Source organism: Poecilia reticulata, chromosome 3, assembly GCF_904066995.2.
Source record: "Poecilia reticulata chromosome 3, P_reticulata-male-v2, whole genome shotgun sequence".
Taxonomy (NCBI): Eukaryota; Metazoa; Chordata; class Actinopteri; order Cyprinodontiformes; family Poeciliidae; genus Poecilia; species Poecilia reticulata.
Genome location: NC_088832.1, coordinates 18,397,028 through 18,516,020, shown reverse-complemented (window position 1 = coordinate 18,516,020; position 118,993 = coordinate 18,397,028). Strand labels below are relative to the sequence as shown.

Here is a 118,993-nt window from a genome sequence, read left to right as displayed (position 1 = left end):
AGGCAACAGCAACAATTCAACCCGGTGGCTACAGGCTGGGTGTGCAATTTGTGCAGTGTTTTCAGAATATTTACCGGTGAATATGCAATGATAGATTAACTTTGACTTAGTTTGTCAATATTAAATTAAATGTAAGAATAAAACTTCAAATGCAAAGAACAGATAAAAATGAGAACTTTCACACACACAAAAAAACTCCCTCTTTTCCATAACTTAGCAAAGACTGTAGTAAAAGTCAGACATACACAGATGAGAAATCTGTCATTTCAAAAGACTATGTGCAGTTAAAACATTCTGGATATAAGGAAGTTTTTTTTTTTCTTTCATCCACAATTCACAAAATGAGCAGTACATTCATATTGAATACTGAAATTTCTTGGTCTGACAGCATGGTGCCATATTGCCTGGGTTTGGTCAGAAAGGTTACATGTACATGTACATTGAGATGTATATACAGGAGCAACTGTGCACAGTAAGCTGTCATCATTCATAGTATATAAAGCGTTTCACTCTCCCTAAAAAAAAAAAAAAAGGCACCACCACCAGCAGCACAAGATTTTTCCAAGTTTAGTAACAGCTGCAGAAACAACAGTATGAACTTCAGCCGCTTTGGAGAATTTGGAAAAGTTACAGTGGGTATAAATATCCTCATCCGTGGACAGTAGAGTAAAAACATTCATCTCCGCTTAATAAAAACTTCTAAACAGAGAGCAACATAGATTAAGAGCAAGTCAGTAAACATTGGTTTTACTGAGCTCGTTATAGCAATTTTTTGAGCTCCAGCCGGATTCGACAACCAAGTGCAGCAAAGCGACATTCACTTTAATCACAGCAGAATGAGGCCACTTCCTCCTCTGCAGCAGGCTGATCCTAGTGCAGGGCTCTCCCAGGTGGTACAGGAATGAGCAGATTGGGAGATGAGGGGGTGGGGGGAAACAACATTCATCAATACAGCTAGAAGGAAAAATAACCATGACTGCAGAGCAATTCTACGAACCACCAATGCGCAAATAAATAAAGATATATTTCTCTGTTAAGATGAATAGCTACTACAGTGATAAAAAAGTTCATAGATATATTTTTTTAATAACGATCTCTCTAAAAACAAAAGCAACAGAAAATCATAAATATGGAACATTGGAAATATTAGTTTTTCTATTTCACAAGTTGAAGAAAGCTAGGAAGCTCTCCTCCCCCCAAGTCATGTTTCCTTCTAGAGAAAGGTCCCTTTAAAAAAAAAAAAAAACCACACACACACCCAAATTGATCACACTACACACAGCTGCACTCCATCGCTCCGCAAATCACATTGGTAATGTTTACATTAACTCCATCCTAAAACAGCTGTTTGGGATGTTGAAGTGAATACTAAGTGTAACGGTCTTAATACATTAGTTTCAACATGTACACTGAACACAAGAAAAAAGAAAGGAAGGATAATTACAATTATAAGAGACCCGCCTCTTGTTTGTGCATGCACTTACATAAAACTACAGACTGCAAACTGTTTTGTCTTTATTAGAAAAAAACAAAAACTGTAAAGTGTAGGATCAGGACAAAATGCATTTTGTGGAATGTCAGGAGGTAAAATGCTAAACAGAGAATTAGTGAAAAGAAAGAAGACAATAAAAACCTTAATGAGCCATAAAACTGGCACTTTTATCAGGATGTACACAAAGGTCAAACTTTGGTGTTGAAGTCACTGACCGCCAGCAGACAAAACAACACGAGGTCCGTAAAGCTTCAACATGCACAATTTCAGAATTTTAACACAATGATCTGTGTGAGATGCTCAGCTGTAGACACATTTCTCCTCCTAATCATTCACTAAAGTCAACATTTCTACAAAACTGGCTCATTTCTAGCTGGTTTATGAATACTACTCCAGTTCAGACACTGACATTGAAAAAAAAACACCTTCCAACCATTAAACTGAAAGTAATGATGCACTAAGTTAATGCTCTACTCTAGATGTATATTCTAATAATATATAACTGAAAATAAAATTAAAAAAATCTGAATAAAATTTATTTGTTCAATTTATTTTAATGTAATTTCAAAAACTAATATATTAAGATTTCTGGCAATGAATAGCAACAAAGTAGCTGGTAATTTGATGCACAGCTGTATGATAAAAAAAAAAATATATATATATATATATATATATATATATATATATATATATATATATATATATATTTTAGTACAAACTTCCTGGCTGTGACATCTAAAATCAATTAAAGGATATTTTTTTTGCTCATTTGTTTTTCCTCACAAATGTTGCCTTGTTTTTTTTTAACCTAGGGAATGAAGACACCATATGTGGACATAAAAAAAAATTAATAAAAAAAAAATCACCCTTGCTTATGAGACTGCCGCACTCTTTGTAAAAGGAGTGATTAGAGAGCAACATCACAAATGATTTTTAACATAGGTTGTAACCTGGATTTGTCACATAAACCAGAACATTTCAACAGACTGCAGTGTTGGTGTATCTGCATTCTGGCTCACATGCCGATAGAGATAATATGTTAAAATAAATAAAGCGTTTAATATTTACAAATATATCTCAGTTTAACCATCTTCACTGTTTTGACAAATCTTTAGCACAAACCCAGTCAAATACAATACATAATTTAGGTAGATTTATTAACGAATACATCTATGTAGCACCTAAAAAGCTTATTTATTGCATTATAAATAAAATCAAAATCTCCTTTTTGTGGCATTTCAGAGATCTAGATTGAATTTATTGCTAGCAACAGGTTCAAGCTCACTGCTTCAAACTGCTAAATAGTAACCAAATTACATTAAACCTCTTATGTTCATTTCTACAGTTCTTCAACTTCATATTTCTTTGCTTTCTCTCCTGCCCTCTATAGACCTTTTTCTTTTTTGCAAACTATCTGCAAAGTAGCTACCAAACGGCCAAACATGTCAAACAACGCCTAAGCCCTATATGCCATACCAAACGGTCCGTCTTTCATGCAATATAATGACAAGAATAAGAAGTAGAAAAAAAAAAAAAACATTAAGGGAAATATATTCACAGAAACTTCTAACTCTTTAGGAGACATTTTACACGACACAGAAAAAACAAAACTGGAGCATGCTATAGATAACGTCACATTGTACCTATTTACATTTAAAAACAAGTTCTCTGATTATCAGGCCTGACAAGTTGACAGTCTTTTCAGAGTAGAAAGCGAAAGAAAAAGATTTGAGTTCCACTTCTCTTTTCGGACTCTTCAGGAGTTGGTCACTATTTACACGAGTTTCAGTAAAAGCGAGTTAGCCGGTTTGCGAGAGAAATGAAAAGATGTTAACTTGGTTGCCGTCAACCCATTCCTAAATCCTGGTTTATGTATCTGCATATAAAGAAACGATCCAGTTCGTCTTCGGAGTCTCTGTCATTTACATTGGTCGTTAATATTTTTGTCTGAAGAGACCAGCTGAGCAAAGGCCGGCAGCTGTCTGAAGGCATCCTCAGCGCTGCAGGAGTAGACCTGCTTGCAGCAATCACGCATTAACACTTGGACCTTTTCTTCCGTGTTTAACAATTTTCCAGGTTTCTTCGGCAAAAGAAGTTAAACAAAACTCACGAGCTTCTGGGACATTTAGAACGATCGCGTGAGGGTGCCGCCTGACTCATGCAGGCTGACGAGCAGGTCATTGATCTTCTCCATGTTCTGAGAGACCTCCATGCTGCCCTGTCCGGTGGTCCCAGACTGGGACAGAGACTGGCTGAGCAGGGACTGGATGTGAGCCTCGCTCTCCTGCTGGTTCTGACCCGACTGGCTGATTGCTATGATCTGATCTGAAACTGTGTTTCCAGGGCTGTTCATCAGCTGGCCACATCCTGCAAGAAGGGGACAGAAAAATCAACAAAATAAGCATATATTATAATTAAATGGAAAAATAAATATTCTTTTTATGACCATCTGCCAAACGGGCATGATAAATACCCTAGAAAAATGCATTATTTCTCTCATAAGAACATAACAATCCCTTTTCACAAAGATTGCATCCTATGGTTTATTTAACAGCCTAATTAATTTAAAGTGATGTTACTTTGTACAACTATTGATTAAATAGTTGTACAATGTACAACTATTTAATAGTTGTACTTTGACAAAAAATCAAAGTACAATCTTCTTGATTTTTCACTACATTTAGTTTTGCATGTCAGGGTGGAAGAAAAAGGATAGATGATTTTTGCATTCGTCTTTACAAATAAAATAGCAAAAAGAGTGCATTTGCATTCAGGATGTCTCTTGAAATTACAATTTGAAGAACCATCTTTCATTGAATTTTCAGCTATCTGGGTCTTTTGGACCAGATAGCTGTCTAGAGAATAACATTTCTCCTCTTTGCAAAAGATTTGACGGAATGCATCTGTGGACAGAATGTTTCAAAACTTGCCACAGATTATCCATTAGATTATTTGTGTTTATCATATAAAATCCCAATTAAAAAAACAAAAAAACATTTAAGTTTGCGATTTTAACCTTACAAAATTAAAAGAATGCTGTGGATATTTTAGAAAGCCACTGTAAATGTATTTTAGGACAACATACCACACTGGAAAAATATGCATTGCCACAAAAAAAAGTTAATGTGAAGAGTTAATCTAGCACAATGAGCCAAAACATGAGGACTGTGGTTTGTTATCTTCCCTCTGTTTACTTAAAAACATTAAGACAAGCTTGCCGGCACTTGTTGCTCTATTAACTCATCGGTTTTAACAGGAGTTCACCTTGTTTCTAACGTCCTTACCATTCTGCATCCCGAAGATGAAAAGGCCCGGCTGCTGAGGCTGGTTGGGTTGACTCACAGCGTGCTGGAACAAGCTTCCTGGCTGCTGGACGGGAGAGGAGGTGGTGGTCGGAAGGTTGGCCACGCCGTTCTGGGAGGCAAACATGGCTGACTGAGTGAGCTCGGGCACAGCCAGCCCCCCCTGCATGGGAGGCATGTTGGATGGAGGGATGAAGAGACTCACTGGCTGCTCGTGCTGGTTGTTGGGGGTGCTGCCTAACTGCATCGGCTGCTGCTCCTGAAACATGACTTGCTGGGGTGAATTGGTGGGATTCCCCAAGGCCATGGGCTCTGGCTGGCTCTGCTGATTTACACCCACCATGGTGGATTGGGAAAACAGCTGAGATGGGCTTTGGGACTCCTGGGAAACCAGACTGCTGGTGGTGAGAGGAGGCATTTGGCCTGGACTAGTAAAAATGAGGTTAGGGGCCTGTGGTTGTGTGGACAGGTTGTTGTTACAGAACATTAGGCCTGCTTGCTGCTGTTGCTGCTGGCCTGGAGAGAGTGTGTTTGGAGAGGAATGGGGGGAGATGCTCTGAAACATGGCTGGCTGCTGGGGTGGCTGTGTGAGCGGCGGAGGCTGAGACGACTGCTGCTGCTCCATGGGGCTTCTCTGCTGCATGGACGACATCTGGGCCTGGGTCTGAAATACTGACTGCGGTTCAGGAGAGGAGGATTGCAGAGCATTAAGGAAGGCCAGCTGCTGCTGTTGCTGCTGCTGCTGTTGCTGCTGCTGCTGCTGCTGAGAACCACCGGTCGTAAGCTGGGTGGACAGGGGGGATTGGGGAAGGAAAAGCCCAGTGGGGGATTGCTGTTGCTCCTGAGACTGCAGCACTGTCATGGTGCTCTGGAACAGCGCAGCCTGGACTTGCTCCTGGGAGGCTTTCTGATACATTGACGCCTGTGCATCTTGCGTCTCGGCCAGAGGACTGGGATTGTGGAACATGGTTGGTGAGGGATGGGTGGGGGTCTGCTGGAGGAAGCCGGTCTGCATGGAACAAAGGTCGTTGGCCTGCTGAAAAAGGGCAGCTTGCTGCTGCTGCTGAGTCTGCTGTTGATCCGGCGGGTAAAGTGATGTCTGGTTGGTCACCACTCCTGGTGAGGAACCTTGAAGGTCTGCGTTCTTGGCCTGGGCAGCATCCTGAAACATGCCACACTGCATCTGGATCTGAGACTGGAAGAGTTGCTGCTGCAAGTTCTCCAAAACCTGCTGCTGTTGCTGCTGCTGTTGGATTTGCTGCTGCTGTTGCTGCTGAATCTGTTGGGTTTGGATCTGTTGCTGGTGCTGGATGTGCTGTTGCTGCTGTTGAATTTGTTGCTGCTGAATCTGCTGATTTTGGATCTGTTGCTGGTGTTGGATTTGTTGCTGCTGCTGTTTGGTTATTGAGTTGTCAGCCTGAATTGGTAAGCTGCAGTATCCCTTAGCTTTAAGTTGTCTCACGGCTTCCTCCAGCTGAGCCACTTCGTCTGCAGGGAAGAGCTGCAGCTGCGGCTGCGGCGGTGGGGGCGCCGGTTCAACACACAGCCTGCGCACTCCTCCAGAAGCGCTGCCGGACCTCTCCCGCATCAGACCGTCTCTGGACTCTAAGAGGAACTGCTGGGAGCCTTGTGGGAGGAGGGACTCTGCAGGCAAGGGGAATGAGCTGCTAGGAGCAATGTCCTGCTTTTGGATGGTGTTTAACTGATCGACGTTGGTAAAAGCAGCAGCCTGGGTTTCATCTGGATCGCCTGCGGGCTGAGGTAAGCTATTGCTGAAAACTAAGCTTTTATTTAGATGTGCTGTTGCTACATCTTGGGTCGGCTGGGGTGCGCGAAGATCACCGTTCTGGCGAAGACAGAGACACAAAGCGACAAAAGCACAAGTTAGGGGTTTTATGTCATGTGTTATAAATGCGGAATCTAATCTCTAAAACATCTTTCACAAAAATAAGCTGTTCAGTGCAGCAAAGTACAAAGCAAACTAAAAAAAAGCCACCAAAAACGTGAATCAAACAGAGCATATGTTAACTTCAATATACAAAAGCAGCTCAGTAATTCACCTTAAATACTCCGGAGGCCTGAAGGTTGTTTGTCACTTCCATTGGGGTGACATCTTCTCTCTTCACTAAAGGCAACATTGAAGGCATCAAGGCACCATCTACAGCTGTAGGAGTAACAGGATGGGTGCCAAATGTTAATTCAGATGCTCTTTGTAATCAAGACGAAGAAAAAGAGACAATTAAAACCCTCTTCAAGATGAGGGTTTTAACTGTATTGAACTTAGCCATCTTCTTAAAAAACATCTCCCTGACAGGCATAAAACAACAATGATAAGGTTATAATTTTAATAAAAAGGACTACTAACCTTTGAGCTGCTCATCATAAGAACAGGTCTTCACTGGCGAGGGCATCTCTTTCTTTACAGGAATTTCATTTTGTACTGCAAGATTGTCTAAAATAAAACAAGATAATAGACACCATGACAGCAGCTAATTAGAACATGAATCACAGAGGTTTGATGTTTATATTAAAAACTTATTAGTCACATATTTCATTGCGTTACAAAAAGGAACCTTGAAATTAGTAAAACACTAGATAAATGTCAGTGCTATATAGGGATTTGCCTTTCAGAAAGGAGAGGAGCATTACACCTATTGAAAATCATTACTACAACTAAACTGTAGGTGGCAGCGTTGTCTAATATTAGGAAACACCTTAATAAGAATCAACACTTTATTAATCCCAGAAGGGGATAATTTGCTGTTAGTTACTCAGTCTAGTGAAATAAATATATATATATATATCAAAGTATAAATAAATGAATAAAACAGAAAAACCAGTATCAGTAATTATTAGAATGCATAATTGAAAAAGTTAATGAAAGATCAAATTCAAATAGTAAAATTGTACAATTATTAAAATTGTACAGAAATAGTATTAGTGTAATACTAATACACTAATACTGCAGAAGCTGTTAGTGTTATAAAAGAGTTTAAAGTTAAATGGCCACAGGTCTGAAAATAAACTCAAGACACATTATTTAATACTAGTTGTAAAACACTAGTTTTGGGGGCGGGGCTTAATAATCTACAGCATCACTTGTTTCTTTATCTGGACAAACCTGGATCTGGAGTGTAGGTGAATGGCTGAACATCATGGGACCTGCCAGCGTTTGTCACCACGTAGATCCCCACACAAACAGGAGAGGACATGGCCAGGTTCTGATATGGGGGAACCTTCACAATCAGGTGATTCTGGGGTGTTAAAGGTATAAAATTAAAATGAGTTAACTGAGTCTCAAAGCACAGTAAGTCACAGAAAGTACAGCAAGCTTAATCTGTACAAGAAATGAATCTGAAAGTAGCTTCAAGCCAAAACAGTCAGCCAATGAGAAGCGAAAAAGAAACAAAATTATCCTTTCTCTGTTCTGCGGCTGCATTCTTGAAATGTATCTTGAACTTTGTTTGCTTGCTCTGTATTCTGTTATAAAGGCACTTCAAACGCACAGCTTTGTAGTTTCAAAATGTGCGTAAGTGCAAAAAGGAGAAATGTTACAGATTTGTCAGTTCCTGCATTACTGATCCTTTCGTTTTCAGGGGCAAAGGTTTAATCCTGGTTAAGACACACTCAGCAGAGTGTCTGAGACTGAGAGTAATTAGGTCAGGACACAATGCAACTACTGACACCTTTGAACCAAAAGCCATTTAAGATGATTATATCTGAAAGGCCCAAACACGTTGGAGCTGAAGCTTGTCTATAAAATCTTTTCACTTGCAATTACCTTTAATTGTTCAGAAAAATGACAGAACAAAAAGAAGAACTTTTCACCTGGTGGAACAGCTCCATGTCAATTTCTGCCTCTGACTTCCACGACTTCTCATCTGGAACAGAGAGAATTTGTTTTCACTGCTTGCAACGTATCAAAACTGAATTAAACTTGACAAAAAAAAAAGCCTAGGAAGTAGTTTTTTTCTCACCTGAAATATTTTCTTGAAATATGACTTTAGTGTCTTTCAGAAAGTTTTTGCCAATGATAAAAACTTCCTCTCCACCCCTTACTGAACCGGTATTCAGTGACTTCTTCAGTATCTCTGGCAGCCCTGCAGGCTGGGCTGTAAACAGGGAGAATGCAGACAACACTGATGAGATTAATTGATTTTTTTTGTTTTTCTAATAAAGCCCTCTCACCTCCAACACGACAAAAAGAAGACTGTGGGGGAGGGTTTGCCAATTAATCTTATTTATCTAAGCCGATTTTCTCCTCTTCAAAAGGGAGATCTGTGTCATTTCTGAGTAATTATTGCCAGATTTTTAATTGGAAAAGAAGCAGAAATGTGTAACGCCAGGTTCTGTGCTAGTTACAAACTATTAAGCCATGACTTCAACGACCAGAGGATTTGGACCTTAGACTCTTGTGGTTTCAGTCAAATGCAAAGGTGCTCACAGACAGTCTACGGTTCTTTTTTTTATTATTTAGGCATAAATGTCTGAAAGTATCAGTATATGAAATGTCTATCTATCTATGTAGTTGTGCATCCATATACTTGATACTATTTATCATCCCATTAATTCAACAAAGTCTGCTATGCAACAAGTGGAGCATAACTTTCATCCCCCCTCTACAAAGCTAATCCACAATGCAACCAGAGCCACCAAACTATTTCATCTGTCATCACATTAAAAGGAAAAAGAAAAACACAAACTTTTGAATAAGCTCAGTATTCTAATAGATTTTATGCTTTTAATAATATTGTGAATTCTTAGATCTTATAACTTGCGAATATGTTCTTATTTACTCAGAAGAAAATACAAACACATTTTAAAAAAGGCATCCGTAGTTAGGAACACGTAAAGTTGCTTGTTTTCATCTTTATTTTCTCTTTTCTGCCTAAAGTGATGACTCATTGCTGGCAGAACCACCTTCCCACATATCTCACACACGCATGTACATGAACATGCAATCATAAACGAGAGGAAATTTTTTTTGTGTGTGTTTTGTGGAAAGACATTTCCCCAGTTTGCATGCAAGCTCTGCCATAAACAACAGACTTCTATTGTTTAGTCATGTACCTCTTTTTCTCCCCTGCTACCCTCAAAGCAGTTGTCTCAAATCCACACGTGAGCCTATCCGTCTTTCCTGTTTGTGAAAACGGACCACACCCTCACTTTGCAGGCATCTATAAAACAACTCAGTCTAATGGGATAGTCATGCACCGTCTCTGAATGCCAACATCAAAAGAGAAGATCCTACTGACCTCTGGTTATATTAAAATTGACAAACAAGGCCTAAAAAGGCTCAATGGTAATTATTAACCAAGTAGGTTTTAGGTCAACCTATCCTTTTTGGTTAGGTTGACTCTTTCATGGCTCGATTGATTTGTTTATAATGTACCCAACTCATAATATGCCTGTAATTTACACATTTTTCTAATGATCCATTACCCCATTTTCAACTTGTAAATAAAAAGTATTTTAACAAAGGCAAACAGGAAGACCAACTTACTGCAGAGAATTGGAGATGAGGGCGTCTGCAGAGTGAGCACTGATCCATCTGAGCGTGGGATGTTGACCCGAAACACCAAGCGAGCGCGTGTGCTCTTCTTCTTCGACCCCGCCACGCCGATACGGGCCTCGACGTCAGCATTACGGAGCTTTAAAATCCCAACACAGTCGACCCTAAACACAGACAACATCTAAATTTAGGTTTGGTTGGACTTGCTTCGACTTCCAATCTCAATAACAGCATTAAAGTATTTAATAAACTAACAGCTCTTTGCAAGATTTAATTTGTCAGCATGTCGCTGCAGTGCCTTACCCCCTCTACCCCCTAAAAGAATGAATGAGGTATTCATGCACCTTATAGCTCACATACCAGTTATAGAATAGATTTATTGAGTTATCCCAAAGGTACAGCTGAACACATAAAAACATTTGCTTCAAATAGGAAACTTTCCGGTGTAATAAAATAATGAAAAAAAAACAAAAACAAAACAGATTTTAGAACAATAGTTATTATAAAACAAATGCATTGCTAATTAATAGCTAATTTGCTACATACGCCAGTGTCATGTTGGTGCTTGGGTCAACGGTCACTTCAATCACAGTCGTGCCGTCAATATCAACCTCTTTGCATGCAGTGGTGTTGCGACCAGTAACTCTGCAAGCTTGGTAAAATCCATGCGGCTTTACGCGCCCGGCGTCATTCCCAACAAACACCTGAAGAACCACAGGCTCACTCACACCCTCCAGCTGTGAATGACAAAAAAAGGTATTTGATTAGATTGTGTATTCTGGGTAAGAAAAAAAAACCCCAAAAGCAATAATAACACAGATATATTTTCTCCAGTCTTTCAGCAAGATTGGATGATAGTGCCACTTAACGTCAGTTTTTAGGTGCTGCTACAGACTCTGTTTTGCATTTAGGTCTTGATACTGACATTTAACACACAATCTCTATCCCTTGCCAAATAGTTAGGGTTGTTGACGTCTTGGTTTTGTGTCTCATATAAAATCTTCATGACAAAACAAAGAACAGATCAAGGGTGAATGAACACTTTTGCAAGGCAAAGTAAGAGACCTTAAAGTTACCTGCTCTTGTAAAGAAGCTTCATTTACATGTCAGGCTATAAAGAGCCTGTTTCTTTCCTTTATCTTCTGCTTGTAATTGTCTATTTTTAAACCGGATTAACCTTTTACAGAACAATAAAGAACCAACCAGACTGATCCAGCTTCCAGATCTGTTGAGGGGATAGTGTGTATACTAAGGTGACAAATTAAAGTGACTAAGGGAAAGAACATTACGTAGTCCTACCTCGTTTCTGGCTCCTGATAGACTATATTAAAAAGCTTTACTTTCTGTCTAACTTAAAAAAGGTTTTATTTTGATTATCTTGGGTTTGCAACAGATTGGTTTACAACTGGACTTGATGGATGTTTTCAAATGATTCATCAGGCTGGATACATGATCAGATTTCATCATTTCAGATTAAACGGTAGAAAGTATTCCCTCCATCAGGGTAACTGTCTCTAAAATTGTGCAGACTCTTGATGTTTTTCACCTCAAAGCTGATGAAATTAACTTGAATTAACTTGAATCTGCTGCAGCTGTCATGCCAGGTCACTATGTGGCGCTGTGATCTTAGCATGTTGTTGAAACTTACATGCGCTTTTCACCCTTACGCCCACCTCACTAGCTTCCATCTCATTCAGGAAAGAGTAACTAACTGATTATCCAAGTGCTCGTGTAACAATAAATATTCCTTATGAGAAGTTGCGCAATGCTATCCACCGTACTTCACTCTGAGACCTGGTTGCATAAAGTGCTGGTGCCCGAGACTTAGGTCACTGGAGGCGTGTAAACGAACGACTAGATTGCAAAAAAAAAAAAAAAAAGATGTTATGGTTTCACTAAAGAGTAACTCCATAGTTTTACTTTGACTTATTAATCGCAGAATGCTGAGAACATAAAGAAACACTGTCACGGTGATCTTAAATGCAAATGTGTGTAATGACGCCTATTTACGACACTGAACAAATCGAATTTAACTGATACACGATCAAGCCTGTTGCATCACAAACCACATTACAGATATTATTACAGACACAGCGATATCATTGCTATAGGTACCTTTACAGTGGGAAAGCCTTGCTGAGTGCGGTCCTTCACAGAACCTCTGCTTCCTTCGGTCAGGTAGCGGGCCCGATGCTGAGTCTCTGGCTGGACGAGGATTTTAAGCTCCTTTCCTTCACACTTCGATGGGAACTGCATTGTAAGGGTCCCTCCTTTCTGATTAGTCTTCTGAGAGTCATCAGAGCTGCAACAGGATAACAGTTTGACAGGAACAGTTACTCTTCTGCTCTAAAATGTTATTTCTTCTCTGCTGTTGCACATGCAACCTACCAGGCATCTCCAACATTGTTTAAGTCAAGATATAAATTGAATCCTCTTAAAATCAAATATCTATGTACATATAAAAACATACAGATATCAGTCAGTGGTTGTAGTCTCCCTCCCACAACAGTGGAAATGCTCTGAAGTTGCCATGGTGCTCTAAGCAATGCGGATTTAAGAGGCCCTCCATCAGCCAAGCATATTCTAACCTCAGCTCTTAAAATGTTCAGAGTTATCTGTTTATTTAATCTGCTCTGCTTATCCTAGGTCTTTGAGAGAGGCTCTGTGATTCACTGTGGCAGACCATTGTTTGTACTTCAGTGTCCTGCCCCTCCCTCCTTTCTGATCTAACCGCTCTCCTTCAGTCACTGCTGTGGGAAATGAGGAGCCAGAGAAGTTTGTTACAGATTTCCATCTGTTGGTGAGTGTCAGAGTGTCATTTCCTGATTATTCCCGTTGTCACAGTTCATTAGATAAAAAAAAACCCTCATAAAGTCAGTTAAATAAAAGAAACACTCGAATTTGTCGGCATATTCTGAATAGCATGAGTCATTATTTAAGCATGTACCGTGTCACGCAAAAGTAGTCATAACTCTTAAACTTTTTCACATTTTGTCATGTTACGACGACATAGTTCAATGCATTTTGCCAAGATCTTCAGTGACAGACCGATACAGAATGGAGAATACCAAGGAAGTGGGAGAAATTCATTTTTTTTAATATGAAATGTAAATCTGAAGAATCTAATGTGAACTTCTATCTAACCCTATTGAAAACCACCTTTCTCTACATATGTATAGACATGCAAAGAGTGAAACTATGACCCATTCTTCCAAATCACTTTGATTGGATGGAGCATCTGTGACATCAATTTTTAACTTGTGGCGTGAATTGTAACTTGTTTATCTCTGGATTTATTCTCACAGTTTAGGTCGTTATGACCTAAACTGCTTTACCACAAAACTGAAGTCGTCCTCAGCTTGTTTTCTTTAAGTATTGCACAGTACTGATCTCCATTAATCATCCCATCAAGCAGGATCAATGTTCTGCTTGATGGGATCAGTCAGTTTCAATGTCTGTGCTCCATTTTGGGGCATGGATGGTGTGTTCAGGGTGTAGTTTTTCGCCAAACCTTTAATTCTGCCTGTAGCAAAAAATGACTCTCATTTGACCAGAGCGTCTTGTAGTAGGCCGTGTAGGGATTTCTTTCAACTCTGTCATAAAGGATTTTTGGAGATCACAAATAGTAAATGGACTGCCTACAAAATCCCCCAATTGAAAACTTGGAAAGGTATGTGATTATGCACCAAATTTTTTTTTTTAACTCATCTAGTCTCATGAGATCTAGAGGGGCAGCTGTGGACATTTTCATTACGTCACAGGTCAAGTTGTGTGATTCCGAACTAACTACTGACCTTGTTTTAGTTGATGTCTTGTTCTCCGGGCCGAGCTGAGACAGAACAAAGTGTGGGGCTTTGGCGCTGTCTGCGTCGAAGACGTCCATGCTGGCTCCCACTGCGCGTACCGCCTTAGGTCCTGGTTTCTGTCGAGGTGTACGCTTGCGGGCCTTCCGTGGCACCTCTGTGTTGTCGTTGTAAGAAGACGTACTCATGATGCTGAAGTTGGACATGGAATCCTCCATCCATATGCTGTTACTCTGCTCCGAGTCCAAGGGTGCCGGCACATCCTGGCAGGACATGTGGCTGTCGTCGAACAGGTCTTGCGGTGGCGGGGAGATGTTGAGGATGGTGCGGCGCTTGGACGGAGTCAGCTGATGGTGTGGCTGGCCATCCTGAGAAGCTGCGCCACGTCCTCCGGCAGGCTCGCCGTTGCTGCTTTTTCCACTGCCACCCACGACTCCGACGATCTCCGGTACCACTCGGCTACTCCTGCCATCCTCTGAGTCGACATTTCTGCTGTGAGCTGCGTTCTGGTCACTGGATGAAGTGCTGGAATGCATGGTGGTGCTGGAAGAGGTGGAAAAAGCACTGCGAGGCCCTTCCGTGGTCAGAGAAGAGGACAAGGCATCTATGGTGTAAATAATTAGACAGTAAATACAGGCTGAACTAATGTAGGGTACCAGTTCCATTTAAGCAGTAAAATTGATATTTTTTAAAGTTTTTTTTTATTTCTTGCTTTTTCAATAAAACACTCCCCTTTCTCACTATGTGCAGTATGTGTAAATTTTGTTGAGAGCGTTATGTGATGCTCAGAAGAAGCTAATGAAATAAGAGAAGTATGCACCTTAATTGTGCATACTTCATCAAGCTTAACAAGCAAAAATCAAATGCCTCAATGTATTTCTTATCATTTTTAGCATTTTGTTCTGGCTCAAACAGTATGTGGCATGTTACTTATTGGGTCTTCTTTTTTGGCGACAAGCATTTTTTTCCTCTTTTTTTGTTTTTTTTTGTTTGGTGAAGCCACAGAGACAAAACAAAACAAGCTTCTGACCTACGAAGCAGAGAACTGCAGACCATTTTATATGCAGACACTCCCTGCTTCAGAGGGAACTTCCTGGAATATAAAAGTGAGACAGCAAATGAGCAATAAAAGCTGAACAGTAAAGATTGATTCAAATGAAAAGCAAAAAATAAATAAAATAAAAAAAATCACAATATGATGCAATACTATTCCCCATTCCCCTTCTGGGACCCAAAACAAAGTTGCTCCAACATGCTGACAAAGGCTGCAATTTTAGATAATGACTGGAGCACAGAGGGGTTAAGCTGCTGCTGAAAATCTGGATTTTCTGGTGTTTCACAAGTTTGCATAACACAAAATTGGAGAGGGGAAAAAAAGTCCAAACATAAGGAGGTAGTGTCAGTCTGAGCAAGTTTGAAAGCTATTAATAATGTATAAATGAAACCTTAAAACGTGTAACAAATACTAAGAGAGTCATAAAATAACTGCTGCACGTACAAAAATGGGAGCAAATAATAAACTTAGCAAAAGATATGTTTTTTCGTCTTCATGCACTGCCAGCAGAAAGAGGTAAAGGAAAGGTGGGATTTATAGCATGCCAGAAGTTGTAATGACAAAAACAAACATTTGATGACAAAGGTCTCAAAATTATGTGGTTGCAATTTATTGTTAACAATTTTTCTCAGAGTATTTACCCATGACCAGACAAGCTCCAACTTTTCAGAGAACATCAAGACACCACAACATAAGAAAAAATAAATAAATGTCAAACTCAAAATGTCAACAGATTGCATGATTTTCTGATTTTGGTGAATTTTGATTCATGCTTTGAAGTTGACTGTTCTCATTTCTGTTAATCCTCACATATCCGTCAACCTGAAAAGGCACAGAAACAAGGTCTCTGTCCTTTCTCCACCCACCAAGACCACAAACATGATTATGATTATTTAATTAAATTGGAGCCTTTTGTTGTCGTGTGGAGCAGTGGAAAAGGCTAATTAACTACAGAGTCTTGTTTCTGGACGTCTATATTTACCAGCTAACGAGATTTACTTCTGTGAGACAACAGCTCCATTTCCGCCAAAGCCACTTTAGCAAAAACTTGTAGGCAAAAGCTTCTTTCCCAGCTTCTCTAACTTTATCATAGCATTCAGTCAGGCCCTAATTTTATCTTTGACGCATTAATATTAAAGTTGATAAATATGTTGAACATGCTGCACATTAGATCTTTGGGTGCAGCAGGATACAGGAACAAAATGATATCCCAACAAGCAGGTACAGGCAAGCAAGCATGTTCAGCTGACCCAATTCCAGAAACATTAACTTCCTTCTCCAGCCTTGTTTTTTTTTTCCTCAAATGTGAAAAATCAAAGAGCAGCAGGCTGGCTGTTTGACAGGCTATCTTCATGCATGCAGGTGTTTGTGTTCGCCTACAGGTACCGACTGCTACATGAGTAGAGGGTTTTTTTTGGGAAGTGGGGCAAGATCAGTCCTGCTTGGAGAGGAGAAATAAGGAAAGGAGAAGCAGGATCCTACCTGATGCTAGAGGAACTGAAGGGAGAGGGCCTGCCTCTCCGTCGCTCTTTTGACTCATGACTTCTGGACTCTGCTGAGTGGAGGGATGCAACTTCAGCTCACTGGCAAGAAGGTCATACACTGACTCTGTTGTGAAAGTAGGGGGACCAATAAAAGGAATAAAAAGGTGACTTACTAACAGGACTTTTTTTGTGTTGGTCAGTGAAGGATAGAGATCCCAGTGAGTCAGCCAGGAGGCCAACAGAAAACATGAAGACGACACGAGACATCAGGGTTGTAAATTTAATCTTTTTAAGGTGAGGTTATCAGAAACAATGATACAACAACAATGATGCAATTGTGCATCCGCTCAAATATGCAATTGCAGGAGCATACTCATGACCTGGTTGGCAACGCATCTGATAAAACCACAAGGAAATAGTGGCCATAATGGCTGTCATGCCGCTTCACATCTCAAACACCTTTGGATCATTTTCAGACTCTGCAGAACTATGCATACATGCACAACAAGTCGACCATTTACAAACCATTAAGTAGAACGTTATGTAGGTTGAAAAAAAAAAGTTTTAAAATATAGTAAAATAAAAAACATTAAAAACTGCATTTTTTAAAATATATTACGAATAAGTTTTCCAAAAAAGGGCCTCAAAACTAATAGAGAAGAACTAGAAATACTATCTCGTTTTAAAACCGTTCCTGTTGCATGTCAAAGCATGACATCTACATTACCAACACTACAGACATTCTTCATGCATGTCAAAGCCTGATATCTGCACAGCAACAAACCACCAACAGTGAATGCTAAAGATGGGTGTGTCACAGATCTGCAGACTGACACTGCCTTGGGGTGCGAGGCCTCAGAGACGACAGGAGGGCTAAAACGGGGCTGGCCAGCTCCTTTTTCTTCTGACTACACATACAAACCCTGGGATTTTTCTTTTTTCTTTCAGTTTCAAACATGTAGATTTTAAGTGACATCACTTAAGGCACTTAAGGGGAATACATATTGCCCCAGTGGCTGTATACATTGTAATATTTATGCAAATTTCTAATGATTGCATTTAATATAAAAAACCGGTGAGTTTATGAATCTTGTTAATAATGATCAAAAATAATTATTTTCTCTACTATTTTGTTTCGTGTTACTATAATTACCGGTACATGACAATCACATAATAATACTGTTACAAGTAGCGATGCAAACGGTGCTAAGCTTCAATGTAAACCTTTAAAATCATATTTTCTTGGGTTTGTTTAGCTAAAACAGGAAACTGGCACTTAATTGTGATATTTGCTGCTAGATACAGAATTAGCAGCAAAGTTTTATACTTTTAATGTACGTCCAAAAGAGATCATTCTGGTTGTTTTTTTTATGTATCATTACCAATCTCTAATTAAAATTTTTTAAAGTTGCAAGGTGCATACCCTATGTACCTAGCTCCTCACCCTACATATGTAAATGTAATGTTACAACACTGGTAATTCCTTGTCTGAGATGATGTGGAATAAAACAAGCCATGAAGAGGTCAGATCGAAAGTTGTGACATATCAAACAAAAAGAAGATCTCATTACAAAACAGACAACGGGGCCACACAAAACCATTTCTCTCCCTTCACTGTTTCTGCCTCGGGGTTATGAGGAAGAGGAGGGGGGAGGCTTAGGTCAACAGCATGACAACACTTTTACTAGCAGACTGATTCATCATTGAAATATTATGGTATGAACTTAGAGCAGCCATTACAGTCGCCTGACTCTCTTCTTTGCCAACTGCCAGCTTTAATTACTTGCAGCTGAGTCCCAGGGTTCGGTGCGTATATCAGATACTTGACCCTCCCATTGTTACCACTCGCTGCGTACAATAGACAAACCTGGAACCTACTGAAACCTACCCACGCCTCTGGTCGCTAAATAACTTGCTTTTACAGGAGCAGGGAGACCTCATTCGTTCCCATAAACGGAGCTTAAGCTGGACCCGTTCTGGACCACGCTTACACAGAGGATTTCAGTGTGCTGGTTGTTTGCACTGTTCTCAAAACAAATATCTTGCATATGCATGCACAGCACACACACACACACACACACACACACACAAAAAACCAACAAACAAGAAAGCACCCCGTCACGCCCACAAAAGCTCTCTCAACCTCTAAATTCACAGTTTAAATTGTAGTCGTCTTGTGGCTCTCTGAGAGACTGCACATGCAGCAACATGTGCTCAGAGTTGAAAAAGCCCTTCCAGTAAACAGATTGCCGACCGCACAGACAGAAAATATGCACTCTCTTCTCAGGAGCAGTGGTCTCGAATCACTGGCCGGACTGTTCAAAGTGTTTCCACAGCTCCTATGACGCTTTTGGAGGCAGAAAAAACAGAAACTCTCATTTTGCAGAGCGTGTTTGTGTCCTCCTGAGCAGACAGAGCGCAAGTCTTTATTTACATGTGACAGACACAGTCCCTTTCACAGAGGAGCAAATATATAAAAAAATAAATAAAGAAAACGACAGTCAGTAAGCTGGAAGTCAACGATATTAACTCAAACACACCACCACTCGCTGTTTTGATTTTAGTCTCACACTAGTTGCGTTTTGAAGTCTGACCACAGAAAAACAACTTCAAGTTTCCTTCCATCAGTGAAAATCATCACAACACATTACTAAACCAGATAGCATGTGGTCAGCTATGATCTGGCCTGCTAACACCATTAAGATGACCTGATTTAAATAGCTTACCTGAACTAATTAACATTCCTCCCAATCATACTTTGAAGACAAATCACTACTGGTTTCAATCCAGACTCCACGGCAGAAATTCTGCTTCATGGGATTTAGGTTTACTATTTATACCCTCACCGTCTCCTCTGATGTTTACGTTGTAAGTCATAGAGGCTAAAGGTGAAAATAAGAAGGCACTCACCATGTGAATGGCAGGACTTAAAACTCCCCATTCATTTTCCCCTCACATTCCAGCTGCTTGCTCTTACTAGCCCTGGCACCTGGGGCGTGGCACCCTTATTTTTTTGGCTGAGTGAGTGATTTAACTCTTTTCTGTGCACCCCTCTTCTACTCCACCCACCTCTCTCTCCTTGTCCCGTTTATTGTGCAGCAGACCCTTTTCTGCTCAGCATCTTGCTCAACAGGTTAGAGGCATTGTCATGTGGAATCCTGTCAGGCAGAAACAAAACAGTAGTATAACCCCGCCACAGAAAGCCTCCGTGGGCTGCACTGTTACACAAGGTGGACTGTCTGAACTTAGCAGAAACACCGCTTAAGAGGACGCGATTAGGAGGGCAAGCTTTAAGCTCACCTAGTTGGTGCATTCGGAGATTATTCCGAGCTCTGAAGGGAAAAAGCAAGCAGAGGGGGCTGGCACCTGCCGCAAGCCATGTACAACAACCATGAAATGTTTACAGCCAAGCCTACACAAGGGCTGCCTGGGACTCCATAGTAACGCAGATCATGGGGACATGTCTTTTGAGCCTCTGTGTCTCTTGCGAGTTAACACAACGAAACTGAATAGAGATAAAACAGCACCATCCGTGCTTGAATAATGATCTGGGCATTAAAAACGGGGCGTATTTCCACATTAGACTTATGCAGTCTCAATTATCTCTATAAAACAATTTTAAAGTTAAAATTAGAAGCTTACATGGAATTCTTGTTTAGTTAACACGTGCATAAAGCAAAACCTTTTAGAAACTTTTGTTTGATTTATGGCATCTCAGGACCTACATGAATAAATTATTAAGGAATAAAATTAGTTTTAATCCAATTATATTTGATGAACAGCTTAAAATAAGCCTGTTTGCAATGAGGCGATTCGTCAAAATAGCCTTCAACAAAAGGAAGGTGGGCTTGATTTTTCTGTGTGTCTTTTTGTGATTTAAGTTTTATTTAAAGGGTATTTTTTTTAAACAGCCTTTCAAATGTGTTAATAGGTTAAAAATAATCTGTAATAACCCACCTGTTTAGAGTTGCCTTTAATTAGTAACTAGTGGAAGATTGATCAACATAATGTACATTTCCTTGATGATTTTGATGACGGCATTGAACAAAATGTATGCTTATTGCTTGTTTCATAATTGGTTACTTTATTATGCTTTTATGCTGTAAAGCTACTTTGAACTGCCTTGTTGCTGAACTGTCCTGTACACATAAACTGGACATTTCAACCCTTTCCATTTCAGATAACATGCTTTTAGATTTTAAAGTTGCAGTAGATTTCATAGTTTGCCCCCTGTAACACATGGAACACGACAAATACGCACAGCAAAAGAATTACACATCTCCTTCGTCAGGTTTGCTTTCACAATTTCAAATCAAATGCTAGAGTCATAATATGAATGGAGACAACAGTAAGAACAACTGACAAAAATGCCAAGATGACTGTTGGCTAACAAAGATGCTGAGGTAGCACATTTTCCCAGAAGCTGCAGTTGACAGTCTAAGTGATCTGACTACATTTATAACATCAGTGAAAGTAAGCTTTGCAACAGGATACAGTGATATAGAAAGTATGGGTAAAAAAAACCTAAGCTGAGTAAGCATACTAAATGTTGGGATAAATTACCTTGACAAACTTGACAGACCCTTGCAAGTGATGTTTATGCAAAGATGGCTGCAGATGTTTGTGTGTGAAAGCCAAGACATGTAGTGGTTGAAAACACTACATGAAAACAAACCAGGAGCATGGGAAAAGAAATGTACACAGATAAAAGCCAGCAATATGAGTCTTTTGTCATAATAAGTGATGCATTTCCTGGCTGCAATGCTACTGATGCAACACCGACAATAACTTACCAAATCAGACAGATATTCTCAAGAATGTTGCATGACGATGCTTACGTCAGTTACTTTACATCCTCCTGCACAGCAGCCACGAAAAAAGTCACATCATTGCATTAAAGTGGTTATTGCTTGCAGAAAGCATTGTAATTCTGTTGACAAAATGTTTTTGCTAACAAACTTAACAGGAATAGTAGCACTATAACCAGAGAGCCACGGCTGACTCATAACGCTGCTGCTGGCATTCTCACTAAAACCAGGAAAATAGAGCGCATCCCCCCAGTTCTAAAGTCCTTACACTGGCTCAGAGAATAGACTTTAAAATATTGTTGTTAATTTATAAATGACTGAATGGCTTAGCATCAAAATACATTAAATATCTGCTGCTCTATCAACCTTCTAGATCACACAGGTCCTCTGGTTCTGAGAATGCAGAACAGACCAGAACCAAACATGGAGAAGCAGCATTCAGCTTTTATGTACCACAAATCTGGAACAAACTTCCAGAAAATTGCAAAACAGCTGAAACACTGAGTTCCTCTAAATCAAAGCTAAAAACCCACCTGTTTAGAGTTGCTTTTGAAGCAAAAAATGGAACAATGGCCAGACATTACAATGTCAAAATGAAATGTTTGTCACTGGTTTCTCAGTTGTCGGCTGCATTTTGTTTTTATGAATTTTATTTTTGTATTTTTATGATGTAAAGCTCTTTAAACTGCCTTGTTGATGAAATATACTACACAAATAAGTTTCATTACAGTAATTGATTGATTGATACAGAGGCCACGATATGTCTGCAGTCATGTTGACGTAATTAGTAGTTGCAGAAGCACATGTATTTGATTGCAACTGGTTTAAAGTAAAAGCAATGACCTTGAAAAAACTAATATTGAGGATATTTGGTGATGAATGTTGTTTAAATGAGCGTGGGCATGACTGCCTTTAACTTATGGAAGAGCTTTGAAAATTAGACAGTTCTTTTCAGAAATAAACTTCTCTGCAAACTAAGAGACTTAGAACAAACTTTACTATATGCAGAATAAAGGTTTGACAGTCATTTTCAGGTGATAATAAACACACTTATCACATGCATCAAACTAAAGGCAACTGGGCCAAATCTGGTCCATCATAGCAATTTCTGTGACCCCCAAGATGCTAGATGGCCACAAAGAACTTTAAGATAACAGCTATGTGCTTAAATACTATTTTAAGAGTAAAATCAATCAGACCTCTAACATAAACATACACATTTTTTTAAAGACATGTTATTGATAATAGCCAATGCATGCTTCCGATGATTCTTTACACTTAAGAAAACAGACCGCAGGATAATGTCCCAACCATCAAAATTTTGAATATGTGGAGATAAGCCTGCACACCCATTTCTATGCTTACAAATCCAGACAGTGCTGCAAGAAGAGAGGAAATCCAGGTGTGAGTTTGCATGTGTAGCAGACACAAGCATGAAGCTGCAGCCTAATAGTCTATTACTTCTAACTTATTCTCTTAAATAACCGAACAGATTCGGTTATTCTCTGTGATGACACATAAAAATGTGTCATCACACATTTTTATGTGTGATGACTTTGTCATATTACATGCTTCAATCGGTTTAGGATTTTAATGTATTTTTTTAAAGTAAAATTTATTTTTTACTCAAATTATTTGCTTAATTTCAATATGATGTACTCATTAGGTAAAACACTTTGAACTAACTGCCTTGTTGCTGAAATGTGCTGCACAAATAAACTTGACTTAATTTTTTCTTTTGACGGCTTAAGTGGGAAATATGAAAAACAGAGCAGTTTTATACCGAATTTGTACAAAATACAGCTTATTTGACCCAACAGAACCACGGCAAATACCGTCAGAACAACAACAACAACCATCTGAAACCATCCATTGCTCTTTTCCACACTCCCAGTTGTTTCAGTTAAGAAAAAAAAAAAAAGACTAGCTACCTGTTCGTTTTGTTGAACTTGTGGAAAAATACTGAAAACATATCAAATATATTACAGGTAAGTAAGTGTTTATAAAGAACTAAAGAATTATAAGGGCTTTAGTACAAAAAGAAAAGAGAACCCTATGAGTCATAATTAATTGGAATGCAGCAAGTGACCGACAATTTCTAAAGAAATATTCTTGAAGCTGTAACTTCGACACTTTTGAGGCTTAATAACAAAGTCTTCCAGCTGTCATTTGAAAAGGTTGAGGTCAGTGAGGCTTTGGAACGGGCAAAGTCGTTTGTGCTTAAAGTTTGGCATGTAGCTGTTTCAGGGCAGCTAATCCTGAGCCGACAATGAACAACCACCAGGCATCAGTTTACATGACTTGCTTTCAACAAACACCCAGCACTATCGCAGACTTCACACCAAACTACAAATGAGAGCCAAACACTGAAACTGTAGCCCCATTCTGCACACAAATAAGGCTATTTGCTGAAGTTGTTCTCTACACAACTGTGTAGCTGGGTCAGTGGTATTCCGAACTGTTTGGTGGAGACTAATTTGAGGTAAAAGTTAAATTACAGAGGAGCACGACACTTTGTAACCCATCTCTTAGAAGTGGAATCAAAAGATAAAGCAGTTGTGTCCAAGTCAGCAAAAAGAATTCAAAGTATTTACAGCACCCAAGCAGACTCCCACACGTGGATTTACCAAAATTTGCCATGTTGTATCATAGATCTACACAACACTTTAAATAAAACCAGGCCAATGTGGTTTAGTCTAAATCAGACAACATCACATAATCATTTTACAGTACATTGGAATTGGTGTGCCAATACAGGCATTTCTGCCAGACTCACAGGAAAGCCGTGCTGAAAAGCAACAGGAAAGGTCTTAAGCAACACTGCACGCAAACATTCACTGGTCGTGTAACCTCATCAGCGACTCATTCGAAAATCAATCCTGTTTCATGAGCTGGCATTACATGACGCACTTTCAATTAGTCTAATTTCTTTGTTGGAAGGAAAACTTTTTTTATATTGTTTTGCTACCTTAACATTCCTTAATGTGCAACATTAAACTGATTTTCATTTCATTTTACAAACATTTTTCTTCTTGTTAGTTCTTTTCCATTTCTAACAATTATGTTTTGTGCACCAATAAGAAAGTTCATGACCAACAATGCTCTGTTTCGTACTATTATAACAGATGTGTTGACTAAAGACAGCCTAAGAACATGCCAAATACGTCTGTCAAACTACATATTTTCACTTTTTGGAAACGGTTCCTAATCTCAGCATGACAGGAACACTAGTACAGTAAATACGAGGGCTAGCCCCGATGTAAACAACAAACACAGGCGTAAAGTTAATAAGACTCTTCTACCAAGTCACTGAGTTTAATAATTAGCATGTTATCGTTTGTTTCTTAAGCTTGAGGCTTAAAATGTCAACCTAATTAACTAGCTTCCTCAGCAGTATATAATTTTAATGGTGTCAACATTAATCACTGGCAATGCAAAAAGTCCACAATGAAGAATTGAATCCATGAAGATGTCAGATTGATGCATACCACCAGAAAACATTGTTGCAGAATGAGCACAAAGTGCAGAAGCCTCCAGGTCAATATGCGCTACCACACCTACACAAACAACAAGGACCACAACAGAATGTCCAATTATTGACACTGCCAAGAACTAGGCCAATCAAAACAGGCCCGACTCCAAAATGTACAGGACTCCAGAGCACCTGCTGTCGTCTCACTGTGCCAGCAGGACACACACAAGTTTCCATGTTCACACTCTCAAAGGCGAGAGTAATTTTGGAATCATGGCAATGACCTACACAATGTGATCCAGGTGGTAAATACTTTCAGACTCCTGCCAAAGTTCTTTTGAAGAGGGCAGCAGCATGGTGAACAGCCCACTTACAAATTCAATGAAGATTTGGAAATAGGTTGTGGTGTTGTAGTAATCCTCTTCTGGAAAAATCCATGGACTGATCCCAAAAGGAAAAGTTGTTGAGTTTATTGATGAGAAGGTAAGAATAAACTGAAACTGACTGAAAGAGGGTCACCTGGCACCGGATCAACACACCCACCAGGAAGGTGTGCTGGAGTCTCCAGGCAATCAGAAGTTCACAATAGACCAGTTGTGAATAAGAATGCAGAACCAGAAACCTAATGCCACTTTTTTTTGTAAACTGAGATGTCATTTCAAAACAGTCGCCGCTTTAAATAAAAACAACCCGTAGGTCTGACCAAGCCTCCCAAAGCTCTTACATTACAACACACCTCATAATGTCTTACGTTTCCCTGCTTGTTTTCTGAGATATTTTTTTAAAAAGCGGAGTTTTAAGTAGCTGTGGAAAATTGTTCTACAGACCTGATTGAGATTAATATTTAATTACCTAAAAGTGCAGTATTATTTAAAATTGACTTTTTTGAACTTTACATCATGTTATAATGCTATTCCTTTATCAAAAAAATACTTGAAGTGTTGCCTTTATTCTTTCATGCATGTTTGAGAAATCCTTTAAGCTCCTGTGGCAACCATTTTGCCACGCCAGGGTGGACTAAGTGCTGCCTTCGAAGCACAACTCCTCCTCGGAGCTGCAGTTTCCAAGCTTCTACATTGCAGAGCAGCCGTCCCTCACAACTCCCCAACTCAGCTCCTTCAGACTAGCTGGAAGAAATTAGCAAACACCTGGTGGAACTGTGCATCTGAAGTTTATTAAATGCAGTCATATATGAGGTGGGAAAAAGATTGGCAAAGGGTTAATAGAGGAGCGATGTTGTGATGACTTATGGAAGGTGGAGTTTCAGAAAGAGCAAGAGTTTTTAAAGAGACGGAGGTCAAATGTCTTTTAAATTATATTTGATTTTTATGCAATCTTTATAACAGCTGAAGGTAACATAGTTACCTAATTGTGCAAAAAAAAAAAAAGGCACCATATCCCTGAAAAATACATAATACTGCTCCTTTAAGATGATTTATTGTTCAGTTTAATTAAGGATTTGGAAAGTCTGCTAATTTCTAAAAGAAAATCCCAGGGATCTGAGAAAGAAGATCCCAAAAAGCCTTAGCAAACTTTTGTTGAACCAAAACTAAATTGAGAAACATAAGATTTTATTTCTCCTTTCAAGTACTGTTCAATCCAGTTCACACAGACACCTTCACAAACTGCACGCTCACTGCTCTGAAAAGGTCCTGCATGCTGGTTCATGATTTAAGTCAATATAAACAACTGGTAGTAGAGTCAAGCAGAAGCATGAAGAGAAAAATCTGTGGAGTCACAGTATTGCTCATCCTCAGGCAAGCTGCAACTTGTTGAGATGGAGACACACAATCATCATCATCACGTAGCCACTTTGAGCAAAAAACACTGATAATATATATTATTATGGCTCAATGTTATGAGAGTAATTGGAAAAAATGGATTTGATACCAACTTGATTTTTGTTTTACAGATTAGCATTTTTTAGCTGAGTTCTTTTTAGTTTACTGTTTGAAGTCGCTCTTTGTGCTAAGGCAAGATTTGTGTGTGGGGGCATTAAAGCAAATGTAACCTTTGAATTTTACTCAAACTATTCCTGAGCAACTGGGGACTAGGTTAAAGTGACTCTGATGATGTCAAGAGCTAAGATGACCTTCAATAGCTTCTAGTGTATTAAAACAAACAAACAAAAAAAAAATTAAACAACAAGACTTGGAGAGTATGAAGAAAGTTCAAGGAAGCGATAACTATCCTCCGACAAAGACAACAAAAAAAGGTTTTGGGCAAGAAATAAAGACAGATTCCTTCATTTACAATTTAATTTCACTTCTGAAAGCAGAGAATGTTTACAGTAAATATGTAGATTTGGCCCCGGTTGCTAGTAGATTTGTGCTGAATTTGTGCAGGACTCTTCGTTGAGCCACAGGGGTTGACTGAGATCAGACAATGACAGGATACTGGGGAAATTCAGATGGACCAACACTGCAGTTTATTCCAGTCCTACCAGTCAGCCGAGGAAGCAAAGGACGACTCAGAAAAAAGAAACGACAACACAGGACGCTGAGACATAGGTGCTGTGAAACTGCAAGATTAATTACTAATTTATGCCAAAGGTGGTGTGCATTTCTAAAGGTTTTGAATTTTTAATTTTTTTGTAAAAGCCTTGATGAAAGAGCCCCTGTCATTTACTTTGAAAAAGGAAAAAAAAAAAAAGAAAGAAGGTAAAATCACTCAAGGGCAGATTCTTTCCCTGCAGGCGCCCGCACCTTGGATAATGCTGCTGAAAGCATATAGTGAGATAAAACCCTGTTTCAAGACTGACATACCTGAGGGCACGTATCACATTGTGATGACCAAACGGTCATTACATAAGTAAATGTTTTGGTTTAAGTTTAAAATAATTTAAACCAAACCTTTGCTGTAAATGTTTTGTAGATTTTGCAAAGCAACTTCATTCTTTCCGAAGAAATGAGCAACAGTGCACAATCTAATCACAAAGATCATTGTGATATCAAGTGTGTGCAATATTGCAGTATTTGGCAAGATATTATATGTCAGATGTCATACATTCATGCTGAGCATATATGCATATTTGCCCAGGAACTCTAACAGCCCCTTAATTCAATAACGCACTTTGCATAAAAGCTCATAAGATATGGGACGTTGTTTATTGATTGCGATGAAAAGAGTAAAAAAAATAAAAAAAAAACATTGATTAATCATAATCAAAATAATCAGCAAACATTTTAGAAATGGAACCATCATTACACATTGTTCTGATATATTGCAGTCCTAGAAATAAAGACAACTTTCAAATTCAAGACTGTAGTTGAATATTGGCAATACTAGTTTCCATTTACTCAAATAGGTCTCTCCATTTTTTCTTTAGCATCGCACTGAAGTTCCAAACGACTGACTAAACAAATTACCTGCAGGCAGAGTTTTGATTGATAACATTAAAATATCCAAGGCTACGTATACCTAATATTGCAACCAAGAAGTCCATTGCAAGTTCTATGCCGCTAAAGAACTTGTCTTTGCACCGGCAGAAATAGTGTCCAGATTAAAAATGTGCATAAACCCAGAATGACCAAATGGCATCATGATAGTACTTGGAGTAAAATAGCGCAACATCTACAAACCTGCAGCTTTGGTCTCCTGATAGTCCACACGAGCACCACTACAGTTTGAGCGCCAACATCCATGAGAAAGTGTCTGTAACAAACAGCCTCATCCTACCGCACACATCTGCCAGCAAACATGTAAACTCATACACGTATGAACTCGTCGCGTCATGTATCTATCTACTGTCTTGATCTGATTTTGCAATGCATTCACCTCTTCCCACATAACTCTGTGCAGCAATTACAAAATCCAGAATAGGAGCGATTCATCTTGTTATGAGTCCGCTGCATAAAATGCCTCGCTGCCATCTGCAATAGCAAAAACGCTCTGAATTCTGTAGCAGATGAGAAGAAGGCATGGCAAAGACAGATGAGCTAATTAATTCCATCTGGTTATTAACAACACAATTCGCATGACCAATGTAGTTAAGAATTTAGCTGTTAAAACTGCGAAGTGAAGAGCACCACGGGGAAAAAAGATGGCTGTCAAGAGCCAGGTGAAGTGTGTGATCGCTGGTGCTAAAGGTAAAAAAAAAGTCAACCTTCAAAAAGGCCAAAGCACGTCAGAGGGCTTGTTAAAAGCCATTTGTATTGAGAGCTTGCTGAAGCAGTCCCAAATAAAAAATGATAACAAAGGGAGAGAGGAGGGGGGTTCATAAAGTTGTAGACTGGATTACAAGCATTACCGCACTACTGTTTCAGTAGGAAGCCTTATATGCATATTTTGTTATTTTTAAGACTTAAAAAATTAAAGTAATTTAAAAGTTGAATAATCTTTAGCTGAGGAAGATATTTACTCTAATTTTGACTAATAAAATACCTTGAGACCTGGCAACACAGTCTGTACAGCCATGTTATGAGTGTCTGACACCTTAACTGCTGTACTTTGCCAGTGGAAAGACTGCAACCAGCCAAGATTCATCTCGCTTAATATTTAATGTCTTAGTTCACAATCGCCTTGCTGCAGAGAGGCGTACGAGGGTTGTTAGATGTCACAGGTGCTTTGGGCTTTTCGCAAAAGAGTGAGAGGAATCTCCCTGAAGATGAAGGCAAGCGAAAGCGCTGGTCATACTGAATGCTTCTTCTCTCCCTTACACTGTCCACATTCAGACTGCAGAATGTAAAAGTGAATATTTAATCTGCATACGGTTATGGAGAGACTGAACTCTATGCATGATAATGAATAGAAAACACATTCATGGAATTTGATTCTGCTAATTAACCACAAATTAAAAAAAGATCTTAAGCATTACTGGGTAAAGAAACAAAACAAAAATTAGCACATGCAGACTTCTGTCACGACACTGTCCTTTTTCTCAGTGACTCCCTGATATCCTGCAACATTTGTCCAGAAAAAAAGTATCTAGACTTAACAGGTAAAAATCTGCTTTCATCACATAAACACAGCAAACCAGCTAATCTGAAACAGTCCCAGGAAAAAAAAGTCTCCTATTTTAAAAAGAAACGCCTCTGGCAGAATGGAAAACCTGCAACACCGGCATGCCTGTAATACTTCAGAGGTCATCTGAGAGCGGTAACTTAGTTGCACAGCGTAAAAGTTGATTCTAGCCTCTTGTTGTGCATGCAAAACATCCAAGATGCAGATCTAAAAACTGATTTTCTCCTCTGATAAAGTGTGGAACATGCACAAGCGGCATTGCGAAGAGTAACATTAGCTTTAATATTGAGCTTTTGGTGTTGCTTTATTCTATGTAGCAACTTTTTGAATTGTATTTTTGCACCCATGCCCAGACTTGCTGGCCAAAGTATTTAGATAAATGAGCAACACATTATTTCAAGAAAAATGTTAAAATAAGGAGCTGTTTGAGACTCCAACTTCAACTTGCAATTTCACACAAGACGGATAGCCAAGTAACACCTCCAGGCTCTTTAACAGGTTAAACCACTCAGACATTGATTTGTCGCGGCCCAAACAAAGTCACAAGTGTGCAGTAAATACCAAAGGAGGTGATATTTTGACCTGACCCCGATTAGACTTCTTACTGAAGTTTGGCGAGCGTTAATAATTAATCAAAGAGATGGAGCAGTAGATAAGGGTATAAACACACACAAACACAACTTTAAGAGGTGTGAATTCCAAGCATCACCACACTGATTGCTTTTTATAATCAAGATATACAGCTCTGGACAAAAATTAAGAGACATTAAATGATGAATGTCTCTGATTTGACTTTTAATACACATATGTTTGATTTAAATGAACATTGCTCTTTTATGCCATGAACTACTGACATGTCTCTGAAATTTTAAGCAAAACTTTTGTATTTATTTGCAGAAAATGAGAAATGACCAAACTAATAAAAAAGATGCAGCGTTTTCAGACCTCAAATAATGCAAAGAAAACAAGTTTATATTTTTTTAGAAACAACAATACTAGTGTTTTAACTCAGGAAGAGTTCAGAAATCAATGTTTGGTGGAATAACCAGGAGGTTTTCAATGGGGTTCAGTGCAGGGCTTTTCATTTTTCCAGAGCTGTATTTTGAAATAAACAGATGCATTGTTGTGGTCATATTTAAAGCAGCAAAGGGGCAGTAATGAGGACGAAAAACATTTTAGATCCAAATATGTTGATCTGTACGCTTTCAATTTCCTTAACCCCCTTCATCTAGGTGTTTAACATGCTAGTCAAGTTATCAATTTTGCATAACTGAGAAGTGACACCCATGATAACTGACCCATTAGTGACCATGAAGACATGGCCACCAAAGCAAAATGTTTCTTGAGCCACAGTAAAGGCTTAAGTTGAGAAGTTTGGCCCAGTATACAGGGAGAGCAACAACACTTTAAACAATTATCTACTGGTATTATGACATATTGCACATTCAGAGATGGTATTCTATTAACTTTGGTTGCAAAACGAGGTAATTTGAACAACTGTCTTCTTTCTTTCATCTTGAAACAACCTGCAAAGTCTTACAACATATAAATGTTGTGTGGACATTTATATCCACACAATACAGTTGAAAATGTCCTACCGGCGACATTTTCTCCTTTTCAGACCATTCTTTTTTGGTTGTGCATAAAAATCCCAGTAAACCAAATGCTTCTGAATAATTTCAGACACTTAGATTCACTTTCTTTTCTTGGTTTGAACTTCAGTAAGTCTTCTTTATTGCATTTGCATCGAGTTGCTGCCATGAGTGTAAATGTGCACCACACCAAAAGTGAGTAATAGGATAACATTTAGTTTTGTTTTTTTCATCTTAAAAAAAATATTCTTGATCTTATCACAGCGTGGCATAGGAATATGGCTGCCAGCTAAAGTGAGAGTGGGAAGTATACAGAACAGGTTTGGACTGATGCTTTAACTGATGAAGATGTCACCGAGAACATTCTGAACAAGAACAAAACATTGCGTCTCTGTAAGATTACAAGGACTTCAAGTTCTCAAGATGAATGAATGAGTCACGATATTCTTGTTGAAGTGGATATCTGAGATCAGATTGTACTAATGAGACAAGCCCACAACAAGAACATGACATAGTTGACAGTGTCCCAACTGCAATACAAATCAATCTAATGCAAATTAAATAATTATTCTTATTTCCATTTTTCCCCCCCCTGTCATACTTTTTGGGTTTCCTTACATATCCGCTAGCTTTCAAGGCAGTTGAGTATTTTTAAGCGCATGCCGCTAAGTTTGCCTGACACAGTAGAGTCAATATTAATAGAGTGCTATTTAAACCTCGGTTTATACACAGAGGAGACCAAGAGTTAATTATTGACCAAGCTAAGGTGGGTGTCAATAAAAAAAAAAAAAACTAAAAAGAACTATGTCGAGATCTGAGGGCTTACAATTGTTAAATAGGCTAACCAGAATGTATACTGAAGCCGTAACATTCTTCATTTTTACAGTGGACCTGCTGGGAAGGCATTTTAATACAATCATTAACCAGAAGTCCCTCACGGACTACAAAAAGTAGCACAAAATGCCTTCCTGTCTTGAGAGCTATTGTTAAAGCATTCTGCTTTTCCTTGATATTCCCTGGGCTACTCTCAAGCTAAAAATGAGCTCCCTACAAAGATTTTGTTGCCCAAAGTAGAACAAGGCTAGATGCTACATAGATATTAAAAAGAAAAAGGGAGAAAAAAAATCAACTTGAATTTATGGGAATTTATTTTCGGGTACAACTCATCAATATTGACAATTGTGAGCTTTTTTCTTTCTTTCAAACAACAGAGTAAATCTGCAAAAGACCAGAGAAGTTGACTTACAAAACAATGTCACAATAATGTTATTACATGTGACAGCTGAGCTGATAAAAATATACAAGAGTGTGATTAGTAATTAGGACTCAGGAATCTTAACACTAGGGGCTGCAATGTATCTGATACAACATTGGAAAACCAAGAAGCCAACTTTTGTCAACATTTATAAGAGAAGAGGAATAAATTGAGCACTTAAAGGTGAAATGGAGGACTTTTAAAGAATGATCTTAAGATGTACTATTTGAGTTTATTGGTGAATAATAAAGTACAGCCTTGTATAGGCTGTAATGGTGTGTTGGCCTTCAACACAGCTATAAAAGGTATTATTCCTCATCTGCTCAGTAGTCCACCTGACCTCAAAGGTAGCAAATACGCATGTATTGGTTTGCCACCTAGTAGGCCATTTTGCAAATTGTGTTACATTTATGTTTCTTTTTCTATGTGTATTCTCCATTAATATATCCAGGAAAATATTTTATGCATTGATGCCTTTTCTGAAATAGGTCTTTGAGATAAAGCTTGTATCTTGCATTTGATTTGATTTTCATAGTCTGGATGAACCTGACATCTACGTTATTTGCAAAAGAAACTTTAATCTAAAATCAGGACAATTTAGAGGAATAAGTTCTACGATATGGACAAGTGACAAGAACAGCTGAAGTAAATGGGTTAGATAGTTGGAGAGTGGATGTAGACATGCCTGCTGAGTATAATGACGAAATGATAAACAAATAAGGCAAGGTTCCTTTCAGCTCGTCAAATTTCCTGCCACTTTACAAAAACATGTATTTTAGTTTAAGTGGTGTAAGTGAGTGTGTACATGATTTTCTATCTCTTTGTAGATCTGTAATGGATTGGTGACCTGTCAGGGGTTTACCCAGCTTTTCGCCCATTGACTAGTGTAAATAGCTCACGATATTTCTGCCGTCCTGCAAGGATGAAGCATGCATAGAAAGTGAATGGGTAACCATAAGGAGCAGTCCTCTGAACCTTCTTTGGACCCTTTTGGCCTTTAGTATTCCCCGAGCAGCTTAAGCTCTCAGTGTAAAGGAAGCCAACTTGTATTTTGATGCTTTTGCACAACACAATTAGCTCAAATCCTAATTGAGCTAATTAGGATTTTTAAAAAAAGGTTATTTTTGCACATATAATTTGCATATAAGGTTTTAATGTTTTTTTTTAAAAAATCTCTTTCTCTTTCTTACTGTTTATTTAATGTCACATGCTGTTTTTATTTTAATTATGTAAAGCACTTTGAAATGCCTTGCTGCTGAAATGTGCTATACAAATAAAATTTGATTGATTGATTGATATAAAAACTGCTGTTTTTATATGCAAAAAACATATAAAAACCACCTCTTGTGTAAAGCAGCTTGGGGTATTGGTTACAAAAAAATTATCCAAAAGTATGACCTAAGCATTTTGTAAAACTAAGCTCAGATGAGGTAACTTTGTCTTTCATCACCTATGAAGCAAAAGCTGAGGTGGAGTTATGTCTAAATTGTTTGTCTCTCAAAGGGTTGGATTTTACCTTGCTGATTCAGATCTCCTTTTTTTTCACCCACCAACATTGTTGTGAAATGGAATTAATTTTTTCAGAATGTGTTGCACTTTGTAAACAGCCCTCCAACTAGTTCTTTTACACGTGAGTAGGCCTGTCGCGATAAACAATAAATCAATTAATCGCACGATAAATTAAACCTATCGACCTCATTTTAATTATCGGCTTTATCGTCTCTTCCTGCCTTTTTTTTCTTTCTATTGATAACACTGAATGAAAAAAGGCTCACATCCGGTGTGACGGTTCGATCGGGTTCGTCGTGCCGTGTGGTGTCCAGCCACATGGGCACAAAATAATGGCTACAAGTCCAGTTAACTAATTTTAAAATCAGGCATTAATCAATGCTTTACTACAATCTACCTGCAATGCATGTGACTACAGACACCATAAAGTCCTGACTGACTGAATGAAAATCATTATAATCTATTTATGTCACGTTAACGAAGAACAGCTGAAAAGTTACCGGGTTTATCAACTGCAGTAGCAATTTGGCTCCAACTCCTCTCCTTATCATTTCTATATTCTTTGCACGAAATGTTGAATAAACATTAATGTAGTTTTCACAAATCATCTCCGATGTCCGCTGGACTTCTTGTTGCGCCGTGTCAGCTGTTTGGGATTCCTCTCTAATTTCCCTTCAGAAAGCACGGAGGAGAATCCGCGTTTTCTGATTGGCTACCTGTCACATTTAGCGTTAAGCTCCCAGTCGGGGAAAACCACTAATTTAGATCGGAGCGACCACGACGATCCACCGTAACACACCACACACTACAGGATGATCGGTTACGAAATCACCAGCGACAATCTTAGATCAGCCAACGATGTAAGATTTTCGTAAAGGGAAAATAGGGGCAAAAAAATCGTGTAGTGTGAACTACTGCATTAGGTAGTGGGATGTGCTCATCTTCTCTATTTAAATCTAGTGATTACTGAAGAGCAATATAGTATACAGACTTCATAATCTGCACTCTTTTGGTTGAATGCAGTATTTATTTCCACTTTGGCTTTATGTTATTTAGTGTTTATTCACGTACGTTTTTTGTTAATGGAGACTGAGAATATGTTTTATTTTTGTTTTTGTTTGTTTTGTTTGTTTAGTTTATCAGTTCCAGTGTTATGTGTTATTTTGAAAATAAAGTGTATCTATGGCAGGAAATCACATGCATTATTACGTCATTTCCATTAAATCAGTGTCAAAAGGTCTTGAAACAATATTATAGTTTATCGCAATAATTTTTTAGACAATTAATCGTCCAGCAAAATTTGTTATCGTGACAGGCCTACACGTGAGTTGGATTATCTACATCTACAAAGACAAGTAAAACCATGTTCAAGGAATGTCAACGTATGAAAAGAAAGACCCTCTTCTGCTGTGAAACCAAAGGTCCATTGTTAAGTCAAGAAAGAGATAATGGTTTTGGTAGTGTTTTGGTTCTTCCTAGGTATCCCTGCCACCACACCCAACTCCAGACAAAAGAAACTGAAATAGCGTATTGTAATTTTTCATAGTACAAAAACAAATGCATACCAACTCTGTGCATCATGACTGATAAACTAAACGACAACAAAAAAACAAAAAAAACTAAAATATTGCATTCTTGTATGTTTGGTTAAAATGTTTAAATTGCAAGGTGTAGGGACTTTTACAAAAAGCAGTTATTCTGCCAAAGTCTTATTTAACTGATAAACTAATTAGCTTTATTATGCTTGTGTTATAACAGTCTCCAGCATAAATAAAGCCGACGATAACAGAAGAATGCCGACTTTACAGCATTGCACCTGTTGTTATGAGTTCAGCAGAGTTCAGTTTTTCTATCCACAGGTTGCCTGAGGCTACCTTGCTGATGATTACACAGTTTATGCTAATTGTCTCACTAGCGCCGCTCTGGGAGCAGTGCAGCGCATGCATATGTGAGCATGTGTAAAGTGCCTGGCGGGGGCGGAGGGCATCGACGGCCTATTCAAACAGACCAGAGAAAATAGATAGCGGGGTTTTGAGGCGGGCAAGGAGATAGTAAACTGGTCTGACCGGTGAGTATGCAGCAGCTGAGGGCTTCAGCGCGCCGAAAACATGAGCACGGGACTGCAAAAACAAAACGAGTATCCGTGAAGGTTGCGCAGGAGAGCCAAAACTTTACTTCGGCTCATGCGCAGGCATGTGACAGGAGGTGGTTTCTAGATGAATGGCACTGAAGTAAAGTGAACGCCGCCGACACACGCTTAAACACACACACACACACATACACACACACACACGCACATGCTGAGAACGAACTCAGGTAAAGTTGTTGCATATCCACACACCACATAACATAAATGTCAAACTATTTTACCAGAACAAGTACAGTGGAGGAACTTTGTTTACCTTTAGAGTACAGGGATCCGGGAGAATTCAGGTCGCGGTCCCCGTTGAAGAGGGAGATAAAGTCAGAGGGCATCGCAATCCCTCTGGCTGTAGAAACCGGACACTTTCGGTCACTTACAGCGTGACGGATTTGGATAAAACTGTTATATGTCTCACGACTAGCAAACTACAGAACTTGTAAGAGACGGACGGCAATTCTGGCCTGAGTTTTTCTGTCGTTACTGTCTGCTAACTGTCTGTATTGCCACTCTGGTTGCGAGTCCCTCTTCGGTCCGCCCACGACTCACGTTTGTTGTCAACGGACGACCGGAGGGGGAATCACGCCCACGCCTGTGACGCAACACGTACGAGGGACGTGCAGATTCTCATAAGGTAGTGTGCTTCTACAACTGCTATGTTTTTTGGGAAAAAATACATATTTGTCATATTTCCTTGGAAAGTATTCATTGGACCATGTGGGCATTTCAAGCAAAGTTATAATTGATCTCTTTACTCTGCATTTTTCAGCTGGAAACCACGTGGATCTATGTTAAATCTTATAAATACAACTGAACTTTCACAAAATATTATTTTTTAATATCTACTAACTTATCAAACTAAATCCTTAACCCACTAAAAATGCACGGAGGACTATCTTAGCTGTAGATGGGAGGAAAGAGGATGTTGTAGAAATAACAAAAGGTCAAACGTCAGTTTTACAGTACGTTGATTAAATTTCAAACAAATTTGTTTATTTGTTTTTTTAACGAAACAATTATTTTTGAAAGGCACAAACACAGTAATTGAATGTGTATTTTTTTTTCTTTTTGCTTGATAACTAGAAATATTGGACCATCCATGAGCCTTTTCCTTTCTTGGCACTGCCCATTTCCAGACGAGTCAGCTACGCCGAAATGGACTCGGTTACATTCATGGAAAAAAAGAAAGTACACCGCACATGCAATATTTTGGATATCACAATTATGTTATAATCAAATTTTGAATAGTTTTATTTTTATGCACTTGCTTACAATGCTGCATTAACCAATGAAATAGTGAGATTTGTTTCTAATGTGGACTTGCTTACCTCAAACTGTCCATGTATGTACTGCACCCTAACAACTAGTTTTCAGAATTTCAACTTAATTGTGACCAATATGAGATTTTAAACATGTTTCCACAGACAGGCAAATTCTACTTGTTTTTCCTTCTAAGCTTAACACAACATAAGTTGTGAGTGAAACTCTTTATTCTGTGACATTTACATGAAATTTATTAGCCTTTAGAGGAGCAGTTTTCTATCTATCTATCTATCTATCTATCTATCTATCTATCTATCTATCTATCTATCTATCTATCTATCTATCTATCTATCTATCTATTGATCGATATATATATAAAATCAAAACTGCATCCAATTCAGACTTTCCAGTTACAAATGGGTGACAAATCTTCATACATGGTGTGTAAATGTGCTGTTGGGCAATAGGTGCATTGATACGTGGCAACTAAGGTGACTAATGAGGTTTATGGCTCATTGGGTTCCAAGGCAAATTGCATATTATTCTGTATTTTGACTGTAGACATGGGTAAAATTATGTTGATGACTGTTAAAATCCAAAATGCAGCACTCAGATTTTTCATATTTATTTGTTGTAAGCTTGTTCTTGGATTTTTTCAAAATTAACTTCATTTTGAATATTTTGTTCCTTTTTTTTAGGTTTATTTGAGGTAAAAATCAAACCCAGTGATTATTTCAATTTCCTATATTTTTATTTATGGTGAAATGGAAATAGCTTCTAAATTTGAGCTTAGAGCTGGCAGAAGCGACAGAAGATTCAAAACATTTTATGGGGCACGCTTCAGTTTGAGTAACAGTCACAATTAGATTATGCAAGACTTTATATTATTGTCATTAATTATTAATCTAACAAAAATAATGTTTCCTTATTGCAATGTTTCACTGCCCATAATATTTAGCTGCTATTACATAATGGTTTTACAGCATCTCATACAATAATCTGCAGCCCTATAAACACGACTGATTAACCTACAAGGACTCGTTCACTGAAAAGGCATTTGGCAACTAAATAAAGCAAGCTACGGTGACGGTGACTGAACCAATGTATTTCTGTTATTTTATGATGTTAGATGTCAATCTTTTTCCTCAGAAGAATCCCAGTTATGCAACCACTTTCTTCTGACATTTGAGTCCGAACATGTTGCAGAGTTTGATCAACATCAGGTCAACAATCTCCTCTTCTTCTGATGGCTGCAAGAACAGAAAGAATGATAAGAGGATACAACAATATTAAGACATTTTGGGATTATGAACAACAACTTACCTTATGATGTATCTGTTCTTGACTGAATGCCACAAGAATAACAGAGATGAAGAGGTTCAGCACCACGAAGGTCATGAACACAATGCAGGAACCAATAAGGAAAGCCCCGAGCACTGGATTGTAGTTCAGAACCTGGCAGATCAGAAGCAATGCATTTATAAAAGGGATCATCTGTCATTATAACAGCCTTGTACAAACCTCTTCATAGTTGAAAATACCAAGCTGCAAGCTGACAATAGTTTGTGCAGCATCAAGCAGAGTCCTGTAAGAGTAAAGCTTCCACCCATACATCAGGTTGGACTGAAAAAAAGAAGAAGATACTGCCTGTGAGTTAGTGCTTTCAAGTGCAGTCTATTTGACAAAACGCAGGGGTTTGTTGAAACTCCAGCAAAGTGTTTATGTTAAGCGTGGGAAAGCCCTCACGGCAATGGAGTAAGCCAAGAACATTATGGTCATGACCACCAGGAAGCCTGAAATATCAGTCCAAGCTCGCTGCAGTGTGGCCGTGATCATGTGCAGCTTCGGGTTGAGTCTCAGCAGGTGCCACAGTTTGACTGTAGCCAGCAGAACCAGAAAGGCGATCAGATACCCAAGCACTGCATCTGCCTGGGCTGTCTCATGGAAACTGGCAAATCTGGACGCAAAAGAAAAAGAAGAAGCTCATGTTTTAAAACGTGTATTTAGTTTAAATTAGACCAATATAGTTTTTGATCTATGGAATAAGTTTATTTCGTAACAAATATAAAAAAAGAGAAATTTTCCCCATCTCTTACTGGTGTTTGTTGTTCTGATAAAAACTCATATCCCTCTTTCCCAGTAAAGTTCTCTTGATGAAGACAGACAGTGCGCTCCAGCTGAGGATTATTATCGCCAGCTCCAACAGGTTCCACTTTGTCTTGAAATAAGACCACTTCTGGCTCCTCATTAGCTTTCCCTATGAATAGAGAAATGAGTTTGTTTCAAACTTCTAGGTGTAATATATGTTACTATATATATATATAATGTAACAAATATATTATGCTGATGTACCTGAACGAACATATAGTAGATGATGAAAAGAAAATAAGCAATTTCAGAGGCCATGACGAAGACATGGAGGCCACCAGTTGACTGGTAAAGACGGATACTGTGAAGCTCACTGCGGAATTGGAAAGCCCCTGGATCCAAAAGAAAGCACAAAAATGTTAGTTCTTGTTCAGCAGCTCAAACACAGTATTTAGGCTGCAAGGGCTAACCAATGGCTGTGGTTTCCAGCATCAGGGTAGCAATGCAGAAGAGGTTCACATTTGCGTTGTACACAGTGAACTCAACAAAGATGGCTTGGGTGTACACATCTAACCAGGTGCTGTTATGGAGGTACTTGAGAGTTCTAGAAAAACGAGGATGAAACAGGATTAATGTTTTGTTCTCCCATTTTGATGGGAGAACATAACTCCTACTGTTCAAATATTTTAAAAATCTACCTTCTCGACCTCTGTAAGTCTGGCCCCAGATTGATGACAAAGCCGCCTCCTCTGTAGAGCATCACGCTGCCCCAGATAGGAAATGCCCTCAGCTCGCTCTGATATCGGTACACCCATGGACTGTGGGGGTTCAGTGATGTGTTATCTCCTACAGACAGACTCCAACCTGGGCTATAGGAGCCCCTGTCCTCTGACTCCCAGGAATAAGGAGTGTGACAGTCTGGCACAGACTCCTGCATGGTCCGGGCAACGCGACATGAGTTTTTCTGCACTCTCACCTGGCGGAGACGAGCATTACCCACCAGCTTTGAGTTTCCATCCGTAATAAAACCTGTCAGTTGAGACGATGCACAAAAGAGCATTAACATGGGAAATGGACTTATTAAACAATGTTTAATAACAATGTTAAATAAGTAATTGGCTAATTGGAACTACTTTGCTAAAATAAAATCTCTTTGATATACAACCCCATGTGCAAAAGACTGAAAGTAAAAATTGCATGCTTCTTACATTGTGGGCCTCCAGGCAGAAAATCATTAAAAACAAGTCTAATTCCTTAATACGTAATCACACATGGGCAAAATAAAGCTCCCACAAATGACTGCCTGTAAACACAGATTGTAAAAAAATAAAATAAAATAAAACACACACACACACACACACACACACACACACACACACAACAACGGAGCATTTTTTTTAACACTGTACCTGTTGTCTGTGGGATAGAAGTTCTGAATATAGGAACATATTTTTTTATGTTCAATGTTCAAAAGTTTTTATGTTCAAATATGTTTTAAAACATTTTTTTAAACCACAGATGCAATAACCTCCATGCTAAAGAACAGACGGTCCAAACAGATTGGATCATCATTTAGCTCAAAAGCCAGCATTTCTAATGGTATTGGAATGCTTTAGTGCCAACACCAGGGGCATCTTACACATCTGGGAAGCCACCAAAAATCTGGATAACATACAGGTTTTACAACATACTGAATAGATAAAGATAGCACAGCCTATTTTGGCAAGAAGTTGGTAAACAGCACACTGCATTCATTACAAAAGCATGACTCTGGTACAAGAGTTTGGGCGCTGCACAGGACTGCCTGGGGCGCCAACCTCTGAGCAACTGAAAACATTTGTGTCTTATGAAACAAAAAAACTTTGTGGCAAAGAAAACCTAGGAATGTGGGCCAACCCTTATTTTAAAACAAGAATGAGACAACATTTCTGTCTAAAAATGACAAGAACCGGTCTTCTCAGTTCCCGGATGTTTATAGTGTGTTGTTTGTAAAAGATGAGGTGAATTCTTCACAGGGATAAAAGTAGACCCCATCTCTGCTTCTTTTATCTTTTTTTTTTAGATATATCATCTTCAATTTCCAAATGTATTAATACATTTTCAAAAGGAAGACAATCTGGTACATTAAACATCTGATATGTATTATATGTTTAGTTGTACACAATAAATAGAACTATCCTTATGTGATCATTAGATTTACTTTCATTAAAATGCTGCACAACTAATTAGGAATTGAGGTTTTAATTTCTTTAAAACTTAGATTGTTGATTTAATGCTTTACAATATGCATAGTTATGTTCAATAAATTGAAATATTATTTCAGAGGTTTAAATAAATAAGTACTTTTAGAAAATAACCTTGTAATCTAATTTTCTTAAAAATGAAATGTGTTTTTATTAGTTTTAGGCAGAAAAACATCACAATTAGCAGAAATAAAGGTTTAAAACAGGTTTGTGCCTAATCAATCTATATAATGCATTTGATTTAGTGAATTTAGTTGCTGAAATAAATGAACTTTTCAATAATCTAATTTCTTGAATGTGACTGCGTGCTTTATATGACACAATCATATTCAGAGGCATATTTGTAAGAGATTGTCTTTCAATTCCAAATATGTTTAGTTTTCTTACTGCATTAAGAAAAACAAAGCTTTACAAAAAAAATTTCAAATAAGTCAGTTTTAAAAATCAACGGTACCAAAATCGATATTAAGAACTAATGAAGATACATAAATACATATTTATGTATCTTCATACATAAATATGAAGATCACAGCATAATGACCTGGGTAATTGCCATAAAGGCTGCTCAGTAAGGTAGTGTTTGCCCAGTTGAACACGTCCTGGATGCTCATGGTGTTGGAGATTCCTTTGCTGAAGCTTTGTCGAATGTGTCGGCTCAGAAAATAAGCGTTAGGATCCCTCTGACCGTACGCCACCAGAAGCAACACCCACATGAATCCCATGTAAGCTGCATCACAAACATCGTTTTACATCAGTAAGTCAAACTATATTATTTTTATTATTAGCATAATTAATATTGCTGCAATCAGTGTAACTCTACCAAGAATTTCCCTGATGAGGCCAAAAACTTTCTGCTCTTGAATTACGTTTTTCCTCATCCTCTCGATGTCAGTAGGAGGTGGTGGCTGGTAGAAACTACACGTGCTGTCTCTTCTAGCGACTTGCACTACATCAGGATCATCTGAGGGAGAAAATGCATATAGCGTACTGATATATTTAAAATAATCTTTTTGACATTATTGGTATTTTTATATTTTTTTAAATGAAGAACACAAACCTGGATGCGTGAGCTTCTCGTCTATCTGAGGTTCTCCAAATTCTTCCTGGTCAACTTTCTTCAGAACGAGAGCAAAGAAAGCAGCAAAACCAAGAACCTGGGACAAAAGATTTTCAAACTTTACTTCAACAGCACTTAAAATAAGTTATTGTAAAAACTTCTGCCCTAATGGTCAATAACTGTTAAATTGGTATTTTGTGCATGTATTTCTGATTTCTTGGTGTAGTGTACATTTACTTTGTCAATGACAGTGATTCTGTTGCCCCTTGTTTCAGCTAAGTATTTCCATTGTTGTATGATATGATGCCTGTTTCAGAAGAATGCTCTTTCCTGTATGCAAAAATGACTGTAGTAGTGTTGTAATATGCTTAATTAGTATTTTATTACTTTATTTTATATATTAACTAAGTTGTTACAAAACCCAATAACCTATTGGCTATTTATTCAGAAAACTGAGAATTTAGTTAAACAGAAGTAAACCTTTTCTTTCAGTCTGCTCTGCATCTTGCTACTTACCTTTAGAGGCTGGGTGATAAAAAGACTCTCAAAGAAGGACACCACGATGGAAATAAGCCAGTTTATAGACTGGTCCTTCCCGTAAGTCAGCCCATACATCATAGTGAAGTATCCTGACACAGCACTGGTTGCAATAACCAAAATCCACCCAACAAACACAAACCACCATGGCAGCCCTCCCTGGCTGCGCTTCTTTTCAGCGCTGCTGCTGATGCTTTCTTCAGGACTAGGGCTGCGGTTCAGCTGATCTCCATCCAGCAAGAACTCCAAGTGACTCTTCATTCCCTGGACTTGCTGCATGGCCCTGTTGTAGCTGCTGGTGTTTGGAAAACGAGCAGGTCCCAGTAGACGAAGCTCCTTCTCGACATGACGCAGCTGCTTGTACAAGTACCGACTGTTGTTGGTCTTCTTTTGAGTTTCATCAAAAGTCTTTTCTGGGCTCCCCCACAATCCGTTTTCTATAAAGAGTAACGGCATAAGGATGGTCAATTATATTTTAAGCAATGCACAATGAATTCAATTAATAAGAACACATTTCACCTTGTAAATTCACAGCGCCCAAACTCAAGATCATGCTGTCTGCCTTGGAAATGTTTGAATAGAAATCCCCAGCCATTTTGTTCTGATGTCTAATGATGTCCTCCACCAGAGACAGCAGTGTGTTTATGTCTGCCTGCTGACCTGGATGGAGCTCAAAACGTGGCGGTGGACTCTTCATGGCCTTTGAGAGCGACTGTGCAATTCTCTTTATATCCTAATGTAGACGTCATGCAAAGTAGTTAACACATACAGAAGAGACAGACTGAATCCATAAACTCTTAGGATTTCTATTGCTTCACCTTGATCACAGTGTCTGCAGTGATGTGCTTGATCTCTGTAGGAGGAGATGAAGTCTGTGAGGGAGAAACTCTAACTGTGTTGCCCTGTTTTAGTCCTTCTGCTTTGGCAGCTTTCTCTCGCGGGCGAGTGTTTCTGAAGATGCTGACAATAAGCAGATTGATGGGGAACATGATGATGGAACTTTGAAATCCAACCATAACCTGCTGCCAGGTGAACTCAATGTGACCTGCAACATAACGGTAGGTTTTAAGTTTAGTCTAATTTTATACAGCAAAGCAACAGGTAAAAAAAAATGTCACCAAGGACTTTTAATAATTTTTTAGCAGATTATGTAAAACGTTGTGGTGGATCATGATTATGAAAAATGGAAAATGTGATTTCTTCCTGCTGCATGACTTAATTAACTTTTTTGAGCAGAGGAAACAACCCTTCCGACCCCAGTAGGGACAAGGTTGTAAAGAAAATGGATGAATGGATGGATGGAGCAGAGGAAACAAAGAGGACATGGAGAGGAAATGGAGAAAAACTAGGTTGAAGAATGGAAAGGATAATTATCACAACATCAATGACAAAACCAAAAAAAAAAAAAAGTTGGATATATTTCTCACATTTTGTCACATAACCACAAACTTTAATGTATCTAATTGGGATTTTATGTGGTAGAAAAACACAAAATACTGCATAATTGTAAAATGGAAGAAAAATAATGAATGATTTTCAACTTTTCCTTTTTACTAATAAAAAATTGCAAAGGTGTGGAATGCATTTGTGTTCAGTTTGTTCATTCTTTTAACAATGATTGAAATCCAGTGTAACCACGTGGCAAGTCAATTCAACGGGTTTTGTGTATTTTATTTACCCCTGTATAAATTCAGCTGTTCTGTGAATTTACAGAGGGTTGTTAGACAACATTAATGAACAAACAGTATCATGAAGACTGAAAAAAACAGCAAACATGTCAGGGATCCTGCTGAAGCCATCATCCAAAAATAGAAAAGCATGACACAACGGCAAACCTACCAATATACGGCCATCCACCTAAACTAACAGGCTAGACAAGAAAAGCAATAATCAACGAAGCAGACAGGAGGCCTGTGGTAACTACAAACACACCAAACTTTTCAGATTTGTATTTTGGAAACTGTAAAACATCTGCAGGTTAAACATTTACTGGTTTGTATGAACATAAGGTTCAGCAAAAGCCAAAAATAAAAATATTTTCGAGATGTGTTTAAGGGATTATGAAAGACTGACAATAGATATGTACGTTGCATACCTAAGTCCATGGTCTGCTCAGACGGGTCTGTGGGGATGCCCCAAAACATGATGCTCGTCAGCATGGTGCAGAGCAGAAGGGAAAAACAGCACGACACTCGCTGCACACGTGTGAATGTGCTGCAGGGAGGCCGGCTAATGACCGAGAACCAGATGTGCCCATCTTGAAAATCCTTGGCTGTCTTCATAAAAAACAAGTTACTGAAGAAAAAAAACAGTGGATAGAAACGACAGCAACTCAAAACGTACAATTAATATCTCATGTTAGTTGTTTAATGAAGCTCTTACCTAAATCTCTTTAAATCCGACTCTGTTGCGACAGGAAAGACCTTGTCAAGCCAGCACTCAGCCATGTCTACAGCAAGCCAGGAGTTGCAGAGAAAGTGCCATTTCTGACCAGTTTCCAGATCCTGCACCATCACTTTATTCACATACCTGTACGTTCGATTTAAAAGAATACTTAAAAACTATTGATTTTCAACTAACTGAAGTAGAACAACACACAAGATCTTCTCCCTTCTCACCAAGCAGGGTGGTCCCCTGAATTGTCGTGCCAGAGTCTTATGCTCTGCAGATCTCCAAGAGAAAAGTGTGTGGTCAACAGAAACATGTCCACCCCGCCCCTCTCAAACACAGGCTTTTCAGGGTCTGTCAGGTGGTGGGGTTCGCTTTCTCCCTCTGTTCCCAGTAGAGTTATGGTAACCTAAAACACAGGCAGACAGTCAGGGTAAGAGTCTGAGAGGATTCAGTAATGCTTTCATCCCACCTGAGAGGAGGTTGATGCACTGTGACGATGTCCTGTATTAACAGTAAGCATGTAGCGATATTCTGCCAGAGGGTCGTTGTCCTCAAGGACTGTTATTTTGACCTACAAGTGGACGGCAAGTAATAAAAGTTGCTTTATAGTCAAATATATATTGGCAAATATATTCCCAATATATTTGTCAAATATGCACAGTCGATATTTGACAATGCTGAGTCGATATTTGAAAGGGAAAAAAATGCCTGAAGTTAAACCAAAATCTGATGAGAATGACCTTGGTGGAGTCCTGGATGTCTTTCCTGTGTGCCCATAACACCGCCAGCAGATAAGCAGCAAAAATGGATCCCACAAAGCACACCACTACCGGATTATTAGCAAATGTAGCAAAGAGTTTGGCAGTGCGGGTAACGTCCACCAGGTTGGGCATGACAAAGAAGGAGCTGCCGAAGAATGTTAGGTGGTTACAGAGACACTGAGTGACCAGCGGGGTAGTGAGGGGGCCGACCTGACGGAACAAACAACACAAGGTTTCAGCTTTATACATTTATAAAGCAGTAACTGTGAACTGCGTCGTTTTTCTGCGCACCCTGCAGCCTTCTTCACTCCACGAGGACTTGGTTTCATTCCAGTATTTGCACTGAGCAGCAATGGAAGTCACAGTAACTGTGGCATTGACGGATTTGACGCCAGGCTCAACAATCGGCTTGACAAGAAGGAAATGAATTCCAGCTCTTCCTGTTCGGTCCTTGTGACTCAGCAGCCAGGTAAATTTTTCCTCTGTGTCAAAATGACAAACATTATTTTCTCAACTGAACAGACAGAAAGAACCGCTGGAAAACAATGCCATCATGTTATATCAATGCAAATTGTCACATGTCTTGATTTTAGGACCTCAATGGGCAATAACAAGGCAGGATCTCTACTTTTTAAATTTAGTTTAAGTTAGTAGGTTGGATCTTCTCTTGGTGCTTATGTTTTGCGTTTTACCATCAACAGAAGATTTGAAATATCTTTCCAACTAAATCAAAATATGTGGCTTCAGTACCTTCATTTACATTCTCTAGTGGGAGCTGAGTCTTGGCCACGTAGCTCTTCTCATGTGGGTACACTTTATATCCAAGGAAAACCATGAAGGGTATGTCTTGAGATGGCTCCAGCTTTAGCACCAGGGTCACCTCTGGTGACGGTATGTCAATCATTAATGTGCTGAAATTGGAAAGGTCAAGGACTGTGCTGTTCTGCTGTCCAACGTCAAGTCTGGGCAGACGAATCTGAAATCCCAGAATACACATGCATAAAAAATATGGCTCCACAAATATTCTCCAAACTCAGTTTACTACAAAAAGATGTAGAAAGGTTTGTGATGTGACCTCTATTTCCTTAGGCAGGTTTTCAACAGGTATAACTGTGCTGTTCATTCTGGTGAAAGACAGTGAGGCCACAGTTCCTGTGATGTTTTCCTCCTTCCAAGCGAATGGGTTTTTCTCAAAGCTCATCATCTAGACGCGCAGAGCATAATGATAGAAATCATTAAACGGTCAGGTTTTGTTTACACTTAGGTTACTTTAGAGGCTATCTACAAATCAGAATTTATTTGGCAATTGCCATAAATTCTGAAAGCACACACACAAATGTAGGTACATGCAAAGAAAAAAAAAAGAAAGTAGTAATCAGAAAACAGAAGGTTGCCTGTATGTGACAGAGTTTTTCCATGACGGTTCTAATTGTGCAAGAGTAATACAGATGTATACTGTATCCTGTAATGAGTTTAGACTATCAATTACGTTTTTTTATACTTGACTTTCTAAACTTATTTGAGAGGCTTTTGATAGTTCTCCAGACTTTCTGCTGTTTTGGAATTCCTTTTCTGCCCAGTTCTTCTACCAGACCGTGACAGGATATTATGCAAGAAAATAGAAAAGTGGAAAACTTGAGACAAAAAATAAAAAAACCTTTCAGGTTTAAAACAGTCATCTACAGTATCAGTAAAGTAACATCCAGCAAAAGCCTGACAACAGACCAGCAAGAGGCTTCATCCATCAAACTGTGTTACCTCTGGCATTCTTCACGAATCTAACAAAAGGCATTGGGAGTAAACTTATGTCTTCCTATCCTACTGAAATGTGTGTATGAGTGGAGCAAACTGATTTAGAGCCATACAAGTTAGTGCAAAAGAGCCCAATTTCTGAAGCAAAACTTGAGAAACTGGCTGACCTGTGCCTGCAGAATAATTGCTCAGTTATTTCACAATATTACAACAAAGTCCAAGACATTTCTACCAAATTTCAATAAGGAAACCAATCAATGTCTTTTGGCGTTCCAGCTAAAAAATAGATACAAAATGCTTTGTCTGATTATGACCTTGAGGCTGTGTTTGCCTCTGCAAAATAACACTTTTCAACTTTTCTCCTGCGAGAACACACTTACTCTGATGTCTACTGGCTCCCCCGGAGAGACAACGCCAGCCGGTAGTGAGGGAATGGAAAAGCTGGAGGAGCCTTTCTTCTGGACATTTATGTGCTGCGTCTGCATGTCGTCTGAGGATATTCTTCATGAAACAGAGTAAATTAAGGAAAATCAAGACAGTATTTATTAATATGAACTTTGTTGAGTGCCAATAACCTTTTACCTGTTGACATACAAACTGATCTGACCAGAATCGATGACCGCAGGTTTCGCATCCAACTGCTTGTTATTCAGCAAAGCACTCTGAAGATTGTTGATCCCAGCCAGAAGGAAATCTGAAACTTTTTTCTAAGTACGATATTATGTTTGTCAGACACCATATGTAAGTAAAGAGAGTCACATGCATGCATCTATGAAGACTTTGTTCATACGTTTGATGAAACATTCAGAATATTACTAGCTGCTTCAACTATTGGCGTAGCTGCTTGTAAAATATCTTCATCTCCACTTTCAGATGGCTTGATGGTCAAAGTCTTGAGGGAGGAGCTGAGGTTAACCAACAATGAACCAGCTTCTTCCTGCAGAAGGCATAAAACAAACTGAATTATAAGCATGTGTAGCATAGAGTCAAGTCAAATTCAAAATAACACATTTCACAGGAGGAAACTGCTTTCTATAAAAGGTATTAAGGGTTTTTATAAATTTTTAAGAGACCTTGATTTCAGATGGTGTTGACAAGAGGGTTAAACAAAGAAATCCTACATTTACTGACAAAAGCAATTCACTCTGGTATATGCATTGCCATAAACTAAAGCCTATCTGAGTGAACTCTTAAAGGCCATAGGCTTAACTTTTAAATTTAGAAGGTATGTTACCTAAAGGTACACGAGCTTTGAAATATCCTTGTAGCTTTTTTTGTTGTTTTTTTTTTGTGGTGAGGATGGATTCCTACCATCTTTCTCAAATATTAAATAGAGACCGTTGCAAAAATATTCATATTCATTGAACCTTATTTCACTTTGACTCACTGCAACTCCAAACTTCAGTGTATTTCAATGGGATGTTATGTGACAGACTGATAAAGTAACGTAAATGAGATGAAAAGAAAATTGGATTTCTCACAAAATACAAAATAAAAATCTAAAAAGTATGGTTTGCACTTATATTTAACCGCATTTACTCAAATCTTCCCCCTCCACCCCTGAATACAATGTAATGTCAGAAGTCACAATTAGAGTCAAATCATATGTAATTTAATCTCACACTGTTCTCTGAAGGTTCTCAGAAGTTAATTAGAAAATGTGGTTTATTGTAAAGTGTGAAAAACCAGAATCACAATAAACAATGAACATAGCAAAAAGGTCAGGGAGAAAGCTTGAGAAGGTTGAAGCACAGTTAGATTATAAAACAGTATCCTAAGCACTGGACTTTTGTTAGAGACTGTTTAGTTAAACTTTTGAAACAGTATGTGATAAGTAATGGTCATACACTAATGGTTTAGATCAAATCAAATCCATGTGTTAGAACGGCCTCAACTAAAGTATTACTGAAATTGTGTGACTTAACAGACTTTTTGGGTGAAAAGTCTGAATGAGATCGAATTATTTTCCAATGAAGATTCAAACATTTTTGTCTCAAGACCGTCCAAAGCTGTTAGAGACAAAACTCAAAAAGATATGCAGCTGTAGCAGTAAACAGTGGTTTATGGTGGATTTACTCTGAGGGACTTATAAAATATGCATATGCTAGATATTTTTAATTTCCTATTTATCCTGTTCCTTCACTTCTCAAGGGTGGAACATGAAAAAAAATTTAAAATATTTCCAGGAATAAAAAATTGGACACAGTAAACCAAGAACATTACATATACATCAAAACAATAATACTGTAATAATTTCATTTTTGTTTAACTGCACTGCTGACTGATTAATAAAATTTAGTAATAAACTTTGTACTCTAAGGTGGTCAACTGTACTTGAGCAGCAGGACTCAGTTCATCTGATATCTGTGTTAATCCAGCCACAGCCTCGGCCGTCACTTGAACTTCCCGAGTCGTGTTGCTAGGACTGTCCTGCAGAACTGCTGTCATCTTGGTCAACATTTGCTCACGGAGCTGCAACATTTAGACAAAAAAAAGAAGGCATTAATAATATCAAACAAATTCTGAAGCTGGATTTTAATGTAATTGGGACCTTACTTTTGTACCTTAGCTTTTGCATCCTTCTGATCTTGCCCAGTCTCTGAGTTCAGCATGTCCGAAACAGAAGTGAATACCTGTCCGATTGCCTCGCCAGAGAGCAGACCTTGCTGCTCCAGCTGATCTACAGTGTCTTCCACTGCAGACTGCAGAGACGTTATGGGGGTGCTGGAGTTACTTTTCAATACCTTGGAAAAACATGTTCAGTTTATTCAATTAGTCAAGGCCATGGACTTCTGCACTCATGTTTAGTTGAAGGTTTCCCATTTATATTGAAAAACAACAAACCTGAGTTGCAACAGTTGCAGTAGTTGTTGTCTGTTGATTTTTCATTGTCACGACCACAGACACAACGTGACTGTTCTTCTCATCTCCCACAGGCAAGAAGATTGGTTTTACCACATTGGTATTACTGCAACGCAAATGTTTGCCTTAAAGATAAATTAATTTGTATTAGCTGCGTTTATTTGTCAGTAATCCTATCTATTTGAACCTAAACAAAAACACCAAAATGTGTGTCTTATGTACCATGTCATAACAGTCTACTACCTTCTTGCAAATCTCTCCTTCATTTTCTATCAATAATATATTGTCATAATTTTGCTTAGCAACATATTTATCATTTATGTATTGAAGAATGATAAAACGGCGGGGCACCTGTGTTGGTCTTGAAACAATAAATGCAGCCTGTGGAGCAGAAAGATGTTGACTGGCAGGTAATTTCAAAAGCATCAAGCACAGTTCCTGAGTGTGGAGAGATGCTACATGTAGGGGCATCAGGAGCCTCAGCAGGCGCTTCTGTTTCAGGACCTCGCGTTGGAACAACGTACTTGGCAAAACCAAGGACGTTCTCACCTAAAATGAAAAGAAACTGATTATAAAAGTCATCTTACATCTGAAAGGCATATTTGGCGTAATATGCAGTTGTGTGCAATGAAGTAAAGAGAAAACACCATAAGCAATCACGTTGATGTTGTGCTGCATGCTCCTCGAAAATTTTAGATATTGACTGGAAACTGTGTATTTAGTGCTACCGTGTTGTTTTTCAATGGGAGGGCTTGTTCCTGCTTTGGTGTAGCATTCACTGAGATCACCCTGAGGAATAAAAAAAAAGTTATTATTCATTTGTAAAAAGATGCTGAATTTTAGAAGTAATAAATGAAACTTGCCGTTAATGGTTTGGGATCTTGAATAAACCAAACTACATCTGGGCAAGTAGTAGCACAGCTGAGACTTAGCTTTGCATCTTCTTCCATGGTTAAGGAATCACAGTTGTCACAACTGCAAGCACCAAAGGATTAACAAACAGCTAGAATAAGATGAAACTGTCAAAAATGAGCAAAACGGTTTGTAAGCAAACAGCTTATTCAATATTTCCGAACCCTTTTACCTGATTGCGACGTCTCGAAATTCATTTATAGGAGCAACACTGATGCATTTAGATGCTCGGGCAACATCCACCCATTTCCTAAACCATGTTCTTTCCCTTGCAGTCAAAGTGTATTCAACGATTTCAAATGGATAGGGAAGGCAATCATTTTCAATAATGTGAGTTTTACCCCAAGTTGCATTTCTGCAAGAGCAGTTCCCTCCTGCAATGTAAAAGACAAAACAAAACGGTGTTATGGGGAAATAGAGAAAAATAGCAACAACACAGATAAATCAAGCTAAATGTTAGGAGCGTTTTCTAAAACCTTGTGATCCAGAAAGCACGTCATAAGGCATATAAAAACAAATATCATATCCCACTTTCAAATACCTGCACACAGAAAGCCCTTATTATGGCTTTGTAGAGACCAGAGTATTTTTCTTTGTGAGGTGTGTAGATAGAAACATAAATCTGTGGCATGTAAACAGTGCACCAAGCTTTCTGATCACCCCCTACAGATGAAGGTAGAGAGTGATGAAAAAGAAGGAACCGTGATGAATTTCATTATCTGTTGGTATGTTAACTCTAGAAACATTTCCTACTTTCTTTCTGAATAGAAACAAAAATGGAAATGAGATACCAACTGCAAACCTCACACTATATGACCAGTGATAAAGCGACTCTAAAACAACTGATGACTATTAGTTGCGGATGAAGGATCATTTAACTTACTACATTGCCACTCAAATATCAGTCCATTGCTGTTCAACGATTCGGCACCAATTACATTCAGCTCAACGGTCTGACTGCGGTCAACCTGCTTATCAGGAGAAGCCGTTATTTCCAAGCCACCTGGGATTTTAGAGTCTTCTTTCTACAGATGAAAACAAAGCAACAAAAATATGTTTTTATATTTACCTAGAAAAAACAATCTAGAAAGGATTGCCAGTGTTAAAACTAACTGAATTAAAAGCGTACTGTATTTCCCTCTTGGCTAGACGAGGAGTAATTCTGGCAAGCTTGAAGTATTTTCACTAAGTCCACTTCCAGCTGAGAAGTTGAAAGGACATTCACAGCTTGGACCTTCACTTGAAAAAGCTCTGTGTAGGAAAAAAATATATTTAAGCTGAAATGATTTGAAACAGTTGTGTTTTTAATGAAACCTTCTTAAAGCATACCTTCCAGTGGGCTTGAGAATGTGTAATTATGATGGCTGTTATATAGCATGTTTCTGGTCTCAGTCAGCGTGTCTCTAAACCCGGTGAGATTAAAAAGCAGTTCCACTGGAGCTCCTCGCTCCAGTGACACACCGATTGTCAGATTGTGAGAGTCTGGACATGCATCCAACTCTGCCATCACTGAGGCCTGCAGGCCGACTACAGGCTCCAGCAGGCATAGCAGGATATGAGTGGACACGGGGTGAGGTGTGACTCCATTAGATGCTGCTACGGTTAGATTGTTGCAGCCGTGTTTAAGACTTTCCAATACAGTCCCCTCCAGTGTGATGTTGTGAGGCGTGATGCCAGAGTCCACTGAAAAATTTGCAAGCTGACTGTCATTGCAATGAACTGTGTAGGAAACACTTGTACCTTATAGAATGGAAGTGGGAAAAAAGAAAGAAATTGATCAGGAGAATTCTTTAAAAAAAAATGTTCATCGCAAATATTGGTCTGCACTTAAAAATGTTACTCAACTCTATTTACTTATATGGGTTATTTTACAAGACAAACAGGTCAAATTCATATCTAATTATACTCAGCAAACTCTAATTGTGAAAAACGACTCACCTGTTTCTAACCCAAGCTGAATCTGAACAGGGCTGCCATAAAGTACGTTGCATTTGGCGCCATCTGTTGTCGCATTGCTGCCATAACACGTAGCCGCTCTGAACTCTCCAACAGGCTCCTGGATTGTTATAGTTTTCTGAGCCGTGACGTGCCAGTCACTGGTAGTGCACTCAACCACAACGACAAACACACCAGGCTGCTGAAATCTGTGTATGATGGAGGACTCCGTCCTGTGACACAAAGAAGAGACGGCTCTCTGAATGCCTTTATACGGTTCTTTAAGGGTGGGTTTGAACACAACAATAACATGGCACATTTTTTGCTGAACGGTCCGAAGAGCATCTTAACAATGAATGTGAAGGTAGAAAGACACTTAATGGAGGACAGGGGATATCATGTAACATCAACTTTTTTAAACATTACATCATGTTATAATTCTATTCCTTCATGCGTGTTTGACAAATCCTTGGTTCTCCTGTGTCAGTCTTTTAGGAGTGCTTAAGAGCTTGCTCATATAATGCACCACCTATTACCCAAAGCTCCTCCTTGGAGCACCACTATCCAGCCAAGCTTCTGTCTCAGAACCCCCCTTTCCTTCTCCTCCCCGACTCAACCACTTCAGACTAGTAGCAGCAGCTAATAGCAAACACCTGGTGGACCTATTCATCTTCTGAGCTATTCATACAAACTATTTCTCAGCATAACGAGAAGCATTCTTGAGAGCTATAGTGGTTTTTTTTTTTTGTAAGAAACTACACGACTATTGCAATTAAAGGTACATTTATTTTAAAGCTTTATAAATATATTTGCTAACAGAGCCAATAAACGTGGATGGAGCAATATTGTTATTTGCCCATCATCCTGAGAGATTTATTTAACCCTTAAGATTAGGACAAGCAGATATAAACTTTAATAATTAACTATGGATATAAAGTGTCTGGATACACAGTGTTACTTACTCTTCTGGATTGTATGGATCAATGATGTGGCCGTCTCCAGCTTCCACAGTGCAAGTTAAATTTCCGTGAAATGGATGAAGCAGCCACTTCACAGTGATGGTGACGTTATCAACAACAGACGCCAGTTTAGGCATCAATAAGTGAAGTCCTGAAATGGTTCAGCATAACCAACACTGGTAAAAAAAATTAACTGCTTCACAAGCATCATCAGGACACATGCAATGATATGATGCTTTTACTTTTGAGAATGCAATCTGTTCAGTGTTTCTCTGTGTTTTGTTTTGTGTTTTGTAAAAGATGCCTCAGTGTAAATAAACAGATAAAAACACTGCATAAAAATAGATAAAATATGTAAAGGGTTAGCATCAGTGGAAGTGTATGCATTGCATCTGACCATCTTTGCAGCGGTATTCCACAGAGAGATAACTTCGCATCAGGGGACACGGCTCAGTCAAGGAGTTCAGATTCAGTGGAGCCTGGCAGGCCTGCAGTCCACGACAATGAGCTGAACAGATAATGTTGGAAAGCTGAGAATGGGACACAAAATGCTTACAGCATCTAAAAGCATAAATTATATGTATATATATATATATATATCTATATATAGATCTATCTATCTATATATATATATATATATATATATATATATATATATATATATATATATATATATATATATATATATATATATATATATATATATATATATATATATATATATATATAGATCTATATCTATATCTATATCTATATATCTATATATATATAAAATAAATGTGTGTGTCTGTATAAATGTTACCAGGAAAATCAATAATTTGAACGTCCAAGCAGAAACACATTACAGACCATCTATTTAGCTCCTCCAGCAGGGCTTTGATGTATCTAGAGATATTTTATCTGAATCCATAAAAAGATAATTTTTTTAATATTTACTGTTTAATATTTTTTTATTATTTTTTTTATTCTTCAGGGTTTTTTTTTTTTTTTGCCAGTTAAGTAATTTTTTATAATGTTTGCGAAGGATATACAATTCAAATACAAAATGCAATTTTTCTTTAAAATAACTGCTGTTGATAATTCAGAGCTGCTAACACACAAATTTTTTTAAAATAAACTGTCGTCTACTCCACTTCATAAATTTTTGTATTTTTGTAATATCCTTGTGAATTTCTATATCTATTTAAGAAAAAAAAATTAAACATTTGAACTCTTGTACCTTTTACTGATTCCAGGACATTAATCCAGCTACATTCCTCCTGGGAGAATGCGGGCAAATCTGTGAAGTGGGATCGGCAATAGTGAACAGTTTTTCGCCCGTAGAAGGCATCCTCGATCTCTAGAACCTGTCCCGAACCACATTGCAGTGTCGCATTTTGGCCTTGACATGCAACTGTTCTTCCAAAATCTGCAAAGAAAAAAAAAAGATACAATTTAGCATACATCATCTTGGAATTACCAAGGCTGCAGCCTGTCAGGAACTGAAAACTGCAAGACCATCAAGGTGGTGTTAAATCATCATGCACTCAGACATTCCCAACCAAGAAGCTCAAATCTTAATGCCTTGTATTTGAAAAGCAATCGATCAATTCTGAGGACTCCAAAGTGCTTTGTTCTACAATCAGTCCTACACACATTCACACACCGACGCCGGTAAGTTACATCGTAGTCGCAGATGTCCTGGGAAAAAACTGACACAAGTGATCCTGCCTTACCATCGGTATCAGCATTAAGCGAACACAACAGCAAAGCTACTGAGAAGGACTGAGTGAGGATTGGACCAGCAACCTGCCTACCTCCAGAGCCACTGCTACCCATGGGCTCAGAAACGAGATGGACTGAAATTTAAAAGCGTCTTCATGAGTAACATGACCACAATGAAGCGATTAATGTTTGAGGTAATGCTGTTGAACCTAAAAAGATTCAATCAATTGAACATGGTGGTGGTAGCATCATGTTGTGGGTCTGCTTTGCTACCAGTTGTGCTGGTGCATTTCAGAAAGTAGATGGAAAAAGAAACTTTCTCCAAAGTCTTCCAACACTTTTTTTATTTATTTATTTAGTTTTTCCAACAAAAAAACAAAAACAAAACAAAGTCATGCTGTTGCACTTCTAAATTACATTTTTAAAGAAAAAGGAAATTTGAAGTTGTTTTCTGTCTAATCAATGCAAAAAGGTAAGAAAGGATGGAGAAAATTAGGATTTCAAAACTCAAAATCAAAACAATGCAGGTGTAAAAGCAACATACCAAATTGGCAGATGAAGTTCAGTTCCTGCGTACAATTTTCTGTGGCCGTCCACTGGAATCCTGTGTCTCTCAGGATGTATCCACATGTCGCCCGGGCTTCTGGTAAGTTTACCCAGTTACTGTAGCTGACATCTGAACCATCCAACCATGCAAGAGAACCTGGGGGAAAAAAACAACAAAACAAAAAGAGAAATGAAAGAGCACTCTGTAAATCCAATTGTCAATTTTGTCAAAAGAAGTTCAATAAAATGAGAATTATCCCTCTGTTTACCTCTTCCTTACCCTATCCAAATGTGCTTGTCACTCCATATTTGTAAGTGAATAAACACTCCTAACAACGCTAATGATGCCTGCTGAGATTACAGCTGAAGTCATTGTGTTCAGATCTAAAGTATATAATCCACTTACATCATCAGTGAAGTGTTAGATTTGTTGCTTTAATATGAAGCACACCGCAATCTGATGAAAAGGCATTTTTAATAGAAATGTTTAGCCAAGTAGGAAAATATTTACTAACTGCCATGTTAATAAACTTTTTAAACTTTAAAGCTCACTCATCCTCTTACCTTCAGTGGGCGAGACATCCAGTGTGAGGTTTGGGGATGCAGGTGCCAGCCCCAGCCACCAATCCTTATCCGGCTCTAGGTGCGTTTGGAGGAACTGCTGTGTTTCATCATTCAAGATGAAGACCAGGTGTCCACCACCTCGCTCACACCACCCTTCAGCTCTCAAAAAGGAAAACTGCAGACCCACAAACTCATAGCAAGCTCCGTCAAAAGCTGTCTGGTGTTTAGAGCATGAAATAACTTCTCCCAACTCAGCATAACAGCTGGTGGCGAGGAGGAAGACCACCAAAGTGTATGTGGTCAGAGAGACTTTGCCCATCTCTGTGCTCTGATCAGCTTCTATTGCAGCTCAGTGGCTTTTAAGGTTTCTGACGACAGCACTTTGGACAAGGAGGGATACCCAGCTTTGTGGTCTGCCCATAATTCTTGAGCACAAATAGCACCCACACATGTATGAAAAGAGGTAAGGTTGCTCTGTCAATAAGTCCTGATTGCTCCTCTGCCTCCATGACTGACAGTGCCACAAGCTGCAGAGAGAGATAAGGTTCACATTCACAACAACCCTACTAATGAATCTCAATCTGGTAATTAAAAATCTGATTTTGTTTATATAGGGTTATTTTCCGAATGTAAAATTTAGAGTATCAATTTTCACTTCTATAAGTGAAATTCTGACTGCCTTTTTCTCCAGTCTGAGCAAGTAGATGGTAATATGGATAGACTGTATGCCCAGCTGTTTTCTTTGCCACAGAAGTTAAATTCATCTCTGGTTTGTTATGTAATAGCACTTTGAATTGCACTATACACATAAATGTGCCTTGTTCTGTAAAATTTGATGGTCCAGCTTCAATTTATAGCATTGTTTTAAATACATTTCCTAAGAACTCATTGAAGCAGAGACTAGTTTAGCAACAGTAGGTTATGTTCCCTTCATATTGGTCCCATGTAGCTACGGTGAAAGATGTAGATGATTTTGCACTTTATATAGAGGACCCATATTCCAAACTAGAACTAGACAACTCGATCCACACCATGCTTTAACCGTTATCAAGATTAGGCTTCAACGTTAACTGGAAAGTCATTGGCAAACTTTACAGAAATTTCTCATGATTGAGAACTAAGATTATAAACAGACAGCAGTGAGAGAGAAAAAAGGATTTTACAGGAAGTTTGGCTACAAATCTGGATGAATACTCCACATCAAGTTTAACATGGCAAGATTTCTGCTGGAAAAATTTAATCGGGTTCTTTTGTTGCAAAGTAGAAATTGAGACTAGGTAGTTCACAGTTCTCTCACTAAAGGAAACTATGAAACTCTTTATAAATATTACAAACCCGTTTAGAGTCCCACCCCAAAAAAGGAAAATACCAGGTGCAGATCAATCAGAATAGCAAAATGTTTCAGATTCACTGTGGTTAACCGTTACAAGTCTTTGGCTGTAAATCCCATTTTTCCCCAGAGTTGTTCCTTCTGAAGACTTATTGGCAAGTAATCTGCAAGATGTTTATAAATCATAATGATGAACAATGTAATTTTCTGTTGCTTGCCCTATTCCTCATGCATGTTCATCTTTGCATTAAAAAACATTTCTCCAGAAGGAATCCAACTTTGATCAGGGACTTTGGTCATGCCACAGTGTGGTAGCACATGAGATGAAGCACTTCCCCTCCACCCCCTCTCATTTCTACCACTAGGATTTGAAAAGTTACTGCTGCAGCTTTGGTTTAGTAAATAGATTCAATATTCCCTCCAAGTGCAAGAAGACAAACAGAACATGTTTAAACATAAGATTTATTGAGGGTAAAGGCTCAGATCAGCATGCAGCAGGTCTCCTGGTAAAATTATACCACTCAATGTTTCCTTCAGTTTTGTGTCAGGGTAAATGTGATTAGAGTCCTTCTTGCTCATTTCCTGGGAATAACTATGAAGGGGCCCAGAGTCAAAGTATCACAAATATCATCTGAAAGACAAAAATATGAAGAGCAATGAAGTATTGGATCATCAGTTGCAGTTTATAAATTAGCTCCAAATACGACTTGCCTTTAGATGTCAGTTTACTGCAAACACCTTTGCAACACTGACAAACACCATCAAGTCCATCCACATTCTTCCAGCTGAAATGCATACATGAGCAGTTTATGCATTTATGTTTGACCAGAAAGTAGTTTTGCCAGTCCTGCAATACTCAGGAGTTAATATTTACATTACCCCATATAAGGTGCAAGCTACTGATTTTTAAATAGGTGGGCAAATAATTTGCTTTAGTCCAAGTGTAATGCACATTTCACTGCCAGGACATTCCTGATTTAATGTCTGTATAGATGCTTAATTATTGAGGGCATGTTTGAAGTTGGGGAAAACTTGAAGGCCAATACAAGTCAGAATTGTATTAAAGTTTTACACTTACAGTAGTTTGGGGTGGTGGAAGCCTCTTAATTCTCAAAGAGAAACTCACCTTGAATTAATGTAATTGCAGACCTTGTTTGTGGGGCTGCTCCTCCACAGCTGGCGTGTAGCTTTAACCTCACAAGTTACATATATCTATGCAGTAGAAAGAGCCCATAAAATTTCCTATTTTACAGTTAGCATTGTCCAAAAAAAAACAAAACATGATATAAAATGCTTTACAGTGTTCCTCAAGTCATCTTGAAACAAGAAGGCATCAAACTGGAACTGAAGTGAACTGGTTGTCGATCTGGGTTTGAAGACTGAATTTAGACCTCCGTCTCTGGCATCAACAAAGCAGCTGAAGAACAAACAAGCATTTCCAACTTGAGTCAATATTATCCAAGACAAGCCCCAATACAGCTTTATGAACTTTGTTACCCATGGTTTTCAATGAAGCAATATCTAGGTACTGATGTAGAGTCGGCCGTCAGAGTGGCAACACAGAGGTCAATGAAAAGTTTCCTTTGATCCAGACCAGAGTACGAGACCTCAAGGTGCAGTGGGTCACCAAGGTAAACGGTGTTGGAATACTTCTCAGCTGACCAGTCATCTGTATGCAAACACAAAATCATTCCTGTCCCAGTCAGGAGAAAGCCATTAAAGAAAGAAAAAGAGAAATAAAATGCATACCAGTTTTCAGCCTCAGAGAAAAAGGAGCGCTTCCCATAGGAAACTCTGAAGAAATTGAAACAGATGGGGGGTGCTGCTGGACAGTGCTGCTCACAGTGTGAACCCTGCAAAACAAGTAGATTCAAAAGTCTTCCTTTTCAGAAAGACCGAAAAGTACAGGGTACCTTTTATAATGGCAAGAAACTGGAACGACAGCTCCAGTAGCCCTTGTGATGCCAAGGGAGCCAACGACTGGAGAGTGTATCAAGTTGTTTGAGTAGATCAAATTGTTGCCAATTACCTAGAAATGAGGGAAGAAAGTGGCCAAAGTTAACATTTCACTTCAGATAGCCCATCATGATCCCAAAAGTGTGAGCAGCTTACCATTAATTTGGAGCCACAGTCCTGTAGGTCAGCTTCTATAACATATTCTCCATCACCAGCATCAACAGCTTGGCACGGTTTGTTTTTCCAGTACTTGGCATCTCCCAAAAATAGCTCTTGTGGGGACACCAGACGTCCATTGTTGTAGAAGTCAGCCTGGATGAAAATGATCATGGAAACCTCAGTGCACTCCACTTGGACAGTAGTTTTGCCATCATGGGTTGGTCTGCTGGAGTCTTCCAGGCTAACAGTTTTATATTCCCTTCCTTCAGCATCAATCATTGGACCTTCTTTTAGAGGTCTAATGGCATCTGAGACTCTAAAAACTAAGGATATAATCAGCAGCAAAACCACAGAAAGAACTGCAAACCCCATTGTTGTCATGGCCTGTAGCAAGACACAAAGAAGAACATTCAGCTGGACCCACACAGCAAAGAGAAAAAGACATATCACTCTCCTTCTCAAAGGCATTTCCATTCAGCACAACTAAATCACCTGGGGAAAACAGCTGAAAGCAATCACTGATTAGTTAATGGAGGAGGAGTAATCATTTATCGGGACAAGTTCATTATGTACATTTATTATTGAAACATTTTTAAACATTTTTAAGGTATCAGATGTGAGATAAAAAAAAAATTGTTAGATTATTTTTTGTTAAGTGCAAATGTTTTTTTTTTTATTCTTGGAAGATGATTTTGAATTATAAAAACAAATGTTCACAAATTGCTTTATGACTTCGTTATGGAGATTTAATATACTTTACTGAGAAAATATTACTCTATTAAAGAAAAGCTAGCAAAGTTTTGGGTGAATGATGAAATAATGTTGAGCCGAAGGGGTTGAATAAAATCAGTGGTAGGAACAAGAAAAATTAGAAAATAGACATGATAAAGTTAAGAGAGCAGTTGCTCGTCCCTTTGACAAATTGCAAGGATGTTTTGTATGGGAAACACTCTGGCCCAGTTGTCTAGCTCTTATAATTTGACTCTTGTTTTACTCTCTAAAATCCTTATGCTTCCCAATTTTGCCCTATAATAAATCATGATGCCTAATATATCTCTTGCAGGTATCACAATGCAGAAATAATCACACGGCCTGCCCAGTGTTAATTATTTTATGTCCAAGTGGTGTAAATTTCACCTTTTTCTGTTATTCTGTTATCAATAGTCAAAGTTATTTTAATACAAAAGCTCCTATTTTGACAGTGTGAAATTGATCAGCAAGCATACACTGTAAAATATGCAGGGAATTTGTGAATAAAAAATTTAGTTTAAGAATTTTTAATACAGGATAAAAACGATCACCGCAGTAGGTCGCTATGTGCAATATAAGCACTCTGATGAATCCACTGGGTGGCAGTAGTGCAGCTCTCGCGTTGAAGTTTAGTACAAGACAGTAAAGAACAAGAACAAACCCCGTCATTTTCCGGGGACGAAAATTGTTTTGGGGGACATGACTTATTGACTGCTGTGAGGTTGTCTAAACGTCTCCAAAGTGACGCTCCTTTGTCCACAATGTTGGCCTGTACTCGTCTCTGCAGCAGTACTATATTCAGCGCTTTTCGCACGACTCCGGTACATCAGATCTGGATTTCGGTCACATTTCAGTCCTACCGTAACTTCCTGCGGTAACTCCTGCTCTGTGCCTCCCCCCTCAGGTAGCTGCTGTCGGTCAGCTCCAGAGAGGCTTTTCCTCGCAGACAGACGGAGAGGAGCGCATCGCAAGCGTACTGAAGGAGAAATTTCCTCTGGCCTCCAAGCTCAAAGTGACGGATATATCAGGTAGACAAACTGTACAAAGAGTGATTATTAGACCGGACTTCTTATGTGTTTTGTAGGGTGACAGTTTTCACCCTACAAAAAACATCACCTATTATTCCAGGTGATGTCTTTTTGTGTTTTCTTCGGGCATTATCCAAAACTGTCTAATGGTCTACGTACCTAATATAGACATGTAAGGATGATAGACTTGTAAAAGTGAGGAAATTTGAACTATAAGGGTTTGTCAGAAGTAATTAAGCATGGGAAAATATTTGTTAACACTTTATTTGAAGGGGGCGAATAAGACTGACGTGACACTGTCATAAACATGACATAACATCTGTCATGAACATGAAGCCTTCATGAATATTTATGACTGTTGTCATAAAGCGTCATTCGGTAAATTATGACACTTTTAGTACAAAGTTGACATTATTCAAAATGTCTTTGTTATGACAACTTGACATTAACCAAGAAATCATTATTGTTATAAATTTGTTATAAAAGTATTACTGATTGCACTTTAAAAATTAGATAACTTTATGTTATTAAAGGTAAAGTTTAAACAGTAATGATGTTTTGGTTAATGTCAAGTTGTCATAAAGACATTTTGAATAATGTCAACTTTGTATCAAAAGTGTCATAATTTACCGAATGACGCTTTATGACAACAGTCATAAATATTCATGAAGGCTTATTGATGTTCATGACAGGTGTTATGTCATGTTTATGACAGTGTCATGTCATGTTCATGACAGGTGTCATGTCATGTTTATGACAGGTGTCATGTCATGTTTATGACAGTGTCATATCATGTTTATGACAGTGTCATGTCATGTTTATGACAGTGTCATATCATGTTCATGACAGGTGTCATGTCATGTTTATGACAGTGTCATGTCATGTTCATGACAGGTGTCATGTCATGTTCATGACAGGTGTCATGTCATGTTTATGACAGTGTCATGTCATGTTTATGACAGTGTCATGTCATGTTTATGACAGTGTCATATCATGTTTATGACAGTGTCATGTCAGTCTTATTCGCCCCCCTTCAAATAAAGTGTTACCAAATATTTTTAAAAATGTGTTTTTGAAGACCACGATTGGCCCCGAACATGTCGAATTTTTGAAATGAAACAAATCGTTTTAATGTTGGTTTTTACATAAAATGGACATGTCTCCATCTGTGTACTGTCATTCATCAAACAGATGGGGCCAGTCATTCATCCATCTGTTAAGTTATTCAGTGGCTCTTTCATAGATCTATTGATACATCGATGCCCATTTAGATGGAAGAAATTGCTCCAAACACAATACTGTCTGACGTGTTGTGTATAGAGGATCAACACTCAAAAATACATCCACCCACACATCCTTCAATCCATTGCTGCAGTAATCATTGATTACAATCCATGTATTTTCTAAGATGCCTGAAGAATTAAAAATTATCCTTTTCCTTATTCTCCTTATCCTAGAAGATAATGAGTCGTGTGAAACAAGAAGAGCCCCAGCTTTGCAGATGACATTGTTGTTTGTGTCATTGGTCTCTGTGTGTTCAGGTGGCTGTGGGGCCATGTATGAGATCCATATAGAATCCAGCGAGTTCAAAGGAAAAAGAACTCTTCAACAACACCAGCTGGTCAATCAAGTAAGCTACCAGCCTGGCACATCAGTTCTGGCAGCATCATCATAATGATAAATCCACAACTGCGCAGAAAAAGTTTGGGCACTGTGGAAACGGAATTAAACTGTTTGGCCACCATTTAATTATCTCTAATTAAATAGTGCACAAAAAGGTGCTTCACAGTGTTATGCTTGTTTTAAGTTAGATGAATATAACATATAAAAATGTACATCTGTCAATTTGAATCTATGTCAAACTATCTTCTTGACAATTATGTCTGTCAACTCTCTAGAATTATTCCTATATTTTGACAAAGTATTGAGCCTAAACCACATTTCCTTTTGTTTCGATCAGAATTTCATTCACTACCTGAAATCTTCTGTCCCCCACAGGCCCTGAAGGAGGAGATCCAAAGCATGCATGGCCTGCGAATCTTCACTAATATCCCAAAGTAACAAAAAGACAGAACAATTCACTTCTGAACCACAAACCCATTTTGCTTTTTCATCTAATAAGAATGTGCAGACTCATCAAATGTGGTATATCGTTTAGCAAATGCATTTCAACAACAACAAAAAAACACAGTTAAGGCATCAGCAACAGAGATGTAGTTACATTTTCACAGTAAAAATGTGAAATACATGTATAGTAAGGTAAGAGTAATTTTTTTTTGTAAAGAATGAAATCTTAAGATGTAAAACCAGTAACAGCTGTTATACGCACAACATGACCAAATGTATGGTCATGATCAAGTCACTCTTCTTCCCTGTTAGGGGGGGTCTCTCAGGGTTGTTTGTGAAGCTAGTGTTAGTCGTTACGAGTACCTGAAATCATCCACACATGCTTTCTTTAAACTACCTTTCCAGCAATGTGATCACAATGTATGTACAGTTCACTTAAAAGTTGATCTATTTTAAAATTTTGTTTATCAGTGGGTTGTCCACAAATCTTGGGCTTATGTTTTAAATGGATTGTGTAATAAAAAGCAGCAGCTTTACATGAGTGATTTTTAAAAACAGAACAAAACATATAGATCAACTAGTACATATGAATATTATTATTGGTGTTACTATATTTTCCACTTTTTCTAACAGCATTGGAACAAAAAGCTGAACGACTGAAGTAAGTTATCTCAGAAGATGCCTGGTGGAAATCAGCAGATACAAGTATTATTAGTGATAAGAGACACTAAAGTTTGAGTCACAAATGTGTGAGTTTTAACACACATTTTGGAGACTTTTCTTCTTACATTCAGCTAATTTTTTAAAATATTCTTTATAGAATATAAATATAAACAATTTGACTAATACGTTTCATGTACAAAACATATTGCACTACTGAAGTCTCATATTGCATTTTGAACTTATTTGGTCAACCTTGTCTTTCAACGCAAGTTGGTCAAGTCAAGGTAAATGGCCTGAATTGAACTCAGTCTGCAGGTTAAATCATTGGCTATGAGGAATTGAAGAAATGCTGAAAAGCTATTTGAAAGAGAAATAAAAAGATCAAAATATTACGAGAAAATGTAAAATGACAAATACATGCAAATAAGAACTCTACAAAACTTGCTAAAATTGTTTGTTGGTGTTTTATGGTCATTCCATAAATAGTTGCACGTTTTTAATTGCAGTTTATTCGTTTATTTCCTGGCTTACTTTAATCAACACGTTTACATAAGTTATTTCTGCATATATTATGCAATTTATGTGTTACAGTTTGTCAGTTGTCGTCACAGTATTGCTTTGGAAATGGAGAAAAAAGTTCGTTCTTAATCTGTAGCTTTGCTCTGTCCACCAGTAGATGGCGCACCATTTACTTTAACGGCGGAGGATTAATGATTAATACGTGATTAAATATTTTCTTCGTTGCCAAAATAGTAAACTTTCGTGTCTTTTGTTGAAAACAAACAAACAAACAAATAATAAAAACCCAGAAGATTCGTTTCATTATTTTTTAATGTATGTTTGCACGTATAATTCAGCCTCCAGCCCTGACTGAGCTCAGGAAAACAGCCCCTGTCTGCTTCTCTCCACATCACTGTGGAGAATCAACGGAGAGGGAGAGCAGCTGGACTCCGACATGGCTAAAGAAGGAGTAGATATGACAGAAGAAACCGAGTATATGATAGACAGACATGCAGGTAAAGAGGCGGTGAACGTGGAATCTCCTTCCAACGCCAAAGAAATGCGAGCGGTGGTCCTGGCAGGTTTCGGAGGTCTGAACAAACTCCGGGTTACCAAGAAGGCAATGCCCGAGCCCCAGGATGGTGAAGTGAAGATCCGCGTCAAAGCATGGTGATTATTAGAATAACAGCTAACATATTCTGATCTTAATTTATAGACGGTTTTGTGCTTTTGCATGATTTTTTATTTTTTTATTTTTTTAAAATCTAACTCTGAAAGCCGAGCAGCATCTGATTATACAGAAATTCGCAGCCTTGAATCTACAGGTCTTTTTTTTTTTTTTCTTTTGCAAGAGCTTTTCTGGCTGAAGCCTGTTCATCATAAGCAAAACTCACCCCAACGTTTCCAACCTGATTCAGTCATTTCAAACTAAAATGCCACATTTTTCTTCTCCACTCTTGTAGAGCTGTGCTTGTATTTCTTGCAGAGCTTTTCTTATTTCCCACTGCAGCTAAGCCCCTGCCAGTGCTGGCAGACAGACAAATGAAAGTGCATTTCATTTTTGTTCAGTGCAGCATATGTGAGGAATCTGGCCTTGTGTTCTCAGAGGATAAGCCTATGACTCACTGCTGATAATAATAAAAAAAGTAGCTGTGGGTAAGCCTTAAATCTTTTAGTAGCTCATTTTAAATATGTCATTTAACTCCTACTTGTGGACTGAGACCCTCCAAAGGCAAGTGTTCTTCATTTAAGCATTAAATCCGGAGCATATCACATCAACAAACAACAAAATCTTCATTATTTTGTGTTGCAGTGGCTTGAATTTCCTGGATTTGATGGTACGTCAGGGGAATATTGATAATCCTCCAAAAACTCCCCTTGTTCCTGGATTTGAGTGCTGTGGAATAGTGGAGTCTGTGGCTGAAAACACACAGGGATTTGAGGTGGGGTTTGTGCAGCAGCTCCTGAATATATGCTACGTCGATAAATCTACATATGACTCTGAAACAAAAGTTTAACCGGAAGAAGTTGTACAAATGCTTGCTTGACGTATGCGCATGTTTCTCTCAGATAGGTGACAGAGTTATGGCGTTTATGAACTACAATGCCTGGGCCGAGGTGGTTTGCACACCAGTGGATTTTGTTTACAAGATGCCAGACGATATGACGTTTACCGAGGCAGCAGCGTTCTCCCTGAACTTTGTGGCTGCGTATATGATGCTCTTTGAAGTTGCCAGTCTGCAGGAAGGAATGTCGGTGCTGGTCCACTCAGCTGGGGGTGCAGTGGTAAGTACAAAAGCCATGAAAAAGTAAAATGGCACTTCATTAAACAGCATTGGTGCTTTGGAAACTGAAACACCTACTCACTGAACGGATAAGCTGTGTTTGTTGAAAAGAGACGGATGCAGCCGTTCTAAAAATCACCCTACTAAATGTTTTTGCAAACAGACCATTACTTTGTGTGATAAATTCTATGCTTTTATCTGTTTCCAGACTTTGATCAATTCTATGCTTTTATCTATTTCCAGACTTTGATGAATGCTTGTTGCTGTTATCATTTTCAGGGACAAGCAGTGGCTCAATTGTGCTCCACTGTACCTAATGTAACCGTGTTTGGGATCGCCTCCTGCTTCAAGCACACATCCATCAAAGACTCTGTGACACACCTTTTTGACAGAAACGCCGACTACATACAAGAAGTGAAAAAGTAAGAATGCAAGATTTTATGTTAAATGTGTTGCGTCAGTTTGAAACTACGGCGGCTCAGGTAGCTGATGCGATAACGTGGACTTTGCTGTGGGCAGAGGGCTGCACGAGGATGCAGATGCTACCGGTTGCCTTATTTGTGGTTGAGTGGCAGTGGTCCCCATGGCAACTACGGGCTGCTCTCAGAAAGCAGTGGCATTGTGCAGGTCTGGGTGGAGGTCTGCTTGTGGAACAGCTGAACCAATTAGGGCTGGGCAGTGATAAATATTACTATGTAATACATGCTGTCTGCTCGACTGCAATTCAAAGAGGAGCTGCTGTGCAAGAGTCTGAGGTCATCCCTTATTTCTGGATATATTGCATCTAAGGAGTCCCTGTTTGTGATAATCTTCTAAAAGTGGTCTTAAACATTATTCTCCACGCTGCCAAAGTTGTTCAAAATTTTTAGTGCAATATTTTCACCATTTATTCCTAATCCCGGTCCAGTATTCATTTATTTTCAGGGTAATGTTTTTGGTTTGGTACAGGGCAGGACATGTCAAGTTTTTTTTTTTTCTTCAACAAATACATTTTTAATCATCCAATTGATACAAAATTCACAACAGATCTCAGTAACAAACCAAGTAAGTAATCCACACATGAAAATATATATTTTTTGTAAGTTATGCATAATAAAGTGGAATGACACAGGGTCCCAAACAAAGAGTCAATAAAACTCTCAGTTTGTGTCACAGGAAGAAGATAAAGGTGCTAGAATGATCCAGTCAACCACCTGACCTGAATCCAATTAAAGGCCCTTAGAAATAACTGAAGATCAAAATGCATAAAGCAGCCCCTAGAACCTTCGGGATCTGAATTTCTGACATAAAAAAAAAAAAAATCAGATTGACTAGTTTCTGTTAATACTTGACCTACTAATTATTCTGGCTTGATTCAAGGACTGAGCCAGTGTTAATTCTTGACAATTATGACAATGGAATTGCTAGCAGCCCTTAATTAAATTTTAAAGTCTGCAGGTAAAACTTATAAATTTCACAATTACGCTCTTTGACAGTTATGAAACATTATTTTAGCACTAGCAAGACAAAATTTTGCAGTTCATTAATTGATGAGGTACCTTTCTGGTCCTTGGTCAGGTCTTTACTAGATTTTTCCCCTATATCTTAAACAAGTTATTGTTCTTCTTGTGTACATAATTCAGGCCTTAAATTTATTCTCCACATTTCTCACTTTTACATGGTGATGTTCAAGTACAACCACTAGCCATGACAAGCCAACAGACACCATTTAAAAACATCAAAATAAATTAAAAAATGCAATCCACAACTTGACAAATGACCTCTCTCATGCTAGGTTAGAAGCCAATGAAAAGAGATGGGCTTTCAAAACAGTTTGAAAAATAGACAGTGACTACTCAAGAAGTAAAAAAAGAAAAGCTATACAGGAAATGGGTGAAAAAGCAACCTATGTCCTAAGACAAACCTTAAAGGCTATCAAAAAATCTATTTAGATTATTCATCATGAATCAAAGTATAAGGAAAATTCAAATAATGTGAAAGGTTTGTACTACATTGAATATTTATGTTTTGCATTAGAACACAAAAAGATTCACAAAAGCTTCAATAGGAGTGATTTTACACTTACACTTATTATCAGCATTGGTTGTGGATTAGTGTGCTTTTCATCTCTCTGGCCTTCACATTCTTCTCAGGATCAAGTACAAAGTTCAGTTAAATTGGTCGTTTTGCAAAAGGCAAAAACCACGAGAATCACAAGACCACCAGTCAGTTCTGCTAAGCAGGTGCTCCAAACTAAAGATCAAAAAGCAAGAAACTGTGATCCTTTTATCCCTTATTTTATTTCATCTTCACTCCTTTAACAAGTCTCAAAAGTTTTATGTCTGCTAATAACTTCAGCCGCAGCCTTTTTGTAACTCAGTCTAATATGTTGTGGATACTGCATATCTAATTACTCTGTAGGCAGTGCTGAAAAGAAACGTGGGTTGTAGCCTGCAAGTTTTTCAGACAGAAAAACCCAAGAGAGTAAATGATCATAACTTTATGAATCCATGATTAGACAGAACATAAAGTCTCTCTGCAGGATGAATCACAGGCTGTGTTTATGGACTCGGTTGTTTTTGCCCTTTTGTATTTAATCTTTGCTGCTATAAACAGAAGTTATGTAATCATATCTTAGCATAAAATAATTTTTAAAAAAAACAATGTAACATCCAAATTTTCACCTGTTTCTGTAGATCAATTTTTCAACGTATGTTCAGTGGATCTGAAACAATTAGTCAGATAACTGATAAGTGATTCAAAGAAAATGAACCTGCAACTAAATCTGCACTGTGACTAACTGTAATCGGGGATCTGTCACATAGGCATTTTTGATGTAGGCATCTATATTATGAACCTGTCAAGAATTAAGGAGAAATGCAAATTATAGCGTTTGTCAATGCTCAAATAGTTTGCTCCATTATGTTAAGGCTTCTAAAGACACACTCAAAACAAGAACGTTTTTTTATTTATTTATCTTATTGTAGCTTAGGATTGGTTGTCGTTTTAATTAATTTGATTAAAATAAATTAATTACATTTTCAATTTGTAGTCAAATGTCTAAATTTGAGACTTATCTTAAGCTTTTCTTTTATTCCTTTATTTATTTTAGACTTTTTTTCACATTTCAAAGTAGAAAAAGATCAAATAGATTTCCTCCTAAAGCCATGAGCCATGAGCTTACTCTTAAGTTAGATTTCCAACTTGACTGCCTTGTATTTTAAAATGTTGTGGGATTTAACTGTTTGGATCTTGCTGCAGTGCTTTAATTCTTTAAATGGGGAGAAATGTCTTATCATCTCCGGTTGTTAGTCGTAGTTTGCACAGCAACAATTAGCAAAATCTGCCGGTTTCACAAACTGACACTGAACACACACACACAACAGCATGAATCTTTATCAGTGAGAAAAATCCAATAACTAATATTTCAGCTTGAGCTAATATGTGTTATGGATTCTGTGATTACCTTAAATTTAATCTTGATCCAAGTTGAACCGGAGGTCTCCAGCCCTGGTCCTCGAGATCTACTGTCCTGCAGATTTTAGATGTAACCCTGCTCCAACATACTTAGATAAAATGACTGAATTTCAGCATGTCATTGAGCTAAAGGCCTAGTAAGGACTCACTCATTTGATTCAGACGTTCTGGAGCAGGGTTAAAACCTGCAGGACGATATATCTCAAGAACACAACTGAGTTACAGATTATTTGATTAAAACTTCCCCAACATCAAATGCATGTTTTATAGCTATAAAATCCACACGTCACTGGAGTAACATCAGGACAGAGGTCTGACAAAGTTCATTTGTAAGGACCCAAATCCTGACTCAGAAATCAAAGCTGCCTGTTTGGGTAAGTAGTAATCCGAACAGGCAGCTAAAACAAAAACGACAATTATTGTGCAACTTGACCTGAAATTTGCTTCAAAACTGAACTCACCTGCTTTGAGCTAAAGAAATAAAAGAGTCCTTGCAACTTCTGAGCGGTTGTGCAATTAGACAAACATGTTTACCCCTTCAGTATGATGGAGACTGGGCCCTCTTGGACTGCTTGGTGCTTTCATTGCTGCCGGTAGCTGTATTTTTCAATGAACTACACTTTTGCTTTGATCAACAGGATCTCTCCAGATGGAGTTGACATTGTGCTGGACTGCCTGTGTGGAGAAAACACAGGGAAAAGCCTCAGTCTCCTGAAGCCACTGGGAACCTACATCCTATATGGTACAATAGGACAATGTTTGAGCGTATTTAGCAAGTGTGATACATAAATATGCATGTATTTATCTGACTACAAATGCTAGCTTTACCAATATTGTTTGATTAAATTGATGTCGAAGTCAACTGAAAAGCGCTTAGAGATATTTTTCTGGTGAATTTTGTTTCCATCAAGATGAGTTACACCAATAATCTCCTGTCGTTTTCACAATGAGAGGAACCTAATGTGACTTTTTTTTATCAGATTTTTTTATGTTTTTCATTATAATCATCTTGCATATCTTGGAGTGATTAATGTGTACAGCAGTAATACTGGCTTCATGTACTCTTTAGTCTTCAAATGTGATTAATTGTCTGTGTTAACTGATACAAAGGTCCTTTAGTTCCTGTCAGGGCTCATGAATTCAGCTTAATCATTAGGAGATTCATTAATTTGTTCTGAACATGTAAAGGCATGTTTTCACTGACCTAAAGGTCTGAGGTGCTGATCGTCCCCCGCGCCTCACCGCTGACAGGGGTCAAAATTGCCTGTTGCTGACCGCTGTCCAGCATACTGAAACCCTTTATTCTGGTTTTTACAGGTGCGTCAAATATGGTAACTGGGGAAACAAAGAGCTTCTTCAGCTTTGCAAAATCTGTGAGTCTGAGACACAACGCATCCAAATTGTAAAGAAACATCATTATATATTTGTCCAAATCAATATTGAGCGTATATTGTGTATGAATAAGTATTTTCTGGTTCTTCTGTTCTATTTTTATTCCTTAGTGGTGGCAGGTGGAAAAGGTGAATCCAATTAAACTTTATGAGGAGAACAAAGTCATAGCGGGATTCTCCCTCCTCAACCTTCTCTTCAAACAAGGAGGATGTAATCTCGTAAAATCAGCAATGGACAAACTCTTGAGTCTATATGAACAGAAGAAGATCAGGCCTGTCGTGGACTCGCTGTGGGCGCTGGAGGAGGTAAGAACCTGAGGCTCTGATCTTTGAATCGCTGGTCAAACGGCATTGATGAGTTGTCTGTGTCCTCATGTTTTTTTGTTGTTTTTTTTTTTTCTCTCATGGGAAACGTATAATGTAGTGTTGTCGTTAAACACTGGCAAACTGCTCAGGCCATTCACTGTAACCATTGTCCATGAAGAATTTCATTAGAGGGCTGGATCGCGTGGGATGTTGTGTCAGGCCTCACTTGTTAGTATGGGTGGAAGAACAATTAATTGGACATTAGTTTACATGTTGACCATGGTAACCTTTCTTTCCTGACTCAAACACTGAGCAGGACGCATTTGAGTGGGTCAAATCAGAGAGGGGTTTTCCTCAGAATATGTCTAAGGGTTTCTAATTCTCTCGTCTGGTCTTCAGAAAAATTTATTCTAATAAAAAAAAACAACAACAAAAAAAACTATAAAATTCAATCAGTTTATAATTACCCAGGAGGTTACTGGTCACAAAAGTCCTAAAATCTTATGGTGTTTGTTCCTTTTCCTGAGAAAAGCAGCTGCCAAGCAGAAAAGGAGGGAAACATTTCCAACCTAATTTTGCCCCTGGCTTGGTTATTGCTTTTCCATTTAACCACGGAAAATTTGTGGCACAGTGGCTGCAGACAAAGAGCCACACATTCAGTTGTGGGTGTGTAACTATAATGAGAAAACAAGATATGTCCTCCTTCTGCTACTCACATTTTCACTTTAATGAGGAGCAATGAGGTTAAACTGTGTGCTGCTTTGACAAGTTAGATGTGTTTTTGATGCAGAGACTGTTGGCGGGCTCATCAGAGTAAAATAAAAAAATACATCAATTTTCTTTTTTTTATGCTTTATAATTTCCTACATGTGAACTTTTTACCTTGAGCAATTCATTTAGGCATAGGAAAACACTTAGTACCCACGCTCCATTATTTTCAGGGTTAAACTTTTATTCAACTAAAGTCTTTATAAAGTTCAAATTTTAAATGCTATTTTCAGTGCCTGGTATGAGTTAATTCTTGAAACAATTTTCTTATTTGTGCTGTTGTCACCCAAAAGGTTTGGTGAAAACAATTTTATATACAAGAATCAAAGCAGGCACCAGAGGGCTTAAGTGATGTCCTCATGAATGTTGCAGAGTATTAGAGGCAGTTGATTGAGCATCTGACAGACAACCGAAATAATGAGCTCATCACTGCCCAGACACAAAATCCCCCCTATAGATTAATTAGACAGTAGTTTGATAAGAATTGCATTTTGATGGTTGCATGAGACCATGTTCACTTGTGGGATGCGATTTTTAAAAAGTGCCATGGTTAGTGAACGAGAACGCTCCCAAAACTATCATCATACCTTTATGAAAACATGACTATTTTTTTCCATCTTAAGAAATGTAACTCCAGAGCCTGATGCTGCCACCACCATCTTCCTCTGTGGGCACTTTGTTTTTGTTGTGATGTGCAGTACTGTTTTTTTGTGGCAAAATTTGTTAAGATTATCATTAACGCTTCTGAGAGATCACACTGATGGTTGAATGCTTTTGTGGAAGAAATAATTTCTGTTTTGCAGCCTACGGAGGAAACCACAGATTGTTCTCACATGTGGAACACAATCTGTGTTTGTTGGAATTTCTTTAGCTCTTTCAGTGTTGCTGTCTGTTCACGCTGGGGAAGTTTTCAACATATCCACGTACATACCTGTGGGAACCTGGCTTAGTTGGAATTGCAATTAGTTATACTACTGAGTCAAACACAAGTGTTGGAAAAAAAAAGTGATCACTATAAGACTATATCAACCAAAAACACAAGATGTATTTTCATTTACACAGACAGAATTTAAACCTGGACACACAAATACATTGATAAAATTCAGCAAAGTTAGAGGACATATACAGGAATCGCATAATTCCAGCTTCAGGCTTTTTAAAGCATTTAATTCAATGCAGCTGAAAATATTTTGCATACTTTATGTTCCCATATTCAGATTAAAGTGACAACTGTCCAGGATTGTTGATCGTTGACTGTTTTTACCTTTGCATGAAGCAGACATGCAGCAGTAGTACCTGCTGCAGTTGCCTGTTTAGTTGCTGTTTTTATGAGTCATATCATAATTTAACTATTAAAGACCTGGGCATCATTGCATTTTTTCTTCTGAGTTGATACTGGTTTTGGCTCAGTTTCAGAGCTTGATCACGATAAATATCAATTAATATACTTTAGATGGTAGATCATAATCCTCCTCTGATCTCTTTTCCTATCTCTTACAGTTCAAATAGGCTTAGTTCATTTCAAAATCTATTTTATTTTAATATTTTAACACAGTTTGGAGAGTCAGTCAGTGGCTTTTAATCGTAGCTGCACTGAAATTGGAAATCAATGTTGTATTAGTCTGATTTCTCAGTTTTTAGTCTATTGCTGCAGTGGGTGGAGATCTGTGTCACCAAGTTACAGCAGCACTCTTGCAGGAGGAGAAGCTGCTCAACGTCAGAGGATGCAATCAACATAAACAGCCCAGTTTCAGAGCCCTACTATAGAAACATGCACTAGAAACAGCCTGGGCAGAAAAAACGGCTACAGGAAATAAGTGTCAGATAGTCAAAACAAGTCTTTTCTCTGGCATTTACATAATTTTCAATGGAAATTTAATGACTTTGGAACCATATTTATTTGAAACTGTATACCTTCAATTATGATATTTTGCTACATGTAAAGAGGAGCCTAAAATGTAATTAATTACATGTTTGTGTTTGTTTATTTTTAGGTGAAAGAGGCTATGCAGAGAATTCATGACAGAGGCAACATTGGAAAACTTATTCTGGACGTTGAGAAGTCTCCGACCCCTTTGGTAAGAAAAGAATTGAGAAGAGAATAGAAGACGAAAATAGCAATAACCTCATACAGGATGTAAAAAAAAGCTGGGTGAAGAGAGTCAACACTAGATACTAGATACCGGAACTTAGCAAATGACTGCGTAGTTGCCAAATGCTTATTTATAATATTATAAATAGTGTGTATTTGTGTACTAAACAATGACACAATTGTATTTATTTATTTTGAGTACGCAACCATAAAGGCATTTGAAATAATCAAACAAGGTTGTTGCCAAAAGGTATTCTTCTGGTTTTAATTAGACATTTGATGAACGTTTTTCCATAAATTGTGTATTGCTTTAATGTTTCTGATATCTGTGTCAAAAGTTTAGCAAAGGTCACAGCCATAGGCGAAAGGTGAATAGGATTTTGTCATATTTTACGGTACCTCTTATTTAATTTAAGAAACAGACCTTTATTAGAGAGCAGATGTGTAACCATTTGATGTCATCTCACATTTGTTTATCTCTGCTCAACATTACTATTTTACCACTAGATGGCCAACGACAGCACAGAGACCAGTGAAGCAGGAGAGGAAGAGGAGGAGCCCGAAGGAGATAATGACAGCAAGGAGCGTATGCCTTTCATTCATTAGAGTCGATGAGAGCCGGTACTGCTCACCTACAGACTGCATAGATTCACCACAGAGGAACTCAACCAGTGTGTATATATGTCTGCATGTTCTGTCTGCTTGTATGCATAAATGTGTGGATGTCTTTGTGCTTTTCTCTCTGTTATCTATTACTTGTTAGTAGATTTGGAAAAGAAGAAATATGACCTGTTTGTCTTTGGAGCAATTCTACTACAGTAACTTACTCTATATTGATGTAATGTCAGTATTTCTGTGTGTTTTATAAATTATAAATTATCTGCCTACAGTACGCTAAATTAGCAAGTTTGGGAAAGCATACAAACTTACTGAAGCAGTCATATTGATGCTTAGCACAGCATTTTTGTTAACAATAAAACAATTTGAAGTTGATCTGAAAATGGAAAAATATGACAATTTATCTTAGTGTCTTAATACTGACCAATGATGCACAGGGATGTAAGCATACGTCCCTGTTTAAAGTCCAGGTTTTTGCAACAAATTATGAGACCATGATAAATCATTCCGATACTTCCTCCATATTTCCTGCTTATTTTAACTGGGATAAAAGCAAATCTGTTAACACTATATATATATATATATATATATATATATATATATATATATATATATATATATATATAAAAACCACTACAATAATTTGATTGGGTAAATCTACACCCACAAACATTCAGTGGAAGCGCCTCTTGATTTTTATTTTACACTTTTAGTTGTTTTTGGTAGGAGTCCATCATCACCCTACTTCTTGATCTAGCAATATTGCCCTGAAAAGTTATCAAAATCAATCAGTGTGAGGACATCTGTTGTCCACAGCCTTCCTTAAATAACCCAAAAGATTTCCCTGCACATTTGGTTCCAGACTATTGCAAAACTTTGATTTTCTTAAGATGTAGCTAGTCTTTTGTTAACTTGGATGTATTTCTGGTCTTATTGTGCTACTGAAGAACAAAACCCTGGTTCATCTTCAGATTTCACTTTTAGCATGGTCCAAAGTGACTGGTTTTCAGAGCTGTCCAACAATTTTCTTCACCCTGACAAATTCGAATTTGTTGTGAAGAAAAGTTACTCCAGAGAATGATATCGCCACCTCCATGTTTTACAGTGGGTCAGCTGTTTTTGTACCAAACATGCTTTTTTCAAAAATGTGGCCAAACACAAAGTTTTAGTACCGGAATTGTTGCCCAGAAATTTGTCCAGTCATGTGTTTACTGTGATATGTAATGTAGAATGCTTATAAATGGCATCCTCCTTCTAACTGGTACATTTGCTGTGATTTCTTAGTGGATTTCTTTATAAATGTTTAACTAAAAGGACGCAAATGTGAGGGAAATCCTACCAGGACCAATGAACTCTTCTTAGACTAATCAGCTGATTGGAGGCGTTAACTCAAGATGTTATCTTGATCTTTAATTAAAAAGGTGCTTCAAAAATATAGCAGTTTCAGGGTGCAGACACAAGGTTTGCAATTTTTTTTTTTTTGTGTGTGTTGTTTTAGTTTGTTTTGTACATTTTCTTCCTAATCTATGTTTCTGTGTTAGTTAAAGTGTACATGTTTTACATTCCGAAAGCCTTGACTTTTTAAATAGACCATACACACTTTTGAAACCCACTGTATATCATTTCCTCATAAAAGTAAAGTGCCAACAGGAAAGTCAGATTTGCACAATAGTTTTTACCTGATGAGCCATTCTTCATGTATTAATAAAGGAGCACCAGTGCCTTTGAGCTACAAATTAGTGTCTTTAATAAGTCCACAGGTGAGGAAATATATCACAAACAAATGTATTTTATTTGAACTTAAAAAAAATGACATACATTTTTCAGATTTGTATAATGACTGATGATTTATCGGAAGATAAAGTTTGTCTGTTTGCTCAGTGGGCTGGTTGATTCCAAAATTACCTAGTTATCTTGAACGTGACTAAAATACGAAACTTGACAGAGTGTTACCCTTATTATTGAAGCATATTTGACACATTAAGGTTTAGTGTTGCACATATTTATCTTGCAGAGAGAGAGAGAGCGATATTTACTGACCCTGGATTTTTATGAAGTAGCTAGTCAGACTGGAGTCGAAGGGCTGCGGAGCCTCTGCTCTCCTTGTCTGACCAAACGTTGTTTACTGTTTGGTGCCTCACAACAAAAGTGCCATAATACTTAGAGATTAACTATTTTTATTGTGAAAGCTAATGCAAGTTTGATCAGCACTGCGCATTATATTACTGAAGTATAAGAAGCGATCTACAAGTTGTTCAAAGTCCTTCCTCACCTGTTCAGGGGAGCGTCCTGGTTTTAGTTTCTACTGTAAAAAAAAAAAAAAAAACATATTTTATTACCCTTTTTAAGCAGCTCTGCATCGCACTGTATTTTCAAACGAGTGGGTTGTCTAAATGATGCATCGATTTAAAATGGACAAGATTTTCTCAGCTTTTAAAAAAAAAATTCAAACTCTCCAGTGCATTTTAGCATTTTAAATGCATCAGCTTTGCAACAAAATCAAAGTAATGAGTTCTGCAACTCTAGACGTTTTCATACAATTTCTAAAAATTGTATGAAAACATAGTTTGAAACTAGTTCACAGTTAGTGATGATATCCTTTAGATTTTTCAACTAGGAAAAGATCTAAAAAATTTTGCTGCCTTCAATGTCACGTCTATGTGAATGAGAGTGTTTGTGAATGACAGGATAGGTTTTTGTGTGTGTGTTATTGTATTTCCTTGTAAATGCTTTCAGCACTGTAGTGTATTTATAGCATTCTTTCTAAACAATGCTCGTATATTTTTGTCACAGTTTTTGTGTATTTTCTTTGAGCACAGCTCTGTTTACTTGAATAAATATATCTACAAAGCATAGCATGCTTGCGTTTGGACCTTTCTGCATTTTTAATAAAAACTGCAAACGTGGTGTATCTTTTTATAAAACACATTATTTTCAGATTGTTTGTATATTCAGAAGGAATAATAACTTCAACCAGAACATACACATTTATGATATTTGTGTCATGCTCACGCCAAATAATAATAAGTCATCCTGTTCTGTAAGTATAATAGCGGAAGAGTGAGGATTTTAAAAGAATAGGACAATTGAATTCCAACAGAATCAAATACAGAATCATATGTATTATCTCTTACTAGTTAAGTATTAAATAAACAAAATTAGCATTTTGGCCATTAGTTTCAAAAACAAAGTCAATGTTTTGGATCAGAAATTGATCATCTCAGTTCCAAAGAAGATTTGTGGGCAGAACTGAAGCTGTGTACGAATAATGAGGCCTTCAAACATGCGTTAGAGGAATGGTCCAAAATCCCAGAAAAACGATGTGAAGTTTAGAATGATGCCCAAAACATTTTACACTCAAACACTTTTAAGGCTAACAAATACTAAGGAAATGTATGTAAACTTCTGACTATGAAGAAAGATTTAAAAGAAAAAAAAACAGCTTCCCCCGCCCCCCTATCCCCCCCGTCTTTTTTCTACTTTCCCTCCAGACTGAGATACTGCTAAGTCTGTCCAAAGCTAAGAGAAATGGGGGGACTCTGTAACAGGGAAGCGGTTCAATAAATGTCTGTTTAGTTTGCTGCTTAGAGTACCTTGTTCCAAGTAAATATTTGTCTAAAAATAAACCAGACACAAGGAAATCATTCTTTGACACCACCCTCTCCTCCTCATGATGTTTTGACAAAAACAAACAGCACTGGAGCCAATGCAGAGAGAGAACCCAGAGAGGCAGACAGAGGGCCACTATATTAACCTGCCTGTGGGATATTTAGCTCCCTTCGCTGTAGCAGAGGTTGTGCTCCAGAGTCCTGTACTCTAGGTTCCCCTGGCCTCAGACATGGCTCATCTGGTCCTGCCTGTCTTCCTTGCGCTGAGTTTCTCCTTGCTCTGCTGCAGCCGTCCATCTCGCACAAGGAAAGCTGTTTCACCCCGGCAGTCTGGAGGTAGATGTGCATGTCACACAGCTTTTGTAAAAGATGTTTTCTGCATCAGTGTTTATCTGACGTGTTTGTTTTGTTTTGTTTTGCTTGGTTTTCTATGTGCAGCTGCAGAGGATGAGGATGTGAAAGCCCAGATTGAGAAGTTGTGGCAGGAGGTGAACTTACTGAAAGAGATGCAAGCGTTGCAGACAGGTAATGCTCTCACAGAATGCCTTCTTGACAGATGAGATGGCTAAAAATCAATAGCTGCATTCAGAATTATGTATTGCAATAAATGAATGTATAACCTGCCTATTGCTACCTAAGATTTCTCTGACACAAGGTGATTAGCTCAAAAGTAAAGTTCTTGGTGTTCTCTGTCACCAGTAGAGGGCAGCAGAACATACATAATTTATTAAATCATAAAGTCAATATCCAACTTCATATCGGATGCGAATAACATTTAGTTCAGATAATTTGAAAATGTTACTGATATCGCAGGTTAGACATTGCAACAGCTTTGATTTTGTTAAATATATTCACAACGCAATTAGCTGCACTTCTAAAGCAACTTATTTCTGTTTTCAGTGTGTCTTCGGGGGATCAAAGCACACAGGAAGTGCTATCTTCTAAATGAGGAGCCCAAACATTACCACGAGGCAAACGAAGACTGCATCGCTCAGGGAGGAACCCTTGCGACACCGCGAGATATGATGGAGAGCAATGAGGTGAGGGACTACGCAAAGAGAAGCAGCCCAGGAATCAGGGACTTCTGGATCGGTGTGGCAGACATAGTGAAGGAAGGCCAGTATGTTGACGTCAACAGCATGCCAGTCAGCTTCTTCAACTGGGATCGTTCCAAGAAGCAGCCGACGGGGACAAAAAGAGAGAGCTGTGTTGCTCTTTCCCTGACTGCTCAGGGGAAGTGGTATGATGAGGTATGCCGCAGCCTGAAGAAGTATATCTGTGAATATATCATTCCCTGAAGGAGTCAGAGGTCTTGCTGGTAATTTAAATACAGGGTTTGTGGTTTTAACTAACTAATTGACAGGAAATCAACAAATCACGAGAAATATTGAATTACTGCTGCCAAGGTTCAACAAAACGCAGTAACTCTACACAAGATAAGTAAGTGAAAGATTTTCTGGAGATAAACAATATGCGGCAATTTTCTGTTTAGGATCCAAGGACTATAATGACTGGATATCATAAGAAATGATCAATTCTGAAAAAAGTAAACTAAATAAACAATCATGTCAAACTGTTTTGTCAGTACTTTATTTCTTTGGAGTGAATTTATGCTGGTTTCAGGTGTGTAAAGTTAACTTGATCAATTTTTGATAAATAAAAGTTTGTTGGTAAAAAAAACTAACTTTTATTTTGTTTTTTTTCTGAAAACAGAAATAGTTAATTCTACTATCAATGACCTTCCTGTACATGCAAAAATGTTATATTTTTGGATAAAATTGTCCATCTATCCTCTTTTTACCCCATCTAAACACTAAAAAGGTGTCAAAACATGAAGATCAAAGGTTTAAGCAATTATGGAGATTGTTTATAAACTTTATCTTGATTTCGAAATTGGAAATCACTTTCAATCAGTTTTATGGCTGTCAGTCTTAAAAGTGCAGCAATAAATGTAAATATGTCAATGTAATCTCCGTGATATATTACGTCTTATTGGTCTTAGTTCATTGAATCAATCTCGTCTGCTTGCTCCCTGGAGTGACTTATATTATCGTTTCCATTTCTCATAACAGAAAGTTTTTTTTTGGGGGAAGTGAGTCCACCTTTTAACACTTGATCTGTGTAGATAGTTAAATAACAAATGCCAGATTCAATAGAACAGCCTCGAGAGTCCACATGACTGTTCTTTTCAACGTAGGGAGAAACATCACCAAAAATAAACTCAAATAAACGGAGAAAGAACAGGCAAACATAGAGAAATGTGCTGTTATCAAACCTCCATCCCTGTTGCTCTGAGGTGAGCAGTACAGTAAACGGTGAGTGTGGTGTTTGTTCTCTTTATTCTTATATGGGTTATCTCTGGGCACTCCAGTTTCCCTACAAAAACAACAAAAAAAAAATGTCCAATGAACTCAGCGTTCATTTTGGGTTCAGTGTTTTTGAGTGTGTGCATGCGTGTGTGTGTGTGTGTGGGTGTGTGTGTATTTATTTCACTACTGTTAAAATGACTTCCCTTTGTGAAGTCTGTGCAGCAGACCTCCATCAGAACCAAAATAGTTCTGGTTAGGGTAGGGTGTTAGCATCACAATAAAAAACAGAACATTTTGGAAGAAATTTAAAAGAGGCCTGCCTTTGCACTGCCACAGTGTTTCGAACACTGGGTTTCAACATTTCGGTTGGAACCCAGTGTTCTGTTCTAACACTGAAAATTTGTCACAATAGTAAGGTCAAGTAAAAAATACTTAATATCATGTGGAGTATCGTTATTATATTGACTAACATGGACTAACTCCTGTCAGTATGCTAGCATTAGTATAAACTAAAATGAGCTAAAATGCTAAGGTTAGCTTCTGTCAGTAGAATGTGTCACCAGCATGTTGACTTACATTGACTTGCTTCATTTAGTATGATAAACATAGCTAATAAATAAAAAAATAGCAAAAATGCTTATTTTAGTTACAAGGCTAATGTTAGCATGAGGGCTATCATTAGCATATTGAGTTACTAGCATGTTGATACCACCAGAAGGATGAAGGTTATCGCTAGCATGTTCACTAACTCTAAATTTTAGGTGCAAAGCTAATGTTAGCATGAAAGCAATCATTAGCATGTAGAGTGAGTAGCATGTTGACTCTAGCAGTAGCATGTGGGTTATCAGCATGTTAACTAACAAAAATTACTCTATTGTGTGCTAATATTAGTGTAAATTAAAATTAGCCAAAATGCTGAGGCTGGCTTAAATGCTGCCAGTAGCATGTTGATTTACATTGACTTAATCCATTCAATATGATAAACATAACTAATAAATCCAAAATTAATGTTTATTTTAGGTACAAGGTTAATGTTAGCATGAGGGCTGTCTCTAAAGCAAACTGTTACCACATGTTGAGCATGCCTGTCGAAATAAGCAAAAAAAATTGCATCATAAATTAAAGCAAGCTCAATAAATTGATCTTTTTTTCTTTCTACCGAAAACTAAAGTCTTCAGTTTGGTGTTTTGGTCTCATTTAGATCTTTTCTTTAGAGAGACTAAATAATTCATTTTATTTGTTGTTGCTGTTGTTTTGTTTGTTTGTTTTGGATATTTTAAATATCTTTCAGTTACAGTGTTAAAAGTCCATTAGAAGTTAAAGATTTCTGACAATGTGTTTTTTGCATTATGATGCCGTTATTACTTGAAATGGGTCTCGAAACAGCAATATTATTGCAATAACTTCTGGAACAATTTATCTTCCAGCAAAATTTAATATTATGACCAGCCTAATGCTCACATCATGTGTTTTTTTAATTTTTTTTTTTTTTAAATGAAACTTAGTTCGTCATTTAAACTCCGAGTAATATTTTACTAAACGGGATGGCATTGATTAATAACGAAAATATGACAATGGTGTGATTAATCAGCCTGCCATGACGGAAAACCCAAATGTAATTTTTGCATTATTTAAAATAAACAACAACAAAAAAACCGCACACACTTGTCGGCATTCACCAACGTCATCTTGTCCGCATACATCACGCACGCCTGTCTGGATGGAATGTGACGCCAAAGCTCCTCCAGTGAAGTCTCGCGGAGTAAAAACACCGGCCATTTTTCTCCATTTATAGCAGGACACTTTGTGCTTGAGTAATGTAACCGAGAGTGTTGCGATCACTTTAATAAGCCTACAACTTTTGGCCAAGTTTTATTTTGGTGCCTAAGCATTCAAACTTACTGCAAACCGAACACAAACCATGTTTGTGTTTTCCGCCGCAAAGTTTTTTCGATGACATCCCTGTCCGGATAGATGATTGTCTAAACTGTCGTACAAATGGAAATGGTGCCTAGCGAGGAGAACCAGTTCGTACCCAAAGAGGTGAGGGTTACTACAGCACTCTGACCTGCTCGTGGAGTCAGCCTCTGGATCAAATCTGTTACTTTTGCAGATCATGCTCATGAATAATGTGGCAACTTTGACACCACTTTAAGAGTTTGTGATCTTGTGGTGTCGGGTTGTGGCTAACTCTCAGCTAACAGTTAGCTTGACGTGACTTGAACGGCCTATATCATGACACTGCTAGCTGCTGCTAACAGCGGCTAATCTCGCTTCAGCTGAAACCGATTGAATTCGAAAACGTTTGCAAAACTGTTATTTTGTTATCTACCTTGAATATTTTGATTTATAAATGTCAGAGACGTCTAACCGTATTAAATGATGTAGCTGACATTACGCTATCCGCTCAGACGGAGTTTCAAATTTGTCAACATTAGTCGGCTAACTTGCATAACATTAGCAGGTGGCTAAAGTCGTTAGCTTTTATGTCTTACTTATGGCAGCAACCGTAATTTGTGTTTTTAATTAAAAATGCAAGTCGAAATCACTTGAAAGTGGTACTTAAAGAAATGCCGTCATACACGCTCGATACGTCTTCACTTTCATTTAGTCTCAGTTGACATATTTTGTATCCAGTAGAAGTTTTCTTATTTAGAGTTTAAACTTTAATGTTTAAGAAATGTAATTCAGAATCCTACACAAAATATATATATATTAAAAAAATGGGGGCGAATATATCGCCGTTTTGATGAGAGTGTACTAAATAAAGTGCCTTTTCTTTTTTGATATTCTCAATTAACTCAGTATGGCTGTTGCTGCGTTCCGGGAAATGTGTTGTTTGCCTTGGTAGCCAGCAATCGGGGTTTCTGCACAGGCTTTGAAAAACTTACAGGTTTTAGTCTTCAAGAGGGTTTAAATACCGCTAGATTTTAAATCACATTGAATGATGGCATAAATTCATATATTTATTGCCTCTTCCACTAACTTCTTTTCCTGTAAATTCAACCTGCCCTGCAAAACCATCAACTACTTATTTCTTAACTTATTTTAGTATCTTAAGTTATTTTTTAACTTGCTTAAGTTATTATATGAATAAAACATGGTTTTAGTTACAGTAGTAGATCCCCATAAGTTCTTTTTAAACATATAAATCTTGTAGTTTGTAGATTTAAATAATACATTCAAATTAAAATAATAAAGCCAGGATCATAAATCCCATATCTGATATATCTGAATAGACATTTTACTCGCTGTTTATAGAGTGTAAACAAATACCAAAAAAGACATGAAGGGTAAAGAAAAAATCCGATTCATTGTTTAAAATAAGGTCTAGATTTTCCTATTTTGTTGAATTATATAACATTTTATAGCATTCACGCCATAAATCTTTGGACTATTTCATGCTATAATTGTAATGTTATAGTAAGACAATGTGTTGGCTCCATCCTGGTAAACTCAGGTGTAAAAAGGTGGTTTCATTAGTAAATCCAGGAAGTTGTTGTTTACCTGAAATATCTCAACGGACAGCTTGGTTTACAAAAATAGCTCATTGATGATGGGTATTTATGGATTTTGTCACTGAATCTAAATCTGACCTAGCTCAGCTTTCACAATTCCTGACAACCAAAACTTTTGTCCCATCAAATAATCTCCTATAAGTTTTCTTAAGTCTACGATGTAGTCAAGCCCAACTGTTTTGTAATGGTTGAGGTTCACTTCCTTTTTCCTATAGAAAAACAATGAGTTTCACTTTTTTCTAACACTTTAATGGCTTCCAGTCTTCATTAGAGGACTTTGTTTTTCTTAAAGTCATTGTTCAGAACTGTTCAGATCTCCATAATAGAGATAAAAAAAAAACATTGCTCTTTTTTGGATCTCCATTATAGATGGCATGATTCTTACCTCTGAATTGGTAGTTTTAGCAAATTTAAGCGAAGTTCTGTTTTAATGTAAATAAGTAATGTCTACTCTTCTCAATGAACACTTCTTTTACACAGAGAAGTGTTTGAGACATGGTGGTTTAACGAGTGAGTGGCTACTCGTACTATAAGAGCCAAATAACAGCTTAAACACAATATTCACCGCAGTAGTTTTCCAATATGAGGCTTCCAGATGCTTCCTTAGTTAAACTTGGCAGGTTTCTTCCAGGCCTTCCATAATACTGAGCTGTTTGGCAAATTGATAATAAAAATGACACATTTTTGCTGAACATTTTTTGTTTGTACAACTAGAGCTGGCCTGTTTTACTGTTTAACACAATTAAAATGAACATAAATATGCATAGGTGACTAAGTATTTGAAAAAAAGAAGAAACAATTAGGTGATAGCACCCAGATTCTCCTTAACATAGTTGAAAGAACCTGTTACTTAATTATAAATTTGACATTATTTTACCTGTTATTGTTATAAAGCTCATAAAAGTTAGTCCTGTGGATTTTTGCAGTGTTTTTAACATCACAATATGGGTTCATTCATGGAGGTGAATAATTTCAGTTCTTAGGTCTGTAACACTGCCAGTATTTTGTGCTCACTGCGGTTTCATGTCTGCACCTTGTGATTATATCCATGGTAAAAATAACTTTTAATCTGATAATACACCCGCGTGTTGTCAGAAGCAGCTTCTTTATAGGACCGGTCAGTCACATTTTCCCAAGATCACAAACTCCACAAAGAGTGAGCAGGAAAAACTGGACTGATTTGAGAACATACCCATAATTACAACCCTTACATAATTTAAGAACTTTATTTATTTGTAAATGTAAGCCTATAAATCTGCAACGTCTAGCCTTGGTTAGTTTTGAGCATAATCACGAAGGTGTGTTTCCATCTTGTGCTGCTTCTTGTAAATGCATTCAATTGCTTTTAATCCCAACTGTGTCCACATATCATTAGGGCTTGTTTTGGAGTTGCAGACAGAGTGTTATTGATGAAATAAAGAGGATTTCGCAGGTCTGTGATGCAGCATGGTGTCGAGTAGATGCATGCAGCAGTGCATTAAGTATGTCAAATTTAAACAATTGTTCAAACGAAGGAAAGAATCGGTTTTAGTCAGCACTAATTTATCAATTATTAGAAACAAATTAACAAGGAAGAGAATAGAGTATCTTAAAATTTAGAATTGAAACACATTTACAGCCAGGTCACCCTTGCAGTTTATTGTTGCTAAGTATTGCTAAGTTAATATATATCCTGCTGGAAACTTTCAAACAAATTTTTCAGGATCAGGTTAGTAAGCTTGTCACGATAAGCAATAAATCAATTATTTGCATGATAAATTAAAACGAGCCTGATAATTTCCACTTGGACAAGAATCATAAAAGAGTTGCTCCCCGTTAATTTAATTGAAAAGCTAGCATTTTGAAAAATGCTGCAAACATTTTACACCCAGTATAAAGCAATTAGTTTGGACTTTTTTGTTTATACTAAAGTCCTACCTGACATTTTGCCTGTTTTCTCTGTCTAAGCTGAATGAATGATATATTTTGAAACACAATTTTGGTTACATAATACATTTTAATTATTGTTGTTTCAGTTAGTTTGTTACTTTGTTTTAGACATTTAAATGTTTTCCACTTCCAGGATTAAATACTCTTTAGAAATTAGTTTTTTTTTTCTTTTCAGGGGCTGTATTTGTATTAATATTCTACTATTATTTTTTATCATATTTTGTGAAAATGGTCTCAAAATGACAATATTATCATTTATCGCAATAAATTATGACAAAATTTATTGTGACAGGCCTACAGGTTAAAGATTTGACTTGAATTTATGTTCTGTTTGGTTTGGTCCCTTTAGTTTAAATAAATCCACCCAGATAAAATAAAGTGATAAAATGAGTGGATTTATTTAAACTAAATAAATCAGATAAAAAAAGGTAAATATTCGATTAGCGCTCTATTGCCCATAAAGAAAAATTAAAGTCTTGTCAATTCTTTGCATGTTGGCTGAGAGATTTTGTCTCCGTCTTTAGACTTTAAATCACCTGAGCTTGCCACGACAAAATATTAAAACAACGCAAGATGTTTTGTCAGCAGTATGACTGGTTTCCTCTTGAAACACCTGTTCCACTTGAAAAACAAATTACAGTGTGTGTTTTACAGCAGAATCGAGCATGAGTCAGCGGTTGCGTTATACCCAGAAGTATCGCTTGCTGTCCTGGCAGGAAGTTCTTCTTGAGCTGGAATGTTTCATAACATTTTGGATGCAGTTTTAATGAATTAACCTGTTCTATACAATGCCAGAAAGGCTACTGGGAGTACAAAAACTACAGTTCTGTTTGATTTTCAGATACATAATGCAGCTGAGGAGCCCAGAGTGCTGTGCATAATTCAGGACACGACCAGCGCGAAGACGGTCAACGAGAGGCTGACCCTCAACCTGCCCGCTTCCACCACTCTCTCCAAACTTTACGAGGACGTTGCCCATAAAGCCGGATATGTGAATGGCTCTTTTGACCTCGCCTGGGGGAACGCTCAAAACATGGTGAGACACATCAGATGATTTTCATAACACTGGTGTGTGACAGTGTGATACATAAATGTGGGGGAGGAGCTTCAGCCAAACTTTCTTTTGCTAAACTGGTGCGAGAGCTTTCTGAGTATCAGTTCTTTGTGTTTCCACCACCAAAGCATCAGCTCTTGCACAAGAATAACTTTTCTCAACACAAGTGCAAACGCTTAGCGAGGCTAAAGGAAACAACAGCTTTCATCAAGAATTCACAGACGCCGTAATAATAAGTCATCTTTAGCTGTGGAAAAGCTGATCTATTGATATGACCCATAATAAATCCTAATGTGTGGCTGTTTTCCCAACTTGTCTCGTCATCTAGCATTGCCAGGCAGCATCAGTAGAACCTCCTCTAAACACGGTGTTTATTTTGCTGTTGGTATGGGTGGACTGGTCAAGACTGTGAAGAATCCAGAAACAATCCACACACCATGTTAATAATTTAAGGTGGTGATATCATGGAAAACCGATGCTACACACCCACTGCAGCGTGGCATCACACCTAGGAGCTCCACCCCTCACCCTTCCTTTGCATAAGAGCTCCACATCTGTCTTAAAGCAGATCATGAAACTCCTGGAAAATTTTAGAATTTAATATAAAACGTCAGATTACACTGCTTTGTTGTGCACGTCAATACAGACCACAAGCAAAGGGATTTTCGTACTGCGACTGGAAAATTGCATACATTTTAAAAATGTCTATTTTCACAATTTTAATAATTTTCTTAATTTTATTCACTTTATTTGTAAGCCCTATGCTTAAATGTTTGTATGCAACAGGATTTTATTGCAGCTTCCCGCCTGACGTCGCTTGTTGCACAATGAGCCACATTTGCAACAAGCGAATTCAACTTACTTTGAAAAAGTTTTGCAAAGCTTTTTGAGTTATTTATCTTAAAACAAATTAGGAATTGCAGCAAATAAAGCATGTTTTTTTCTGCCTTATACACCTGATTGTATCAAAAATAACCATGGTTTATTTTTAACCTTAGCAGATATGAGTATGCTCAGTATTTATAAAGTATTTTGGTCTGAATAATAGAGATTCTCCCCTGTTTGTGCCTCCTGATGTGCAATACTTTACTCATGACACATAATCTGGACCATCTGGACGGTGGCACTAAATTATAACCTCATCAAAACTGCAAATGGATGTTTTCATTTTCTTTTGTGCCATTAAAGTTACAAAATTCAGTTTGCCTTTGTACTGCTCTCTGCTACAAAAATTCATCTTTTAAAAAGTCCCAAGTAAGCAGTGGAAATAACTTATTTCAATCCTTAAACTATAAAACAAAACACAGTCAAGGTCCTGCGTCGGTGACGAGAGTGTTCAGTTGTTTTCTGTACATTATATTACCTTTTCTTAAATGAGCCCAAGCTAATCCTGTTGCTGACCCAGGCCAAAGCCCAAGCACTGTGCCTGTTGTTATCTCACTGAGTAGGTCAGTGGATTAAGCTACTGCCTCTGCTGCTGCACTTGCTCGCTCATCCTCAGCTCGTCTTCTCGAAGACTTCTCGTTAGTGCTCCTCACATGTTGGCTCCAAACTGCTTCCTTTGCACACGTCAAGACAGGAAGTTTGTAGGAAATGAATTTAAAGGAAGTCTGACCGCTGTAAGTGTGCTATTTATTAAGCTTGTAAAAGACCTTTTAGTGTTGGATTTATTAACTTGGGTTTTTGTTTCACTTCCTTCCCTCAAGGCACCGCTGGAGCACAACAGTGAGATGTCCCTCTCTGATTCTAGCTTTGAGCCCGGCGGTAAGAAGAATTTTCTCCAGCTTACAGACAAAGATGGAGAGCAACCACAGATTGCGTCGGTAAGCGGTTAAAACAAAACTTATTTGTTGTGTTGTGTCTATTTAATGTGATTTATTCATTTCAATTGGAAAGACTGTGAACTTGCTTCCCAGTTTGAGTTTTATTTTCTTAAATTTCCATGGTGTTTGTGCTATTAGGATGAGTCAGGAACAGCAGATAGCAGCGGGCTGGATGACAGTTCCCAGGAGCGCTTTATCGGCCCCCTGCAAAGAGACGGCAGCGCGGGCGGCAGCGGTGACTACAGCAGTCCATCGTACTCCTACTCATCCATCCTTAGCAAATCTGAGACTGGTCAGTGTTGGCATCTGGCAAAGGTCTAAAATGTTTCGTTCATGACTTGACGCACGTATCGTCTTTTATCTCTTTGTCCACCCTCAGGTTATGTTGGCTTGGTTAACCAAGCAATGACCTGCTATTTGAACAGTCTCCTCCAAACACTGTTTATGACTCCTGAGTTCAGAAATGCACTCTACAAGTAAGGAACTATGGTTTGATCTGTTTTTTTTTTTTTTATGTAGCTAGCGAGACACAGAGCTTAAAACCTTTCACATCTGTTCAACTTTAGTTGGGAGTTTGAGGAATCCGAGGAGGATCCCGTCACCAGCATCCCCTACCAGCTGCAAAGGCTCTTTGTTCTGCTGCAGACCAGTAAGAAGCGGGCGATTGAGACGACTGATGTAACTCGGAGCTTCGGGTGGGATAGCAGTGAGGGTGAGTTTTTGTGCTCCTGTGTGACTTTAATCACATGTGTTGGTTTGCAAGTGAAAGAACATGTGCTTCTCGCGCTCCAGACTTAAATATCCTTTTTTTCCCTATTTTTTTTTATGGATTTGTTTTTCAGCCTGGCAGCAGCATGACGTCCAGGAACTGTGCAGGGTCATGTTCGATGCCCTGGAGCAGAAGTGGAAGCAGACAGAGCAGGTAGAGTGTTTACTCAGTTGTTGTTAACAAAACACGAAGCCAACAGCTCCAGACCTTAGATTCAAAATAAACTATGGAAAAATCGCAACTGGCAAACAATCCCTGGGTTTGGGCTTTTGTTTATAGTCTGGACATGCTGAGTATTGCACCAGCACATAGACTGATGTGGGAATAAACAGGCATGCCATGAAGTAACTCTTTTATGACAGAAAACGAGAATAGACAGATTGTAGAACTGAGAAGTAATTTATAATGCCAATCTATACAGAGATTTTATGATTTACAGCCTTGTTTGTTTCTTGATGTTAGGGGGAAAATGGTGTAATACCTCTTTACAGCTAATTTATGATTACATCAGCAGATAGTCTTGTTGGGAATCAAGACACCACAGTTACACAATGTCAACCAAAAAAGTTAAAATGAAGAACTGTAACACCAGAAAAATATCAGTTATTAATTGTGCATTACATTTGATCAAATCAGGATGATTAGATTTGTTGTTTCCAACATTTGTTTTGATTTTAATACTAGGACTAAAACACAATTATTTAGAAATACGTTTGAGGAGCTTATGTGTCTCTCTGCTCTTTTTAAATAACAAGCATAACAAGCTGACGTCAGCTCATCAGTTAGTTGGACTATCTGCTCAAGTAGCCAGCCTGCGTCTGCCTGCAGACGCCCTTAATAAAAGACACAAATGGGGATTATTTAGTTTTCTCCACAATGACTGCTTCTGATTTTGTTTTTTTGCAACTGGGAGTATTTCCAAACAGGCGAGTTTGTGTTGCCAATAAAGTGCCGGACTGACTGCAGTTCTGGTTGTATGGAGGAACTGGTGGTCAGCTGTCTGAAAGAGGGCTTCAACATTTCTTCCCTCACTCATGAAAGAGAAAGAAATTCAGGTGTTTCAAAAATATTTCCAGTTGCAAAAAGATGTGATGTGGAAACTTTACCCTTGGTTGGGTAACGCTCTTTTAAACTTATAAACGGTGATCTGCAAGCGGCGTGTCTGTTCAGCAGCTTTCTGCACGCCGATTATCTGAGCAGATAGAATAAATAAATAATTGGCCGATATGAACTTGTTATACTTTTGTTACTGTATACATTTGAATAATATACATTATTTGTATGACATTTGTTGAACTTTTGTGTAAATTCCAAGATTTTATGTAACCTTTTTACGAAAGGTTATCACACTGGCTCATACCTGGTCCATGTACAAACCAAGCGTTTTATGTTCTGAGTTAATTTGGTCAATGCATTCTTCAAATCCATCAGGCTACTTCACACGTTAGTGTTGTCCTTTTCTTTGCATTATAATGTAGCTCGGAGATTAATATTGTTAGGGAGAAATAATGCCTCTGCATATCCTCAGGCTGATCTGATCAACCAGCTGTACCAGGGAAAGCTGAAGGATTATGTGCGTTGTTTAGAGTGTGGATATGAGAGCTGGAGAATCGACACTTACCTGGACATCCCTCTTGTGATCAGACCCTTTGGAGCCAGTCAGGCCTACGGAAGTGTGGTGGGTTTTTCTTGTCAACGCTCCAGATGCTTCTGCTACTTAAAGCTCATTTTGATACAAGTCACAACCTTTTAATTTTTCAACTTTAATCTCAATTTAATTGACGCAATTCTTATGCTGTTGCAGGAAGAAGCTTTGCAGGCATTCATCCAGCCAGAAACCTTGGACGGCCCCAACCAGTACTTCTGTGAGCGCTGCAAAAAGAAATGTGATGCCCGAAAGGTGAGCAAAGTGAAAAGGTGAAGCGGTGCTGGGAAGGAATACAGTGTTCTGCAGCTGAATTCGTCTGATGCCTCTTTTTTTTTAACCCAGGGTCTGAGGTTTCTGCACTTCCCCTACCTGCTGACGCTGCAGCTGAAAAGGTTTGATTTTGACTACACCACTATGCATCGCATCAAGCTTAACGACCGCATGACTTTCCCCGAGGAGCTCGACATGAGCCCGTTCATTGATGTGGAAGACGAGGTGAGAGCAGCCGTCACTCTCGACGATTCAGATTAGATTAATGGCCCCTCAGCATCGTGAACATTATGGTGATGAACCAAAATGTGATTACTTCCTTGACGCATGTGATGAGGAACGTGATGTAACAGCAATTCGAAGATATTTTGTGCATCTCTTGGCACGACCCAATTTTTCTACTTTTATTTTTCACGAAATAGATTATCTCCACCGCGAGTCACACTGAAAAAGTAAATGTTCATATCGCTTGTGGCGGGAAGAAATTAGAAAGGAATCCTTTCATTTTAATGTCTTTCCCTTTGTGAGAGGGCTACTGGTGTTTAGCCTATAGAAACTCTGGAGTCTAAATTGGACCTTCTGAAGACAGATTTACTCGCTGGTTAATGGTGATGTGGTAAAATATTTGGAGCTACAGGAGGTGGAAACCTCAGACAAGGGCAGCTTGTCAGGATGCGTAGCTCTGTTTACCGTTTGCACCTCTTCCAGCTTCGCCCTGTTCTTTCTGAACCTTGGCTGGTAGAGCTGATTGTGGCCACGTGAGAGTGATTGTGATTTATGTCCTGTCATAGACGTCTATTAAACCATCCCACAATGATTTGTGTGTGGCAACCTTTGGACCGTGGCTAGCACTCTGCTTTGATGTTTCCTTTTAAGCTTTGAACTCTTTTTACAGTGCTGCCGTCTTATCTACCTAAACACACTGCTGTGTGCTTTTGGTTTTGTCTCTCTAAGCCAGTACATCAGCACATAAATACTGGTGGAAAAAAAAAAAACACCTTTTTTTTCTTTCTCTTTTTCTTTTTTTTGTTAAACCTCCATTATTCTTTTGAATAGAAGTCGCCTCAGACAGAGAGCTGCACTGATAGCGGAGCAGAGAATGAAGGCAGTTGCCACAGTGACCAAATGAGCAATGATTTTTCCACTGATGACTGTGTGGATGAGGGCATCTGCTTGGACAGCACCAGTAGCACAGAAAGGGCATTGAAGCCAAAGGTAACTATCTCTCTTGTCTTTCAATAAATATCTCCTTCTTTATCTGCTTGGGTTGGGAGGTCTGGGCGGATGGGATTGTAGCCAAAGTCATTATTTAGGATTTTAATATAAAAAGATCCATTTAAAAAGATGAATTTAAAGAAAATGCTACCATCTGGAATCTTGCATCTTTGCGTCTGTTTTAGTACAGCTGTTTATCCTGCATTATTTTATTAAAGTTGTCTGTTTTCATCCACAAACTAAGAGTGTTACTTCTATCAAGATATATTGAGGTTTTAGAAAGAGGCAAACATTTTCTGTCGTAACATTCCAAAAATTTAAAGAACTTTTAGTATTACTGTTTTAAATATAGAGCAGCGTTCCCCTCCCCTACTTATTGCTGCATTCTCCTGCTCAGCAGGCTAGACAAAGGATCCAAAAAAGAGCAATCCGACTCTTAGAAAATGTTTCTCATCGCAAAAAATGTGGGCAGTGATTGTGGGAAACTGGGTGGCATTCATCACTTTAAATTAGATAATGCAACGTTAAGGCTAAAGGTGGTGAGTTTCAAAGTGACAAAACATTTAAAATACCAACAAAATCAATAAGATAATGTTATACGAACATTTCTTTACATGAGGTTATCATAGCGTGAGAATCTCATTTTGACCCACAAACATAAACTTAACCACAGAAGTTAAACTTATTTTGTTTAGGCTTTTCATGCCACACACACACAACACAGTGAAAATGCAATAATAAACTCATTATTTGCACATCCAAAGGGATTAAAATGTCATTTCTACTTTATGTTTGAGTTTTCCGAGTAAAATATTATAAATGGTTGAAATATGCTGATTTATTAGTCCTCTCAAAAACACAAAAGAGCCCATAGATTTCAGAGTTTGATGAAGGGTTTTATGTTACATACAAGTTAAAAGAATAAGCAAATCAGTGAATAGAGATTTAGACTTTTTTTACTTTGAGTCTTTTCTTTCCCAGCAAGCGTGTTGAGAGCATCGGTCTTTTGTTGACGTCTTTTATGTCGTCTCCAGTCTGTACCTGCTGTCCCAGTGTATTAACGATTTAAACATTTGAGCTGCTGTCACCTAGCAGACAAGAGCGTAATGCTACTGTAGTAGTAACGGGGAACTCTACAAATGAATTGTTGCTTTTATTAGAATATTTCTCTGTTCTTCCCCAGAGCTTGCTGACCTTTGAGTTGTTCTCCGTCATGGTCCATTCGGGCAGCGCTGCGGGCGGACACTACTACGCCTACATCAAGTCCTTCGGTGATGGCCAGTGGTACAGTTTCAATGATCAGCATGTTAGCAAGGTCAGACTCATCATCTAGGTGCCTTTGTTTTACCCTGCAACAGGCTAATGCATTACTGACTTAGCAGACCTCTGCTCTTTCTTGAGAAAAATGACTGTTGTTTCATATTTATGATTATTTTTTTGAATTAAATTAAATTCAAAAAGTACTTTATTGATCCCAAAGGAAAATTAAATATTTAAAAATATTTTAAATAATAATGTGTATATATATATTTAAAATTTTGGTACATTGTTTTTCAATAGATCACCCAGGATGATATCAGGAAGACATATGGGGGGTCCTCAGGGAGCAGAGGCTATTACTCCAGTGCCTTTGCAAGGTCAGTTATCCACTGTCTACATACCACACCACATGTTTTAAAGACTTATATTTTAGCTTTGATTAAAAAAATTTACATGATTAATGTTTTAAATATGTTTTAAATCTATCTATTTCCAAGTTTTTGTTTTCTGAGTTCAGTATAACGATATCTTCTTCTCCCCTCTGTCCCTCAACAGTTCCACAAACGCTTACATGCTGATTTATAGATTGAAAGACCCGTCAAGGAATTCAAGTAAGAGAACAACACAGCCAGCTTGAGAAAATCCCAACAACGTTTTGACCTGTCACATATTTTGGTCAGGATTTATAAATTTTTATACCAGATTAATTCAATCATAGCATCATTTATTTTGTAGCTCTTTCTCCTTTTGACGTTTGAGTTTTAAGAGGTTGAGGTGTGACGTTGTTTTGAACCACGGCACCAGTCGCCTGTAGTTGATCAGTCCGGCCTCCATTGGTAGCATTCAGTGCAAATGGTCAGTTGGGTTGTAGTTTGGATGATTTGGAGTTTGTCTTGTTTCTCAAACTTGAAGCATGTGCTCAGTTTGAGGGACATGTGGTTTTATCTGCTGAAGGAGCCCGTTGTGTTCACAACATGCAGCTTCTAAGAGGGACTTTATTAATCAGCAGCAATAATTAAGCGGTTTGTGTGTCATTGAAGGGTCATCCTCGGGATTTCTTTGTTTTGTTGCCCGTTTCGTCTATGTTGATCATCACAAACTACGATCATTTAGGAAGATTTGTGAAGATATCATTAGTGTTTCTTCTTTTAATTTTCTACTTTCAACACAAAAATAAGAAGATGACTCTCTTGTTGCTTGGAACAAACTTCCAGCTTTTGCCATTCAAACCTAATGGTGTATCAGGACAATGGTTGCTGGTGTATTGTTCTTTGCCTGTCAGTGCTCATAATGTTATGGTCAATTGTTTTTGTAGAGACCTGGGGAAGCTTTTCTGAATTTCTTTGATATTTCCCAGAAAAAGGGTATTTTAAATGTCAGTTGTATAACCTGAGCAGCAGTATGGGGGGCGGGGGGGGGGTTTTCTTCCAGGAACAGTTTCGCCTTCACTCTGTCTAAACTAAGCCTCGAGCTCATTTGCTTGAATTTAAAATGCTGTAACTTTAAAGAAATGGGCTATTTTATTATACGACATGTGATTAAGTTCTTTATGTTGTCATTTTCTCTGCCCTCGTTCTTTGCCATTTACATTTTGTCGTGAGGTTGTACGTCGGCAGTAGGTTTAATGTGTGGTGTTGTTTGTCTGCAGGGTTTTTATCTGTGGAAGATTTCCCAGAGCACATAAAGAGTTTGGTTCAGAAGGAGAAGGAATCCGAAGAGCAAGAGAAGCGCCAGAGAGAAATCGAACGAAACACTTGCAAGGTATTTTTGTGTTTCAGATAAGTATGTTCGACTTCTAAGGATTAATTAAAGTAACACATCATTAGCTACAAAAAAAGTTGACGATCTTTTTATCCCGATTTTCAGATCAAGCTCTTCTGTGTGCATCCTGTCAAAATGATGATGGAGAGCAAGTTGGAGGTTCATAAAGATAAAACTCTCAGAGAAGCAACAGAAATGGCCTACAAGGTGGGTTTAGTTGTTGCTCTTCTACATTTGACCATCACTAATCAGAAATTTTAATATTTTCTTTTACTTTTCTGTGCTTCTTCAGCTGATGGAGCTGGAGGGAGTTGTCCCTCTGGACTGCTGTCGCCTGGTAAAGTATGATGAGTTCCACGAGTATCTGGAGCGGTCGTACGAAGGCGAGGAAGACACCCCCATGGGGCTCCTGCTTGGAGGCGTCAAGTCCTCGTACATGTTCGATTTGCTCCTTGAGACTCGCCGGCCTGATCAGGTCTTCCAGCCATATAAACCCGGAGGTCAGTCATCTGCTGGCGTTTAAATGTTTGGAAGTGAATGTGGGGCTGCAGGGACGGTTAGAGGCTCAGTCCCTTTATTTGAATTTTGTGTTTTTTTTTTACTTATTTGCCGACAGAGGTGATGGTGAAGGTCCACGTTGTTGATCTGAAGACGGAGACCATCGCCCTTCCGATCAGCGTGCGAGCGTACCTGAACCAGTCTATCACTGAATTCAAACAGCTTATAGCACAGGTTTCTTCATCTTTTCAATTTTTTTAATTATTTTGGGGGTTTTTTCTTGTGTACACGTGCGTCGATTAATTATACGGCCATTTAAAATTTTGTTGTTCTCAATATTTCAGTTAAAAAAGGGAAATTCAAAAACATTCATTACACATCAAATTAAGTACTTTGTGTTTATTTCTGTACATTTTGATGAATATGACTTGCAGCTAGAGAACTCAAAAATTATGAAAATGACATCAGATCAATGGGAAAAAAACAAACAGAAATTTTAAGATATCAGTGTCAACCATCTACAGAGTAAGTCCATGATCTGAGTTTTACTTTTTCATTGACTGAAAGAAATTTTCGCTAACTTAATTATTGAGATCCAACTCTATATTAAGTGTATATTGGCTGGGAGAAAGTGGGATGAGAGGTGAATACCTTGTGTGTGTGTGTGTGTGTGTTTTGTTAGGCTACAGGTCTGTCTGCAGAAACCATGCGCGTGGTCTTGGAGCGGTGCTACAACGACCTCAGGCTGCTCTATGTCCCAAACAAGACGCTAAAAGCCGAGGGTTTCTTCAGGAGTAACAAGGTCTTCTTTTCTCCCCTGATGTTTGAGTTGTAGATGTTTGAAACTCTGAACATTTAGTCAAATTCTCTTTCACCAGGTTTTTGTGGAGAGCTCAGAGTTGACTGATCATCAGGTTCCTTTCACCGACTCGCTCTTGTGGAAACTGTTGGATCGCCACGGGAACACGATCCGCCTGTTTGTCTTGCTGCCTGAGCAATCTCCTGGCACCTTGGCCAGCAGAACTCTTTGTCAAAAAGCAGGAGAAGACGCTGACGGTCCCTTCGAAGGGTCGAAGGGCAACAGGAAATCTGTGGAAGCGATACTGGAGGAGAGCACGGAGAAGTTAAAGAACCTGTCTCTGCAGCAGCAGCAGCAGCAGCAGCAGGGCTCCAGCGCCAGCGACAGCCAGAAAAGCTCCGACACCAGCGACTTTGAGCACATCGAGTCGCCAACGCAGGAGGCGGACTCGAACTCTTCGCTGTGCGTGGCGGCAGACAGCAGGGAGCTGGAGAACCGGATATCCGGCTCCTCCGACACGGAGAACCAGTTTGTTTGCGAGGAGCGCTCAGACTCTGAGGTGAACAATGACCGTAGCACAAGCTCAGTGGACAGCGACATCCTGAGCTCCAGCCACAGCAGCGACACGCTGTGCAACGCGGACAGCGGCCCCATCCAGCTGGCCAACGGCCTGGATTCACACAGCATCACCAGCAGCCGACGCTCCAAAGCCCACGAGGGCAAGAAGGAGACCTGGGACACTGCTGAGGAAGACTCTGGGACCGACAGCGAGTATGACGACAACGGGAAGAGCAAGGCAGAAGCTCGGTACCTGTACTTCAGAGCAGAGCCTTACTCTCAGGATGACGCTTCGTGGAATACACACAAATGTAACGGCTTTTACCCTTTGTTTTTTAACTCTCTGTTTGCATTTTAATAAAATTTAATTGACTTTATTACAGGAATATTCTCTTAGTAAGGCTTGACAATGTGGCTTAAAAATAGTTTTTTCTTTCTTTTGTTAGAAACTTTTACAATTTTAATCTTTTTTTTGTCTAAAAAAGAAATTACAAATGACAAAATATTTTCAGAAAGAAGCTTTTATTTCTGTTATCACTTCTGTGAGATATACGGCTGATTACTAGGGACAGGTTACGAGAATTTCTAAATTTAGAGAATACAGTTATAATATTAGTCGACTACAGACGTAATTTTAATAGAAAAGTGTCTTAAAGTTTTAGAAAAAGATTTGTTTTAATGAGAAAGCAGCTTTAATAGTTATCGAGGTGTGGCTTGACCAGCTCAGTTCGTGTGGTTCTGTCTTTTTAATTTTGATTTTTCGTGTTGAAATTATCTTAAAATTATTACTGCATTCTTCTAATATTGCGATTGTTCTCGGCCAATATTAACCCTTCGTTCTCATATTATTTCAACTTTGTCGTATGTCTTCATTCTTGTAATATTACGACTATTCTCGTAAAGCAAAATAAATACAAGCATTAAAACGTGCTAACATCACTTCTGATTGTGATCTAAAAACTTTTCCAAAAATTAAATCTTCAAAAACCAAACATTTGATGAAATGCTAAAATCGATTTATCGCCCAGCCCCTACGCTTAGTGATTTTTTAATTCATTTTTTGTTCTTCAAGTTAACAATGTAAGAGATTATTTTTAGTCTGAAATGTTGTCCCATGTTTCCTCTCAGGTCTAGTGATTCACGTGGACAAGAGAATAACGTTGGCAGCATTCAAGCAGAACCTGGAGCCCTACGTCGGAGTCCCGTCGTCCCAGTTCAAGGTGTTTCGAGTTTACGCCAACAACCAGGAGTTTGAGAGCGTACGGCTCAACGAAACGCTCTCGTCGTTCTCCGACGACAACAAGGTCAGGACGAGCTGCCCAGGGTATTTCTGACTGAGGGAGCAGTTTGTGTAAAAAGGCCTTTTGGGTTCTAATTGAAGTTTCTCTTTGACTGCTCAGATAACCATTCGACTGGGAAGAGCATTAAAAAAGGGTGAATACAGAGTCAAGGTGTTCCAGCTGCTCGTGAATGAACCAGAGGTAAGATATGATTAAATGTCATCATGATCGGACGGCGTAGCTCCTGAAGTGGTTTATGAGCAGCTTCATCAGCATTTCCTCACTTCCTTTTCAACTATTCGTTACGCTAAGCCTTCACGGTTGTGAGCGTCCATTTTAATTGCTGCCCTTGTGCGACAACAGTGCGTGGTGTCAGTTCACTTTGTCTTTTATTCAGGTGCTCAGTAATATATTTTTTTCTGCAGCCTTGTAAGTTTTTAGTGGACACGGTGTTTGCTAAGGGCATGACTGTCAGACAGTCCAAAGAGGAGCTGCTTCCTCAGTTAAAAGAGCAGTGCAAGCTCGACCTCAGCATCGACAGGTAAGATCAGTCAGGCGATGAGTTTGGCGTGTTTAACGTTTTTATTAAGAAAAAGATTGTTTTGACGAAACGGTTCATACATTTATTTGTGTGTGGGTAGGGTTCGTCTCAGGAAAAAGACGTGGAAGAATCCAGGAACGGTGTTTTTGGATTACCACGTTTACGAGGAAGACATCAGCATTTCCTCAAACTGGGAGGTTTTCCTGGAAGTCTTGGATGGTAAAACAATATATAAAAAATGCTCAGCAGATTTTATAAAACAAGTTGAAATGCATTTTATAACTTGTGTTAAAACAAAGGCCATCACTGAGTTTTATGAGATCTTGATGACTTTCCATGAATAGAAAGTCACTGTACTCTTAATGTACAATAATGAAAAGATGTTAAACTAACCACGGCCTCCTAAATCCTCTAACAGATCGGTGTTCACCATTTTATGTAATAAAAATGTAAAATCTATGTTTAGAAATAAATGCCTAGTTAGCTCTAGTTTGACGTGGGCCAGCATTAGTCTGTCAGTGTGACGCTGTGACATTTTTTTTAATGACAGATGCCACAGTATTGTGAAAATGAAAATGTATGTGATTTTAATCAGCAATTTATTTGTTTCTACTGCTCCTATAATGCTCTACTTATTAATTGCAGTAGTGCTGCTCAAAACTTTCCAGCTGCAATTTTAAAATCGCCTCACTTTAACACTATGTGGTCCTCCTGTTGTTTCCATGCCATGTTTCCAACTTAAAATTTCTGCTACCAATGTAGGGTCTCTTTTATCAATATTGTAAAGCGTCAACTTTGTAAAGCCTTAGTATAACTTGACTCCGATAGCCGGCCCACTGCTGGTACAGAGTTATGTGCGTTTGAGTCGTCGTTTGCTCATTCTCAGACTCAGAGAAGATGAAGTCCATGTCGCAGCTGGCCATTCTGACCCGGAAGTGGAACCCGGCTACTATGAAGCTGGGACCTTTCCAGGAAGCCATTCTGGAGAGCAGCAGTGTGGAAGAGCTAAAGGAAAAGGTATTTCTGTCACCTGGTTACTTTTGCACTTTGCGCAAAAGACTCGATCGTCCCAGCTATGGCCAAAAGGCTTTTAATCATTTATCATATATTTTTTTTCTTGAACAAGATGACAGCAGTCAGTTTCTGACAATAATTTAGTGCTGCTAAGGCAATTAATTAAAAAAGAAAAATCAAGATCTTCATTGTACATGACTTCTTTGTGCAGTTGTCGCCATCTGATGGCTGAAGGTAGTAGCCTCGTTCTCACTTTCATGTGGTAATTTTTGTACAATGTTCATATAATTGTTTTTATTTAAAATTTTTCTCCCTGTACATGTTAAGAGATGGATAAAAATGCTCGATTCTTTCTGCTGAATTGCTTTCTGTCAATTGTAGTGACTTGATACAGTTTTGTCTTAATTGATGATATGGTAAACATCTTCTTCTTTACTTTTGCAGCTCAGTGAAATGAGTGGTATTCCCCTGGAGAACTTGGAATTTGCAAAGGTATGAGCATTTCGATATTTCAGACCAGGTTTCTTCATGTCGTGTTTTTTTTTTTTGTTGTATTCACGAGCTGCATGACTCTGCTGTGCAGGGCAGGGGAACGTTTCCATGTGATATATCCGTGTTGGAAATCCATCAGGATTTGGACTGGAATCCAAAAGTTTCGACTCTGAATGTGTGGCCTCTGTACATCTGTGACGATGGAGCCGTGGTCTTCTACAGGTAAGTTTTTCAATAACGTGGTGACATGTTTACGCAGTCTCTGATGTCGACCGATTTTATACTTTTTAATTCGATTCCTATCAAAAAAGATGGTATACAGCTGACCACAAACTACAAACATTTGGGAGTGATATATAAATAAATAATAAGACGCTAAAGAGGTGCGTTTTAACTCAAAATTTAAAGGTCATCACTGGTTAAGCGTAAACTCTTAAAGACTGTAAAAGGTTGACATCCAAAATTAGATATTCGGATCTCAAAATTAGATTTTCTCAGGTTAACGCATTGAGTCGGAACAGACTAGTAAACATTATTGTCTTTTGTTACTTGCTTGAAGACTCAAACTAAATGTAATGCATGTTTGAAGCTGGCTTTTTATTTATCGTTTCAAAAGATTTATTTACAAAATCACGATTATGGCTTTCACGGTGGACTTAAATCACGTGCGCCGTCTCTGTCGGTGCAGGGACAGCAGAGACGAACCTCTGGAGCTGTCTGAGGACGAGCGCAACGAGCTGATGAAGAAGGAAAGCAGCCGCCTGTTGAAGACGGGACACCGCGTCAGCTACTCGCCGCGCAAAGAGAAGGCCCTCAAGATCTACCTGGACGGCGGCCCCGTGAGAGACCTGGGGCAGGACTGAGGCACGCACAAACCGCTCTGGGCCGCTTAGATCGCCCGGCCGCTGCGGGCGAAACCGCCAGGCGTCTGGACTTTTGACACGACAGTGACTTGAAAGGAAAGCGGCGTTGTGAGGAGCGTTTTCCTCACAGCCTGAGCTCGGAGTCCCACTGCTGTCCAGAGTCCTTGTTGTGTACTATAGTGTAATGTACTGTAAAGTCTAAAGGGAAGTTCAGAAGCTAATTTTAGAGAGAAGAATCGAGCACTGTATCGACAAATCACATGAAACGGATGTGGAGAGGCTGGGGCGGTGAAGCCAGCTGGGAAGGCATCCATCCCCGTTTTTGTGAGTCCTCCGGAATCAAACTCTGTCATTCTGTGTTCATCTCTCTGTTCCGGACGACGGTGATTCTTGCTCATACGCGTCTCGTATTGTTCTCATGCCGTTTGACCACTGCTCGTCCTCAGTTACTCGCCGTCTTCTGAATGCTTTCGACAACCGACGCCGCCGAGACCTCCTGACCTTTCCCACCTCCTCCACGTCTCCTCTGGTTGGGAAAAAAATGACCTTGCTTTCTCTGTAACTTTGAAGAAAAAAAATATATAATTTGTTCACAGAATTTGATGAGTCTAGAAGCAAAACGTCGTGCTCCTGTAACACCCTCATTATGTGTTGTTATGGGCTGCTTTGCATCTAACGCAGCATTTTCACTTCATGTAGTGATTTCATAGGATGTTGGTCCTTTCTGTCATAAAATACAATGAAGCAAAACCAAGTAGTTTTTTGTTAAGAATTTTCTTCTGTTTGTAAGTTATTAATTTGCTTCAGACCTGATCACTGCTGTTGGGTCTTTAGCGAGTCTCACATCTGCTGTCTGTTCATTTATATTTGTAGAGAATCTATTTGTCGATGTTTGTCTTTTTTTTTTTGCTTTGTTTTTGCACTTTGTGAGCTGGACGTCCACAGCATGGATCATCCTGTCATGTGAGTGGGGGTGGTTGTCCTGTCTGGTGGGGGATCTCTCCGGGTTTTTGTCAGGGGTGGGGGGCATGAGGTTCGTTTTGGGTTTTTGTTTTTTTGGCGCTTCTACTGGCTGCTGCTGCTGCTTGATAGACTTGACACCAGAGGGCGCACACAGCCTGCTGGACGACTCCTCTTCTTCCTCCTCTTCCCCGGGTTAAGGCTCTGTGAACTTAAACTCAGCATTCAGGCAGCCCTGGTTTCCCTGAGGTTGTCACCAGCTCTTCACTGTAGAAACGCCAACATCGGAGGATTTCCCTTTTTTTTTTTTTTCTTTGTTGTTTATTTCTTTGGAATTTGAGATCATGTGTGAAAATAGTTAAAGATGATTTTAGAAATAAATTAAAAATGCTTTTTTTGATTAAAAAAAGAGACTTCTTGACGGTGATCATCAAAATAGCTTACTCACAAAAGGGACTTTGGTTTTATTTATATATTTTTTTTATTCTACAGCCAGAGCAACAAGTTTGACTAAGAGAAGAGCAAAAGTCTAATTGGATCACAAACTGCTGCATTCACAAACATTAGATACTTATAACGATGCTTCTAAAGTGTATATGAAATTATTATTTTTTTATTATTTCAAAGCAATGATGCATGAACCCCATAAGGAAGCGGAGTCATAATGTCGTCCAGTGGACCTGTGGGAGAAAATGAAAGAATTGCTTTTAAATGCGTAACTTTAGATGTGATGGACCAGTATTTAGAAAAGAAGCTTTATTAAAAACTAAAACTTTATATGGTCAAACATGAAAGCAATTACAAAGCCATCGGTGCATGTTTCTTTAAGAACCATATAGATTTTGTCTGGATACCTGATTAGTTGGGATATACACTGCTTTGCCTGGCGCAAGTCAAAAGAATTCAAATGTGGCATTGGTGTATAAAACTAGCGAGACTATCTTTTAACACAAACTCAGAATTATTCATGTTTTCATTCAACAAATTTATGAAAATATACAAGCATCTCTTGAAATATATTCAAGCAGTTTAAAATGATCAGTTAAAAAAAGAGTAAGCATTTCATCTATTTAGAAATGATCCATATCCATTTTTCAGGCATTCAGCAACGCCGGAAAAATCTTTAATGATCATCAAACTCTTCCTATAATTCTTGCAAAAAATAAAAATCATATGATTAATAAAAAAAGCCAAATAAGATGAACACCTTCCAATAAAAAAAATGTATATTTAAAGTATTAGGGCCATTTAGCTAAGGAGTGAGGGAAACAACACAACCTCATTGTATCATAATTTCAGAGAAACAGCTGATTTCAATCGGTAATCCCAGTTGGGACTAAAGGTTGAATCCTGACAGAAATCACATGGATGGCTTAAGCAACATTCAGTATAAAAACTTTGCCATTTAATTCTCAAAGAAATAAAAACAATCAGTGACTGAAACTCTTATTAGCGTCCATTATATTAGGTATGGTAACTTTACAACTTTGGATTAAGCTGGCAAAAAGACAGTGGGAAGACATTTCATGCTGCTTGAGAGAGTATAAATTCAGTCAAGCCATGTCTAGAGAATGTAATCAATTTCTGAGTACAGAGAGTCTGTCAGGTCCTCTTCACTCGAGTCCTCTGCTTTCAGGCACATGGATCCACGCCTGTCAAACAGTAAGGAAGGAGCAACTCAATGAATATCAGTGTAATACGTGTACCATCACGGTCACAGAAAAAAAAAACGTGCTGCACTCACCCGAGGTGCTGGCATTGAAGCTCTCCTGCACATGGACAGTGTTGCCTGGGTTTGTTATCCTGCATGTCCCAGGACAGCAGCTCCATCAGGTTGTTGGAGACATCAAAACAGCGTTCACGTTCAATCGGTTTGACCGAACAAACGGGGAAGAGCAAGGCTGCAAAACAGAAAATGTGTTTGTTTTTTTTTTTGTCAACTGAGATCATAGACAGTAACTGATTTGTGCACGATGTGCTGTGTTGTACCATTATGAATTGCACAGCAGAGATCTGGCTGACAATCGTTCTGGACTTGACAAGTGCTGCCGGCTTCTCCTTTGGTAGCATTTTTGCTGCACTGACCCCACACGCACATCTGGTCGCCGCAGCACTCGTCATCTTTAGTGCAAGACTGAGAGAGAACATTTGCTTTTCTTCTTGAGATTTTTGATGCATATATCAAAGATTAAATGATAAATAATGAACTCTGCTGTCCTAAAAGAGTCACAGAAAAGAGACATAAGGAGATGTGCATAAAGTTTTACCAGAGCTGAACCCTCACGGCAGCATTATTTTCAATGACTCTTGAACCGTGACGACTGCTGGCTTTGTTTAATTAATAATGAATGAAATCTGCAGTGCAGTTTGAAAGTGAAGGGAGTTTTTCGTCCCACGCTCTTATAACGGCTCATATAGAACAGGCTCATCAATATTCTGGTTACAGCTACACGAAGCTGCACAGTGCAGCAATCTGAACAGGATACAGATCATGTCCTCCGTGTATTTATTCTCCTTTCACGCCGCACCTGTGGTTGGCCGACTGCCAGCCTGCTTTCTTCCCATTGCCTTTTTATTCTGCTGCACCTAAAATGATGAGACCAGATCTCCAAGTCGGGACCAAAATGCTCAGATAAAAGTAATTGAAGCGTTTCTTCCAAGCAGATAAAAGTGATGAGCTCTTGTTCAACCTTGACTCGGCCTGTCCTTGCGTGTGGAGCTAACAAGTCGGATTGCTCACAAACGACACACTCCAATTACATTTGTGGTCTTAGCTGCATTGCAGTGTGTGAGAAACTCCCAGCATCCTGAAAGATTATGATGAAAACGATAGCCCCACTGAGTTAGAATTAGATTATTACTAAATATTTCCAGTCTTAGTATGACAAGGGCAAGATGAGGGATGATGGCAAAAAATGTTATAGAAGTCGGACCAAAAATAAAGGCGACATTCTACCACTTACCACATCGGTGTCTTTACATGGCTTACACTTGGACCTATGAGTGTCAGAGAGGCAATACTTTCCTTTTCCACAGTCGTCGTTAGTCATACATCCCTGCAGAGAGAAATGAGCAAGAGATGAATGTTTGACCTTTTGCAGCTCCAAGATATTTGTCATTGCATTCAAGAGGCTGGAGATTTGAGATGTTAAATTGTAAACATGAATCTAGCACTGATTACATTTTCCAAACCATGACTCGGTTTGGAAAAACAAAAAAAACAAAAATAAAAATATCAAAAATATTCTTGCAAGCATGTCTACACCTCATAAAATGTCTCGGCCAGGTTTGAGTATAAAATCTGAATATAAAATTAAAGTGACGTGTTTTATTCTGCTGGGAAATTGATCAAATTAGTTCAGAATCACAAAAAAACTTTCAGATCACAGCAGGATTTCCCCCCCCAACAATAACAATGACTCCATGAAACAGTTCATGTTTTAATCCAAAGGACTGGCATGCTTGTATGGCTAAAAAAAAAAAAAAGAAGAAGAAATGCTTGTACTCAGTTGGTTTATGGCACCGCAGACAAAAATGATGAGTCAGAGTGTGCCAAACGTCATGCAACATTTATACTGCTGGGAAATCCAACAACAGCTTTTGAATCTGCAGAGTGAATGAGAAAAGGCTCACATGGTCGATACTGTTATCCAGGTCACTGACTGGGAAAGGTGTGGCAGTGATGCTGTTTGTCCCCTGGGCAAAGTTGACAAGTTTTATTTAGAAGGTAAACGGTGTCTGAGTTTTGTTTACCACTTCGAAGCTGATCTACCTGTTCTGCTGAGGAGTGCACAGATTCCTCATTAGCCACCTTATCAGTCTCATTGGGATGACTCTGAGGAAGGTCACTGTGATGAGGGCTGACACTGCTGTTTGTCTAGACGGAGAAAGATACAGAAAGTCTTTTGAAAAAGAAATGTTACGACAATTTCACAAGCTATAGATAACTCAAGTTTGCATTCTTATTCTTATATTTTCATTTCCAACCGTTTTACCAACTAAGTGACAGCACACTTGGAGCAGCACAAAAATAAGGCCGTGTCATGCAGACAGTAAGATGCTGACTGAGAGATGCAACCAGCTTGCCTACCTGGGGAAACGCATCCTCAGGCTTTTGCAGCGGATCCTCCTGCGGTTGCTGCACAAATATGCGGTCCAGCTCCGACGGTCCCTCCACGATGTGATTGATTCCTGACTCTACGATCTCAGGCAGGATGCCATTGCAGACTGCTGGCAGCGCCAAAAGAGTAAGGATGTATCGCATCATGCTGCCTCTGGTCCTCCTCCTCCTGCTGCTGCTGCTGCTTCTGCACACCGAGGGAAAAGAGGAGGAGGACGCGGAGGAGGGTGTGGCTGCTGCTCCGAGACACAAACAGCCTCGTCACAGCTGTTTTCCGTCATAGCAGAGAAATCGCATCGCAAGTAAAAAGCTATTATTATTACAGTTTGTGTCTTGAAGTAGCTCATTAACGCCAGGATCTCTCCACTACCCACCCAGTAGCGTACACTGTATAGAACAGTAGAACACTTGCGTAGTTTAGTTAAAAATAATAATAATAATTTTTAAAAAAAAATCATCAACAAATATCAATAGAGACAACCGAACATAATCCGAGATCTCAAACTCAAGTCAATGTAATATTTATTTTTAATCACTTTTCTTTTTGTTTCTGTACTACCATATGGAAATCTCTGCTTTTAGAAACAGGGGGCAAAAAAGAAAGAAAAAAAACAACAACAACAACGACACATCTTCACATTTAGGTAATAAACTGGAAGTGATTGGCTTCAGTGATAGTCAGTGTTTTTGAAAACATGCCAGACACCTGCACATTACCGGTATTGTCTGAGTTTTTTATTTGTATTTGTACTTTTTTTTTTACATTGAGAGAAGCGCTCCTCTTACAACCTCGCGAATATTAAAAATAAATAAATAAGTTTCCATTTGCGGAAAAAAAACAATGTCTTGTGCTGAATTATTGTGCTTCTGGCTGTGCTTCAGGGTCAAAGATGTAAGGTTGTACCACTGTTCATCTGCATATCACCAGGGGTGAAAGTAGTTTTAAATTCTTGGGGGTACTATGAAAAAAATAAAATAAAATAAAATAAAATGTATATAGCCTATAAGCTGGGTAGCTCTTGTATTGCTACAAAATAAAGCTAAAGCTGTATTTCTCAGGTAAGCGTTATTTCGAAAGAGCTTTTGTTTTATAAACTACTTGTTATTAATTTGGTTTTAAGAGATAAGCGGGGTTTTTTGGTAGCGAACTGCCACGAAGTATAAATCGAGATTTTTCCTTTGTGTTGAATGTGTTTAAAATATTTGCCATAAATGAAAAAAAAAAAAAAACTTTTCTGCAAAATTCACCAACTGCACAATTCTTGTTAGTGTAAAATAAGTGGTATTTCAAAAGAGTGGAAGAAACATTATATTTTTTATCAATACAAATTTTTGTTGCTACGTTGTTAATCTGTTGCTAAGAGATGATCGCGTTTTCTGGTAACCAAGTTTCATAAAGTAAACATCTGAGAGAGAGCAGAAGAAATCCTGTTTTTTGAACAATAACAATTTTTGTTGCTAATCTGTTGCTAAGAGATGAGTGTGTTTACTGGTAACCAAGTGCCACGAAGTGAACTTCAGGTTTTTACTTTAGGAAAAGTAAAAATCCAAAAGCAGAGCACAAACATTTCTAATGTAACTATTGCCCACATTAAAAGTAGGCTTTCCTAAAATAAGCTTTTTAGCTATTTTGTTTATTTATTAACCATGTTTAGCACACTGAATGGAGGAAGTCAATGTAGTAGTAGTAGTTAGTAGTAGTTAGTAGTAGTTAAAACTTTATTGTCATATTGCATACACAAGGTGAATACAAAACGAAGACAACAAACCTAAGACAACATGCTAGTTATAGCCCACATGCCACTGGCTGCATTTAGGCTAATATTACCATTATTCGATCTTGATATTGCATAATGTTTTGTGATACCAAGTATAGGCTACAGAACAAAGACAGAAATATTTACAGAAAGAGATGTTTAAGCAGAATCATTGCAAAGGCAGAAATTAGAAAAAACACCATTTATCTTAAACTCCTAGAACTGGCTTTAATTCTTGAGTTAAAGGAATTCTATTAAAAAACAGAAACACCTGCTTTAAAAGCAGACTTAAAATGTTCCTTTCTGTGAGCACCCTATGTATCATCTGATATTGTTCGGACAGGTTCAGATCTGATATCACTTGCCTTGTTAAATTTCCTGTTCCTAAGTTCTCTGACGAGACCCAGAAATTTGATAACAAGTCAGATTTCTAAGTTTTAAAATGTTATCAGAAAGGTAGAAAGTTTTCAAATAATTTTCCTTACACTTTACAGTTATGCAGCACTTTGTGTTGATCTGAAGTAATCATCTTTGTTGTAAAATATCTTGGAATTTGTGGCTGCAGCATTGCAAATGCTAGAAATAGTTATGGGATGTGAGCACTTCTGCACATCATGGTGCTTGTTAGAGAGCCCTAAATATTTTATGTTTATGTTATTTCCCTCAGTTACTCAACATATACTGTTACAGAAACTCACAGTTTCAGTGTTGGGATCACATTGGGAAATGTTTGATAGTTGTGCACATAAGAAAAAAATAATGTAGTTTACTGCTAGGTGAAACGCTAGTTAAAATCAAACCTACTTGGAGATACTCAGACAATGTGCATATATATTTATTCATATTTATATAAATTCCCTTCTCACCCTTCTGCAGGTGGACTCTTTCATCCACTGAGCTCGGGTCCTCTACCAGAGGACCCGAGCTCAGACATCTCCGGACATCTCTCAGTCCGGAGATGTCTGATCTCCGGACTGAGATGTCTGATCTCAGTCCGGAGCTCAGACATCTCCGGACTGAGATGTCTGATGCTGTTCCTGGGATCTGTTTTAGCCACTGCTCCAGTTTGGGGGTGACTGCCCCGAGGGCCCCGATGACCATAGGCACTACCACAGGTCCCTGCGCTCCTCAGCCCTGTAGACGCAGGGTGAATCCTAGCAACCTGCGGCCTCTTTGCCGGGAGCACCGGACGCCACCTGATGATGTAGACCCGCCAATTTCTGCCAGGATTGGTTTGGTAAATGCCAGGTAGCTGACAAATAAAACTTTCCTCATTATGGATTTCTTTTCCTCTTATTGATTGGATGTTTTATTAACAGAATCATGGACAAGAGGTTTGGTGACTCCAGCATTTTTAATGAACTTGTACCGCGGAACTGCGGCTATTTTAATGCTCCAAGGATGTCAGGGTCCGGTGGAGGAATAGTGACTGTTTTTAAAAGCAGTTTTACTTGTAAACAGTTGCCTCTGGCCTCATTTAGTAGCTTTGAGATCAGCCTATTTGAACTCGGCAGTTCAAATAGGCTGAACTGCCTATTTGACCATGGCCTCCATGGTCTATCGGCCACCCATGGCTCAGTCATTTCTTAATGTTACCGATTCTTTTAATTTTGTGCAGTCTGTGATTGGTGCTACCCATGAGCATGGTCACAGTCTTGATCTGGCTTTATTTTATGGTCTACCAGTTTGTAATTTAGTGATTGGTGACTCATTATTTTCAGACCATATGCCTGTTTTATTTGAGATAACGCTGTCCTGTGCTAAAGCTAAAGCATGCGCTGCAGCTCGGTTCTATCATGTTCTTAACCCTTCTACTGCTGGTCAGTTTTCTTCTGTTTTTAATCAATTTATTGGTGTATAAAGTGCTTCATAAATAAAGTTGGTATGGGATGGTATGGTACTGTGGTCTTCACCTTCCAGGCCTTTTCCCGTTTCTCTCTGAGGCCCTGGTATTTCTCAATTTTCTCGTGGTCCTTTTTCCTGATGTTGTAGTCACTTGGTATTGCTACATCCACCACAACGGCTTCCCTCTGTTGTTTATACACCACCACAATGTCTGGTTGGTTCGTCATTACCATTTTGTCTGTCTGGATCTGGAAGTCCCACAGGATCTTAGCTCAGTTATTCTCCACCACCTTTGGGGGTGTTCCCCACTTTGATCTTCCAGTCCATATTCTGCAGATGTTTCTGTACACTAATGCCTGCTACTTGGTTATGTCGTTCCTTGTACGCTTTCCCTGCTAGCATCTTGCACCCTGCTGTTATGTGCTGGACTGTCTCAGGGGCCTCCTTGCACAACCTACACCTTGGGTCTTGTCTGGTGTGGTAGATCTGAGCCTCTATTGCTCTGGTGTTTAGGGCCTGTTCCTGTGCGGCCAGGGTGAGAGCCTCTGTGCTGTCCTTGAGTCCAGCTTTTTCCAGCCATTGGTAGGATTTCCTGATATCAGCCACTTCAGTTATTTGTCGGTGGTTCATCCTATGTAGGGGCTTGTCCTCCCATGATGGTACCTCCAGCACCTCATCCTCTGTTCCTCATTGTCTGAGACATTTATTGAGCACATCGTCTGTTGAGAACTTGTCCTTGGTGTATTTATGGATCTTGGATGTTTCATCCTGGACAGTGGCTCTCATACTCACTAGTCCTCTGCCTCCTTCCTTACGGCTCGTGTACAGTCTCAGGGAGCTGGATTTGGGGTGGGACCCTCCATGCATGGTTAGTAGCTTCTGAGTCTTAACATCCGTGGTGTTCATCTCCTCCTTTGGCCAGCTAATTATTTATTTATGCATTTATTTTTATTTCTAACAGACAGAAAAGACAATCAAGAAAGAAAAAAATTAAATAAAATAGAATGAAACAGACTACAGAAATAAGAGGTAAAACAAATTATTATGCCCAAGTGACATTCAAATTTTATATTTTCTGTTTGAAAAGGAGCAGGTAGAAGATGTAATATCTTATAATGTCCTGCCCCTTTCATACTTATCAATTTATAATCAATTAACTGTCAAAACATCAAAACGAGACAACTTGTTTCCATTTACATGCCGCTCCTCTTTTTTTTTTACTGTACATACGCCCAATAGGTTTTATTTTAAATTGCCACAGTAAAGGATTCCAAAAAGGTTTGGTTCCCTCAATTTAGAAAACTCAAGAAATCACCTGCCTTATTTACCTTCCTTGTGGCTCGTGTTTAGTCAGAATGCTGGATTTAGGGTGGAACCCTCCATGCATGGTTAGTAGTTTCAGAGTCTTAACATCCGTGGTGTTTATCTCCTCCTTTGGCCAACTAGTTATTCCAGCAGGATCTCTGATTACTGGTAAGGCGTAGAGCTGTTTATTGCACTGATCTTGTTCTTGCTATAGAGTAGCGGTTCTCAACGTGGGCGGTACCGCCGCCCAGGGGGCGTTCAGAGGACGGCAGGGGGCGCTGGCGGACATTTTTACAAAAGGGGGGCGCTGGGATGCCTTTGGGGGGCGTTTAGTCGAAGGTAAACTTTACACCTTAAATCCACAACAATACCAGTTTAGACTTTGAGCAACTTGGTAAAACTGTATTGTGCAACATTAAATCATGCTTGGCTGCAACGATGGCAGCTCTTCTTCTATTTAGTGTTTGTAGCTTCATGGCTCCGCTCCGCATCAGTTCAGCGTTTCACCGGCTGATGACGCTGCTGTGATTCACTTTGTCTGGTATTTATGTAGGCTACATGTGTTTTGGCAGTTCTGTGATCATGTCAAAGCAGCAATTTATATTAAAAAGTGTTTTTTTTTGTCCGTTTGAAGGCTGCCCGCTTCCATGGAAGGACAACCGAAAATCGCTCTTATAAACATGTAATTACTAGAATCACGATGCCCTCACTTTGTATCCCTCTGAAAAATTAACCCATTTAAATAAATAAATCCCTCCATGGGTGATACCACGATAGAGAGCGTTCATTTTATAGCGTTAACACCGGTGCTGTAAGGGGTCCGACATGAAACGGGTTTGATGGAACAACGGTACCACAGAACTTTTAAATTTCAATAATCAGAACATCGAAATTGTTTCCGTTGTTTTAAAAGGTTTATGTCAGTCTGCCTTTTCACCATCGATGTTTCCCGACCGCCCTGCACCTTAGGGAGTTAAAAAACAAACAAACAAAAAAACGACTCGCACATTGCGCAAAACTCTGGAACTGGAGAAGCGGGACATAAAACGGAGCGACAAACTAGATGTGAATTATGGCATAAAAACAGAATCCGACGCTGAACAGTGAAAAATCAACACATGATGTGAAACTACATCGGCGCCCCCAGACGAAGGAGCGTAGAAACATACGCTCGCCTCCCCCCCAACCCCCCTCCTCCAGACGCCGATACATTTAGGGCAAAACTCGCTACATTTACCCCGTTATGTGCGCGAGGTGAAGGAGCGTAAGGGGCGCTGAAGTGTACGGGAAAACATAATCGGTGCGCCGATTCTAAACATCTACAATAATGATAGTAACATTAATAAAATAATTGTCAGTGCAAAGTAGCTTACAAATTCTTTGGTGGGGGGCGGTGAGGGACCTGGATTAGGGCTAGGGGGGCGCTGGCCCGAAAAAGGTTGAGAAACACTGCTATAGAGCTGACGTCACAGCGTATAACGTTTACGTCGCTCGCCGCCATTTTTGGTCTCCACAGACCAAAACAAACTATTCAGAACACCGGTGTTTTCATTGTGTTACCGACCTCAGGAGTTTCACATCGGTACTGTCAGTTTCCGAATACTCATGCAAATAAATACCTTGTCTTGTGACCAACTGATACAAAAAAGTGGTCATTCATGCTGTTACACGAGACACACTGTCCTCTATTAAAATGTTTAGTCATGTTCAATAATTTACATAATTTTAACATTAAATGTTTTCTTCAGTACCTTCAAAATCTCAATGTGTAAAATTGTTCTACTAGACTGTATAGATGAGACACACTCACCTTTATTACATTTTAACTTTTTATATACATTTTTTAGCTATTTCTGTAAAGTTTACCTTCGACTAAACGCCCCCCAAAGGCATCCCAGCGCCCCCCTTTTGTAAAAATGTCCGCCAGCGCCCCCTGCCGTCCTCTGAACGCCCCCTGGGGGGCGGTACCGCCCACGTTGAGAACCGCTACTCTATAGCAAGAACAAGATCCGTGTGATAAACAGCGCCTTACCAGTAATCAGTGACCCTGCAGGAATAATCAGCTGGCCAAAGGAGGAGATGAAGACTACCAATGTTAAGACACTCGGAAAGTACTGACCATGCATGGAGGGTTCCACCCCAAATCCAGCATTCTGATTAACATGAGTCATAGGGAAGGTAAATAAGGCAGGTGATTCCTTGAATTTTCTAAATTGAGGGAACCAAACCTTTTTGGAATCCTAAAGACCTTTATTGGAAATAAATGCCCTTCTTAGAGGATTAAGAGGCAGAGCCAGGACAACAGGTAGGCTTAAATACACAGAGGGTAATTAGGGAGACTAGACATATCTGGGAACAATCAAGATGGCACAGAGGCTCACAGGGGAAAACAGATCCAGACACAGAAAAACCTCAAAACTAAATACACAGAAAAACAGATCCTCACACTAGGGCTGTACGAACAATTAGCCCTCAGGTTTCTCTGACAAACTGTTCCACAAAAAGGAGCCATAATACTGGATGGATAATAAATGACTAAAACTATATGATCATGTAAAAGGTTAAAATAAGACTCATAAATATATATGTATAGAAAACGAGGAAAATGACAAAACAAACCCTAATTGATTTCTATTTGCTTTTTCTCTTTCTCTCTGTCTGAGCCTCGCACGGCGCTTCTGACCTTTGACCTCAACTCCTCCCATCTGTCCTCCCATGGACCAGATGATGTCCCTCCTACAAAACCAGCCGATGAAAATGATCGAGAAGATCTGGAGGATCAAGAAGACAGAAACGACCTCCATCACCTCCAGGGGACAACTGTCAGTATCCTGTTGGGCATTTGGACTGAAAACTGTGTGAGACTGAGCATTAACAACCTCCGCTGGTCTGCTGTCCAGTATCAGCGTAGAGGAAGAAAAGCTAAACATGCTTCACAGCTGTGAGAGAAGACGACTCTGAACTGTTGACGCTTGTTTCATCTGTGGACAACATGGACATTTCCTGAGGGACTATCTGGACAACCCAAAGATCCAACACCAGAACCACTTGGACTGACAGGAAGCCGGAGGAAAGAGACGGGGGAGGATTTGGCTGCCGAGACCAAGTGGGGGAGAGGGACGAGAAGGAAGGAACAACATGAATCTGCATCAGCCACTGTGAAGGACGACCTGTCTGTAATGTCCATCTAGATCATGACTTTAAATCTGAAACAACAGAGCAACAGAGTGAGCAGCAAAACTTCACTCTACCAAGTATCAAGTACTTCAACTTTTTTCATAATCCTTAATTATGATCATTCTTAGTTGTTTGACTCCTAAGGATGTTTAAGAGTTTAGAAATTAATGCGTGTAAAAGACTCATGTGTTGTCTCTGCCTGGCAGAGATTTTCATCCAGATTGTCCTACAATCTCTCTGTATTGTGCATAATTCATAAATAAACCTGATTGAGTGATTTTACCTGAACTGTGCTTGGTAAGTTTTGTTTCCACAACAACGGACAAAAACATTAAAGGCTCTCAAGTAAAAGGCGTGGCAGTTTTAGCTAATGTTGGACCCATGAGCCAATGCTAACATTAGCATATTAGCCTGCAAAGACTTTTTTGCGTCATCTTTTCAAAGAAAAATTAACCTGTAACCATATATGCGAGTAGTAAAGGCACACATGGCACATGAAAATATACTGACGACGAATAACCCACCTTTAAAGAAGCTCTGTTTCTTCCAATGGAAGCTTCCTGCACTTTACTGCGCATGCGCACCGCTGAGCTGAAGCATTCACTCCAGTGACAAAAATAGTCAAATCCAGTTTACTCAAAATAACGTAGTCTTGTACTTTTCTCAGGCCAAACATGTACATTGCTCACATTACTTGAGTTGAATAAACAATTTAGTGAGACTTGAGTAAAGCATACAAACCTAATTTAAGAAAGAATAGGTATTGCCTTTTAGGGTGTTCTAGCACACCCGTTGCCGTGGCAACCGCCTGCGCTCCACAGCCGACCCGAGATTATGTTAAAAACACAACACTCAGTCCGTTACGATATTAGGTTTTCAGGCTTAATATTTATTTTGCGATCATTAATAAGTGCTCCCTGAACACAGCGGTGGTTGATTAGTTAATTTTAAACTCCTGCTCTGCTAGTTACTGGTAATGGAACCGAAACGCACAGAATTTCGCAACACCTTGTTGAAACAATAATCACTGAGATTATTATTGTTGTTGGGTCATTAATTTGAACACGTTTTGTTGATTTTTGTTGTTGTTGTTCTTTAATAACGTTACGGACGTTTTGATAAGGAGTCAGAGGAGGACGTGCTGCTCTCAGCCTCCTGGCGGCGTTCAGTTTGTACTAACGCCTTCCGCGATCGACATATTGCAGCCCTGCTCTAGCAAGTTCAGAACAGTTCAGAAACAATATGAAATGGAGAAAAAAAGTTATTTATTAACTCATTAAGTCTGTTTTAGATTGTTCTTGAAAAACTAATCAGTCATGGCTGATTAGTGAACGCACTCACTGCTGCACACTGAACTCACTGATTTTTTTACAGCAGACAGCCGCTCCCCTCTCTTGCAGGTACTGCGTCTCCCCCTCCCTCCCCCCCGTTAAATCTTTTAGGGGTACGCAGTACCCTGCCGTACCCCCTTACTTTCACCCCTGGCCGTCACGTGTCTGAGGTAGGTAGAAAGGCTCGGCCAGTTCATTTGCATAATCGTGACGTAGCCCTAAAACAGTGCATTACTTAATGAGCTCAAAACAGGCAGAACTAATCGGGTGAAATCTGAATATCTGAGAAGGATTTTGTGTACAAAAGGTAATTAACATGTTTTCTCTGGCCTACTGACCTTTCCTATAGCTTGTTCAAGGAAGCATATAGTGGACCTTTAATATATATTTAAAGGACCAACATTCGTATATAAAAAACAAAAAACTAGTGAAATAAAATTGCCACAAGATGGCAGTATATT

General features: G+C 38.6%; 8 protein-coding genes and 1 long non-coding RNA gene across 13 annotated transcripts; 5 read left to right on the top strand and 4 right to left on the bottom strand.

The window, feature by feature from the left end:
- Positions 1-2,183: 2,183 nt before the first annotated feature.
- On the bottom strand, positions 2,184-36,941 carry nfat5b (nuclear factor of activated T cells 5b). 3 transcript variants are annotated; one of them, XM_008405318.3, is made up of 13 exons: positions 36,648-36,941; positions 16,646-16,771; positions 14,101-14,713; positions 12,422-12,608; positions 10,853-11,043; positions 10,298-10,470; positions 8,772-8,906; positions 8,623-8,675; positions 7,916-8,048; positions 7,160-7,246; positions 6,855-6,958; positions 4,777-6,640; positions 2,184-3,859 (listed from the first exon to the last, which is right to left on the bottom strand). In XM_008405318.3, the coding sequence occupies exons 1-13, from the start codon at positions 36,718-36,720 to the stop codon at positions 3,618-3,620; spliced, it is 3,981 nt and encodes a 1,326-aa protein (XP_008403540.2). In that variant the 5' UTR covers positions 36,721-36,941; the 3' UTR covers positions 2,184-3,617. The 3 variants fall into 3 exon arrangements, with proteins under 3 accessions (XP_008403540.2, XP_008403542.2, XP_008403544.2); XM_008405320.3 differs by lacking the exon at positions 16,646-16,771; XM_008405322.3 differs by lacking the exons at positions 16,646-16,771; positions 36,648-36,941 and adding an exon at positions 15,140-16,589.
- Positions 36,942-38,732: 1,791 nt separating this feature from the next.
- On the bottom strand, positions 38,733-58,466 carry LOC103462581 (polycystin-1-like protein 2). Its single transcript, XM_008405465.2, has 41 exons — positions 57,960-58,466; positions 57,394-57,552; positions 56,365-56,553; positions 55,543-55,653; positions 55,149-55,296; positions 54,190-54,419; positions 53,581-53,991; positions 53,381-53,502; positions 53,135-53,276; positions 52,424-52,625; positions 52,203-52,314; positions 51,987-52,128; positions 51,691-51,888; positions 51,322-51,464; positions 51,042-51,221; positions 50,812-50,949; positions 49,268-49,414; positions 49,060-49,184; positions 48,858-48,978; positions 47,801-47,929; positions 47,476-47,701; positions 47,017-47,207; positions 46,705-46,935; positions 46,434-46,535; positions 46,192-46,370; positions 45,956-46,102; positions 45,669-45,868; positions 44,392-44,618; positions 44,093-44,306; positions 43,553-44,010; positions 43,037-43,133; positions 42,800-42,940; positions 42,521-42,706; positions 40,435-40,765; positions 40,207-40,340; positions 40,001-40,128; positions 39,745-39,905; positions 39,395-39,605; positions 39,170-39,271; positions 38,972-39,103; positions 38,733-38,898 (listed from the first exon to the last, which is right to left on the bottom strand). The coding sequence occupies exons 1-41, from the start codon at positions 58,276-58,278 to the stop codon at positions 38,809-38,811; spliced, it is 7,356 nt and encodes a 2,451-aa protein (XP_008403687.2). The 5' UTR covers positions 58,279-58,466; the 3' UTR covers positions 38,733-38,808.
- A 1,267-nt stretch (positions 58,467-59,733) lies between these two features.
- Positions 59,734-61,879, bottom strand: LOC103462484 (zona pellucida sperm-binding protein 3-like). Its single transcript, XM_008405317.3, has 8 exons — positions 61,402-61,879; positions 61,203-61,318; positions 61,039-61,142; positions 60,787-60,958; positions 60,589-60,706; positions 60,416-60,501; positions 60,001-60,074; positions 59,734-59,920 (listed from the first exon to the last, which is right to left on the bottom strand). The coding sequence occupies exons 1-8, from the start codon at positions 61,876-61,878 to the stop codon at positions 59,865-59,867; spliced, it is 1,203 nt and encodes a 400-aa protein (XP_008403539.1). The 5' UTR covers position 61,879; the 3' UTR covers positions 59,734-59,864.
- Positions 61,880-62,794: 915 nt separating this feature from the next.
- On the top strand, positions 62,795-65,785 carry bola3 (bolA family member 3). The gene is made up of 4 exons (XM_008405315.3): positions 62,795-62,975; positions 63,059-63,182; positions 64,724-64,812; positions 65,181-65,785. Exons 1-4 carry the CDS (start codon positions 62,916-62,918, stop codon positions 65,241-65,243), a joined length of 336 nt encoding a protein of 111 aa, XP_008403537.1. The 5' UTR covers positions 62,795-62,915; the 3' UTR covers positions 65,244-65,785.
- A 135-nt stretch (positions 65,786-65,920) lies between these two features.
- vat1l (vesicle amine transport 1-like) lies at positions 65,921-79,681 on the top strand. The gene is made up of 9 exons (XM_008405316.3): positions 65,921-67,082; positions 67,726-67,855; positions 67,983-68,198; positions 68,477-68,619; positions 72,292-72,395; positions 72,971-73,026; positions 73,156-73,350; positions 76,113-76,196; positions 76,718-79,681. Exons 1-9 carry the CDS (start codon positions 66,868-66,870, stop codon positions 76,814-76,816), a joined length of 1,242 nt encoding a protein of 413 aa, XP_008403538.1. The 5' UTR covers positions 65,921-66,867; the 3' UTR covers positions 76,817-79,681.
- An 879-nt stretch (positions 79,682-80,560) lies between these two features.
- clec3a (C-type lectin domain family 3, member A) lies at positions 80,561-82,009 on the top strand. Its single transcript, XM_008405314.3, has 3 exons — positions 80,561-80,772; positions 80,875-80,961; positions 81,337-82,009. Exons 1-3 carry the CDS (start codon positions 80,667-80,669, stop codon positions 81,732-81,734), a joined length of 591 nt encoding a protein of 196 aa, XP_008403536.1. The 5' UTR covers positions 80,561-80,666; the 3' UTR covers positions 81,735-82,009.
- A 2,453-nt stretch (positions 82,010-84,462) lies between these two features.
- usp47 (ubiquitin specific peptidase 47) lies at positions 84,463-106,495 on the top strand. Of its 3 annotated transcripts, XM_008405310.3 has the most exons (29): positions 84,463-84,788; positions 87,639-87,695; positions 89,034-89,228; positions 90,953-91,069; positions 91,208-91,361; positions 91,449-91,545; positions 91,636-91,781; positions 91,912-91,991; positions 93,367-93,516; positions 93,643-93,738; positions 93,829-93,981; positions 94,813-94,971; positions 96,155-96,286; positions 96,532-96,608; positions 96,787-96,842; positions 97,880-97,992; positions 98,098-98,199; positions 98,285-98,492; positions 98,609-98,724; positions 99,173-99,292; positions 99,369-100,158; positions 100,976-101,151; positions 101,248-101,328; positions 101,553-101,668; positions 101,769-101,887; positions 102,555-102,685; positions 103,127-103,174; positions 103,266-103,396; positions 103,863-106,495. In XM_008405310.3, the coding sequence occupies exons 1-29, from the start codon at positions 84,744-84,746 to the stop codon at positions 104,035-104,037; spliced, it is 4,140 nt and encodes a 1,379-aa protein (XP_008403532.2). In that variant the 5' UTR covers positions 84,463-84,743; the 3' UTR covers positions 104,038-106,495. The 3 variants fall into 3 exon arrangements, with proteins under 3 accessions (XP_008403532.2, XP_008403534.2, XP_008403535.2); XM_008405312.3 differs by lacking the exon at positions 87,639-87,695 and having other exon boundaries at positions 84,464-84,788; XM_008405313.3 differs by lacking the exons at positions 84,463-84,788; positions 87,639-87,695; positions 89,034-89,228 and adding an exon at positions 90,760-90,865.
- On the bottom strand, positions 105,731-109,326 carry dkk3a (dickkopf WNT signaling pathway inhibitor 3a). Its single transcript, XM_008405309.3, has 7 exons — positions 109,088-109,326; positions 108,770-108,874; positions 108,631-108,693; positions 107,961-108,053; positions 106,987-107,131; positions 106,742-106,898; positions 105,731-106,649 (listed from the first exon to the last, which is right to left on the bottom strand). Exons 1-7 carry the CDS (start codon positions 109,262-109,264, stop codon positions 106,562-106,564), a joined length of 828 nt encoding a protein of 275 aa, XP_008403531.1. The 5' UTR covers positions 109,265-109,326; the 3' UTR covers positions 105,731-106,561.
- On the top strand, positions 109,313-117,489 carry LOC145551098 (uncharacterized). Its single transcript, XR_014086897.1, has 2 exons — positions 109,313-109,419; positions 111,928-117,489. It is a non-coding gene; the product is annotated as an uncharacterized LOC145551098 (long non-coding RNA).
- The last annotated feature ends 1,504 nt before the right edge of the window (positions 117,490-118,993 follow it).

What these genes read in the sequence shown, in the direction of transcription:
- nfat5b (XM_008405318.3), bottom strand. Translation starts at nt 36,720, where the DNA reads ATGCCCTCTGACTTTATCTCCCTCTTCAACGGGGACCGCGACCTGAAT. An exon ending in AAGACATCAACTAAAACAAG is followed by an intron (nt 12,609 to 14,100) that starts GTCAGTAGTTAG and finishes ATCCTGTTGCAG; the next exon opens with CTCTGATGACTCTCAGAAGA. An exon ending in AAGGCTTTCCCACTGTAAAG is followed by an intron (nt 11,044 to 12,421) that starts GTACCTATAGCA and finishes TGTCATTCACAG; the next exon opens with CTGGAGGGTGTGAGTGAGCC.
- LOC103462581 (XM_008405465.2), bottom strand. Translation starts at nt 58,278, where the DNA reads ATGGGCAAAGTCTCTCTGACCACATACACTTTGGTGGTCTTCCTCCTC. An exon ending in GGAATACCGCTGCAAAGATG is followed by an intron (nt 55,297 to 55,542) that starts GTCAGATGCAAT and finishes GAACCATTTCAG; the next exon opens with GACTTCACTTATTGATGCCT. An exon ending in GCTGGAAACCACAGCCATTG is followed by an intron (nt 40,129 to 40,206) that starts GTTAGCCCTTGC and finishes TTTTGGATCCAG; the next exon opens with GGGCTTTCCAATTCCGCAGT.
- LOC103462484 (XM_008405317.3), bottom strand. Translation starts at nt 61,878, where the DNA reads ATGGAAATGCCTTTGAGAAGGAGAGTGATATGTCTTTTTCTCTTTGCT. An exon ending in TGCTTCATTGAAAACCATGG is followed by an intron (nt 60,707 to 60,786) that starts GTAACAAAGTTC and finishes TTTGTTCTTCAG; the next exon opens with CTGCTTTGTTGATGCCAGAG. An exon ending in TGCAATTACATTAATTCAAG is followed by an intron (nt 60,075 to 60,415) that starts GTGAGTTTCTCT and finishes TATGCATTTCAG; the next exon opens with CTGGAAGAATGTGGATGGAC.
- bola3 (XM_008405315.3), top strand. Translation starts at nt 62,916, where the DNA reads ATGTTGGCCTGTACTCGTCTCTGCAGCAGTACTATATTCAGCGCTTTT. An exon ending in GCGCTTTTCGCACGACTCCG is followed by an intron (nt 62,976 to 63,058) that starts GTACATCAGATC and finishes CTCCCCCCTCAG; the next exon opens with GTAGCTGCTGTCGGTCAGCT. An exon ending in AACACCAGCTGGTCAATCAA is followed by an intron (nt 64,813 to 65,180) that starts GTAAGCTACCAG and finishes TGTCCCCCACAG; the next exon opens with GCCCTGAAGGAGGAGATCCA.
- vat1l (XM_008405316.3), top strand. Translation starts at nt 66,868, where the DNA reads ATGGCTAAAGAAGGAGTAGATATGACAGAAGAAACCGAGTATATGATA. An exon ending in AAGATCCGCGTCAAAGCATG is followed by an intron (nt 67,083 to 67,725) that starts GTGATTATTAGA and finishes TTTGTGTTGCAG; the next exon opens with TGGCTTGAATTTCCTGGATT. An exon ending in CGCTGTGGGCGCTGGAGGAG is followed by an intron (nt 73,351 to 76,112) that starts GTAAGAACCTGA and finishes GTTTATTTTTAG; the next exon opens with GTGAAAGAGGCTATGCAGAG.
- clec3a (XM_008405314.3), top strand. Translation starts at nt 80,667, where the DNA reads ATGGCTCATCTGGTCCTGCCTGTCTTCCTTGCGCTGAGTTTCTCCTTG. An exon ending in TTCACCCCGGCAGTCTGGAG is followed by an intron (nt 80,773 to 80,874) that starts GTAGATGTGCAT and finishes TTCTATGTGCAG; the next exon opens with CTGCAGAGGATGAGGATGTG. An exon ending in GATGCAAGCGTTGCAGACAG is followed by an intron (nt 80,962 to 81,336) that starts GTAATGCTCTCA and finishes TTCTGTTTTCAG; the next exon opens with TGTGTCTTCGGGGGATCAAA.
- usp47 (XM_008405310.3), top strand. Translation starts at nt 84,744, where the DNA reads ATGGAAATGGTGCCTAGCGAGGAGAACCAGTTCGTACCCAAAGAG. An exon ending in AGTGGAAGCAGACAGAGCAG is followed by an intron (nt 91,992 to 93,366) that starts GTAGAGTGTTTA and finishes GCATATCCTCAG; the next exon opens with GCTGATCTGATCAACCAGCT. An exon ending in TACTCCAGTGCCTTTGCAAG is followed by an intron (nt 96,609 to 96,786) that starts GTCAGTTATCCA and finishes GTCCCTCAACAG; the next exon opens with TTCCACAAACGCTTACATGC.
- dkk3a (XM_008405309.3), bottom strand. Translation starts at nt 109,264, where the DNA reads ATGATGCGATACATCCTTACTCTTTTGGCGCTGCCAGCAGTCTGCAAT. An exon ending in TGCACTCCTCAGCAGAACAG is followed by an intron (nt 108,694 to 108,769) that starts GTAGATCAGCTT and finishes AACTTTGCCCAG; the next exon opens with GGGACAAACAGCATCACTGC. An exon ending in TGGATAACAGTATCGACCAT is followed by an intron (nt 108,054 to 108,630) that starts GTGAGCCTTTTC and finishes TTCTCTCTGCAG; the next exon opens with GGATGTATGACTAACGACGA.